This window comes from Lepisma saccharinum, chromosome 18 (genome assembly GCF_977018435.1).
Source record: "Lepisma saccharinum chromosome 18, izLepSacc3.1, whole genome shotgun sequence".
NCBI classification, from domain to species: Eukaryota; Metazoa; Arthropoda; class Insecta; order Zygentoma; family Lepismatidae; genus Lepisma; species Lepisma saccharinum.
This window is the reverse complement of record NC_139246.1, coordinates 40813066-40957244: the sequence shown is the minus strand read 5'-3', so window position 1 is coordinate 40957244 and position 144179 is coordinate 40813066. Positions and strand designations below refer to the sequence as shown.

General features: G+C 37.1%; 2 protein-coding genes across 6 annotated transcripts; one reads left to right on the top strand and one right to left on the bottom strand.

Moving 5' to 3' along the window:
- Positions 1 to 50463: 50463 nt before the first annotated feature.
- Positions 50464 to 102819, bottom strand: LOC146002540 (uncharacterized). Of its 5 annotated transcripts, none has more exons than XM_083140458.1 (6): positions 102734 to 102819; positions 87253 to 87379; positions 82885 to 82971; positions 74596 to 75385; positions 68780 to 69002; positions 50464 to 51186 (listed from the first exon to the last, which is right to left on the bottom strand). In XM_083140458.1, the coding sequence occupies exons 2-6, from the start codon at positions 87375 to 87377 to the stop codon at positions 50840 to 50842; spliced, it is 1572 nt and encodes a 523-aa protein (XP_082996584.1). In that variant the 5' UTR covers positions 87378 to 87379; positions 102734 to 102819; the 3' UTR covers positions 50464 to 50839. The 5 variants fall into 5 exon arrangements, with proteins under 5 accessions (XP_082996584.1, XP_082996586.1, XP_082996582.1 ...); XM_083140460.1 differs by having other exon boundaries at positions 102754 to 102819; XM_083140456.1 differs by having other exon boundaries at positions 102627 to 102813.
- Positions 102811 to 132614, top strand: LOC146002541 (uncharacterized). The gene is made up of 2 exons (XM_083140462.1): positions 102811 to 102887; positions 129792 to 132614. Exon 2 carries the CDS (start codon positions 129832 to 129834, stop codon positions 131296 to 131298), a length of 1467 nt encoding a protein of 488 aa, XP_082996588.1. The 5' UTR covers positions 102811 to 102887; positions 129792 to 129831; the 3' UTR covers positions 131299 to 132614.
- Positions 132615 to 144179: the final 11565 nt, after the last annotated feature.

The following is a 144179-nucleotide window of genomic DNA, read 5'->3' as shown; positions in this document are numbered from 1 at the left end:
GTAAGAAAAGTCATTGGAAATCTCATTGCTTTTATTGAACATTCTACTTACTTTAACAAACGTTAGTATGTTACATGTTACAATTACTGTACACTCGTACCTATTAAAGGAGATGTTCAAAATGTTGTCCTTGCATCTGGATGCAATACTGTACGCGATTCCGCATTGAGTTTCGTATTCGAACACCCCCGGTTCATTTCGGAATTGGCCACAAGCATGTACAATTCTCTGTACTGATTGTATCCATCCTGTTTGATTACAACGCCACCTCTCGGAAATGTTCTGATTTGTAAACAAAGAGCAAACCTCGGAACGGGCAAGGAGTAAAGCACTCGGTGTTTGCAAAATGCAATCAGTGATGGCTTCTAACCACACATTCGCACACATTATTAGCATTTTACCAACTAGGACGAAGTTTACAATCAATGAAGTCAGTGGCGGCTTGTAACCACACATTCGTAATTATCTCGAAAACGGCTAGTTTGCGGACCCATGTTTACTGAGACTTTCTTGTTTCTATTATCGTGTACTTTCAACTGTGTCACTTTTCGTTATTACTTATGATACACCCTGTATATATATACATATATAATAGTAATCAATTTATATTCTTGTACTTGTTTTATTTTATGGGAGTCGGACATTTTGGTGCCGGACATTTTGGTGCTAGGACATTTTGGTGCCAGGTCATTTTGGTGCTAGGACATTTCGGTGCATTTCTCTTTATAGCCTTTCAATTTTTGGAGTCTGCTAAACCTGAAGTGGCATCTCATCTGCCGCCTATTGACACGATGAAAAGAACACTAGGCAGAAGGAAGCAGCAGTGTATTATGGCGCATCCACTGGCTACCAGCCTTTCTGAATTGGAGATTCCAGAAGATGTCAGGTATAGGTAAAGTTCCCCGTGCATATAGCACCATGCAATGAAGGTACATTTAGGGGATGTGGGGGTAGGGCCCCATGTATTCTCGATCTCGGCCATTTTCGAGGTGATATGATCAGCACCACGTTCCGACCGACTTTAACTCGCCAGGGTTGCCCCAAGGTACCCTTTGATTTAAGGCTGGGTGAGCCCCGCAGCCTCTTTATGCGAGGATAAACCCGGAAAATATCTGACCTTAGGTCACCCACTCTGGGAATCGAATCCTGGTTTCCCGCGCGGCAGTCAGACGTCATACAAACTTTGTCCTAAAGGAAGACCCATAAGTGGCAGCCTTCCCCATACAATCAAACTCATATGAATTAATCTCAAATTTCTTTTTCATTCAGGACAGACAAATACAAACATCCATGTTCGAACTCTGAAAAAGAAAAGACACGTCACTTTATCGCAACATGGACGGTTGCGAACGTCGTCTTTCGAAAACTAATTTTTACGTACCACACAGCAAAGTAACGCCGCGAAAAGACCTATTCCAAATTACCAGAGCCCAAACGAAATCTGCAGATGCAGCTCCAATTCGAGGAATGTGTAAATCATTCAACGAAGTTACAAAATCAAGGTACCCAGTGGACATCTTTCTAAGCAGCCTAAAATTTAAATCAGAATTCCAGACCTACTTCAGAAAAGCGCAAAATACTATGATGTAACAGTACACGTAATAGTTCCATAATCACGAGTAGAACAAACAGGATACCCATACAATATGTATAATACCACAAACATTATTAACGAAATAACATTATATATTTTTAAGTCAACCTTTTGTATTTTTATCTTTTATAATGTATTTACTACTAGATTCATTTTCTCTTAATGTAATATGGAAGGTGACGAGCAAATACGTTAATCACTGAATTGTTTACTCTCATTTTTATCACCATGCCTTAATTTCTCCTAATTATTTTAAATCTCGTACAATGTAAATCTCTGTAATCATCTTGTTGTTTAGGCAACATTATATACTTGTATACCTTAATAACAATGGTACATGTATATACATATGTTTATGTGTGTGTGTGTGTGTGTGTATATATATACTTATAATTATGTAATCACAGAGTTATGTATCCATCTTATATACTTTTATGTCATGAGAGAGTATTATATGAATTACATGTTTGTGTTAATTATTCGCATTGTGGTATCTATACAACACTATAAATGGGCATTCGCCTGTAGTGTAAAGTTCTATAAATAAATAAATAAATAATTTATCGTATAATTGACTACCATTATCACCAAAGTCTATTATTACTACTGAGAGGAAAATTGGGGGTGCAGAACTAAAAAGAAGGAGTCTGTAAGCGCCTTTTGGCACCTCCTTGACACCCCTGGCACCACCCATGGTTTGCAGTCTCTACTTGATACGATACAATGGACCACTGCGTTGTTTCGACTTCACGGTTATTTCGATTAGAGCCTCATTCGTCAGCGTTCCTCACGGCTGTCGCACATAAAAGTATAAGTCTCTCTGGCTACAAGGATTTCAATCGGACCGTAGCTTCATATAATCCGCCAAAACATGCTCATTCAAGCAATGGTATCATTCACGCTTCCGGCTGACACTTAAAAACGAAAAGTTGACGGATGCACGCAGCTGGTGGATATAACACCGCACTCTAAAAATGGCTTAGGCCTCTTTTAGCAACAATTCCATTGGTTGATATCCTAGACCCCACCGCGCGGCATTCCCGACGCATTACATTGTCTCACCTGGAAATTCCTAGCCACCGGATGTAACTTGTAAAGCGAGAAAAGATGGCTCCAGCTATTAATGGAGAGAGGCTCTTTGACTTGCTCAGAATCCACAATGAAGAGCTCTCACATCTCATTATAGTAGTTGATAGCAGTGACTACTTGTGGTGGCAGACGCACAAGTATTCCAACTTAAAAAGAAACTAAAAAAAACATCTACTAGCAACGCAGCTAAGCACATAATCACGAGCAACTTTTCTGTTATAAATATATCGATTGTAATAATTGCCAACAGTGTGCATACAACTTCTTATAATTATGAAAATTCTAAATTTCATTATTTTCCTTTTGTCATTTCAATTTATTATTATTTTTATCATTATTGCTCTTATTGTTTCATTAATTGTTCCACCTGACTTCATACATGTACTAAAGGTGAAAGCAACGAAAATTAGATACCTATGTCTATTAGTTTATACATGTAACCTTTTTTCCTTTCTTCTTCTTTTTATTCAGTTTATATTTTTATATTCAGTGTCCATCAAGCTTATGTGTAATCAGTGTATATTCATGAATCCCATTTTACTTTGTAATAATCACCCAGACAAGGTTTTTTAATTTATTTATTTATTTCCTTCAACAGAGAAATTATCTCCTTTTACAGAAGGTTGCCAATAAAAAGAGCAAAAACACATAATGTAATACAGTGAGACATAACACAGGTAGAACACATACACAAATGTAATGTAATATAAATTACAAAACTATGCTATAGAATAATATAACACCCAATTAGCAATTAGAAGCGCTTCACCCAAAACAATACAAAACAAGACAAAAAAAAACAAGATGTCATTTTTATTCATGTAGTGATATATTGCTAAGTATAACACTAAATCTTATAATTTATGTTGTAAACACTTGTCTTAATATTATTTTGTACTCATTGATTGAGATACTAAAATCAAGATTAGATTGCAATGTAGATATTTTGTTGTACGCAAAAGGACATTCTAAATAATGGTGAATTCTTGGATCTTTCTGTTTTAGGAATATCATAAGACATCAATTGCCGCAGCCTCAAGCCACATTTGTTTGCTTTGAAACATATCTTTTGGAGAAAAGTAGGGTTATCTCTGATGCCAGTTATTGTTTCGTACAGAAATATTTGTTGTGTTATTTCCCTTCTATTAATAAGACTTTCATAATTAAACTCATTAAGTAGGTCATTGTATGATAAGTTATTATAATATGATGGTACATTATACTGTTTGTAATACAAATATCTTAAAAATAGTTTTTGAATTCTTTCAATTACCATCTCCTTGGATTTATAATTTGTAAACCAAACATTAGAACCATATTCAAGCTTACTTCTAACTATAATGCATTATATAAGAGAGAAATACCATACTGTCTACATTGCTTAGATTCCTCGTATTTCTTATAAGAAAACCTAATGATCTAAATGCATTGTTTACCATGTATGATACATGTTTGTTAAACATCATATTACGATCCATAATAATGCCTAGGTCCTTAATAAAGTTTATTCTTTCAAGATCTTCTCCACAAATAAAATAGGAGATTTTAGAGGTATTTATTTTACTTGATAACTCCATGAAAGAACACGTCATATTATTAAATTTAAGGCCATTGTTTATACTCTCCACTCATACACCATATATAAATCTCTTTGAAGTTTTCTAATGTCTCCATCATTATTAATTTGGTTATAAAGCTTTATGTCATCAGCATAGATGAGACATTTGGAATATTCAATTTGTAATGGTAGATCATTTATAAACAATACAAAAAGTAGTGGTCCAAGATTCGATCCTTGTGGTATACGTACCTGACTTCACAATATATTCAAACGACTTCGATTGTCTGTAAGTCACATATTGTTTTCGATCATTAAGAGGCCATGAGAGCAAGAAAAACACTACTCAACCCGAAACTTGAAAGTTTGCGAAATAAAATATTGTGATTAATTGAATCAAAAGCCTTAGCAAAATCAAGATAGATCGTATGTATAGGTAATCGATTTTGAAATGCTGAATGAACATCTTGAACAAAATTAATTAAATTTTTTGTTGTTGAACTTCCAGGAATGAAACCATGTTGATTTTAATTTATGTAACATTTACTGTGATTCCAGATTCTTGTGTACAATACTTGTTCTAATATTTTGGCTGGCGCACAGAGAATTACTACAGGTCTATAATTTTTTATTTTACAGTTGTCTCCTGACTTAAAAATTGGACAAACTCGAGTTGTTTTCCAGATATTCGGAAAAGTTTGATGTTTTAGAACTAAATTGTATATAAAACAGTGGCTTCTTTAATATCTCTGCACATGCCTTTAGTAAATAGGGTGGAATTTTATCAGGACCACTAGCTCTCTTTGTTTTCAACTTCTTTACAGCATCAAAATATTCTTTATCAGTAATTATATGATTTGAGGAGGAATATGATACATTCATTTCAACATCAACATGAATATCATATGAGCTTATACCTTTCGCATATACGAGATTTGAAAAAAACGCAAAACTATTTCCTACACTTTGACTTGTTTCTATTTTTCTAATTTCAAAAACCATAGTCTGTTTAGTACAGTTATATGGTTATATCTCCCTCTTCTATTTTGTATAAAGTTCCAGAAAGATCTTGTACGTATGTATAATGCTGTGTACTTATCAATACCACTGTTTGGTGTGAAATATACGGTAACTATATAATAAACTAATTTTTTTAAATTTACTTTGACACATAAAGCATCAAAATTATCGTCTACAATAATATTCTTAGACATAATATTTTGCTTAATTGCTATAAGGACTCCACCACCTCTATTCCGATCTAACCTATCATGACGATAACTTCTATAATTATCAGTAAATAACTCATTGCTATATACACCTTTATGTAGCCAAGTTTCAGAAATAAGAACTATATCATATTCATTTGCAACGTTATTTACATAAAATTCTTGTATCTTTGCGTTGAGCCCCCTTACATTTTGATAGTAAATTGTAATATCCTCAGAATTCGCCATTACATTCATTAACTTCTCCACGTCTTCAATTGTTTTCAGTAATATTATATATTGATCATCTTGATGTTTCTTTAGTTTGATATTCCCTGCATAATCAACCAATAAATAAGCATAGTTCTTAGCATTTCTAATTTGTCTGGCCTGACTGAATATAAGTTTTCTATAGGAAGTTAAATATTGATTAATATACACCATGTCATTACTTCAGTAACCCAAGTGAGAAGTATGTAAATTTATTTTTACTTTTCTTTACTGAATAAACATATCTTTGTCAATACGACGAACAAATTTGACAACTATCCCACTTGACTTTTGATGGGGGATTTTTTTTTAGCCTGTGACAAACATCTATCAACTCCTTTGCAATATTTATATCTAAGACTGCCCCTATAGTTGCTACAACGTCAAAGGTAATTTCATTTGGTTATTCAGGAACACCTTGAATTTCTAGGGTATTTCGCCTTCCATATTGGTCCAGTTCATCCAGATCCATCTCGGTTTCTTGAAGTTGTTTCCTTAATGTGGTATTTTCTTGTGTTAATTGTTCAATTTTAGAAACACACATAGTAAGTTTTTCATCTTGTTTCTTCATTTAATTCTAAGTTCTCGTCTAATTTCTGATGAACATTATCTAAGGATTTACCAAGTTCGCGTTCGGTATCAATATTTGTTTTCTTGAAGTTAATAACTTTTTCTTTCAAATCTCGGATCAGTTTGTAAATATCATCGAGAGTTGGCAATCCTGTCTGCACGATTTCTATGTGTTCAAGGTTTACAACGCCATGTTTACCTTGTAGATTTCATGTATTCGACATCAGTTTCTTTTAATTGAGCGCATTTTAAGTGACATAATTTTACACAGACAATACATTGAACTTTCACTTCTTGTCTTGACACAGCTTTAGTACATTCGACACAGGAACTCATTGCGATATCTCGAACGACTAGTGACTTCGCTCCACATATATCTTATTTGTGACTGGCAATACTGTTTGTTTACATTCTGCGTATCTTACCGCAAAGGCAAATATTCACTGAATTGCTGGCTTAACTCATCATTATAATGAATAATTTACACTCATGCTCTTAAATTAAGGATAATGCGAAACCATGTACAAATAAAACGTTGGTGTGCATTTTGTGGTGTGAAATCACGTTCGGGTACCATGCCAAACAATCTGCAGTGACTGCGTCCTTGGGCAGGTGGTTGGTGGCACTGTAAGCAGACCAATGACTCACAGTTGCGACTCAGCTGGCTAGAGTTCGGCATCGAGTGGACTTGTGCAGTTGTTTTCAGACGTGCTAATGGTGACTGTGTGTTGGGAATGGCGCAACGAACACATCTTGATGACGTAACGAGGGGCAGGATAATAGGGCAACTAGAGGCGGACCAAACACAGCAGAGGGTGTCACGGGAGCTTGAAGTGCCACAAAGCGTCATCTCAATGAGTCCACGAGATGGCAACGTGTCACGGCGATACAGCGGCGGACGTTAAGATGGTGTACAACACCATGAGAGGACAGGTATCACATCAGTGCCCGTAGACGCCGACAGAGTACTGCAGGGGGCCTTGTTCGGGACCTTGCTGCTGTCACTGCCTCACTGGAACAGGTGTTTCCAGACACACTGTGTACAGACGACTCAACAGGGATGGTTTATTCGCCCGTAGGCCTGCAATTTGCATTCCACTGACCAATGTCCACAGAGGAGCCCGTAACGCCTGGTGTTGAGAACACCATCCATGGACAATGGACCAGTGGCCTCAGGTTCTCTTCACAGACAAGTCCAGGTTTAGTCTCAACAGTGATTCTCATCGTGTAATCATCTGCCGTGAACCAGGAACCAGATACCTTCCCGCTAACATCCTTGAAAGGGACCAGTATGGAGGTGGTTATATTATGGTGTGGGGCGGCATAATCTTGGGTTCATGTACGCTTCTGCATGTCTTCGACAGAGGCACTGTTAACAGATCCAGTGTACATACCGGGATGTCATTCTGCATGCCTACGTCGTCTTTTCAGGGGTGCAGTGGGTCCCACGTTCCTACTGATTGATGCCAATGCATGGCCACACCGAACTGCTATCGTGGAGGAGTACCTTGAAACAGAAGACATCAGGCGAATGGAGTGGCCTGCCTATTCCCCCGACCTCAATCCCATCGAGCACGCCTCGGGCAACGTGACTGTGCACGTCTTCGACCTCCTAGGACTCTTCAGGAGCTCCGACGGGTACTGGTGCAAGAATGGGAGGTCATACCCCAACAGCTGCTCGACAACATGATCCAGAGTATGCCAACCCGTTCTACTGCATGTGTCAATATGCATGGGCATCACGTACCGTATTCAACCCTGTGTACATGCTCAAAAACCAGTGGGACAGCAACTTACCATTCCCCTGGTGTTGTATCACATGTGTCCTTTGGCTTCGTTCGCACGTTTTCGGCAATAAACGGGGTATGTGAATGTGTTTCTTGTGTGTTCCACATGTGTCTATGCTATCTAAACTAGTTTGGTGCAGTGCCGCTCCTAAAGCTCCAATTATCCTTAATTTATGATCATGAGTGTATATTCAGTGTGCATTAGTAATACTTACTGTTCTCCGTGTCTTACTTTTGTCGCCATCACTCACTTCAAACTAGATAAATCTACACAAAATGTCGGAGCACCAAAGCCACTTCACTTCACTCGTCCATCGCCACAGACTAAGAGCGGCCCTCGAGGCCGAAGCACACCCCTCTAATAAATACGATTTAATTGTTATTATTGCTACTATTATTAATAATGAATTCGATGTTCTTACAGAGATAGTGTGTATGTGTGTGTGTGTGTGTGTGTGTGTGTGTGTGTGTGTGTGAGAGAGAGAGAGAGAGAGAGAGAGCATACATGTTTCCGTAGCTGAAACAGCACATTATGCAGTAATTGTATCCTCTGCGAGAATTAAGCTTTTTGCTTTAGAAGGGGCGCCCACTTAGTGGCATATCTGTAATTTCATTTTGTGGAGAATGTTTTTCTACGTATGCCAATTTTTACATATTTTTTACCAGTCAGTAAACTAAGCTAATGCCCTGCGATTATAAATACACCTTAGAACATTGTTTCTTACCTATGTCATTAAATCTTATGATAAATTTTACACATAATTTAGAAAGACTTACTGTATTTATAATCTAAGAAAACCCAAACTCGTACACAAAAGAGCTATCAAAAACTTGACCAAGTTTCTCGTCAGGATCTCCATTTAACCCACCCACAACAAGTTTCTTGTGTACACTTTAATGCATGTTCCGTGAGGTTGTCAGTTTCAGAATGGTGTCCTTATCCACAAGGCTGCATACTTTTCGGCAGGAAAATCTTTCATGACTGAAACATTAATGATTTTTCAATTGTGTTTATTGCATAGTTATGAAATGATATACTATATGATTTCAATTCCATTATCTTTGAGGGGGATAAAAACATATCTGGCAGGGATAAAAATAATTATATTTTGCCGGGGATAAAATCTTTTGTTGTTGGTGGTGGGGGATCCTCCTCATGTCCCCGTTAATTCGCACGCTGATTGCAATCACCTACAACCTACATAATTTGTTCGAAATGTATGTCAAACAGTTTAGTGATTCTTCATCATAAAATCTCTTGGCGTAGGTACAAATATACCAAAAAATATAAATATTCTACATTACTACTACTTACATTTAACAAGCAATAAATCTATTTAATATAAGTTAATAAAAAAACATTAGAACTGAGTAGCTATACTGAAAAAGATCTTTCACGAATAATAATTATAAATACAACTTTACAAATCAGAGGTAAGTAAATGTTTCTCGTGATTATTAAGGACCAGCAAGGGGAAGCTAAGCAGTGGGCTGGCTATTGGACACATTCTTCAGGAAGATGATTTCAAGACCATCCAGTGGTAGCATCTAAACCCACACAGAAGCGCATAAATTGGATCTAGGAGATTGTCTCTTGAAAGTTTATAATGCTAATAATTCTGCGTATTTTCATTTGGCAAGCCTACGTGGCGGAGTGGTTAGCACAGCGCGCTACGACGCCAGGGGTCTTAGGTTCGAATCTCGAATGGACATGAGTGTTCTTTGTGAGTGTTCCTTCGTCGATTTCATCATATCATCACCCATCTTCATCTTTGTCATTAGCCACAAATGGCAGAAAAGCGAAGTAAAATAAACCAAATCAATCAATCAATCAATCAATCATTTCATTGGCAAAGGATTAAATTATTTTTCATAAAAGATATAGTGAAGAGAGAGAGGGGAGTACACTTGGATAAACGCATATAATGACTTACATTTTTACCTACTCGCACTAATTTGCACCCAGTCAATAATTTTTCGCGTCACCTCTGATATTGCTTGGCAAATTGAAGTATCCATAATCTAGTAATGCGGATTGGGTAAGAGTGCGGAACGAAACATTCTGAATTCAAAAATTAAAGAAAAATATTGTAGAGGCCGACAAAATTCTACAGAGTGATTCGTGTCAGCCTCCCCTACCCCCACCCCATCGTCCAAAACTTGCTTTAACACAGATTGATGTGAGGAATGAAGAGGCATTCACCATACATCCGCTCGTAAAAAAAATACCACTAACTTTGTAAGTCGTGCCAACATTTCTGGCTGCTGATCCACCAATACACGCGTCAAAATGCAGAAGATGAAGACAGGTCGAGAAGGACATCCTTCCATCGCGGTTTCTCAAAATAAATCTGTGCCTCAATCTTCACTAATGCCAGTATATGTGACAAGCTTATGATAGTTGCTTATAGCCAGTGGCGGCGATTGGGTTCCAAAACTTGAGGGGGGGGGGCAAGGACGTTTTACTTTCCCTTGGTAGATAAGGTTTAGTAAAGTGTGGGGGGAAAGTTACAAAAAATGGGGCGGGGGGCTAAACGCCGCTACTGCTGATAGCTTGATGATGTAAGTTTGATGTGGCAAGCTGGATACAAGTTCAATTGTAAGTGGTGCTTCGCAGAAAGGCTACTAGCGAAAGCTTACAATTACTTATAACAAGCTTGATGCAGGCTTGCCTTGGCCAATTTGCTGCAACTTCGCCTTGTGGTAACTTGATAGCTGACTCTGAATGCACGCTTACAGTAAGCTCAAAACTTGCCGCCTGGAGTGCTTGCTGCAAGCTTCTCACTTGGCACAAGCTTGTTTCAGGCTTGCACCAAGTATTCTGTGCTATCTGTAATGAGCCATTTTTTGCCGACCTAACAAACTCAGGCTCATGTTGTGAGAAGAAGGTAGTCGTGAAGAAATGTGGAAGAACGATCACCATATCTCGAATTTTCCAAATATCAGCGTAAATACTGAATTAATATGCTAATCTGAAATCGTTATCCTTGAACAACAAATTTGCCTGTCAGGTGCGTGGGTGTATTAAGAGAAGCAGAGGGGCGAGACGCTTAAAAGTAATAACAATTCGTTAATTAATGCGAGAGTAATGGTGATCGAAGTGCCCGTTCAAACCCTTGCACTAATTTTCTCATGATTGGGTTCCACCCTTTTTCGCTTAGTTTCACGAGACATTTGGGTAAATTAGTGTCCATCCTTGCAACAAGTCAATTTTTGCGTTCCATCCGCTAGCAATTTTTGACATGTAAATTGAGAACAGAATATTACATACAATATTTTTTTACGTTGATGATTAGATGAAACATTCACGCTCAGGCCGGGAGTCGAACCAGCCAAGGAACTTTGGTGTTGAGTTCGAATGTCTACCACTTAACGTACTTTTTTCCCCCCACAAAATGAAAACTCCTAAGCGGCAGTTTAGTCAGTTCTTCTACTTTTCCATTCAGGACATCAGTGAGGCAAACACAAACACGCATGTCTTGCCCAGGATTCGAACCTGGGACCCTTGGCGTCGTGGCGCACTGTGATAACCACTCCGCCACGGTGTTCGACGTGCACTTTCTTTTTAAAGCGGCAGCTTCCCCATTCAAACTTCATTGTCTTATGTCACATCTTACTAAATTCTCTGTTACATTTCTTTCAGGACAGACGAACACAAACATCCATGCCCGAACCGGGATTCGAACCCACGACCCCTGGCGCCGTAGCACGCTGCGATGATTACTCCGCAAGGCAGGTCGACTCGGCCACTAAACTAACCATGTAAATATGTATACTCACCGGCATTAAAAGTGGGACCCTTAAATCCTGAAGTATTGGTATCCTTGAAAGCGTTATAGCTATGTGTTACCTAACTTTGATAAGTGGATGTTAATAGCAAATATTTCAATGGCAATTTCTACCACCGCCGAAGAGTTAGGCAACACACATGTTACGAGCCGGCCGTCAGCCCGTTGTCAAGGCACACGACACACCGGCTCGGTCCCCTCGACAGACAAAGACCGGGCGTCACTGCCTACCAAATATCTTTCTGTTAATATATAAATGCCACGACTACGCTCAGTTCCTGCGGGGCATGAGACCCCGCATCCCAAAGTTCGGGTAAGGGTCTGTTTCAAGATAATAATATAATCAAAAGTTAAATTTACACTTACATAACCAAGACTTCAAATTATATTAGCCCTTTCTCATGCTTGAACTCCACCGCAATCGCACCCGCATTCCACTGACCAGTGAGGATACGCATACGATTTGCGATTGAAATCAGCATAATCAATTCTGGCGTCCTTTGGATTGATAAGGCCTCCGCCTCACTGACCAGTAACGGCGGGACACCTCTCCAACCAAAAGGAAGTCAGTTAATTTATACTTACTAGGCAAACTTACTACAAAGAAATACCAAATAACGATTATAAATTTATTTACTAATCCATATATATGTTAGGATAAAAGAAAGTATACAATCTTCAGATCGAGAGAAAATTACAATGCCAAAATTTAATTTCTGTTCAAATAACTTCCGAAAAACATAGACTGAAACTTGCTTTCTCATAAAATACAATCCAGAGAGCTCTCTCTTATATAGATATATATATATCGTCCATATCCCAGCTTAACTTGGTTTCAATAAACAGGTGACAAATTAACAGCAATGATCGACAATTTCCATTAACCAAAACCAAAAGAAAATTACATAAACTTCTTATCCGTAAATATCTATTTGTGCTTCTGTCATATTTTCACTTCAGTATTATGTTCTTTAGAACTCTCGAGGTATACTACCCTCTTCGGGGCCAACCTCCAATAACATTCATAACTAAAGATAAGGGGAGCCTGTCTCTACCCAATTACCAAAGCCATCTCTCGGCCACAAACTACAAATGTTCGCTTGGAATTCCATAACATAACAGGGGACTCTGTCTACCCTTTTTGGCTACTTACATTGCAAAAGCAAAACAATAGACTTTTACATAAAACGAATTTCTATAAAAACATTTACTCGACCGGTCACCTATTATAACTGTTTCAAAATTATATCTAACATAAAACCAAAAATAAGAAAAACCAATAAACGTTCCGGATATTCAGACTTTAGAAACGGACGTGAAACTAAATAAGTTATTAGATTTGAGAGACATCCTCTGACCAGAGGTATGCTCTCGGATTTAAGTATCAAAGAAACAAATTTATTTAAATGAACCTCCTGACCAGGAGAATTCAAAATGATTTAAGAATTAAAACAAATAACTCGACGAGAAGGATGTATAACTTGAATTTATACCGGAGTCACACTGACCAGTGCCAACTTCGATAGAATTTATGAAACAAAATTTTAAATTATTAAGATTAATTATGTATAAATCAAATTATTTACAAGCCTGCCAAAGTCCCCTTTAAGGATCATGCTGACCAGCACAAATCCAGAAAGGTGGCTTACGGAAAACGCAGGACATTGTAGAAGGGAGAGCTGACCAGCCACTCCCCTCACAATGCCTGTGTTCTCCCAGCCCTGGACCTCGACAAGCGATTTAATCACCTAACGATTCCGGAACCTACTGCTATACTGAATTAATCTGCCAGCGAGAACGCTGATATTTATACTTGCGAGATTGCGCAATCCTATTTCTCAACAAAAGATTTCGACAAACTGAAAAGTTATTTTTAGCATCTAACAATTACCCTTTCCAAAAGACATATCCAGAAACACAATGCAAGCTAAACTTATTTACAAACCCACGCAGCGCCGAACGAAAAGAACTCATTGTTGTTAAGGAAGAAAAACAACGCAAGCTTCTACTTGCTTTGCGTTCTTTCTCGTTGGGCCGAAACTGCGTTACAATGTTAACAAAGATAAAAGATAAAAATGTACATTCAAAAGATTAAAACTCCAAATGAATTTATACGAGGGCTATTAAATATTAAAAAGATTTGCCAAAAATTTTTCAATCGTTACACACATAACGCGTTACATTTCAAGCTAGTATTTCAGGATCAGGTTGTCCCAATTTTATTGCCGGTGACTGTACTTACTACAAGAGAGTATATGCAAGTAATTTTCTACTAATCGGGCCTAGAACTCCAGTTTTAGGAGGTTGTAAATTTTTTTTGTTCTTTCGGTCGTCCATTAAGTGCTTTCCTCTCCTTAACAATACACACTTATACTTCTCTAGGCAAAGTTGGGGTGACGTTATCTGGTGTAATTTACTATTTAAACTGCATTCAATTAGCTAACAACAGCTAATTTGCTCCTGGGTGTCTATGAATCTTGCGCCAATGAGTGCATCATCTCTGTAATCTGAGCAAAAGCTATTTTGGTTTCTTCCTGCCGATCGGAATGTGAAGCGCCATCTGTCCTTTGTATCCGCTGAGGGTTTGTTTCACTTTCAGAGACAAGTGCAAGAGCGTGACCTTTCCCTCCAGGAATGTTATTGTTGAACCATTTCAATCGACTCAAATCTACGAGTTCATCATTTTTCCCTTGTGCGAAATCCTGTGGGGAACAGGGAGATCTCCCCCACCAACAATCCTTGCCTCTAAAATCCCCCCTCCCCAAATTCCGGGGGGGGAGAGTTTTTGTTTCAACAACGAAAGATAAACAGTTAGTTTTATAGTCAAACGTAATTTACTAAGGATAATAGTGAAAATACACCCAAGGTAGTGTGGCCGTGAGAGTTGAATACTTTCTCTCTCTCTCTTTCAAGAGATCATTAAAACATGTACACCAATAACGATACACGCACAATAAAAGTAAGACAATAATACAAGACAAATATAACTATGATTGATTGATTCATTTGCATTATTTTACATCGTTGTTTGAGCCACTTTTGGCTAATTTGCAAAGATGGGGATGAGTGATGAAATTGATGAATGGACGCTCACAAACATCCATGGCCAGGGCCGGGATTCGATCCCGGGTCAAATATAACTATGAAATCTAATAGACGTATACAGAAAGAACTATAAGAAACAAATTAATTTCTTTATATGAATTTAGTAATAATGTATTTTAAAATATTTAGTAACTTACTTTTACAACGAATAACACTATAAATATGTATTATATATATATATATATAGAGAGTTTTCATTGATTTCACATCCTGCCTTCTTTAAGCAAAGTCGAAAGCTTAGTGTGGCTAATTTATTGGATAACTATGGCATTTGTCCTTCGTAGTTGTGTAACTAGACATGTAAGGAAGGCATTATTCATGAACTTCACCTCAATTTAGTACTATTAATTAGATACCGTTTAGTCCGAAGTCTACATTCAAACAACAATTCCCATGATCTTGAATTATCTTACGGAGTGCAAGGGCAAATATTACAATTTATTTTTCTGCGTCATCACTGATTGTGTCCCTACATTAACAGTGCGTAGAATGAGCCGCTTGGATGTTTATTTTCTCCTAACTTTCGGACAAATGCTATTGACTAAAGCTAAGATACAATTTTGGAATCAGAAAATAGTGATATTCGAGGACTAAATATAGAGTGGTTTTCACGGTCGAGTCGTCCGTGGACCGGCGGCTAGCTCGCCCGGCAGTGACAGTGCACCTGCCGCCAAACTGGATGGAACATCCGCGTAACTGGAACCACTAGCTATGTAATGAAATAAACTTGCACAATTACAAATAAAATGACCACGTACCTTGTTACAAGAGGTGTTGAAAATGTTGTTACCTTCCCGCTAACATCCTTGAAAGGGACCAGTATGGAGGTGGTTATATTATGGTGTGGGGCGGCATAATCTTGGGTTCATGTACGCTTCTGCATGTCTTCGACAGAGGCACTGTTAACAGATCCAGTGTACATACCGGGATGTCATTCTGCATGCCTACGTCGTCTTTTCAGGGGTGCAGTGGGTCCCACGTTCCTACTGATTGATGCCAATGCATGGCCACACCGAACTGCTATCGTGGAGGAGTACCTTGAAACAGAAGACATCAGGCGAATGGAGTGGCCTGCCTATTCCCCCGACCTCAATCCCATCGAGCACGCCTCGGGCAACGTGACTGTGCACGTTTTCGACCTCCTAGGACTCTTCAGGAGCTCCGACGGGTACTGGTGCAAGAATGGGAGGTCATACCCCAACAGCTGCTCGACAACATGATCCAGAGTATGCCAACCCGTTCTACTGCATGTGTCAATATGCATGGGCATCACGTACCGTATTCAACCCTGTGTACATGCTCAAAAACCAGTGGGACAGCAACTTACCATTCCCCTGGTGTTGTATCACATGTGTCCTTTGGCTTCGTTCGCACGTTTTCGGCAATAAACGGGGTATGTGAATGTGTTTCTTGTGTGTTCCACATGTGTCTATGCTATCTAAACTAGTTTGGTGCAGTGCCGCTCCTAAAGCTCCAATTATCCTTAATTTATGATCATGAGTGTATATTCAGTGTGCATTAGTAATACTTACTGTTCTCCGTGTCTTACTTTTGTCGCCATCACTCACTTCAAACTAGATAAATCTACACAAAATGTCGGAGCACCAAAGCCACTTCACTTCACTCGTCCATCGCCACAGACTAAGAGCGGCCCTCGAGGCCGAAGCACACCCCTCTAATAAATACGATTTAATTGTTATTATTGCTACTATTATTAATAATGAATTCGATGTTCTTACAGAGATAGTGTGTATGTGTGTGTGTGTGTGTGTGTGTGTGTGTGTGTGAGAGAGAGAGAGAGAGAGAGAGCATACATGTTTCCGTAGCTGAAACAGCACATTATGCAGTAATTGTATCCTCTGCGAGAATTAAGCTTTTTGCTTTAGAAGGGGCGCCCACTTAGTGGCATATCTGTAATTTCATTTTGTGGAGAATGTTTTTCTACGTATGCCAATTTTTACATATTTTTTACCAGTCAGTAAACTAAGCTAATGCCCTGCGATTATAAATACACCTTAGAACATTGTTTCTTACCTATGTCATTAAATCTTATGATAAATTTTACACATAATTTAGAAAGACTTACTGTATTTATAATCTAAGAAAACCCAAACTCGTACACAAAAGAGCTATCAAAAACTTGACCAAGTTTCTCGTCAGGATCTCCATTTAACCCACCCACAACAAGTTTCTTGTGTACACTTTAATGCATGTTCCGTGAGGTTGTCAGTTTCAGAATGGTGTCCTTATCCACAAGGCTGCATACTTTTCGGCAGGAAAATCTTTCATGACTGAAACATTAATGATTTTTCAATTGTGTTTATTGCATAGTTATGAAATGATATACTATATGATTTCAATTCCATTATCTTTGAGGGGGATAAAAACATATCTGGCAGGGATAAAAATAATTATATTTTGCCGGGGATAAAATCTTTTGTTGTTGGTGGTGGGGGATCCTCCTCATGTCCCCGTTAATTCGCACGCTGATTGCAATCACCTACAACCTACATAATTTGTTCGAAATGTATGTCAAACAGTTTAGTGATTCTTCATCATAAAATCTCTTGGCGTAGGTACAAATATACCAAAAAATATAAATATTCTACATTACTACTACTTACATTTAACAAGCAATAAATCTATTTAATATAAGTTAATAAAAAAACATTAGAACTGAGTAGCTATACTGAAAAAGATCTTTCACGAATAATAATTATAAATACAACTTTACAAATCAGAGGTAAGTAAATGTTTCTCGTGATTATTAAGGACCAGCAAGGGGAAGCTAAGCAGTGGGCTGGCTATTGGACACATTCTTCAGGAAGATGATTTCAAGACCATCCAGTGGTAGCATCTAAACCCACACAGAAGCGCATAAATTGGATCTAGGAGATTGTCTCTTGAAAGTTTATAATGCTAATAATTCTGCGTATTTTCATTTGGCAAGCCTACGTGGCGGAGTGGTTAGCACAGCGCGCTACGACGCCAGGGGTCTTAGGTTCGAATCTCGAATGGACATGAGTGTTCTTTGTGAGTGTTCCTTCGTCGATTTCATCATATCATCACCCATCTTCATCTTTGTCATTAGCCACAAATGGCAGAAAAGCGAAGTAAAATAAACCAAATCAATCAATCAATCAATCAATCATTTCATTGGCAAAGGATTAAATTATTTTTCATAAAAGATATAGTGAAGAGAGAGAGGGGAGTACACTTGGATAAACGCATATAATGACTTACATTTTTACCTACTCGCACTAATTTGCACCCAGTCAATAACACTGGGGAACAAAAAAAAGATTTTATTTTGTGGCGTAAGGTTTAATAACAGTTTCAGCACACCAAATAGCTGTGATTGCCAATTGTATGATTGGTTCAGTTGAATTGACTCCAGTTTAAAAAATAAACACACCATGGAAAATGTAGGAGGTAAAATTACTCCACGCTTTTCTCGGTAATATCAAAATTTGATAATGGGCTGAAATTCCTATTAAGAAACTTATTAATATATTTTAAATTGTTGCTAGGCAACTTATGAAGCATTGCTAGGCAATATATCTCCTATGTTTGTGGGATAGTCGTGCTAGAGAAAAGCATTGGACGACAAAAGTTTGGCCCCCAAGGGAAAATATTACAGTGAGAAAAGCTAATATCATTCATGAACCGCTGATAGATAGGGACAAAATCATCCTTCCGCCACTGCATATTAAACTTGGGTTGATAAAACAGTTTGTCAAGGCCTTAGATACAAGTGTTGATTGTTTCAAATATATATGTCACACTTTTCCAGGAGTAAGTATAGGAAAATTGAAGGCAGGAATCTTTGACGGACCACAAATTCGTACACTTATAAATGATACCAATTTTACAACTTACATGTCTCACATCGAATCTGAGGCCTGGCTGAGCTTTGTGTCCGTCGTCAAAAACTTTTGGGGGAATCCCAGAGCAGAAAACTACCGCGATATAGTTGGAAATATGTTGAAACATTTTTAGAAATTGGGAGCTAATATGAGTGTGAAGATACATTTTCTACATAGCTACATTGACAGATTCCCTGAGAACCTTGGTGATTTTAGTGATGAACAGGGAGAAAGGTTCCATCAGGATATTAGGATAATGGAAGAAAGGTACCAGGGAGGGTGGGATCGCCACATGATGGCCGACTACTGTTGGAGCTTACAGAGGGATTGTCCTAAAAGGCAATACAGCAGGAAATCATATAGAAAACGATTCACATAGTTTGTTACTTTATTGTGTACATATTTTCTTAATTATTATGATCATAGGCCTATATAAATTTATTTTTATAATAATTATTGTAATCACAAAAAGAAATATTAAATTGATGTTGGAAGTTCATTTATATCTATGTCTTATGTTTCCGCCATTTTGATTTAGTTGCATTTATTTCATAAATTAGAGCCAATTCAGGAAGTATATTATTATATCATTATTCAGCAGCATGAAATCGCCCTAAATTAGCTCTCAAACACTGTGCCGCAATTTCACTGTTCCCCAGTGTAATTTTTCGCGTCACCTCTGATATTGCTTGGCAAATTGAAGTATCCATAATCTAGTAATGCGGATTGGGTAAGAGTGCGGAACGAAACATTCTGAATTCAAAAATTAAAGAAAAATATTGTAGAGGCCGACAAAATTCTACAGAGTGATTCGTGTCAGCCTCCCCTACCCCCACCCCATCGTCCAAAACTTGCTTTAACACAGATTGATGTGAGGAATGAAGAGGCATTCACCATACATCCGCTCGTAAAAAAAATACCACTAACTTTGTAAGTCGTGCCAACATTTCTGGCTGCTGATCCACCAATACACGCGTCAAAATGCAGAAGATGAAGACAGGTCGAGAAGGACATCCTTCCATCGCGGTTTCTCAAAATAAATCTGTGCCTCAATCTTCACTAATGCCAGTATATGTGACAAGCTTATGATAGTTGCTTATAGCCAGTGGCGGCGATTGGGTTCCAAAACTTGAGGGGGGGGGCAAGGACGTTTTACTTTCCCTTGGTAGATAAGGTTTAGTAAAGTGTGGGGGGAAAGTTACAAAAAATGGGGCGGGGGGCTAAACGCCGCTACTGCTGATAGCTTGATGATGTAAGTTTGATGTGGCAAGCTGGATACAAGTTCAATGTAAGTGGTGCTTCGCAGAAAGGCTACTAGCGAAAGCTTACAATTACTTATAACAAGCTTGATGCAGGCTTGCCTTGGCCAATTTGCTGCAACTTCGCCTTGTGGTAACTTGATAGCTGACTCTGAATGCACGCTTACAGTAAGCTCACAACTTGCCGCCTGGAGTGCTTGCTGCAAGCTTCTCACTTGGCACAAGCTTGTTTCAGGCTTGCACCAAGTATTCTGTGCTATCTGTAATGAGCCATTTTTTGCCGACCTAACAAACTCAGGCTCATGTTGTGAGAAGAAGGTAGTCGTGAAGAAATGTGGAAGAACGATCACCATATCTCGAATTTTCCAAATATCAGCGTAAATACTGAATTAATATGCTAATCTGAAATCGTTATCCTTGAACAACAAATTTGCCTGTCAGGTGAGTGGGTGTATTAAGAGAAGCAGAGGGGCGAGACGCTTAAAAGTAATAACAATTCGTTAATTAATGCGAGAGTAATGGTGATCGAAGTGCCCGTTCAAACCCTTGCACTAATTTTCTCATGATTGGGTTCCACCCTTTTTCGCTTAGTTTCACGAGACATTTGGGTAAATTAGTGTCCATCCTTGCAACAAGTCAATTTTTGCGTTCCATCCGCTAGCAATTTTTGACATGTAAATTGAGAACAGAATATTACATACAATATTTTTTTACGTTGATGATTAGATGAAACATTCACGCTCAGGCCGGGAGTCGAACCAGCCAAGGAACTTTGGTGTTGAGTTCGAATGTCTACCACTTAACGTACTTTTTTCCCCCCACAAAATGAAAACTCCTAAGCGGCAGTTTAGTCAGTTCTTCTACTTTTCCATTCAGGACATCAGTGAGGCAAACACAAACACGCATGTCTTGCCCAGGATTCGAACCTGGGACCCTTGGCGTCGTGGCGCACTGTGATAACCACTCCGCCACGGTGTTCGACGTGCACTTTCTTTTTAAAGCGGCAGCTTCCCCATTCAAACTTCATTGTCTTATGTCACATCTTACTAAATTCTCTGTTACATTTCTTTCAGGACAGACGAACACAAACATCCATGCCCGAACCGGGATTCGAACCCACGACCCCTGGCGTCGTAGCACGCTGCGATGATTACTCCGCAAGGCAGGTCGACTCGGCCACTAAACTAACCATGTAAATATGTATACTCACCGGCATTAAAAGTGGGACCCTTAAATCCTGAAGTATTGGTATCCTTGAAAGCGTTATAGCTATGTGTTACCTAACTTTGATAAGTGGATGTTAATAGCAAATATTTCAATGGCAATTTCTACCACCGCCGAAGAGTTAGGCAACACACATAACGCGTTACATTTCAAGCTAGTATTTCAGGATCAGGTTGTCCCAATTTTATTGCCGGTGACTGTACTTACTACAAGAGAGTATATGCAAGTAATTTTCTACTAATCGGGCCTAGAACTCCAGTTTTAGGAGGTTGTAAATTTTTTTTGTTCTTTCGGTCGTCCATTAAGTGCTTTCCTCTCCTTAACAATACACACTTATACTTCTCTAGGCAAAGTTGGGGTGACGTTATCTGGTGTAATTTACTATTTAAACTGCATTCAATTAGCTAACAACAGCTAATTTGCTCCTGGGTGTCTATGAATCTTGCGCCAATGAGTGCATCATCTCTGTAATCTGAGCAAAAGCTATTTTGGTTTCTTCCTGCCGATCGGAATGTGAAGCGCCATCTGTCCTTTGTATCCGCTGAGGGTTTGTTTCACTTTCAGAGACAAGTGCAAGAGCGTGACCTTTCCCTCCAGGAATGTTATTGTTGAACCATTTCAATCGACTCAAATCTACGAGTTCATCATTTTTCCCTTGTGCGAAATCCTGTGGGGAACAGGGAGATCTCCCCCACCAACAATCCTTGCCTCTAAAATCCCCCCTCCCCAAATTCCGGGGGGGGGGAGAGTTTTTGTTTCAACAACGAAAGATAAACAGTTAGTTTTACCGTCAAACGTAATTTACTAAGGATAATAGTGAAAATACACCCAAGGTAGTGTGGCCGTGAGAGTTGAATACTTTCTCTCTCTCTCTTTCAAGAGATCATTAAAACATGTACACCAATAACGATACACGCACAATAAAAGTAAGACAATAATACAAGACAAATATAACTATGATTGATTGATTCATTTGCATTATTTTACATCGTTGTTTGAGCCACTTTTGGCTAATTTGCAAAGATGGGGATGAGTGATGAAATTGATGAATGGACGCTCACAAACATCCATGGCCAGGGCCGGGATTCGATCCCGGGTCAAATATAACTATGAAATCTAATAGACGTATACAGAAAGAACTATAAGAAACAAATTAATTTCTTTATATGAATTTAGTAATAATGTATTTTAAAATATTTAGTAACTTACTTTTACAACGAATAACACTATAAATATGTATTATATATATATATATAGAGAGAGTTTTCATTGATTTCACATCCTGCCTTCTTTAAGCAAAGTCGAAAGCTTAGTGTGGCTAATTTATTGGATAACTATGGCATTTGTCCTTCGTAGTTGTGTAACTAGACATGTAAGGAAGGCATTATTCATGAACTTCACCTCAATTTAGTACTATTAATTAGATACCGTTTAGTCCGAAGTCTACATTCAAACAACAATTCCCATGATCTTGAATTATCTTACGGAGTGCAAGGGCAAATATTACAATTTATTTTTCTGCGTCATCACTGATTGTGTCCCTACATTAACAGTGCGTAGAATGAGCCGCTTGGATGTTTATTTTCTCCTAACTTTCGGACAAATGCTATTGACTAAAGCTAAGATACAATTTTGGAATCAGAAAATAGTGATATTCGAGGACTAAATATAGAGTGGTTTTCACGGTCGAGTCGTCCGTGGACCGGCGGCTAGCTCGCCCGGCAGTGACAGTGCACCTGCCGCCAAACTGGATGGAACATCCGCGTAACTGGAACCACTAGCTATGTAATGAAATAAACTTGCACAATTACAAATAAAATGACCACGTACCTTGTTACAAGAGGTGTTGAAAATGTTGTCCTCCTGCATCCACACAATTACTGCATTTTTTAAAGAAAATTTTCACTAGCACGCATCAGTTCCTCTTCTGAAGTTGCTTCAATTTCTCTTCTGATGTTTAAAAGCTTACTAGCTCGCCAGGCAGACGTCATGGAAATGTATGCTTCTTGCGCAAGGCGCAGGAGGATTTTTGAGGACTATGTTCCAATCGTGCTCCAAAGTCGTCTTGTTTCTTCTCAGTAAGAACACGTCGTTTCTTATCAAGAATATACCCCGTTCCCCTAATTTCTTCAAAAGTTTTCGAACACTGTCTTTGTGTGGAACAGGAATATCTGGGAATTCGGAGCGAATTTACAATACCGGAAGTATCTTCAATTGCTTTCAAATTCGGCACACTCACTAATTTTGGCCTCGTAATCACGAATCTGCAGTTAAAATTTGGCGGTCACGTCTAGAAATTGCAAAATAAGTCGAAAAAAAGTGGGTCCGTGAACGGACCAAACACCCTTGATTTATGAAGAAAACAACTACTTTCTTGCAATGATTAGCGTTTCAAAACTAGGTTTACGATGACCCTTAATTTTTACTATGCTTGCCTAACCTAACCTAACCTTACCGTGAATGGTTCGTGGGGCAAACATGTTTTCCACCTTTACACAAGACGCCATTTTCTCACATGCAAATCAACGCTCCATGCAACGGGTCTCACTTATTGCACAACACTTGAGCAACGTTGTGTTAAGACCGTTGTGCGGAAAGGAAGACGTCTTCATATCAGAGAACATGGTTTAGTGTATGGAGAATCATAGCGGTAATTGACAAGGTCATTTTGCAATTTCTAGACGTGACCGCCAAATTTTAACTGCAGATTCGTGATTACGAGGCCAGAATTAGTGAGTATGCCGAATTTGAAAGAAATTGGAGATACTTCCGGTATTGTAAATTTTTACCGGGAATTCTGCTGCAAAACGCCTTCTAATTTCCATTCGAGAATTCGTAATGACGTAAGTTTCGTACATTTTTGTTTTAAATTGTACGTTTAGAGTGGCATCATTAGACTGCAGAAAAGCACCAGTAATACTCAAGCTAAAACAAAACAATCTAAAACAATTGTTAACACCTCAACACTTCACAAACAGCAGCTATCTGGATACTGAAGCACTGACGCGTCGAGAGAGAACGAGAGTATGACTCTCACTGCACGGCGCTCCACGGGCGACTTGACCGTGAAAAGCACTGTAGAACTTCTTCCTTGCAATCAACTACACAGACGTACAATAAAATACAAGAATTCAAGTCATTAACGGTGCAATGGACTAAGAAAATTAACATTAAGCTCGTGTTCACATCCTACGTTGAATCTTTTTATTATATTTTCATTTTATATGTCTATTTTCACCATTTCCCCTCTTAAAATCCGTAACGAAGCAATCGACCAATACGGAAGCAGTGTACTGTCAACTAAAGACACAAATCGTTAATACAAACAGTGGCGTAGCAACATATCGCGAGGCCCTGGGCGAGATTAATGTGAATCAGCACAAAATCTTCAGGGATAAGTCAGCAATTAATCATCTTTAAATAATAATAATAAATTACTGACGAAAATTATATTTACTAATGTCAGTCACCCTAAAATGCCAACAAACAGAAAGGAAGACATTTTGTGGGAGTTCACCCAATATTCACCTTAAAATTGCAAGAATATTAGAAAAAAATAAAATCACGATTACTCGTAAACTATCCCTGACAGAGAAAAATTTAAATACAGATTTGAAATCAGCGCAAAATTTGCAATAGGAATTCAGAACTTTTTCCTCCAGAAAAGAGACAAAAAGTTGTTTTTTTACAACAGTGTGAATCTAGCAATCTACGCCTAACTCTATATGCAACCCACCAACGCTGGTATAAAGTGTCCTTGTCCTGAACATTTTGGTGAACTCTGTACCATATTGAGGATAAGCTAAAAAAAATAATTGTGATCCAATTAAGATTACTTTTATTCAATAATTTTGAATAGAGTATATCTGTAGAAGACCACTTCACCATTTACAGTATTTATATTTCTTTGATAGCTACATGTTGTTGATACAGGCAGAGTCCACCTATTAATTAAGTGTTACTAATTAGCAGTGGAAATTAACTTACTATTTTTTCAAGTATTTAATTTAAGCCCATAGATTGTTTGATTGTTTTGGTGCACAGTAAGGTTAATCGGGACTGGACCTATAGTTTCAAGTGGGAACAGAACACTAGGCGACGACACTGCCACTGCGCCATCGGGGAGACCCTTAAATCCATAGAGAACACAGAGAACATCGCAAATTAAGAGTTGATTTGTCTAGACTCCAATATTCTTTGGATATTATCCGATATTTAATTTCATGTATTCTCGAATACCAACATTCAAAAAGAGTGTCTATTTGCTTGAATTTGTTCTTGCATATTTGTTATTCAACGTCGCTTCCTGTCACTTTTCACTAATCTCGACGATGCATATGAGTCTACTAAGGTCCCAGGTTCGAATCTCGTGAAAGGCACGATGTTAGTGTTTGCTCTGTTAAAAATTCTATAACAAATTTGTTTGTGTGTGTGTGTGTGTGTGGCTGTGTGCTGTTTTGAATCTGCATATTATATTTTCAACTTCATAGCCTATCTTATCATATGCTTATAGCTTATTCTGTGCCTATTATAGCTAATCTAGTTCTCCTATGTGTAGTATTAGTATGTGCAGATGGTGATGCTGATTAATACGTTGATGACGTCATATTATGGAACACATGCATCTGTTTTTCCTCTGAGAAAAATACAAACTTTTCGTCGGAGTAAGTTTGCATCGTGATCGAGTCAATGAACCCGCGATGAAAGTCGGAAATATTTTTCTGGACTCTCCCCAAGGCGGGAAAGTGCATTTAGTTCTCCTCCCTCTCCACAGTAAGACACGCTTTGCAGGGACTGCATCGCCAGGGGTGGTATATTGAGAGCTTTACTATCAGAATTCACAGCAAAGTAATAATTGTGATGTAGATTGTAGACCATTATTAACTAGAAACGGAGCTCAATAATCCAACTGTTCCATACATATTTCTATTTACTTCCATGTCTCTTCGAGAGCCGCAGTGGTCTAGTCGGTAGGGCATCTAACTTGATATGATCCACATTTTATGTGACGTCACCAGTAGAAAATATGTCACTAATGTATTTATTTTTGTATAAGAAAGCGTAATTTCTTTGTTATTATATGTAATAATGCACCTTGTTTCTAATGTATATCTTTTGTTTAATGTTTATTGTATTTTATGCTCTGTTATGAGTAGTTTAATGTATCTTCATGTTTGCAAGAGTGCACTATACGAATTTGTATTTCTAAAGATGTATAGATGTCAGTTTTGTTGATAGTATCCTTTTGTAGATAGTGAGTGATTCATCTGTACTTTAATCTGTGTTCTCGAAAATAGTATAAAAGCGAGGATGTCGTGTAAGAAATCATCACACTTTTTCGCCACGGATCGACGAAACTTTTAAACTTAAAAAGAACTCCTCGGTGTTGTGCATACATCTTGGTATGGTAGTTCGGGGCGCAAGCTAGGCCTATGTGATCATAGGTACGCCGATGGCCATGCATTGATCATATGCACAATACTGCAACCATTCTACGTCAAATAATAAAGTTAGCCTAAGGATTAATTTGGAAATAAAAGGCTAAAGAGCAAATATTGGCTCAGTTATCATTGCATATCTCTTGGTGTGGTAGTTCGGGGCGCAAGCTAGGTCTATGTGATCATAGGCTTGCCGATAGCCACGCATTGAGTTTATGCGTTTTAATTGAGTCAATTCATCGACAAAGCGAAATCCTCGCCTTCGTCTCAAGTATATTTGCGTTATAATTGCAATAAATAAAGAATAAAACCTATCAGTTTATACATACTGCAGTAATGTGGTTTTATTTCTCTGTGCTGTGAATATTGTCTTTGCCTAACACTATCCCTGTACCTGAGAGGAGTCTGTGTACTTCACCGAGTCTCATTGTTCACTCTCATTAAGTTAATATTAATAGTATAATAATACGACGCGTCTAATTACCAAGAACGTGTCAAACTGCGACGTGAGACTCCCAGGTTCGATTCCTGGGAGTGATCAAAGGTGAGAATATTTCCAGCTTTGTTGTCCCCGCACAAAGCGGCTCTGGGGCTCACCTAGCCTTAAATCAATGGGTACTGTGGGGCAACCCTGGGGGGTAAAGACGGCCAGATCGTGGTGCTGATCACACCTCCAAAATGGCCGAGATCGAGAATGTATGGAGCCCTACCTCCACATCCTTTAAATGGGACTTCATGGCACGGTACAACATGCACGGGGAACTTTATCTTACGTCTGCTACTACAGTATATACCGTATTTCTGACACTTGTGTAATCGCGACGATGAGAATGAATGATTATGATGAAATAGAAGATAACTAACTAACTCTCTAGCCTTCTTAAACCCGAAGGTTTATGGCTGCAGCAACACAAGCCTTTCATCTGTCCCTATCCTGGGTAAGATCGATTCAATCTTTTTATCCTTACCGATTTCCTTTAGGTCTGTCTCAACGTTGTCCCTCCATCTTCGTCTTGGCCTTCCCACAGGTCTCTTACCATCAGGCTTCGCAACAAGAATCCTGTAAACTCTTCTTTCCTCTCCCATTCGTGCCACATGGTCTGCTCACGTAAATCATCCTGTATAATTTTTCTAATAATATCTGGACATGAATACAAATTATGTAACCTTCTCCACTCACCTGTCTCCTCATCGCTTTTTCGTCCAAATATTTTTCTAAGGATTGAAGAAATAGAGATGGTGTAAACAATACATCCATGATCAGGGTTCGAACCGTTAACCTCTGACTTCGTAGAGGGTTACGCTGACTACTATGCGACGGCACGACGGAAGACCAGTGTCTATTATGAGCCAATTTATTTATTTATTTATTTACTTGTTACGTCTTGTTTTCCATGGCGAAGTTAAGGCTGTGACGTCTTTGCTTCCACTTAACCATGTTTGTATCTAAATTTTTGTGCATGAAAATTAGCAGACTACATTTACGTTATAACATAAGGGGAAATATTTTAAAAAGAGCACACAATATTAAAAATTACAAAGAAAAATTACGAGAATAAAAGCCTACCCTACAACCGCGCTCGCCCATGAACACACACGCACACAAAAGCTCAACTCCTGACAATAATTTGAAAGTTGGAATGTAGTGGGTTTGAGTTTCTTTCTTGCAGATAAGTTAATTCTGTTACCCAGCGTAAGCTTGCACTACTAATTGTGCATAAAAAAAAATCACTTGCGTCTTAAAAACATATACTCAATATGCATTCCGGATTTCGAGGAAGATTTTGAATATAAATTTGAGTTATGAAGGGGCATGAATAGTTGACCTCTCTCCTACGAAATGTGTACGTCCCTTAAAATTGTTTCCAATCGATTCATTTATGACCATTATCTATTAAATTTACCATTTGAAGACCACAGGGAAAGAAAGTGCCTTGTCCATTTTTAGCCAAATTGAGGTAAAGATGCTATCATAACTCTGTGAAGTGTCTTTAGGAATGCTCCAAGAATAGAACATGCTTTTTAAATACATTTCAAAGAGGTTCTACAGAGCATTCCCTGACATTCGCTACGAGACTCGGCGGCAAGCGGCCCGGCATCAGAGCTTGTCTTTCCCGGTGAACGGGTCCGCGGCAGTTGCTTATATTAAACCTCGTAAAAAAGTTGAGAGTAACAGGGTCAGTTCTGAATAAAACTGGAAAGAAAAATGGGGAAATAAAGTATAGAAAGACAATCCGCACACCATCCGTGAGTTAAAAGAGACAATTGTACGAAAAATCGGGAGAATTACAATAGACGAACTTGCACGTGTAAATGCCAGTTTCCTTCGGAGATGCCAGGAATGTGTTGCAGCAGAGGGACATCATTTTCAACACCTTCTGTAGTCAAGGCTAGTACACAATATGAAAACTGTAATTTTAATAGCCGACTCTACCGACTGTCGCGGACCCCGCTTGCCGCCGAGTCTCGTAGCGAATGTCAGGGAATGCTCTGTAGTTGCGTATACAGGGAAAGAACATGCTCGTAATAAGGAAATAACACCTCTCCTGCAAAATCAAAGGAATGGACAATGCACGTTCTTTCCGTGTGGTCTTCATTTGTAAAAAGGTAAAAGTTATCCCATGTACGCATTTCAAGATGTCAAGAAAGGCACATAGAAGTCGTGGAGATGAGTCCCACGGTTCTCGTCTCGTCCATACTGGATGTGATGTGAACAGTACCACGCTCCATTCGCCTTTATCCTCAGTGTTGCTCCAGGTACCTTTTTAATTGGAGGCTGGGTGATCTCCAGAGCCGTTTCATTCAGGGACATTGTGGGAGGAAGTTCCACCTGAGATTACTCACCCTGGAAATCGAGTACGAGAATTAACATCTAACGATTATTTGTTCTAATTGGGATGCATAATACCCTTCCGATTGTACAGCTGAAAGATAGCTATGAACCTGCATACTGGGATACCAAAGGTACGTGATACACGAAATTCATTAATTGCGTCAAATATGAAATTCACTGGATAAGTTTGGACAGTTTATTTAACAAGTTTAACAAATGTATTAGAACAATAATAAAGTTATATATATAGACTGTCATTTAATAATTATAACCACAATGATTATATTAATGCCTTTTTTTTAACCATTATGAACATTCATTTAACAAGCATAATCTTTGTTTCTAAGTAACACGACTCTCTCTCTTTGCTGAATATTTTAAATGTTATTTTTATTAATCCACATTGTATTTGAGTGCGTAAGGGAGTATCAATGATTATTTCTATGTTAATTCCTCCCCTTTGTCTGTAATGACGATCACACGAGTAAGGTCAACAAATAAAATTAATATAATACTATTAATTCTACAAAAAGTAAAATAATGTTAAACTAATTATCTACGAAAGAAATTAAACCTTCACCATACTAAGTACGACTAATTCCATTCCTATGTTGACCTCTTCCGTCACGTCGGGTGCCCTGTTTGATTATGAGTTGGAAGTGTGTCAGCTGGAAGTGGAGTGAAGTGATTCAGAATACCTACGCTCAATCGGCAGACTGAGTGACGTAATATCTGCTCAGTGCCATCTATCGGCCTTTACATTAACCAAACCTTTCTTATATTCAGCGAGAGAGAGAAACCAAAATCCTACACAGGGTTATAGTTCTTATCACTTATTATATTTGTTCGTGAGTTTTAGCACAACTAACATCCATGTCTTTCACGAGATTCGAAACTGGGACCCTGGTAGACCTTGGCTAACCAGTCCGCCACGAAGGTGGACAAGCAGATTGGACGTCATTACAACTAATACAATGGACAATAAACCCTTTTAACACATTGAAAATTGTGAATAAACGTCTGGATTAGAGGAGGGAGGACGAATAGAAAATGATGGAGCCTATGTTGAAGGCACCATGTTCCAATGTTCGCTTGAGATGGTCCAAGAGGAAACCATATGGGTCCCAAGCTAATCAAGTCATTGGTGCTTCATTCTATTTACATACATACATTCGTATATTTCGCCAATTAGAGCTCTCACACGAACAGCATTGTAACCAACGAATACCAAATTTTACAGAAACACGATCTTCCAAATATAAGTTTCCCCAAATGAATGGACCAATAAAGATTGGGGAAAATATGGTTTAATTTTAAGTCAACTTTATGCACAGAAAGGCTAATCGGGATTGTAATTATAGTTTAAAGTGGATTCCAAAGCACTTTGTACCTCCACAGGGTATCGAGCTCGAGACCCTTTTATTACAAGGCGTCACCACTATTTTTTTAAACATTAAAAGAAAACTCGTAAGGGGTAGTTTCCTCTGCCAATATCTTCATTCTCGCATCAGTTTTAATCTTTTTTCTCAATTTAGGACACACACGCTCTGCTTATCATTGAAGAACGGAGGTAGACATTACCAATACACAGTGGCGGGGATTGGGAGGAGTGGCGTGAGGAGCACTTGCTCCCCACTTTTTACACAGGGTAAACTGTCCTTGCCCCCCTCCCCCCAGTATCGGCATTCAATCTCCGCCACTGCCAATATTCCATCGGGAGGGATACACGAGTGTGTGTGTTGGAAAGTACCACATGAAGAATTAAATTATATTTATAGAGAAAGGTGTTTCAATTAACAGTTCAACTTAGACATTGCAAATTCATTCACATTAGCGCAATAGTGGGGTGTAAGGGGTGAATCACTGTGAGGGAGTGGACTGCGTAACGCTTTAAGAAGCCATAGGGATCATATTTGATCGTAAAGAAACTGAAATAAGTATAGAACAGTTGAATTATTGAAGTCCGTTCTTAGTTTAAATGATCTACCCTCGTATATTGCATCACAAGTACTGTACTACGGGAACTTTTCGGAGGGGGAGGAAGGAAAAGTTCTCAATCTACCATCTCTGGCGACGAAAGCATGAAGCTTTTAGAAAGTTAGTTATTTTTATTATTATTATTATAATAGAAAGGCTCAGCTCCAAACAAATTATAATTTTGGATGTGGTATTGGCCCAACCACCGGTTTATAGACATACCCCTCCCTGATACGAAATTCATTGTCACGTCACGTCACTACTTCTGCGAATAGAACTTTGGTCTTCTGGGGTGACTTCGCTGAAGGCACCCACCCAAAAGCCAACCTCGCTATGACGTATTACACCTCGGTGACTGCAATGTTGCAGGCCAACCGGACCATAGATAAAATAGACGGTGGAAGATTCATTGTCTCTTAGGTAGTTAAATTCTGTGGTCTTCGTCCGCTAGCGACATCTAACCGTCGACACAAGGAGTTACTTGGATCCCAACCGTAAATTGTTTCTCTACTTCAACGATAGATGGCAGTGCACGAAAAAACATGGATATACGTAGTGGCGGCTCGTGGGGCTGCAAGGGGAAGGGCACATTCAAAATATAGGCTATATCTTAGAAGTAATGGAAGTCATCTCAGCGGCGTTTAATATACAATTGTATATCAAATTAAAAATATGTAATACTTTAGAAAAGTTCACCTTGTTATATAATATTTCTTGTGTATCAATTCTATTCTCCTATTTTTGGCTGTAGCAAATTTCTCAATCAATGTGTCTTTTCTGTTGAATAAAATGCACAGAAAACAAAAACAAAAAAAGAAGGGTTGGAATTAGCTACAGGACACCTGCACATCCGTTCCCATTTTTCGTATATATTTCTATTAAAATTTCTGTTGTATGTTCTGTTTTTTTATCATTGAACACTTGATTTAGGCAAAGCTGTGGTTTTGGCGGGCCTAATTCTTTGGCCAACAATCGGTCTTGGTGATTTAAAATTTGACTTTGCAATATCTCGCCTGATTCATTTGCTTTACTTTCACGCGCACGGTAACACGTCAGTAAAAAACTTACTAAATAACAGAAGTTTATGAAAACGTTTCAAAGCACATCGAACCTCGACAAGACTTCCCCACCTCCGTCTTCCAAAGTCACCCCCCATTTCTTTTGTTCGGTAAGGTACAGCAAATGAACCCAGCCACCATCTATCGGGAAAACGAAAAACCACCGCAAGTGTTGGGTCTCAGCGATATTGTGACCATTCACAATGAAAACACCCATAACCCTCCCCCCCCCCCGACCTCTTTCGCACGTCAGAATGGAGGGATCAAAGAGGGATGATGTTAAAGCAGCGAGGCAGGAAGTCCGCAGCCAGAATGTAACCCTTGCTTGCCAAGTTTCGTCCAACCCACTGTAGCCGTCTTCGCTAAGATAAAAAGTGCATGCGGCAAAGCAAATACAATACAAGCGTTGCAAACAAGCATAAACTGTTATAATTATAGTTCCTTTTAGATACATAATGGATGGAGGGTCACGTGACCCTGTGACCTAAGGGTAGAACCGCGCCTGGATAGACGAAAGCCACAAGTGCGCCTGTACAGTTCAGCCAATGTAGACAAAACTAGCTGGAAAGGTCTATTCCAAACGTGAGAGGGGTAGCACGTAGAAGCACAAGCCAAACTACACTGTGAAATTTCGTTTACATAGACTTGCTTGTTTTTATTTTCATTCTGAACCCTTCCAAAATTTGAAACCTATCTCTACTTGTTTCATTGGTGTTTGCACAGCAAACAATTTTCACGAAACTTTTACCTTCCCAAAATTGTCATTGCAGTCACAGACCTCCAGGTACCAGACCGGAAACGTGAGCCTTTTTATATGGTCAACTTTGAAGCCAAAAATTTCGTAAAGAGGGGGATACTATCATGGCGGCGATCATGCCTTAATATTTCTACTTGTAACAACTATTTTGAAGATTGTGAGCCATTGCACCACAAAATATCTCAATTTTTAAGTTTACTAAGAAGTATATAACTCTACATATTACACTCCATAAGTGAGTACAAATAATTTCTTCACAAAGATGAAAACTTGACAAGCTCTAATGTGCATCTCCGCCATATTTCTAGCCCCAGGACTATACACGGCTTCAAACAAAAGCTCATCGTTTTCAGTCTGTATGAGAGGTCTGTGATTTCTGCCGTCACCCCTATTTTGACACTGAACAAGTCCATTTGGCGCATGCGCACTTCTGTCCATGGTTTCGGCTAAGGCAGTCGGACAGTATGAGTTTCACCCCGCTGAACAAGAACCTGCCGCCTGGACTCACAGCTAGTACGCATAGATCCTCTGTGAAACCAGTAGCGGCTTCTGCCTATTCGCACGTGCACACCCAAATAAATCTGTAATGCAAATCATTATTATTATACTTATTTATTGAACTCTATCCCCTTCGAAACATCAAGTGTTCCCACGCCGGTCCACCAAGAGAGATGGTGGAGAAGTCTGCGATCCGTGATATCAACCCGCGTAGACCAGGCCTCGTTCGGGGCTGGAACACAATGGTAGTTTTGCTCGCTATGACGCTGTTGCAGCAGTCGCGTAAAGGACGCTGATTGGGTGTTTTGGCTTGAGCGCCGTGTGAGGGGAGGTTGCATCATTTAGGAAGGCTGTGAACGCAGCGATCTGTGTGCGAGCAAATGTAGTGTTGCAAACCCATTCCATTGGAGATCGTGTGACGCAGTCGATGCAAATCATACATCATCGCAAATTGTGGGATTTTTTTTTTTTTTATGAAAGGGAAATTTCGATGGTATATTGTCCCGAGCATAACAGGGGAAGAAAAGGAGGAGAGGGCCATTGAAACCAAAACAAGTGTTTTAAGCATGCCTTTGCTTCGTGCATCTTGACCAAAATAAACTGTCTCTGTGGCGCATTAGCCGAATTATCAACCCGCGGAGAGGGAGCGTGCATCAAATAGTCAGCTGTTTTGCATTGTGTGGCTGTAACTGCGTTAAAAGTCGTTCCTGTTTCAGTGCAAAGTGTTTGATTTCATGATGAATAGGGAAACTGTACATAGCGAAAACAGACTTAACGTTATTGCATTTTTGGAGGGAAGTTAGCTACAAAGCCTGTAACAACTGGAGTAATATATGGATACAATGGAAGAGAAGGAAAATTCTGAAGTACTGTTACGAAGCAGCGCAGTGTGAACTTAGTAAGTACTGTTATTTGCTCTAACATTTATTATTCTCTTCATTTCGCTTGATTTGCTTGGTTTGATCAGTGTGTCAACAACTGCTAGATAGATTACAACTTATTTCCTCCATGTCGTAGTTGGATCGGCTTTTTTGGTGTACGACAATGTTATTATTCTCTTTGTTCATTAATATCAGAAGAGCCGGGGAGAAAGGTTTTACGAAATATTTTGCAAATCGACAATAGTATTGATATTGTAGATCGGTATTTCTATGCTTTGAGTGATTTTGTCAGGTTATCGAATGCTGAATTACATACTGCACAATAACATAGCTCTTCTCGTGATTGGCTGGATAATTTCCGAAATTGAAATTTGTAAAAAAATTCGTGTTAAAAAAATCATGAAATACGTATAACTCTGTCATAGCCCCATTTTCAGTGAAAGGTGATCAAAACTTTGGTTGCCAATATATTAAGCTTCATTATGTACGTAAAAACGGGTGTGAGTATTTCACAGGCGTGGTATAACACTTCTGGACGATAGACTGAAGTCCACACCCATAGAGCCAGACCACGAGCCACCACTGTGTGGGGCTTGTGCTGCGTCGTTCATAGAGCCAATGTTTGTGATTGTCCCTTCATCAAATATCCATTTCATCTTATCACAGTCGAGATTATCTAAAAGTGGAACAAATGCGACGTTAAATAAACTAATTCAAATTGAAATCAGATCATTTTGTCGCTTACACATGCGAGACGAATTGGGCATATTTGTAATTCTTTTCTGACAACTTCCGGCTTCAATGAGACAATTATTTTTTTGCATATTTTCTTTCCTTAACTTGACATCATCTTTATTCTGACGGTGCAATGTACGAATTGACCCTTAGAAGTATTTTGTTACATACGAGGGGCATTTTTTAAGTAAGTACCGTTTTGATATGTACAAAAAACAAGTAAACTTTTTGTAACAATTTTATTGTTACATGAAAGACCACACTTTTATTTACTTTTCCACATAATTGCCACCAATATTAAGGCACTTATCATATCGAACAACAAGCTTTTGTATTCCGTCGTCATAGAAGTTTGCCGCCTGAGTTGACAGCCACTGCAACACGGCCGTTTTGAGGCTATCGTCGCCGTGGTGGCGCTGTCCTCCGAGATGCTTATTCAGTTGCAGAAACACGTGGTTGTGTCTGCGGTTGAGCCGATATTGATGCCGATGTATCGGTATCGGAAATGATCGGTTGCATTTTATTCACCGATACTAGTCGATACTCTACTGGCATTTGGATGATTTGCAGGGTCCACAAAAAGTAACGCGACACTTTCGAGGAGTCTAATTATCCTGGAAGTAAGGCAAATTTTGAAGTTTCTATTCATTTTGCACAAATGCAGAATATGTGGTGATTACTAGGGTTCGGATATTTATGACCTAAAAACTTCTGTAATATGCATGCATTTATGCCCTTAAAATTAGCAAAATTTGACCTTAAAAACTGAAAATATGACGAATAGGATATATGTAAAATTTAAAATGACTGACAGTAAAAAAAAAATATACACAGGGTGTTTCGTAAGTTCGTTTACAACGCTTGGGAGATGATTGTACGAGTGAAATTAAGGTGGAAAGTTCATGTAACGAAATTCCGGAAACGGCTTTGTTGCCGAGTTATTGACGTTTGAAAACGTGGGAAAATGATTTTCCGAAGTGAATAATGGCAAAACGGGTGGAGAGAAGTCGTCGGTGTTGGGCGGTCCACTAAGAAATTGGGTACGCTCTTGTCAAAAAATCACGCGGCAATGTGCCCTTCGCTCAGGAAATTTTCTTTGTGTTTTGGTGCCATTCAACACATGCCAATTTTCGTCGATACCAGCTCACGCAGAACGCACACCCACCCCACTCCCGTCAACATCTTCGTTCGCGTCCTTTGGGGAATCCCTTGCGACGACATTGCACAACAGTGGCCGCGGTGGCTCAGTCGGTAACGCGTCTGACTACCATGCTAAAGGTCCCGGGTTCGAACTTTTCTAACGTTGGAAGCGGCCCCGTCGCCCACCCAGCGTCGAATAACATGGGTACCTGGGGGAAACCCTGGGGGGTAAAGGCGGTCAGGGGCGTGATGCTGATCACATCACCCCTACTCACGACCAGATCAAGAAAGTGTGGGGAGTTACCCCCACACCCCCTATACGCCTTCATGGCGTGGTGCTATGCACAGGGGAGCACTTTACTTATTTTTACTTTTGGTGTAATTCTGCAACATTTTAAAGGAAAACTCTGGTAAACTGATGCTTATAATTGGCCTGGATTAATATTAATCAATATTTCGAACAATTTTAATAGTTACTTTTTCAAGCATCGGTATCGGTAGGAATCGGTTCCAATATCGGTAGGTATAGGTTTGAGTATCGGTTTCGGTAGGAATCGGTTCGAGTATCGGTAGAGGTAAAGGTGGTATTATGAGCCCCCATTTTGTTTTGTATTCTTTAAAATTTGGTTTTTAACGTTTTTGTTCAGATTCTTATGACAACTTTAACTACAACATTTCATACAACTATTGTTAAAATATAAACAAATTTGAGCAACTTTAAGGATATGAAAAAAATATAATACAAAACAAGTCAATTTGTGGAAAAAAAGTTTTGTGCTGGTAATCTGAGCCCCTAGGAAAAAATAATAGAATAACTGGTTTAGAAAAGTGTATGACAAATTAAATCATACAAACAACATTTTATTCATTACAAAACCTTTAAAAAGATATTATGATGTGAAATACCATAAAAGAGTTCATAACAAGATCATTGAAAAAATCATTACAAAACCAATTATAAGGGTAATTAAAAATGAATTGAAAGGGTCATTAAGAAACCATTTGAAAAGTTTGATTTTGTTTCTTTGTAATGTACATTTACAAAAGTTGCAAATGTAAATATCCTTCTCGCATCCAGCGCAGTTGTTGTGTGCCCACATTTCACAGATGAGACATTGCACCTACAGTTCTCCTCGGTCATCTGCCGAAAATAGACAATCGCAGAACAGACAAACTGCTTCTTCATCACCGGGACTTTCCACTCCGATTGGTGTTTCTAAGACCTTTTCTCCAGAATCGATATCTGATTCACAGGATTCCTCGTCTGAATCTTGATGAAGCTTCGGTTTCACTGCATGCTTTTTTTTTAGTTTGTGTTTGAAGAGTAGGTCTTAGAACAAGAAACATTTTTGATGCCTTTTTCAATCCCATATCTTTGTTTCTTACAGTCTTGATCGCCTTAACCATATCTTCAGTATTCCAGTTTCTTTCTTTTGGTCTTGTTTTTTGGACCTAGCACTTTTCGTGACATCTGAAAAGATAAAGTTGAAACCACTCCTGTAGTGGTTTAAAGTTTGGGGGCTCATATACCAAGCACGATTGGGGCTCATTTTACAACCCTTGCCATATTGGAATTGGAACATGCATAACGAATCTTTGTTACTTGCAAAATTACATAGTATCTACACAAAAATAATCTTTTAAACATGCTTTATCCAATGCAATAATGCACTTGGATGAATTTAAATGAATAAGTACTGCAATTAAAAGCAAAACACTTACCTTTCAAAGTTTTTTAGATCGAGAAAACAAAAAGAACACGTTCACTCATAAACTATCAGCTGCAACTGAACGAGAACTCTCTGGCGGCAAAAGGCGTTACTAAATTAGCAGTTCAAATCATCGCCACCAGGCTGAGGCCACTCCATAAACAGATATTGGGGGGGGGGGGGGGCTCATAATATATGAATGGCTCATAATACCACCTTTACCTCTATCGGTAGGAATCGGTTCGAGTATCGGTATCAGTAGGAATCGGTTCGAGTATCGGTATCGGTAGAAATCGGTTCGGGTATCGGTTCTAATATCGGTATCGGTAGGTATCGGTTTGAGCATCGGTAGAGGTATGTGTATTGGCGATATTAGTTTAGCCCTAATATTTTCCTTTCGTGAAGTACAGTCAGACTGACTTCGAATGTCCAGCTACCGAGCCTACCCACAATGTACAGCTTGAAGACGTGAAGATTAGCGATAGGTGCGGGAGGGAGATGACGTCAGCGGCTCAGTCGGTGATTGGAGGATTTGAGAGATTCGACTCGCTTGCAAGCTGCAAATACAGAATAGCCAGAGACGTTATAAACATAATTTCGCCACCCTGCACGTGAGAGTTTGGTGCGTGATTTCTTTTCATAGGCGATGCAGTTTTTCAACGCCTCTCCTTCCTCGAGGCTCTGGATATCAGCCAGCGTATCTATCAGGGCTGCATTCCGCAAAGAAGCAAAATAATCGCATCTGATGAAGCGACTGAACAACGCCACTTGCCAAGAAACGTAAACTTCGGGCGAAAACGTTATAAGTCTCTCTGTGCGTCGAGAGCTTGCTGAGCATTTAACGGCGACAATTTAATTCCGTCCGCGAGAGAGTAAACAAGCATCTACTCAAGAACTGGCTCGAGATGGCGAGAAACATCCAAGTGCCGACTTATATAGGGAATTGGCGACGCTTGGCTTCATTCATATCGAGTTTTAGCTTCCTCGTTTACTCACTCACCGTTCGTCAACAGACAAAAACTCATGGGGCACTTAAAACCAACCATCAGGGCCGGAATGGGAGCGCCAACAGGATGGAGGTAATTGTTTATCCAAAAGTCAGTAAATATGTCACTTATTAAATAATATCCAGGCCCGTAGCTAGAGGGGGGGCAAGGGGGGCAACTGCCCCCCCTGAGAGCCTACCTTGCCCCCCCTGTGAAAATGTAGACCACATTCCTACCTAGAATTCGCACTAATCCTTAAAATTATATCATGTGTTATTCTAGCAACATAACAAAGACACTTATTGATTTTGTGATTTATTAGGGTGTATATAGGTCTCCCCGATGGCACAGTGGTAGCGTCGTCGTCTTGTAATCAAGGGGTCCCGGGTTCGATACCCGGTGGAGGCACATAGTGGTTCGGATCTCACTTTAACTGTAGGTCAAGTCCCGATTAGCCTTACTGTGCATAAAGTGGACATAAAACACCAAATCAATCAATCATTATTAGGGTGCATGGGATTCCGTATAATGTCGTATCAGGATTGGGGGGAAAATTCACTTCCAGATTCAAACTTCGGGAAATGATTTCGCAATTTTCAGTATCTAGAACAGTTGTGACACTTTGAGTAGTCTTATATTAAAGGTGCCTATGCGTTCGGAAGTGTTTCTTGGATGTTTTTCTATGAACTTGGAACTGCTTAAATTTTTGTTTCCCAAGTCTACCTTTTGGTAATAGTGATTCATATGGTAGAGAGAGAAGGGAGTGGATATTTTATTTTTGTTACTTTTCTTTGCTTTTCTGCCACGTAGCTAATCGCAACAATGAGTGATGACGTGAAATTGATGAAGATACACTCATAAATAGTGCCGCAACCACAGGGGGCAGGGGGCATTGCCTCCCCCACCGACCTTGGATGGAAATCCATTCTAGGGGAAGCAAACATTGAAGTAAAATAACAAGACTAGGAGAATCTAAGAATAGCTGGACAATTGGATACTCATGATGGAATTAGTTTTTACGTGTTTCTTGCATTCTTCTTCCAGACGGCAAAGGGCACTTGCAAGGGAGACAGAGGGACAATTGCACCCTTCCCCCCTCGATTTCAAATTTTATACAAATAAAAAATACATCTCCTAAAATTTTCTTGCTCGCTGCGCTCGCATTTCCTTCTATTCTTATAGTCCAAGTCCAGAGCCATAGCTAAGGGGCGGCGGGAGTCAGCCCTGGGAGCCAAACCATCTATATGAAAAAAGAAATTTAAGTTCTCCATGGCGTCCTGTAAAATTATGTGCGCCCTATTAAAACAATTTCTTTCTATGAAACTTAATATGAAATATTAATGATGACATTGTAATCCAAGAACTCATTAATCAATCAAGGGATTCTTATTTATTTGTCAGGTGTCAAAACATGTATTTCAACTATAATGTAATACAATTCACACAATATTTTGCAAAATGGTTAACGTAACCATTAGGCAAACATTGTCTGTAGTGATGCAAGAGACTCCCCTTTGAAGGAAATAGATTCCGTGGTGGACTAAGGGACCCATGTTTTCATATTTTAGCAAGTACATTTTTACACAATTCATCAAGTGTAGATAATATGCAACCATTATTATTTAATTAATTCGATTTTCCTTGCATAACACAACACAATGGTGTTGGATTCTCGTTAGATTCCTTTGTACGTAGAAATCTTGCCTACTGGAAACTAGAGGGAATCATTATGAAGCATGATTTATAAAGGGCTCCCTTAATCAGTTCTGCAGAGAGGTCCAAAGCTGTTGGTACATATTAATCGTCTTTTAACATTATCGACCTGTAAATATCAAGTAGATACAGTCCCCAATATATTTAAAATTTGCCCCCTCTAGGATTGACTTTGCCCCCCCTGCAAAGAATTCCTGGCTACGGGCCTGATAATATCATTAAATATATATAAAGAATTAATTTCCTATATTTATGAACTAGCAAATTACCGTATTTCCTGGCTTATAAGACGCACCATTTTCTTTTAAAAACCCTGAAAAACAGGGTGTGTCACGCCGACAGTTAGTTTTTGATTACCTCCACTTCTGGATATTTTCTGTGTTTTGAGTTAGACGATTTCTTTCTTGTTTCCTTGCAGTGTGTGACCAAGATGATTAAAATGTATTCTTTCCTAGTTAAATTAGGTAAGTTATTTGTTGAAAGTTGACCTACACATTACTTTATATTTGAAATACTTGAAATTAATTATAAATTCAATGATAAAGCTTTATCCTAAAAAATGTATTAAAAAAATGGGGTGCGTCTTATACTTCGGTAAGCCCGACCCTGTGGCCGAGCGGTTAGCACATCGCGCTGCGACGCCAAGGGTCCCGGGTTCGAATCCCGGTCGGGCTTGGTTGTTTGTGAATGTCCATTCATCAATTTCATCCTTTCATCACTCATCCTCATCTTCGCAAATTAGCCAAGAGGCACAAAACGCGAAGTAAAATAAACTAAATCAGTCAGTCAGTCAGTTATACTTCGGTAAATACGATATATTGCAAAATCATGTAGGGATTTAAGTTAAAAGATTGCTGTTATTTTGATGTCATTGTATGGGCATTAAATAAACAACATAAACATGTTGTTTAACAGTAACACTAAAGTATTGAAAAAATATGTCTATTACTTTTCGTCATTAAAACCGAAAATATATGAGAGGTTTATGTGTTTATTGGAGTAAAGTATAGTGGAACCACAAGCAAAGAAACCTGCGCAGAACCGCATCGCGCGGGCGGGTGGCACGGGGAAGGAGCCTTCAGCGCGGTCCACGTCAGTGTTGCCAGGCCTATTGATTTCCATCCCTGAATTCTGTTACTTCATTACAGTTATTTATCATTCATGGCATCTTATTTTATTGCAAGTTGCAGTTTGAAACTCTATTATGAAAGTAAGGAATTTAAAAGACCAATTTTTTCATGTATCATTAAATATGGTGGTCAATATGGCCGCCAAAATCTAAAAACAAGAATTTCACCCAAATTATCAGGTTTGGAATCATTCACTGTGTTTTGGAAGTTCCAGAATTCAACGATGCACCAAAATTAGTGGTAGACTGAGTCTATGAAATAATACTAGTTGTCTTTTGACAATCTCTATACATACACAGGGTCATTCAAAAGTCTGACATCACAGACCAACTCTGTTATTAGAGCAGATAGCAAAAAATGGTAAGTCATTGGTAATATGTGGTTTCCAGTCAGACGTCTGGAATAGTTGACAGATTTATGCAGCTCGAGGTGCCTACCTGGTGGGGGGGGGGGGTTAAGTGTTTATACACACACACACAATGCATTCCCTTTAGTGCATGTAGAGTAAAACAGGCTGACATAGGGTATATCCAGTGGACGGTGTTTGCAATGGTTTATTTGTCACATACCCTCGTTCGGCTCCTTGGCCACCTCAGGTATCATTAACTTCTATATCGGACTCTTTAGTAAGGTTGAGGTAACACCTAGTCCGTTGCCAGCGATACAGGTCGAAATTTATCTGTTCTGTCCTCGAACAGATTGAGTTTATATTATCTGATTATTTACTTTGATAATTTTGCTGTCTTTTCTAATCTGATCTGGATATCATCAGCTCATGTAATACCACTCTTCCAAGAATGAAGTTTGTGTAGATCTTCTTGACGTTGCTTGATCCTGTGGAAATACTAAAAATCTCGTTAGCGGTGAGAATTAGGTACCTCTGGGTAAAGACCCTGGGTCGCCTTATTGCTGACTCTGCTGATGATTATCAAATGAAAGGTCCTGGTCAGGTTTAGGTGAAGACCTCGTCCCCCTTCCAGGTTTTCGAAGTGATCCTCAGACAGCTAAGTCTTCGTCTCGAGGGTGAAGACCCTGTTGAAGGGACTGTTGGGCAGAGAGCACATGGGGGTGAAGACCCTATATGTCTCTGGTTAGCTGTCAAAATTTTCTCACTTTTATACCCGAGCTTGTTGATATGGTAACTAAGAAATCTTCATGAATACATGATGAAGGTTGTGCGAATTACTCACAAGTTTAATATATATATATATATATATATAATATTAACTTACGTTTTGCGAGTATTGAGGTAACTCCTGCGACGTTTCGGGGAGCAACTGCTCCCTTCCTCAGGCTGCTCACCTCGATACCCGAGGGGGGAAAGGGAGGGGAAGCACCCTACCTCGCGCTCAACGAGGAAACATTGGAGCACTGCTGCACACGCGGACCGTGGCTACTCACAGTTTTAAAGTTTTAACATTCCATGGAGCAGTTTCTAATTGGGAAAACGGCATGGTAGTTTGACGTGTATCTGTAATGGGTTTTAGATTTTTACTGTTTTTTAACCATACACCTTTTACCAATCCTATATCCTGAACATATGGAGAGTTCGACGTGGTTATGATTTATGCATAACCTAAACATGAGCAGCCTGAGGAAGGGAGCAGTTGTCCCCGAACCGTCGCAGGAGTTACCTCGATACTCGCAAAACGTAAGTTAATATTATATATATATATTAAAGTAATCTTCAACTGTCTGAAAGTTTGGTGTCAATTAGCCAAGGAAATGTTTATAGTGTTTTAGACATAAAAAAGGCTTTTCATCACATTAAATTAACTGAGGATTCGAAAGCACTGACTGCCTTCGGGACCTCCTCGGGATTTTACCAGTACACTAGGATCCCATTTGGTCTTAAAATTGGCCCTAGTAGCTTAGCTCGAATTATGTATAAAATTTTGGGTGACTTGAAAGGTAAAATTTTGGAATTCTATGCAGATGATGTAATTGTGTTTAGCCCAGATAAAGAGACACATTTGAGACACCTTCGAATTGTATTCGACAGATTTAAGCAATGGGGGGTCACCATCTCCCCTACTAAAAGTCAGTTCATGAAATTAGAAATTCAATATTTGGGATTCATTGTTAAATCAGGAAAATTATGCATGGACCCAGATAGAATAACCGCTATACATAAACTTCCACCTCCTAAAAATATGAGAGGTTTAAATAGACTTTGTGGGTTTCTCTCTTACTTCAGCCCATTTATTCCAAATTTTCATGAAATAATGGCACCATTTAAAGGTTAAAGGAGTTAAATTTCAGTGGGGACAGGCTCAACAGTCTGCCTTCGACAAACTAAAGCAATGTTTTGAAGATTTTGTAGTTCTGAAACTACCTGACCTAAATAAACCCTTCACAGTACAAGTGGATGGAAGCTTAAAGGGGTTCGGATGCACGTTGTTGCAGGAAAATGAACAGGGTCAACTAAAACCTGTTTATTTTCATTCCAAACGGTTGAAAGAGAAACATAAATCAAAAACTATATATGAAATAGAATTAATGGGTTTAATGTTAGCTATCGAGAAATTTGGTTTCTATTTAAAATTAAGACCATTTACGGTTCAGATGGATTCTCTCAGTGTTACATGGATGATAAGAAGAGCTAAGAAATATCCATTGTATGCTAGATATTTAGAAAAGCTTTCCGAATATCAGTTTGAAATCTCTCACATTTCCACCACAGCTAATGTTATTGCCGATTTTCTCTCACGCATTTACAACAGTCAAGAATTTGATACCGAAAATTTGGAACTTGAAGAATTGCAACATGTTAATTTGGGAATGTATGTATTTTCATCCATTATTCTCTTTATCATTTGATTTGGAACAGAAAAAAGATAAAATATTGTCCCGAATAATAGAGAAAATAAGTAATAAAGAATTGGTTCCAGATTATAAGTTAGTTAATAATATTTTGTACAAGAAAACTCGTGCAATAAATCAAACGTTTAAAATATGTGTACCAGAACATTTACAAAATTCGATAATCGATTATTTTCACTCGAATGTAATTGGTGGATCCCATTGTTATTGGGTAAAAACACTCAAGAAAATACAGTCTAGATTTACGTGGGAAGGTATGAAAAATCACATTCAACGATTTGTAAGTAGTTGTGATGTTTGCCAAAAGGCAAAGAAAAGAAATGTACCTGCGTCTAATGCTTTGATGTCAGAAATCATAAAATTACCCTTGCAATGTATATTTATGGACGTAATAGGTCCGTTACCAATGTCTGGTGGAAATAAGTTTATATTAATAATGGTAGATGCCGCTACTAGGTTTTGTGTATGTCACGCAATGGCTAAGATTAGTTCTAAAATGTGTGTCAAATTACTACATAAAACATTTATGTTACTAGGAGTACCTTATGAATGTGTAACTGATAATGCAGATTATTTTAAAAGTCAATATTTCACCTCCTATTTATACTCCATGGGAATTCGTCATATTACAATTTCGCCATACCATGCGGCGGCAAACTTGAGTGAAAGATACATATCTACTATTAAAAGTTCCATGCGAACTTATATACACAACCGACAAGACAAATGGTCAAGTGTTTTACAAGAAATTGTCTTTAGTATCAATTCAGTATATCATGAAACCTTAAACATGTCTCCGGCAGAATTATTTTTGGGTAGGAAGTTGTACTCTCCTCTAGAAGTTAAATGGCAATTTATCTTGTCGGATGAACATCTTGAAAAACAAGATTTAATAAATAAATGGGAACTTGCCATTGAAAATATGGTTAAAATGTGGCATAAGCGAGACAAAATATATATTAAAAAAATTGCAGACATAGGATTTTCTGTAGGTGACTTAGTTTTAGTAGAGACGCATAAAATCTCTAGTCTAGCACAAAATATAACGAAATCATTGAGTATGAAATATGCTGGACCTTATCAGATAATAAAATTTCTGGGGGGTAATAGTGTTTTATTAGAAAATGTAAATGACTCCAGGAAAATTCGTCGAGCTCATGTTAGTCAATTGAAAAGGTATCTGTCTCGACTTCATGATTAGAACTCCCAGATTTTTTTTTCTTTATCGACGTGCTACCCAAAACACGTGTCAGAACTCCTTGTGTTGCATCTTATCTGTGTAACCATCTGTTACTTGTAGAAGTCTGCTGTATAGGCATGTCTTTATTTCAAGTTGTACCTGCCTAACTGACTCAAGGTCAGACTTTTGAATTCCTTTCCGGACATGTGTTACTGAACGAACGTTAAAGATTACGTAATCTAAAAATCCAAAAACACTGTTGCAAATCCATTAATGATGTGTCGACACATACATTTGTAAATAATTTGTATACTAATTATTTTTAATGTGAAAAGTAATCAAAATAATATACATATGCTTGATTTATAAATGTTATACAGGGTGTTCATACAAGTTACGAAGATACTGTTCTCGATTTTGTATATTTCAGATGGGGTCTGTATGCCTAGCTTTATGTTGCGACACACAACATCAGATTTATTGGAATAACGGCGCTGGCTACCCAGAACATACTTAAATTAGAATGGTATCATAACTAAGGTGTAATTTTTGTAAATTACCCCCGAGTGGGGGAGGTTAAGACCACTTTGTTATGTAAACGGGTCTTTCAAGATGTTGTGTACACTAACGAACTCTAGAGATGACGTCAGGCGTGATCTGATTGGTGCTGCACAAGACGAGCTCGAGTGTTCAAGAGCTACCAGGAAGGCTGAAGCACTCGAGTTCTGGGTAGCACGCCGATCTGATACACTGCACGTACACTAGCGTTATTCCTGTAAGGTAGAGTTCGTTAAGTCTAATTGATATTTGGTATGTGTCTATAATGTAACTTAGATGAATTAATGGAACGATAGAATGGTTCCAAAAGATTTTGTTAACCTTATTATATTTTTCAATTTGGTTTCAAGACTTGCAATAAAACTCATGTTAATATATATAACTTCATCTGGTTTCTTAGAAACATGCTGGTTTTGATTGTAACATCTGTATTTTTCAATGAACATTCTCGAGACCCATAGGACTCTCTATAGCATGCTCCACTGCGCGGTCACATCAGCCTCGTTTCCTCACGGGAGTTTGGAAGGAACCGAGGGTGGTGATAGGGTTGCTAAGCTGATAATTTAGTATTTTGCCTTTCTGGCTTTCCATAATTTGTAAGTAAGAGATAATTATCATTCTTTAATTTCTAGCAATCTTCTGAATTTATAATTTTCTTCAACATTTGCAGCTTTATCTAATTAACAAAATATAATTTGTCTGCGTTTCGAAAGGAAGTCCACAAAATGTCGGTTTGGGAAAGAGGCCGTTGTATAGGAGCATACTGATTCTTATAAAATAATAAAGTAACGTTCCTATAGGAGAGTCCTTGTTTTACCTATGACAGGAAAGTCAAACTTATAGAGAGGTACAGTGGCATCCATGAGTATTACCATGCAAATTGTCCATCATCATAATCGTGCACTTTATTTGATGCAATAAGAGCTTCAAGAATTAAAATAGAAAACAAAACAAGCTGTTGGCAGCTTCTGCACCATCATACATGAAAATCCATCGCTTAAAAACACACAGGATGCAAGAGAAGAATTAATGAAAATAGTCATGGACAATTTACATGGTAATACTCATAGATCCCACTGTACCTGTCATGTTGATGGGCAGAAAACCTGTATAGTCGTTTATGCTGTTAAGGTGTGATGCTTTTCATACAGAAGAAAAACAAATCTCTTTGATGCAAATATAAGGGACTCTTCACCTGGCCACTTCTGTAAGCAACTGTCCAAGAGCACTGTTAATACATGGAAGGCAATCCATAATTTCCAAGATCCATTTTTACTTTATGGCTGAATGTGTAAACAGTATCGAATCCTGTGATTGAATGAAAGACTGTGGATCTCAGATGTTAGTTGGTGTCCTGGTACCAAAATCAATCCAAAGCTTTTAATATTTCCTCCTTTTGAAGAGGTGTGTAGAGCCACGACAATGACATCTGTGTTCACGACATATGATGATGTATAGGGGTGCACATTAGAACTGAAACACCTGGACCACAGACACTAACCTTTATAGTATGTGTTGCGTAAGGTGCTGCCACCTAGGCAATCAAAGCTGCACTATGCCAGTGCCTTTTGGGCAGTACATCCTCCGACCCACAGCTGTAAAGAACCATTTTTCAGGGAGAGTTTACCTGATGGACAATGGCAACAGGTGGGAATAGATTTGTTTAAATGTAAAGGTGTATGGAACCTTATTGCCACAGATTACTATTCACAGTTTTTTTCGATATTTCCGTTGAAACAAATGACTGAAGAAGTGATAATAACAAAAATGAAACAATTGTTTGCTAGATATGGTGTTTGTAATGTAATCAGATCTAATAATGGACCGCATCAGTATAAATTTCGTTGTATTGATAAGGAGTATAACTTTACTCACCAAACAGGTTCGCCATATCATAGTCAGTCTCAAGGAGTAGAAGCTACTGTTAAAATTGCTAAACATTTGTTAATGAAGAATGATGACATATTATAAAGGTTTGCTTGCATTAGCGAACGGTTATTCTCCTGCAGGATTGTTTCTGAACAGGAAATTAAGATCCGATTTACTGATGTTACCTGTAAAATTACTACCTAAAGTGTTAAATCGTAGCCAAATTTTGTACAAAAATAAGGGTTCAGAGAACAAACAAGGTGATAATTACAACAGAAGCACAGAGTTAGACATTTAAGAGATATAAAGTTGGGCGAGAGGATCTGGGTCAAAAATTTAAAGCAATATGGTACAGTTAAAACTAAATAAAAATATCCTAGATCATACTTAATACAAACGAATACTGGTACTTATCGTCGAAACAGATGGCTCCTCATCCCTGCTCTTCAGGTAATGAACAGGGATGATATTATATTTCCTGAAAGGGCTCAGCCCAGAGTAACTCCAACTACACCAGGTCGAAGTAATAAGGATAAAAAGTTAGAAGAAGCTGAGAGTTTGGTGTATATGCATCCTCGAAGGGAAAGAAACCCTCCAGGATGGATGAAGGATTTCGTATGTTAATATATGTTCTTTTGTTAATGGGTATGGTGGTTATGGATAAAATAGTTAAATGTACAATTTTCATGTTTTGGTTAAAAGATTGCTGTTCTTAAATTTGAATTAAGAGTCAGAAACTTTGTTTAAAATGTTTTGTAACGATATGTAAGATTAACGTAGCATATGCAAACGAAACATATAGCTTCAATAAAGAAGAGGGATGTTGTGTAAGGTGCTGCCACCTAGGCAATCAAAGCTGCATGCCAGTGTCTGTTGGGCAGTACGTCCTCTGACCCACCGCTGTAAACAGGCTTCTCTCTTCCTCCTGCTGAATATGCATTTATTATCTATATGCCCGTGGCCTAAATAGTAAGATTCCAGAATTTTGTATTAATGTTTTGAGTAATAATTTTGGTATTATAATTGTTACTGGAACCTGGCTGTATGAGAGTGTAAATAGTATTTAATGGTAATTACAAAGTGTACCGTTGAGATAGACCTGGAAATAAGATTGGAAAGGGGGGGGGGGGTTATGATTAGCAGTAAAGGAATCACTAAATCGGAAGTAATAAATTTGAATTTTGAGGTAGATACATTAGTTGTTAAAATTAGTACACATAATAAGATTTATTACATCACTATGGTGTATTTTACGCCTGTATATGGTATAGAAAATATTTATCATTTTACAATATGTTTGATTCTTTCCTTGAATTTCACGGATCGAATATATTTATAATTGGGAGATTTCAATTTACCTATGATATTAATAGTAGATCCTCTTGTAGAGCTTTGTTAAATTTTTTGAATTTTTAAAACCTTCATTCTGTTAACAATATTAAAAATAGCCTCAATAGAACTTTGGAGCTTGAACTTACTAACTTTTCCAAGAATGTGAATATCTGTAGGGAGCAAATGCCACTCGTTAAAGAAGATAACCATCATCCTGCATTGACTGTACACCTAAGTATAAGAGAATCTACTGATGTAATAACAAATGAAGCTTATTACACTTATAATTTTAAAAAAGCCAATTTTATGTAGATGTATCATATGCTTGGAGTGGTAGATTGGTCTATATTAGATAATATGACTGATGTAAATCAGGTTGTTAATTTTTTTTGTAATAAATTTCATGAAGCATGTCTTGCCACAGTTCCAAAAAGAAGGCGAAAGACAACAAATAATTACCCATGTTGGTTTAATAACCACATGGACCACATTCCTTATAACCTGGCTGGTTTCTGCCTGCGGCATAATATTAAATTATGCTTGTATTTTTGTTTTTTTAACTTTACTGCCATGAAGTCAAACAACCTGCTCATGTTAGTTTCTACTCATTTCTAATATTAACCTGGTTTTCTTTACCTTCTACTAATATATACACATTAGATATTCAAAATAATATTTATTTAATTGCCAAAATTGAATGATTTACCTGACAAATTATTTATAAATACATTATACACTAAGAAGAGCTTATCTGTTATACAAATTAAAAACAGTATTTAAATATGTCACCATTAAAAATGTTAATTTGATTCAATATTTGCATTAGTAGTGTAATCATTTAAATATGTGATTATAATGCACACAATATTCACACGTTTGCTTTGCACTTTTATACAGCTTTAGATTATTTTGTAGGTTGGAACCTCAAAGCAAATGAATTCTCAGGTACCAGATTCTTTCTTAGTCTATCAATAATGAATCTACCACTGAACAATTTTCTAGGATCCTCGCTTTCTCTGTCAGGCTGTCGGTCAGATACACGCAAAGTCAGTTTTCTCTGTTTTTTCTCTGGGAAGGAGTTATCTTGTTTGTTCTTGCTCTGTTCATATAAATTTTCCAAGGTAGCACTCGGCACTGACAATAAAATATGACTATCTCCTGGTCGCAGTGGAGAGGTGGGGATGTGCGTTGGTTCTGCTGTGGCCACCAATTCTGGCATCAAACGCTCATTCAGTTGATAGCACCCAATTTCTGGAAAAGTTTCAAAAGTCATAAATACAGGGTATCTGGATTGTAACTGACAGTTTTTAAATAGTTATTACATTTCAACAAACAGAGCCTTTTGTTAACAAAGCATTACAAAAGCAATAACACATTTGAGAGTTTGGTTTATAAAATTTTCATACATGTACAAGTAGCGGTAGCGGCGCTAGTGTAGCTCAAATAAAAATGGTGTCTGTACAGGAAAAAATCGATACGGGAGGCAAACAGCCAGCTAGGAATTCCAAGGCCCACTGTTAAGGCCACTGTTCACAAAATTAAGCCACATGACAAGCCATTGACATTCTGCACAACACTGACGTTACCCCTATAGACTTTTATCTGTGGGGGTACATCAAAGACATGGTGTGTTTTGGCCAAAAGATAGATGACCTAAAAGAACTGCAGGACTATATTTGGAATTCTCTTGCTTTTGTAACTCTTCAGATGCTACAGAACATATGGAGTGAGATTGAATACAGGCTGGACATCCTCCATGCACCAAATAGAGCTGATGTAGAGATTTACTGAGCTGTAACTGCTTTCAATAAAACTTGGCGAATTTGCCTTCAAAATGTTTGTGGGTCATTTTACGCAATTTCAACGAGTTCATGCCCCCCCCCCCCACCAATCAGATTTTGATAAAATTTGGTATACACCCTTCCCTTATGGTTGAAAGAAACCCCCTAAAAATTTTCACTTTATCTCAAAAGGTTTTCATTTTAAAGTACTTTGAAATGTCATTAAATCTCGGTTGTCTGCCACTTTTGAGACCCTCGTCACAAGATACCCTTGCTTACATTTTATTTCCTTTCTCCTTAACCAATGGTCATATCTCTTTGAAATTTTACACAAAGCTCAATCAAATAATGAGGATTTCAGAAAAAAAAATATATATTACAAATTTTACAAAAGCCTAAAAAAAAAAGACTAACAATGAACTTGTAGCCTAATTTTTGTAGTGGAAAATTAGGTTACGAAAACCTGAATTTTCAGCATGTGGGCATGATGGAACCAAACGTTTTTGATGAAAATCATTGCAAAGACATGCTCTTTCTCTGTAAAGAATGGATTTCTTTTATAATCCTTGGGACGAAAATGTTATGTTTTTTTTGGACATTGTGGAAAATTTTAGGGTTAGTCCATACCAAAGCACTGGTCGCTTGACCATTTTTTTTAAAAAAATCAATTTCTTGTTGATGTAACCCCTATGCAAGGGTAGTTCAAAACAGGCATTATTGGCCTTTGCAGACAGTTGTGATAATTATGATAACTCAGCTATGAAAAATGATAGAAAGCTGAGGCAAAAAATGTTCTCAGTACATTTCAGGCTACATTTTATGTTCTGTACCTTCTTTCACCATCTCTAATGCAAATGGCCAAAACATTCTAGTTGGGACACAAAAAAATAAAAAATAAAATAATTAAAAAAAATGAAAAAAAAAATCGAAAAGTTATGAATTCTTTTCTTGACACTAGATGTGGAAAATGTTGATGCTACGTACGCAGCAGAGTGGAATTTTCAGAATTATTGAAAAGACCAGACATATTTGATTTTTGTCTTTAAGATTATGGGTTGAATTATCTCCAGCTTTGGGCTTCTGATTCCAAATCATTCAATAAGTAAATTCTAATTTTACCATCAGTCTGCTCAGTTATACTTAGTCCATGCCAATGCTAAAAAATTAATGTACTGACCCATGGCTGTAGAGAGCAAAAATTTTTGGTCGATCACTCGCAATTGTTCCCATGGCGATTGCCAGAAATTTGAATAATAAATATAGTAACAATGATAATTATACAGTGTGTTTCAAAAGTCACACAACCCAAACTTTGAAAATGTATAGGTATATCACGAAAACTGTAAGAGATATTTACACCGAGTTTGCTGCATTATAAAGCCTCATCCATGGACATATTTTTCAATGCTTAATATTATCAATTTATTCCATACAATCCATTTATTGACTCTCTCTGCACTGAAGCATCTAGTTGGTTACATAGTGCAACACAGACCTGTCTACTTTGTCGATTTAGTGTCAAGTTGTGTATTTGGTGTCTGCACCATTTGCACTACATTCTGGAGCAGCGTAGCATGTGGTGTATGGTCATGTGGTGCATGCTAACAAATCACATGAATGTTTAAAGCAGCAGACAGGCATTTGTCGAATCTTCTGAACTTGAACACCACAATTCGTCTACTTGGTCAAACGTCATTTCCTTGCACCAGTCTGACAGCAGGGTACACTTTCACTACAAAAAGTGCAGTGAACTAGACGGCGCTAATACATTATTATGTATTTATCCTAATATCAAACACAACTCAAAAATAGCAACAAGAAAGTGGTAAATGAAAGCCACTTACTGGAGAAGATTTCTACATGAAAACAGTTTAAAACATGATCCCTTTCCTACTGTACTTAATACAATTTCTACTGTAACTATCAGCATATCAAACTGAAATATAGTTTGTCCACTAAAAATTTAAAATTTCTTTCATGTCCATTTATTTCTTTCTTTGCTCAAACCAGTGCATTACTACAAAAACGTGGATTTTTCCAGAAACATTAAATTTACATTACTTTTAAAAAATATATATATTCTGTGACATTTTGGAAGACACCCTGTTGTAAGTATTATTTAATTGAAAGACATGGTTTTAGTTTTTCTGTACGAAGGTTGGAGATTTAATAGTGGCAACACTGTTGTATATACGTCATGAAATGGAACTGGTATTTCTCACTTATACCACATTCTAGTTTGATACCTAAGCTACCTCCCAATAAATGGAATATTCCTTCCAACACTCCGCGCATGAACAGTGACAAGAGAAGTTAGCACTCTAAAGCTGTGCAGTTGTGTAGTCAGAATGTGACAGTTATGGTGATTATCGTGTACGACTGTGATGGTGTTATCTTAACGCATACCATAACTCAAGGACAGACCTTCAATGTGCAGTTTTACTGTTCATTTTTGGAACATAACCTGCGACTTGCGTTGCGAAAAAAGAGGCGATACTTTCTGCTGAATCTTCATCAGGCAATAGACCACTCCATTTGAATTATCAACAGAACAGGTGCTGATGCAGGTATACTACGACTTCCACATCGCTGGCAACAGGTTGTACACAATGCTGATGACAACATCAAACGGCTGTAAATGTTTCACGAGGTATCTCTTTTGTATCATTTGTAAATAAATAGTTGCCACTATTAAATTTCCAACAGGGTGTCTACAATTTTGTAAAAACAAAATTCACTGACTTTCCAGACCAAGTCCTCAGGGAACTTCGTGTATTCAAACAATGTATAAAAAGGTCACTACTTTTTAGCTAACACCAGACTTAGAATCCCACTTAACCAAGTTTTTAGAATATTCACTTCACATGTTTCAAGTAATAATAAAGCAAACTGAAGAGAAATTTACTGTTAGATAGGGGCATTAGGGGTAAGTTTCACATATAACTTGCCACATTTTGACTAATAGTAATTGCAACAAGAAAGTAGTAACTGCCAAAGTCACTTACTGTAGTAGATTTCTACTTGAAAATAGTTCAACCCCCCTCCTCTTCCTGAAGTACTTAATATGCAATTCCTACTGTAACTACCAGTAATACTAAACCAAACAAGTATAGTTTGTCTGCAACAAATTGAAAATTCCTTGTCATTTTTTCTTTCTTCATAAATATACTTTTAGTCCACTACTACAAAAAATGTTGATTTTTCCAGAACCACTGTTCCCTGACTTTACCAGACTGGTAGACACCCTGCTCCAACCCACATATAAGTTATATAAGTTTCCTAAAAAAACACCACCGTCACCTCATCTTGGGAAACAGCTGACCTCATTGTACAGTTAACCCTCAAATGCCAAGGCTCATACATATGGAGACACTAGTACTCACTTTATCTGAGAAACTGTTTTCTTTTCTTTGTCACGTGCCACCGGAAAAGACCAGGGACTCAGCGATCGCCTCAACAACTTTGAAAAGGAAGTGCGGGACGAGTTAGCCTCCTTCAAGGTAGCAATGGAAAGTGAATTGCGAGAAAACACGACCGATACTCCGCAGAATTTAGAAGCCATAAAGAAACTGCAGGCAGCCCTTGCCAAGATGGAGGCCAGAATCGAGGAGAAATTTAGGCTACAAAGGGAAGAACTGGCCTCGTTGCAGGATAGAATTGTACAAAATGAAGGCAAGATCGACGCCATGGAACAATATTCACGAAGAGAATGTCTGCTGATCCATGGAATTCAAGAGAAAATAAAGGAGAACGTAGAAGAAAAGGTGCTTGACGTTCTGCAGAAGACGCTACAGCTGGACGTGAAAAGCGAGGACATTGCCCGATGCCATCGTTTGGGGAAGCCGAATCGCTCTGTGGCCAACACCCTGCAGGAAGGAAGGCGATGCATCATCGTCAAGTTTGCGTCATATAGGACCCGCCACCTGGTATGGTTCTCCAAGAGGAAACTCAAGGAAGCAGGGAGTTCCATATTCATCACGGAGTCCCTCACAGCCGTACGCCAAGAGATCTTATGTGCGGCCAAAGACAAGTTCGGCCGACGAAACTGCTACACCGAGGACGGAAGGATCGTCGTCCGTACGTAGAACGGCAGAAAGAACACCATCACGTGCATGAGAGAACTGGATCTACCGTGATCGTACCTTACCCCCCCCCCCCTTTCATGAACAGTTTGTGTTGGTGCTTAAGTGTAAATGTGTATTAACTATAGTGCATCTTCATCTTCATCTACCGACCTGAAATCCTATCAATCTGTAACCGCTAAAGAATGAAAATACTTTAAAAAACATCATTCAACATATTCTTTTTTATATATATATTTTTTTCCTTTTCCTATTAAGAGTGACGTAATGAAGAAAATGTGTGTAATCGTGTTACCTCAGTGTCCAAATATCAACCTGCCCGACCTGTCATTTGTTCCACGAGACAAGGTAAGCCTTTACTCTTTAATAGCAAGTATTCAATAGTTGGTAAGCCTGAGAACATCCAAAGTTTTTCACTGCATTCCTTGCAAGGGCTCAAATGTGAGGACGGTTCCCATTAACCCCCGAGGTAATGACCAGCTGCTGGGAAGGGGAGGGCCAAGCAATGACTCATTTTTCCGTGTCGCTCTCGCGAATGTCAGATCGCTAGTTCCGAAAATGGATGAACTGCGGCTTGTTGTAAAAGAGGGAGACTTCGACTTGATTGTCATTACAGAAAGCTGGATAAAGGACGGAACACCACTATCTCTAATTAGTATACAGGGTTATGAAACGCTAACAAAAAATAGAACCAAGAAAAACTGTGGCGGAATTGTAGTTTTTCATAAATCTAACTTAACTGTTCGAACAATAGAGACGAAAGTAAATACTGAAGGCATCGAAACATTAACTTTGATTCTGAAGTACATGAATAAACAGTTTGGTGTATGTTCCATATACAGACCGCCCAATGTCCCATACACAAAACTTACATTGTTCGAAGAATTAATGTCCGAAATCTATCCACTAGTTGATAATCTCTTCCTGTTAGGAGATGTAAACTGCGATTATCTCACCCCGAATAAACCAGAAACACGGCTTTTAAGATCAATCTTTGATTCATTTGGTCTAACGCAAATAGTTAATAAACCAACTCGTATAACCGATGTGCCAATTACAAATCCCCAGATGTGCCAATTACAAATCTCCATCGGTCTTTCTACGCTTTCCCCCAAGATCTTATTTTCTGCTCTCTGAGAAGAAACCCAGCTGCCTCGAGAAACCAGCGTTCGTTCCCATGAAGCCTCCCATATATCACCGCCCCTACTTCAAGGTGAAGGAAACAGTGTGTCCGGCAATAAACTCCCATATCTGTCCCGTACAAATTCATCTAAACTCTGGTTCACGTCAAGATAATTTCAGCCCAGATGGAGCCTATCAAGATAATTTCGGCCGAGAAGGAGCTAATCACCTGGAACTTCAGGCATTTAAAATTTAAAAACTTTCTTCCCCGTTTTAAACAAGGAACCTCTGTTCTCGTGAGACTTTGCAGGTGGCCAGGCTCGGATTCTAGACAATCGCCCTACACATGGCAGCCTCCACGAGACGCATAAATTCCACGACCACCGTCCGCTAGTCTCGGCTCATAGACAGCTCAGTGACAAGAGTGATTAGTACAGAATTTTGAACTTCAACCCCGCCAGAACATTTCTCTTCGTATCTCTTCGCTTCAGTGGGATTTTGGCAGCCAAGGAAGACATAACTTTAGCGAAGTGTCCGAGTTGGGAGCGATATAAATTGAGCTGTGACCAATTAAATTTAATTAGAACATGGTACTTTTCTTCCTCGAGATCAGCTCTCAAACAAGGTGCTATTGTGTTTTTATGTTAAGCGATTCTCACCCTTATCACCCCCGTGTGTTACGATTCTCGCCCCTACATGCAGAAGTGACCACGTGTGGGCGGAGCAAAAAGTTCAACGACCAATAGAGTGAAGGACAATTCTTGGGAGAACGAAAAGAAAAGACGAAGTAAGGACTTAGCAGAGGCAGTTCGACATTCACATTTTAGAGAGACAGTATTAGAACATTCACAGTTAAAACTTTCAGCACCTTTATAGGTCAGAGAGAAGTTGTTTTCTCTACTCTGGACCATGCATAGATTCTTAGCTTTGTGATTTCAAAATTATTTAACTTAACTGATTAGGAAATGGTGCTAGAGTATAGTGCTTACGTACAGCGTCAACCATCAGCGGTCTGCGCTGCTATCTTGTATTGACCCGGTGCATTATGGGTCCGCGAGTGTTTTGTCTTGTGTCGGTGAGCGACCAGAGATTGTAAGTATTTCAACAGAAATGTATTAAACATTATTTCGTAACATATTTCAGTGTCCAGTGTTCTGATTTCTGATTCCTGATTCTTAAATTCATGATAAGTTCATGGTAAATTTGGCTTGTAAACGAAGACCAATGTAGAAGGAACATCATTGTCCTTTTCCATTGGCCGAACTTCGGACCGTTCACACGATGAATAATTCCGTGTAGCATTTAAGTTGGTACATTTTAATTTCTCATTACCTGAAAGAACATCCATGCCTTATAAATAACCCAAGACTTGGTTCGAAACCCTAAACGCCCCCTTTCTTAAATTTTTAATTATTGTTATACCCGTATCACCGAAAAAAGTAAAACGCTGCTTGACATCATAGCCGTCGACAATACAGAATTACTGTTTAAAACTGACGTCACTGTCCCAATCGGTAAATCAGACCACTGCGTTGCGTACGCTGATTTCTTGTTGCAGAAACCGGAACCTCAAGCGAGCTACGTTTATTGTAGAAATTTTAATACCTTCAACGAAGAAAGTTTGCAAAAGATATAACTGATGTAGATTGGTCAAAGCTTTACTCACTTGATGATGTTAATAATAAAGTGGAGTTTTTGACCTCAAATATACAAAATGTTTTTGACACGCATGCACCTCTAAAAATCGTAAAGCACAATAAGAAAAATGCACCGTGGATCACCAGTAATGTTAAATTGTTGATGAGAATCAGAGATAACGCGCTACGAAAGTTCAAACGTTCGAACGATCCAAGCGACTGGCAACAATATAAAGAACTCCGGAATTTTACAACAACTGTCATAAGACAAGAAAAGAAATGTTATCTTACCTTCAAATTTGGCGGGAAAAATTTAAACCGGAGAGAAACATGGAATGAGTTGAAACAATTGGGTATTGTTAACAATAAAAAGTCTCACGATAATACATTCTCTCTCATAAGTACCACTGAAGATTTAGATGCTGTTAATGACCATTTTGGTAAAATTTGCAATGAATCTGAAATTCCTCCTCCACTTAAGGCTCAGCAAATAAAGCATTTCGAGAACAAAACCTGTTCCACCGCTGAACAATATTTTAGCTTTACTGAGGTAACTGAAAAAGATGTACATAGAACTAGTTATAGTATACGCTCAAATAGTTTTGGAGTAGATGGTATCAGCACTAAAATGCTCAAACTTTCTTTGCCTTATGTTTTATCTCCGCTAACTCACGTCATTAACTCCTCTCTTTCCAGTGGCGTCTTTCCTGAAATGTGGAAAGAAGCACGAATCCTGCCACTTCAGAAAAAGCAGATCGCCACTTCTTACAATGACTTTAGGCCTATCAGTCTTTTGCCTGTGCTATCTAAAGTACTCGAGAAAATAGTGCATTCGCAGACGTTAAACTACGTTAACACGAATAGTTTACTGCCCCCGCTGCAGTCTGGATTTCGTGAGAAACACAGCACAGCCACTGCTCTTGCTAAAGTTGTGGATGATATTCTCTATGCCATTGACAAACAGCAAGTCACTATTTTAGTACTTCTGGATCTCAGTAAGGCTTTTGACACTGTGCAGCATGATTTATTATTAGCCAAACTTAAATATTACAAGTTTTCTCCTTCAACATTAAACTGGTTTCAAACATATCTATTTAACAGACGTCAAAGGTTCGTATTACATAATTCACCATCTCATGTGTCTCAACCTATAACGCTGAAAGCAGGCGTGCCGCAAGGATCGATATTAGGCCCCCTCCTCTTCACCCATTACACTGCAGATTTGCAGCAAGTCATAAAATTCTTCACTCCACATTTTTATGCAGACGATACCCAGTTATATTTCTCAGATCATTACGCTTCGTTGGAACATAAGCTTCAGTCACTAAATTCTGACTTGAACATCGTCAGTAACTGGTGTGTATCTAACGGTCTTAAAATAAATCCAGAAAAATCCACTTTCATAATCATTGGTTCTAATTATTCAAGGTTGTTAATTAAAAATATGAAGATTGAGCTCAAAATGAACAATTTGCCCATTGTCAGGAATAACACTGCTAAAAATCTTGGTCTGATTTTTGACGAAATTTTTGATTGGACAGAACATGTAAAGATGCAATGTAGGAAAGCTTATGGAACACTTAGGAATCTGAATCGTTTCCGTGACTTCCTCCCTGCGGAATGCAAGCTAAGACTCATCCAAGCATTAATCTACCCTTTGTTCGACTATTGTGATAATGTTTACGGCCCTCAACTCTCGCAAAAGCTCAGTAAAAAAATACAAATGGTGCAAAATGCCTGCTTCCGATACATTTTTCAAGCAAAAAGATCCGATCATATTCTTCCATTCTTAAATAATAATCAGGTTCTTACCATGGCAAACAGAAGGAAGTTGCACTATCTCTGTTTTATACGCCGCATACTGACAGAAGGTAAACCGCAGTACCTGTTTGAGAAGATGCATTCCCGTAGGGAAATCCATCAGTATGTTACCTGCAAGCGGAACAACTTCGATTTACCCCATCACTCTACCACGGCCTACAAATCATCTTTCTCCTTTTCGGCTCCCAAAGCATGGAATGCATTGCCTGCAAATATCGCTAGTGTAAACAACCCATTATATTTCAAAGGTAAAATAAAAGATCTGCTGTTAATGGAACAATGGCAGAGTCGATGCACATACTGAAGGTATTAAGTCACTCACTAAAAGGAATTGTATTATTGTATTATTATTACTATTGTCTTTTGTATTTCTAGTTACACTTTTTTTTGTATGCAACTAATTCCTATGTATTTTTTTTCTTTCTTCATTTTTAATTTATTTTATTTTTTATTTTATTTGTATTATTATTATTATTATTATTATTATTATTATTTTACGTTTAGCTTACTGCTCCATAAGTTTATAATAATCTCATATGTATTATCATATTGACAAGGGTTAGGTGGCAGAGCAGCCCTTGGCTGAACCTCGCCCGCTGAATAAAGAAAATTTATTATTATTATTATTATTATTTGAGTGGCCACTGCCACCATCCTCATTGGAACTCACTGTACTGTTGCTTGGCGTGCATCTTTTGTTCGTAGTTCTCCGACTGCCGCTAGGTTCGCTGTTGTTAACTGTATGTCTGTGCCTGTGTCTGCTGCTATTTCCCGGTGTTAACTGTTGTAGTAGGGGAATCCAAGTGTGGTGTGCCTGTCCACTATCGATGTTCAGCTTGTGCGGGAAGTGCATTATGGCATGCGTTTCCTTGATTTTGTGTCTACGAGTGTGTGGGCAGTGTGTTTGACGTGTACCTTTTGAATTTTATGGTTATGGTATTTCATGTGTTTGGCAAGACGAGTAGTTTTTGTTTTTTCTTCCAATAGGTGCTGTTGGATTCTTTCATTGACAGGCACATTACAGACACCCTAATGACTGAGCTATGGCTATTAGTAATTAGCAAAGTTTAATTTGATTCTAGCTATATTTGAGACTGGAGGAATTTCCAACCAAAATAAACATGGCTTTTACGTTAGGAATACGAGTAGATCTTTTCTCTCCCAAGGTATCATCAGCAAGTGTGCAATTCTTGCCACAAGAGTGAACCACCTACGCAGGTACCATTTTGACCCTTGACAGCCTGGTGGTGCCTACCTGTGGACCCAAGGAGGTTCAAATTTAATTTTTAAAAAAGTAGTTTTTCTTTTTAACTTTTGTCTTATTCTTCTACTTGATAAATGAAAATTGGGTTTCTCCTACCATAGGCTTATAACCAAGTCTGTACGAAAGGAAAACCTTTTAGAATTTTGAATTCCTGGCCAAAACAAGTACAGCTTTTATATTAATTTTTTTTTGCTCCAAAAGTTAAATCGGTAAGTGCGCAATTCTTGCTATGAACTTTAAACTGTAGACCCAGTCCTGACTAGCCTTACTGTGCATAAAGTTAACGTAAAACACCAACTTAATCAGTCAGTCTTGCTATGAGAATTAAACACACATCAGGCAATGTTCAGGTAATGTTTTGAACCATCACGTCTCAGCTTTGCCCACATGGAGGCCTGACGAAGTTCAAATTTTGAAAAAAAAAAAAAAAAAAAAAAAAAAAAAAAAAAAAAAAAAAAAAAAAAAATCTGCTTCTTCTCCTTGATGAATGAGAATTGGATATTTTCAACCATAGACTAGTAGCAGGAGCAGCTTAAGAGTCAGTTAACTGCCTGAGCCACCAATCCAGGGTGTTCTCCTTAATTTTGATTATATAAGCATGGCTATTTGTTTCAATAAGATTTCCTACAAACCAGATATTTCATAATTGACACAATAACACAAGACGGAAAGAAAGGAGTTTTACGCCTTCAATGTGTGGTGAAAAGCAGAGGGGAGCACTTTACTTTTTTAAAAAAAAAAAATACTAATAGTATGCCTCAAGGCTTGTGTAGCACTCAAATCATGTATCTCCGAACATTACCCCGAGTCATATTATGTTGAAAAAGTTTAAGAAAACAAATGACATACATGAGGTTTGGCTAAAGAAGATGAGACTGGCAACCCTGTCGGAAGTACACAAGCATATGCATGTGAAGCAACCTTGAAGCTTCAAGAAACTGATGACAGAACCCCAGTTGCTTTCACTTGCAGTTATAAGTACACCGGGCCAGGAACCGGTATGGAGACCTCCTTTATGTCAGTGACCCCTCAGTGGCCACATTTACCTATGAAGGAATTCACAGTTAAACAACTAATTAGGCCTAGTGCTTGAGCAAGAAGTGACGTTAAAAATCTCCCTCCCCAAGTAGCCATTAGGGAAACAGGATTTTTTTTCAAAATAACTGTTCTGCGCAGTGATTGCACATCAGTTAGTACAGTGGCTCCATACTAGTATTGTGAGCAGTGCTTGAAGGTGGAGGTCCGCAATCGTGTTGCCATTAAATGGCTCTTATGAAACTCGAGCAGCGCATTAACCTCAAATTCCTGGTGCAGGAGGAGTATGGTGATAATGCGATGTCACGTGTGCGTATGTTTGAATGGCACAAACATTTCGCGCAAGGATGTGACAACGTTGAAGAAGACACAACACCAGGTTGTCCTGTCAAGGCAACAACAGAAGAAAATGTGGCAAAAATTAATGACATTGTTCGGAGCAATCACTGGGTCAGCATTTGAATGACAGCAGACATAGTGGGCATTGATAAAGAGTCGGTAGACACTCACTTCTTGTTTTTCTTTTTCAATTTCACCAGGAATTTGAGCTTAATGTGCTGCTCGAGTTTCATATTTGCCATTTTACAATAACATGATTGTGGACCCCCACCTTCATGCACTGCTCACAGACTAACTACGAGTGACAGTGACCCTAGTTTTTGTTGTCAGCTTCTTGAAGCTTCAAGGTTGCTTCATACGAATGCACTCCCTGCTGCTGCATGTATACTTCCGACAGGGTTGCCATTCTTTTTCTTTTGTTTTTGACCAGACCTTGTATGCCACATCCTAATGTAGCAACTTCACCTAAATGTGACACACATGTCACATCCTGGCGTATATGGGTTAACACAAGCTTGAATATCTCCATTCCACAGAAGAATTACAACATTAAAAAAAGTTCCATCCACACAAAACTTTCATTATGCAAAAGACTGCAGCTATTATTTATTGCTAGAGGCACAGATTTTTGGTAAATAAAAAAGCAAAATTTTGGTACAAAAAGAGAGTCAATTTTGGGATCAAAAGAGGCAAAATAAAATAATAGCAGTGAAAAATTTCATTACGCGCAGATTAAAAAATGACACTTTGATTTTAAAATTGTGAAAATAATAGTAAATTTGATGTAAATACTGCACTTATTACACAAAAGAAACATATTCCTTCAAATAGCACATTTATATAGTTACCAAAGTATTAAGGTTATTCCTGTATAAAGGGGTCCATTTTTGCTTCTAAATCTTCAGAAAGTGTTGAATCGATAAATAAACTCAAAATTTCGTGTTTAACCCTTTCAGGTACATGGGACATATGTGTCCCATGTCTTATTTTATCCACATTCTTCATATGATAGGGGTTACATGGACGCAAATATTATTATCGTTTCTTTCTAGATATATATTATTAGTTTCAAGTGTTTTTGTAGGCAACATGTATTATTTATACTGTTTTAGAAGCATCTAAATGTGGCAAGTATATAGCCTTGCATTTTGGATTATGTTTCGTAAAATATCTTGCAATTGTTTTCTAATTCCCAAATGCAATTCTCGTATTTGTAATTATTAATGTCTGTACAACATATTTTGATGAGTTTCTGATTACCTGCAGTGCACCTGAAAGAACTACAGGCTCAGAAACTGATTGGGACATATATGTCCCTTGTACCACAAAGGTAACTTTCTGCATGTTTGTAGGTAATTCTACAAATTCGAAAAAAACAACATTTCTTTGTAAAAAAAGTTTTGAATTGTATCTACATAAAATATATATTGTGTATATGTGTGTGTGTAATAAAATGTTATATATTCTTAACGTATTTTTTTATTATATTGTCCCAGAAAGATATCAAAGCAACGTGAATTTCTTGTTTCTGGTGAAGAAATCGTGCAAGTTTTACAAGCTGAAGGCAGCGACAATGAAGATAATCTCCTTCTAGATGAAGAGGATCAATTATTTTTAATAGAAGACATTGATGCAGGAGAAACTAATGTCATCATAGACAATCCTGAACCTGCAGTTACTTGTTCAAAGAGGGATTGACAGTTTCGGACATCAAGCTGAATTCTATGGACCCTAATTCTGAAAGTCCTCATGGATCTGTTCAAAACCCTGAGTCAGATAGTGCTTTCAGTGTTCCAGATTTTAAGTAGAATAGAAGATACAAGCCAAGGAAATTTAGTATTAATGAAAATTTTGATTATAGGAAAGTTCTTGGTTTCAATGTAGAAGAAAGTGGTTGTGCACCAAAACCAATTGAAATTTTCAATTCCGTTATGAATTTCAATGAGATAATCAAATTGGTAGTCGAGGAAACTTGCCGATATGCTCAGCAAAACGGGGTGGTTTTTGATATAAACAGTGCAGAAATGAAAGCCTTCTTAGGTATGAATGTAATAATGAGTTACCATGTTCTACCTACTATTAGAAGTTATTGGTCAAATTCAAAGTACATAACATTATGAAACAGTATATAAAGATCAAACCTATAAAGTAGGGTTTCAAAATGAGGTGCAGGTGTGAATCAGAAACTGGATACCTGTATGAATTTGACCTATACACAGGGAAGAAAGGGGCAAGTCATGCAAGAGTGAGTCTTGGAGAGAGTGTGATACTGCAGTTAACAAAATCCATTTGTGGTCTTGATTGTGAAAATTATATGGACAACTTTTTTAATTCGCCTGTTCTACAGTACATTCTAGCAGAAGAGAACATAAAAGCTTGTGTTACTGTACGCACAAACAGAAAAAATATGCCCAAAAAATTCCCAACAGACAAAGAAATGATGAGAGGGGATATTTATGCAGTGAACACTAATGGTATGTCTTGCATCAAGTGGATGGACAATAGGCCAGTGTATCTTTTATCTAATTTCCTATCACCAATCCAAATAATAAATGTAAAAAGACACATTCAAGGTAGTTCTAAGAAAATAAATGTTCCTTGCCCTTTGATGGTCAGAAAGTACAATGAGTGTATGGGAGGTGTCGACCTTATGGATCAGAAAAAAGTTACTTATGAAGTTGACCGTAAGGTAAAAATTAAGTACAGGTTATTTTTTGATTGATATTGGAATTAGTCATTCTTACATAGTGTACAGCAAGCTTTTCAAATGTGTGTGCACAGAATCAGGGAAGTCAATGACTTCACTAGAGTTTCGCCAAAGCATTGTTCAAGAGTTGATTGGACAGTATTCGAACAGAAAGAGAATCATTGCCAATGACGGTAAGTAATAAAACGAGGCTTGAGAGTCAATTTCCTCCTAAAGCTCCAGAGCATTACATGACAAAAGTACAAAAATGGAAACGCTGTGTGAATTGTGCTAAAAGAAACTAGAAAATCATATGAATAACATGTGATCAATATGTAATGTATATGTATGTTGTGTGAGATCGCAACTGTTTCCAAGAATTTCATGCTTAAATATACAATGTTCATGAGTTTCCTAATAATTTGATATATAATATTGCATTCTGAAGTGAAAAATAATTTTGTATCAAGGTGTTGCTTAATTTCGCATATATATTGTTATTTGTTACCTTTAACGTCCCACCAATTATTTCATATTTAATATACATTTTTGTGAAAAATTTTAGTTTAATTGTCCAAATTACTCCAAAATGTATACAAAAAGTAATACATATCATAAATATCAATTACAGTTTACTTGTGTACCTCAAAGGGTTAAGAGTCTATTTTGCATTGTTTCGTGACAAAACAATGAAGGAAAATGCACCTCATACCTTTCATAAACATTAAAAATTAACATTACAGCATGTTATTTCACATTTCGTGTTTTCGTCAAAAATGAAATATTCATGTCATGGCAATAGCTCTGTGAGTAGAGCTGCTATGTATAGGGTGACCAGACATCCTCTTTTATTTGGACATGTTCTCCTATTTAGGTGTCTGTCCGGCATCCGGGCAGTTTTTTAGAAATCGGTAAATGTCCTCCTTTTTTGGAAAGAGTATGGCATCAACCATAGCAAATGTGCTGCATAGAGAATGCTTCCACACATAATGATCATCATATCACTTGGGGTGTGTTATGTATTCGAGCAATGCTCACCTAGCATCTTGGAGATGAACATGATCACTTTCCCGACTGAGTCATTAGTAGGGTGCAGATTTATAGGTACTTAAAAATGTACTATATACTAAAAAATGCACGAAAATAGATACCCTAAAATTAAAAAAAAATATATTAAAATGAGTAATGAATGTGAACTTACTTCAATTTTCTTTTTACAATATACAGTTATACTGTATTAGCACTTCAGTTTATACATAGAAGTGTGCTAACGATTAACAAACTATTAATACTCTTTTGATCGAAATTCTCATTTGTGGAGAATCGTCAGTTAAAAGTAATTCTCACAAACAGAGCTTGTGCTAACGACTGTGTGGATTTGAACAAATGATGAAAAAAACAATTTGCATCATTGTGACAAAAAAATGTAAACAGTGTTCCAATTGAGAGCCTCAAATCTGTCAAATACCAGATAACATCAACAAAGCCTTCTTCAATGTAGGGAAAGCCAAAGGCACGTAATAAAAATCTGAAGTATGCAAAAATTGCAGAATAGCAATTTTTTGGCACAATTAAGCAAAATATGTACAATTAAGCGAAATAGGTACAAAACCTCGAAATAGACACTATAAAAATGCATTTTCGGACTAGAAACAACATGAAATGAACTTCAAACATTAAAGCCTGTGTTTTACTACAAATAGGCAAAATTCCACACCCTAGTCATTAGTATTATTCAAACTCGTTGCTTCACCCTTTGAGACTGCAGGAATGCATGTAGTCTCTAAAAGTAAAGTGCTCCCCTGTGCTTTGCACCACACCATGAAGACGTATAGGGGGTGTGGAGTTAGGGCCCCACACTTCCTTGATAGCAGCTGAAGGTGGGGGTGATGTGATCAGCACCAAGCCCCTGGCCACCTTTACCCCCCAGAGTTTCCTCCAGGTATCCACTTTATACAATGCTGGGTGAGCGTCGGAGCCACTTGAACAGGTAGAAAAAAATCCCGGATGTCTCCCGCCGAGGATCGAACCTCTCTCTCGCATGGTAGTCAGACACCCTAACGACTGAGTCTGTGCAGATATTTTTCGATTGATTGATTTGGTTTATTCTACTTCGCTTTTTTCGCTTTTGGCTAATCGTGAAGATGGGTATGAGCGATGATATGATGATTTTGATGAAGGGACACTCACAAAGAACACCCGTAACAGGCCCGGGATTAGAATCTGGGACCCCTGGCGTTGTGGCACGGTGTGTTAACCACTCTGCAACAGAGATCGGCCAGTTCCTTTTCGAGTTATACATAGGCAATACAGAAACGCGTAGTGAGAATTTTGATTATTAAGTAATATTTACTTTCATGAAATAACGAAGCGAAAGTGTAAATCCAACAATGATCTTGCAAGAAAATATCCGGCTTTTAAAAGGATGGAAGAAACGAATATGAGGTAAGTGTAAGGTGGCTGTCACTTTCCCCTGCTGTTGAAACAGTGCTAGAAATGTTCCTGGCATTAAAATCATATTTCTTGAAACAATATAAAATACCTAAAATTTTAATTCGCTTTTTGGAAATAAGTTAAAATAAATCTTACTTGTTACATTTGCGTTCACTTGTGGGAATATTTCATTCTAATATCAAAGAATTAGAAAAGGAGTAAAATTATGTGCTTCAAATTGTAGATATTCTTTGTTAAATAACTGATTAGGAGATTGCTTTCTTTGCTTTGATAAGAGGAAGTTATTGAAAGAGATCACTTGCAAAGTATCTGTGAGCAAGGTGTTGGCAAGATTTTTTATAATATTGCTTAAATTGTGAGTAATGGCAAATGTGGTGTCATTTTTTGCGGTGTCCTCTTTTTTATGACTTTGTCCTTTTTTGCTGTGCTCTGTCCTCTTTCTTGAATGTATGTGTCTGGTCACGCTAGGTATGTAGCCCTCACACATGCACAGCTCAAAAACATGCTAATATGAACTAATAACAGATTCCCTTTTCATTGCCTTGGTCAAGAGTGTTGTGATTGGCACAAGATCTTGCCACTGCAGAAAAGCAATTCACAATACCTTCTTAGAAGAGACTTACTGGATAAATGGGAGTTGTCTACCCTGTTCCTTCTAGCCTCTCCTGGAGAAGCGTGCGCATGGCAATCAAACCAATTTGCTTGTCGAAAGTTCTTCAGGTCCTCAAACCAATCACTACAATCCACCAGCTTGCCCTTGTGCTCATTTTCACATAATCCTGCAATGATATCGTATGATGAAATTCGAGACTCCACTTCGTTTGATGACCGCAGATGATGGTCCACCTGCAACCCACAAAGACAAGTCACTTACATGTACCAATCATAACTGATGCTTAGTAATTTGGCATTGCATTTAGGCCTATTGGACATTCTTCTTAGTGAAGGTCTATAATTTTCTAATCAAATTGACAAAAAATAAAAACATGTGTGCTGATCCAATATACGAGTAATATACTGATCATTTATTTAATTTTGTTAAGTGAACAAGTGGAATAATTGTATCTAAATACAATTGGCAGTTACGTGGAGAGAGGTAATTCACTCTAATAAATTCAAGTTTCACTTTTCTTTTTCCATGTAGTTTTTGTTCGCAATGGATTTCACCATGCGTCTGGTAGCTCAGTACATGCCTGACAAAGCTATCAGAGAGGGCAAAATCGATCGCAAACAAAAACTGCACAGAAAAATGAAATGTGAATTTATTAGAATGAATGTGAAATAATGTACTCTTCACAACACCTTATTTGTCCGCCCACAAAAAATTCAGTTCTGAATTCATAAATTTCGCAACATAGCACTTCAGAGCCAACATATAGTAGCCAACTTTGCAACAGTTCTTCTTTCTAAATGTAAATGCTCTTGCAAAATATTCTTCATTCTTTCAGATTCTATTAAGTTAGAAACCCTAAACCAGTAATAAAATGCACAAACAAAAATCGTTAAGTAGAAATACGAATGTTGAAATTTTTCTTTACGACTTTTGGTTCCAAAATTAAAAATATGGAAATTTATGTGCAGTTTCAAAAACTGACCAGGTTCTCTTCCACCTGGAGGCAATTGCTGTCACATTTGAATAAAAAGAGGCAAATTCTCATGATTTTAGGAGAAATTTCAGTAAGGAAACCTTGCACAATACCGAATGATTCTGCAAAGTGAATCTCTTCCCTCATCTGTGGAGAAAAATGCTTCGGAAGTCTGGCACAAGGTTGTTTTCACTAAGATCAACGTGTTTTATAGTGTGTCTTGTTAGTAATTTCGTGGAGCAGTTGATTCAACAGTCGCCCTATTATACTTTCTCATCAAGAACGAGACATGGTATGTTTAAATCACTCTCTCTCCTGATTCTTTTTTTTCTTGTTATTTATGTGATGCATCAAGGAATATTTTTGCTCAGCTTCTTGAATTTTCACTGCTGCATTACTCATCTGAAGTTCAAAGATATTCAGTGATTGGCAGGATTTTAGGCAAGGCCTTTTTTTCATTCCCCTGTCATAAGTTATGTTAACATGCATTAAGAATTTATGTCATAAATATCTGTTCTTAAACACGATGTTGTAATCAAGGGGGCTCGAATTCAACACCTGATGGAGGCACATTGCAAGTGGTTCAGATTACAGTTTAAACTCAGGGTGACCAATCCAGGACCATGATAAACTTCAAGTATAATTTCCACTTTTCAGGGCTAACTTTCCAAAAAATTGAAGGGTACAAGCTTATGTTTTCTCTATTTTCTATTACATATTACTGCTTCTCATCACCCACACACATAACCACAAAAAATTATTAACAATATAAAGAGGCCATGTGATTCCAATCTATCCAAAATCCTGATTCAATTAAATTAAACAATATATTTAAAGTGTGGAATTTACATTTACCATTTTACTTACTCAGACTCGAAATACATCTGCAAACACGTTCAAAATGTTACAGGATATACTAAGTTACAAAAAATTGTTACAGTAGAGCGTCGATTATTCGAACGTCGGTCAACCGAACGACCGCTTAACCGAACTGTGTACTCGCTCGCACCTGTTACTCTCCCACCCTACCGTCCATCATCCCCCTCACTCCCAAACCAAGTTTCCCACAGTAGTCGCCGCACTGAGCCACCGCTGGCGGAACATTGCTTCTAATGGGGCCTTCATAAGGTGCTGCTGACCGGCCAAGCCGCCAGTCGCTGTGTTTCAACAATCAGCACACTTCTGTCGGTGTATGTATTGTTCATGCAAAATGCGTATGTAATATGTACATATTTTTGTTTAATAAACTGTACCACATACTATATATTCCTACTAAAGTTGCCTTTGTACGTTACTTTGTAATACTTAAAGAGATGCCTGTTTTTATGAATAAATTTACTGTACAGTACTTCTTTTTGGCAAATAAACATGTACAGTTCGATTATCCGAACAAACCAGTTTTCCGAACACCCATGTCCCCCAATTACTTCGGATAATCGACGCTCTACTGTATATTGTAAAAGAATTTCAAACTCGAATTTACTGAATCAATTATAAGATATCTTATCTTACAATAATCTTCTGTCTGTCAGATAGATTTTTCTGCACAGGACACTACCACAGTAAATAGATTGAGAGAATGCTGCAGCTTTCTTTTCCTTCCTTGATGAAAACAAAAGTTAAAACTGTGAAAAACTTGCCTCAAAGCATTTATACATGTATAAATTCAATGAGATTTGGATTAATAATGGAAGTAATATACAGAAGTAGGGAAGAAGATAGGAGAGGAAGAGATGAAAGCCCTGTTGTTTGCTGATGACTTAGTAATATGGGCAGACAATGAAGAACATAGACAACTTGATAGTTGGAATGAGGAAATCATTGACTACCAATGATGCTAACATCCGGAGGGTGGAACTTTGTTAACCTGCCCCCGTGTCAGGGCAACAGTGCTTTTTTTTCCTTATTGAAATATTTATTAATATGTTAATTAATTAGGTAATTATGTGTATAAAAATATGTATATGTGATAAGTGTATCTCAATTTATTATGCATTTTTAGGTTCGTATATATTCCATGTATAAAAACCATGTAGCTCTCTTCTTTGTTCGTGTTTCGAACGTTCAAGGAAAAGGCGGGCAGTTTAGCTGCTCAAGATTAAAAATTTTGAAAGAAGGGCTGTTGGCAACAGACGCCAACCAAACATATATAAACTCCCAGATAAGAGTGGGGGAGGTCCGTTGTTGGAACTGAGACTTGGGAGGGAGGGGCTGTTTTGCTTAGGTTAGCTCAGATCGGAGGACAGATCTTACAACGAACGCTGTAAGAGATTGGATTGCCGGGTAATCTAGTGCCTTGGTGTCCAGTTTACAGGAAAAAGGGTAATTTTGTACTGGATGTTATTTTGAAGTAATTACGGTGCGCCAGGCAGCCTAGTGCCTTGTCACCGTGGAGGTTGAGAAATGTACACATCGGGTGACCTTGCCCCTGTTAAGACATTTCTTGGAGTAATGCGAGTCTACCGTGTGACAACCGTACTCCAAATGTAATTCATGAAATGTAAAGCATACAGTTACAAACAATAGATTTCCAACATCAAAATTAGAGTTTTGGCCCGATAATTAGAGAAATGAATGTTCGGATACGACTTGTCTATATTTAAATTTACGTTAATTAAACTTTAGAAAATATCTAAAATTTCGGTTTTTAATTTCACAGTTGCTGGACAAGGTAATTTATCCCCCTGATAAAAAAGGTTTCGTAAAGGTTATCCGTTCTCTCTTGTAGTTAATTTAATTATATAATTATGTTTTGCAACCCACATGCATTGTCGTACAAAGGAAGATAACCCTAGACAAATCAGAGCCAAGTATGAAGTGCACCGAACCTCAAGTGCGGAGGTAAAGTGTGGGGGGCTAGGCAAATAACAACTTAGTGAACTGAACAGTGTTGTCAGGCATACGATAAGAAGAGAACCTTCAAAATCTGACGTGGAGGACTATCTAAATGGCGTCTAAATAGCACACCAGTGAGGCACGGCAACTGAATCTGACAGTTTGTAAATCAACACTGAACGGAAGTTGCTCGAGGTAACGACATTCACCTTAATCTGCATGTTCCCAGTCAGAATACCATTTTGCTGTGGGTAAGGAACTTCAAGGAGACGGCATCACCAATAAAAAGAACTCCTGGTGGACATCGTAAGGTTCGAAATTCCGAGAACATCGAAAGAGTTTGGGTCTCTTTTTTGAGAAGTCATTCAAAAAATGAACTGTTGTTGTCAAGAAACTGTATGAAACTGCCACTCATACTATTTGTCTACAATGCTTTGAGATGTAGTACAACATGTATTAAATTGACTTTGTTGCATGAAAGAGTTTTGTTTTTATTTGTAATTGAAAACAGTCAGGTTTAGTTGCCAGACCCTGTATTGTGTATCTGAAGTTGAATATTTCTTCCTCTTTCTCTTTCTAGTCTGTGAAAAAGGTTGAAGTTCCTTGTCAACTGGGACCTGGTTCAACTGCCTCCTTTTGGCTTTCTAGATCCTATTTTCAACAAATAAGAAAACTTCATAACTTATAGATTTGCTTGTTCAAAACACACATTTACAAAATACCAATAGAAATGTTCAATCACATTTCTTGATTTTTGCTGAATACATTTCCATTTAAAAATTGCCATGAGAAATATGCACGCTGGTTTCTTTAAACTGGTAGCTAATTTTAATGTCAGCTACTTGGAGAAGAGGTAGCATGCTTGTTCCTGACAAGAGTGGTTATAGGTTCAATGCTCCATCCAAGCAGGTTTCTTTTTCTGGCGTATAGCGTTACGCATAAAGTTTATCCACCGTGGTTGGAAATTAATGTTGGTCTCTGTATATCACGATGTTAAAGGAAAGAGGAAGAGGTGCAGCATTTCTGGAAGCTATTTCGATGGTAGGAGGCAATCATATGCCACGTGGAATGCACAGAATCAAGTTACATAGAGCTGAGTCTGAGGGTGGTTGTTTTGAATATTGCGAATTTAGTGGAAAGATTGTTAATTCTAATTCTTTCTATTGAAATAAGTCAAGTATTTTGGATACACAGCAGTGGCAAATTAATGATCATTCTCAGGTTTTATATTTTTTCCAGAGGCCACTAACTACATGAACAGTTATTAGTATTTTTTATTTTTAGTATCGGCCTTCATCGTAATAGCTATTTGCTTACATGGAGGTGAGGGGATTAACAACAGTCATTATGAAGAAATGGACATCACATAACCAATCTTAGCAAATTGAACTTATTAAACTCTTTCCTTTGTTCCTGTAAAGCACTGTAGTGTATTTCTGTTAAATATTATTGTGTGTGTGTTAGTACATTGAAATAATATTTCGGATGTGCAGTTAAGAGCATAAACAATACATATCTTAAATAACATTAAATAAAGCATCCTGAATGTAATGTGTGAATTAGTCATAATGTGTGTGTTAATACAACTTCTGAAAAATAGCTCAAAGAAAAAGTTTTAACTTAAATCCTGGCAATGAAATGAATAACCATTAAGATTCTAAAGAAGAAAAAACAGAAGCAGCATCCCTGAAAGTGTGCAGCAGGTTAATTTTTAAACTGTTGTAATATTTAGTGAACAAACAAGAAAGAAAGAAAGAAAGAAAGAAAGAAAGAAAGAAAGAAAGAAAGAAAGAGAGAGAGAGAGAGAGAAAAATTTTACATGGAGATTATGACTATGTTCACTTTAACACATTTGAGCATACCTTTTAAACATTTAAAAAACTTACATTCATGAAATTATATGTAAAAAACTGCACTCTTTTTAATCTGAAAGTACAAGAGAAAGGTTTCACTCATGACAAAAAAGGTACAAAATTTCAAGGAGTAAATCAAACAGCTCTGTTAATGTTTAACTGTACCTTTTGAATGTTCCTAGGAGAGAGCTGGGAATGTTCACATGGCTGCGTTTCTTTCTTCTCAAGTGGTGGTCTTATTGCTTCAGGCATTGGCTTTGAAGATCTACCTTGCGAGTAACCAACTACTCTGCTACAAGGTGACTTTCTTGGAGCGTTCCTAGGGCTCTGGTCTGGGATGTCACATCTTCTAAAGGGTTTCTCGCCAAGTTGTGAATCGTGGGGTACATTTTTATTTCTCGTTGATAACCGAGCAACAGCAGCAGCCTGTGTTGGTTTTTTGTTTGTCTTACGCAAAGGGGTGCTCCGTTTAGAACACTTAGAATAATATGATGGTGACCGCAAAGGTACTTTTACCTTTGTTGCACTTTTCAGTGAAGGATACTTTTTCAATCCACCCTTACTTCTAGCACCTACACCGTCTGCAGGACTATTTTGTCTAACTACTTCCTTGACTTCTGTTTCCAATGAACTATCACTCGATGTTTCAGAAGAGTTTAAGTTCGTTTTTGTTGATGTGTGAAAAGGACTGCCTACTTTACTTGTGCTTGACGGCACCTTCTTCCGTTTCAAAGGAGATTCGTATGAGTTTTCTTTGTCACTAAATCCTTCTGGTGGAAAAGACACGTTGCTGGGAAGTCTGGTGCTGCAGGGTGAGTGGAGCAGGGAGGAGACTTGGCCAGAGTAATTTCTTGTTCTCCAAGTATCATACTTTCTCTTGAGGAATGAAGGAGATGCCTCTCTCTGCGCAGGCAACACGGGTGCTTTGTACTGCATCGGGTTCTCTTTCACATATCTGAAAGCAAACACAATTACATTACTCTTGGGATGGGACAGAATATCGAATCGATACGCAGGGAATGCACTTATATGTAAGTACATATACATATGTATAAAGCTGAAATCAGTTATATCTTGTATTATATTTTGTACATCATGGCAGGTAGACTCGAAAAACTTAGTTTTTATTTTCCATATTTGTACATATATTAGGTCTTGGTTCATATTTTACATATTTCAGTTATTTTTACACATTATTTTCATATTTCAGAATATTTCTCAACATATGTATATACTCCATATTCACAAAATAACTACGGCTCCTGGTTGTTACAAACGTTATTTTGTCACCGTTAACTCCAACAAACATTGTGAATTTGAAATACACTCCCATTACTTATTGCGATATTGAATGCAGTTTCAGTCAATATAAATCCATCTTAAGACAACAGAAGGAAATTCAACGTTCGGACATTTACAATAAAATTTTGTTATTCATTGTTTTAGAAACAAAAAAATTAGAACACATTCTGCGTTGTTTTACAATTAATGTAAGGGAATGGTATTTTATGTAGCTTGTGTAGTGTCTCATTATTACAAAGGTAAATTTTTACAATATTAAGTCAATATTTAACTCCATAGTTCAGTGAAAATAACTAAAACTCAAATTTACCAAATGTTTACTACATATAAATCCGTTCCCTGTACATTATTATCACTTGATATAAGAATATCAGTGAATTGGTTTATTAGTAGGAACATTTATATACTTACGACTGATTACACAATGATATTGAAGCTGTAATGCCTTCTCTTCCACTTAACCATTGATTATAAATGATCTGTTATTACTTCAGTTAATTAATAAAATGAAAATATAAAAATGGAAAATAATAATAAAATAAAATTAGAAGCAATACAGTAGGTAATAGGACTGAGCCATGTTACTCCCATGTCACACACTTAACATTTCAACATTCAAAAAAATTTACACCACAACATTGTTTATTTGGGAATTTTCAAGTGACAGGGAACAACGATGTTTAACAGTTTCACAATGTCTAACCTGTATGTAATCCACTACTGCCTGCAAATTGTAAATTTATTTTCCCTTTTGTAAAAGAAGCAAAAACAAAAGAAATGTATATTTTAAAAAATAAAATTAAGGGACAAGCAATAAATAGCTTTCTTGTACAAAGATATTCTTAAAATTATCAAGAAAGCTAAACTTAATCCAAAGCCTAATGTAGTCTATGGATTTGGTTTGGTTTCATTTAATTTATTTTACTTTGCATTTCTGCCACATAAATGCAATCCAGCAACATAAACAAGCGAAGATGGTGTACCTATTTCTCGCAAGAAACTCAAAAGAAAGACAAAATAAGTACATCAATAAATAAAATAAAAACGTAACAAGATGATTCATTTATGCTCTGAATAACAACATGAAAAGAACTTATCTATGTACTAAATGGTTATGGCAAATTGGCATATCCAGCAGGGAGCAAGGAGGAGCATTCCCTCCTGGAAAACGAGTAGTGAAAAATGTCATTTGGTTCATTGTGTTTCTTGCATGAAAAGTAAAATAAATGTTATTCTCTTTTCAAGTAATTAAAAATAAAACATTACCACAATATCAAATCATTTGCCCCATTCAATGGAAAAAAGTATAATTTGTTCTCCTGGTGTTCTCTCCCCTGAAAAAAAAAATGTTCGCATGAAGATACCTTAGGGTATGCAATTAGAGCTTCACATACTCTCAATCTTGGACACAATGGAAATAATGTGATCAGCACCATGCTCCAGCTGCATTTACTCACCCAGGGCTTCCCTTAGGTACATAACGATGTGGACCTGGGTGAAACCCAAACCCATCTATGCAGGAATGATGAGGGAACACCCAAGATGATTACACAAGAAATCTAACCACGTCCTCCACATGTTAGTCTGAACCACCACAGTTCCTTCTTCCTCAATTAGCATCTTCAAAATTCAAAGCAAGGCAAAATAATTCTCTTACATTTTTTAAAAAATTCAATAATAGCATAATATGAACAGCAAAAACTTTTCAACTTTTTTTTGGTGTAATATGAAAACATGGGTAATTCTTGCCTAGCCAACTTTTTACAGCAAAGTTGGATGTAAATGTTTGATGTTTCTTTTGGAACAAATCCCAGGTTAACAACATTTTGTCACTACTTTTGAAGTTATACTACTGTGTCTACATAACTTATATTTACAGCTGTTTTTGTTTTAAATTGTATTCATAGAGGTTCGACTTTGTCACATTGTAACAATAGGAAGAAAAACTTCAGACATACACACAATAACAATCAAGCATCCCCTCACTACCGGAGAAAGTACACACTGGTGCACATGCAAAGTCCGCTGTGCATGGGTCAAGATTGAGCACCTCGAGGGGTGAAAAATGGAGTTACACCCAGCACAGAAAATTGTATTTGTGACGGCCAAGCACCCAGGATGGAAGGATCATAGTGCTGTCTAAAGCATCATGTATTGGGCTCTGGCTACGGGACACATGCAGGTTCGAGTCTCCTGGGGAAAGATAACAACTTTTCTCCTGAGATTTTGCCCTGTGTATGGGGCCGGTGGCCACCCACCTTCGTGAGGAAATTGAGGAGCTATCAATGAGTAGCGTTACTTACAACGACTGGGGGTTCGACGTGCTGACCACACGTCACGCTGCAACTGGTTGAATGATCTCCCACCTTGGCATATGGGAGTGAGGCCGGGAGTCGGTAGGTAGGTCCTGCCTTTCAAGGGTTGTTGCACCACGGGTTATTATAATTATTATAGCGAACTCAGAACAGACTGTAGAAGGCAGAGAGTTGGAGCAGTTGGATAGGGCATTCTCCTTATAAACTCAGTCTGATATTTTGATCGGCTGTCTCTCCACTCGGCCATTTTTTTTATTTTTTTAATTTTTTTTCAGGTTTTGGTAGATAGAGGTTTATAATGTACAAGGGTTGGATAAAAAGTAATGGCAACACTGCTGTCCCGTGAAAGGGGCGAGTCACAGCGCCACAACCGTTTCGTGGTTGATGAAGGAATGTCAGACGAGGAAGTATAGTGAGTGGGGTGCGATTGTATGTTATTCAGTCAAAAACAGCAGTGCTCTGAAGCAGAGGACGAGAGTGCAAGCACCCTAACAATATGTTTAGGCAAGAAGAACAATGTCTCTTAGGCAGACGGTCAACGCAGCCTACTACTGCACCTCCTTGCAACAACACCTTCGTCTCGCATTAAGAAGGAAGCGACGGCACATTCTGGCACGGTGTCCCATCATCCTGCTTGACAATGCAAAGTGTCACACTGCGAACACTGTGACGGCGCTCCTGCATAACCGGTAGTGGGAGGTACTGGAACATCCGCCGTATTCACCGGTATGAGACCGTGTGATTACGACCTTTTTGCCAAAATGAAGGAACCACTGGGTGAGAAGCACTACGACACGCGCGAAGCCATCATACGTGCTATAGGGCGGTCACTGCGGGACATCGACAGAGATGGACGCGCTGACGGTGTACGACGCCTTCCATACGTGTGGCAGAAGGTCGTAGAGATGAGGGGGGGGGGGGGGGGGGCGATTACATTGAAGGAATGTAACACGTGCTCCTCTGCCAATACAGTCAAGTAGCAATTATACCAGTGTTGCCATTACTTTTTATCCAACCCTTGTAAGTTTTTTAAATTGTCCTATTGTTTTATTTGTGCTTGCTTTTATTAAAGTGATATTCAACAATATATACACTATCTGCCACTGCTAGCAACAATTAATCATGGATTCAGATAAAGGGGTTCATTGCTGCTTCTACATGTAACATGTTGTGGTTCCACAGAGTGACGTGTGGTGGCAGCACTGTGGTGACTAGCCAAATTGGGTAGTTGCCTCTAAAACAATATTCTCAGAGAAAGAGCATCTTGCGTTCATCAAAATTAAAGTTGCATGTGAAAGAAATGCTGTTAAGTGTCCTAGAGAACTTGTGCAAACCTTGTAGTGATGAGGCACTTCAATATCTAACAGTGATTAAGTGGTTCATCATATTGATTCGCCAAGACTGCGAAACTTCCAAAAAGTTGTTGTTGTATACAACTACAAAGTAGTTTTAGTGTGTCACACAGTACCAAAGGGAGTTACATGTACAGTGAGTACAGCATGTTTTAAAAGTCTTGCAGGATTCTAAAAAGCTATAACTTTAAAGTAATAAGTTTATTACAACGAACTTTGTCTTTCTTTACACAAAAGAAAATTTAAAAATTTTGTTCTGTCCACACAGCTGAATGATGTGTGTGCAGGTGATAATGCAATCACGGAATTCCAAGAAGGTGTTGATACAGGGAAAAGATCAGTCAGGGTGGCTACTCTAGAACAATGATAAAATTCAAGTATAATTCCAGGTTTTCAAGACAAACTTTCCAATAAATCAAGGGTACAAGCAGATGTTTTCTCTATTTCAACCTTGCGTATCATCGCCTCTCACCACCCACACACATACACACACACAATTATATTAACAATATAAAGGTCTGTACGATTTCAATGTATCCAAAAATTCTAATTCAATTCAATTGAACAGTATGTACATTTCATTTAAGGCGTGCAGTTTACATTGCCATTTCGCATACTCAGACTAGAAATACATCTACAAACACAAGTCACAAATGTCATGGCCGTAGGCAGGAAAAATTTTCGGGGGGGGGGGGGGTTCATTCATAATTATTCCCAGGGCGTCGCCAGAAATTTGAATAATAGAAATAATAATAATAATTAAAATTTCATAATAAAACAATTTTATTCCATAATAATAATACTAATAATAATAATTATTATATTATTGTTATATCCTTGAGGGGGCTTACTCAATCCAGCAGATGAGTGAATATCCAGCATAAGTTTCTTTTTTTTTTTTTTTTTTTACGTTTCATACAGTGTGTACTGTAATGCACAATTATTTTACTTCGTCATTAAACTTTAGATACCTTCAAGAAAAAACTTCAAAAGTTAGATGGAAATTTTAGTCATAAAGTTTTTGTTGTTTGACTTTAAAACTAAATTTTTGGAATTTTGAAAAGTCTGGAACCAGTTATTCTCTTTAAAATCTTAGCCTGGTGCATGGATTGTAACCTCAATCGCCAACGTAATGTGCTACGAAACTGGAGGTACTAGGTTTGAACTCCTATCAAGGGGGATTTATTTTCGACTTTATCGGATGGGGAATTTAAAAGCTGGAAAGGGAATTTTGGGACAATCATAAAGGAATCTTCAGTCTATATTCCTTGTGACGCAGGAACAACACTGGAAAGAGGACAGCAGAAGTGATAATGGAGGGGTCACCGGTGGGCTGTGATTCCGAGAATAAATCCTGTTTCACTCAACTTTCAGAATTCCAAATGTATGAAAATTCTAACTCGATCGTTTCAACATTGTCTCCTTGTATTTTTGTGATGCTTCGAAAAAAAAATTGAAAATTTGTTACAGATTTTGGTTTCTGAACATCCATTAATGCAACATGTCAGAAGTTTCGGGGCGGGGGGGGGGGGGGTTGAACCCTAGAAACCCCCCCCCCCTCTAAATACGGCCATGACAAATGTAATGGGATATAATAATCTTCGGAAAATTGTTAATTGTATAAGTATTCAACTTCAAGATATCTTATCTTGCAATAATCTTCCAAATGTCAGATAGATTGTTCTGCAAAGGGCACTAACAAAGCAAATGGACTGAGAGAAATCTGTTTTATTTTCCATGCAGCTTTCTTTTCTTGCTCCTCCTGAATAAAAACTAAACTGTGAAAAACTTGCCTCAGGGCATGAAAAAATGTGTGTAAATTCAATGGGATTTGGATTAATAAATATTGCAATGTTTCACGTCTACCGAGAAAACTCAAGCAGAGTTCAGGCATAATTCCCGGAGTCAATAATTCATGCATAATTCCCAGAATAACCAGGGAGTAGCCCTCCTGTCAGTGCATGTTATGGCTTGCCGAGTTAAAAGCTTGTGTTTTGGTGAGGAGAAGATTCCAAATAACATTGAGTTATTATTTTGTTCAGAAAACCTTGGGTACTTCATCCATGAATAGGTGGTTAAGATATGTGAGGTGATTCACAGCATTTCGGATGAGCACCATCAGAATACAATTCTCAGATTCAAATGAAGATTGCAAGTGTGTTTGGACGTGAATGGTGTTAAGCTGGAGATCTGGCGATGAACCAAACCACATGAAAAGTTTCCTCTGTGTAACGAACAATATTTTGTTGTAATAAACCAATTACTTTAAAAGTTATAGGATTTAAAAACCTGCAAAACTTTTTAAACCCACTGTATTAAAGTAACTTTCTGGAGAATCATCTTCATTCAGCTATTCGTTGGAAATTAATAATAATCGGAATAACAATAATATATGGAAAAACGATTCCACTGACAGTGTGAGAAAATTGCCACAAATTTGGCAACGTGTGCTATACTTGGCCAGAGACCATTATGAAGGAAAACAGCAACCTCATCCTCCACAATTACATGCGAGGGGGGAATAAGAAAAAGAAGTGTATTTATTTTAGATGTTACAAAATTTATCCCCTTCAAAGTACTGTCCATTTGATGAAATGCACCATGCTAAACGTGTTTTCCACTTTTTGAAGCAGTCCTGAAACTCTTGCAAAGACATGCCTTTTAATGCCACCATCATTTTTCTCTTCATCTATTCCATGTCCACAAAAACTTTTTCTTTGAGGACTTTTTTCATTTGGCGGAATAGAAAGAAGTCACACAGAGCAAGATCAGATGAATATGGCAGGTGGATAAGCTGGGTCATGCTGTTCTTGGCTAAAATTTTGCACACTCAAGCTTTGAGCGCTGGCAATTTGGCATGATGAAGCTACCACTCCCCGCTTTGCTACAACTTAGGACATTTTCATCTCATCATGTCACCCAAACGTTTCAGAACTTGTAGGTAAAAGTCTGATTAAGAGTTTGACCATTAGGAACGAATTCTAAGTGACGTTTGCATCAAAAAAAGAAATCAGCATCGTCTTGACATTGAACTTCACTCACGGCACTTTCTTGAGACATGATGAATTTGAACTTTTCCATTAGCTTGACTGCTGGGTAGCTTCCATGAAAGCTGTTTCAAGCATTACAACTGTTTCCCCTGCCCTTTTCCCTCACAGGAAACAGAATTTCACAGCCACACATTGATCAAACTTTTCAGCCATCAAAAAAAAAAAAAAAAAATGATGAAGCGAGAGATGCTAACAAAAAAATTTACTACGTGGCACCACGACTTCATTTGACGACACCGGTCGGCAGACTGATGCAGAGGCATCTAACGGCAAAAGCGTGTACTATAACAAGCCTGCCCATCAGAACGATTCTTTTTTTTTGGGGGTCACCTCGCAAGTAAACAGTTATAAGCATGTAATAACTTTTTCTAAATGATCCTCATAATTACTCATAACATATTCTTATTGAAAATTCTTATTGTAAAATGAACATACCCAGAAAGTGCTTCATCCCTCATCTTGCACAGGCAACATTTGGTTTCATGACTCCTGGATTCTTCTAGTTCCACTGGTGACAGGTTCCTGAAGTAAAATAGACACAGTTTTAACTCTCCATTAGGCATGTCATTTTCTGTAAAATGCATAGTTGCATGGTGTACCCCTGCCCCCAAACCATTCACAATCTTATATATATACAGGGTGAACAGAAACTATAGGGACAAACTTCAGGAGGTGATTCCTGACAGGAAAAGGAACAAAAAAGTCCATATCAACATATGTCCAGAAATGCATATTTGCCAAGGTAGATGGAACAGAATAACGACATCATCCTCTCATAACAGATTGTGTGATTAGAGCTAAATCGAAGCACCACGGTCCGTTATTCATACCAGGAACAAGCCGAGATGGTTTTCATATACGGTCAGTAGATGGAAACGGCTGAGAAGCCGCACAGATTTATCGAGCCACCTACCTGGACAGACAGAACCACCCAAACCACAAAACCTTTGCACCCATTTATGGGCGTTTGTGAGAGCATGGGTCCTTTCATACAGGCGAACATGGAGGGTCGCGGCGGCATGTGCGTACACCAGATGTGGAGGAACATGTGCTAGACGATATTGAGAACAACCCCAGCACAAGCTCGAGGCAAGTGGCCCGCCAGCATGGTGTAAGACAAGCGACGGTGTTGTGTATCCTGCATAAAAACAGCTACTATCCCTATCACCTGCAACGTGTGATGGGATTATCACCAGCGGATTTTTTGTCGCTGGTTCTTGCAACAAGCCACCACCATATTGGGATTTCTGTCGTCAGTCCTCTTCAACGATGAAGCGACCTTTGGTAGAGATGGTATCGTCAACCTACACAATGGTCATCTGTGGGCTACAGCCAATTCTCGAGGAATGGTTGAATCATCTCATCAGTCATCAGCAACGGTTCAGCATCAATGCTTGGGCAGGGATTATTGGTGACCACCTACTTGGACCATTTGTTCTTCCACAACGCCTTAACGGACAGACATATCTGGAATTCCTGCAGAACACTCTGCCTCTTTTGCTTCAGAATGTGCCTTTGGCAATACGACAGGTAATGTGGCTCATGCATGATGGAGCGCCAGCCCACTTTCACAATATTCTTCGTCAACACCTCAACAACATCTTCCCCAGAAGATGGATCGGACGAGGCGGCCTTGTGTCATGGCATCACTTATGGATTTTTTTATTACCACTTGTAAGTAAACTAAGAGTGCATTTTTTTATCATCACTTGTAAGTTTAGTAAAAAGCCATGCTTCACTTATTTGGCGGAAATTCAAAATGCCAATTTTTAAAAATATTTTGGATACTTTGAATGCTACAGTTTTCTTCAGTATGTACTAGACTATAAGCTTTTGGTCGGAGAAACCTAATTTTCATTTACTTTACTTTTTACTCCTGAAACACAATCCTCTTATTGCAGAACAATTTCATTCACACATTTTCTGATCGACTTTTCTTCTTTTATGAGTCTGGACTTCTAGAAGCCTACGTAGCTTGGAATATAGGCCCCTGTCCTTCCCAAATGCTATTTGTGAACTGTTTATGTATACTTTTCCTCTTGTGATTTTCAATTAAGGTTGACTGCTTAGTGTTAAAAATGACTGTTATTATTTTTTTATAATGGACATTAAAATTATCTTACAAGAAAATTCTATTATAGAAATCACACTTTTTGTTAACATTTCAAATAATTTATTTCTTGTTTCGTTTACAAATTGTATTCATTACTTTTCTTTTTTTAATGTTATATATTTATTGAGAAAATATCAGATACAGCACAGGTATCAGATACATTTTACACTGAAATTATCAACAATGGAAAAGCAAAATAATAATAATAATAATAATAATTAAAAGTAACAAAATAACACAAAAATGAAAGCAAAATTAACAAAAAATAAGTAAAAGATGGAACTACTTGATATTATTTCTGAACGTTTCTTCTAATAGAAAACTGAAAGGCAAACTCGGAGGAAAATATATCGATACTTGATGAGAGATCATTGTATTGTGTGGCAAGTCTGTAAAAGAGAGATTTTTTTTAAAATTTCTAGTCTAGTTTTTTCTGTGTAAAATAAGGCTGTGTTGCGTGTTGTGCGCATCAGTACTCGAAAGTGGAATTCCTCAAGGAGTGTGTTGCTGCAAATTTTGCCATTGACAATTTGTATAAACAATTGCAAATGGCGCTGATATGCAATCTGTATGTTTAGATAAGATAAGAGATGTGGAGATGAAAATTGTGTAATGAGGGAACCTTGTAAGGAACTATAGCTAGGAAAAAGTCAAAGACTGAATCGATTCTAGAGCTGCGTGGTATATGCCATGGACCAGACAGGGGAGCAGTATTTTATTATTGGGGAAATGAATTACTTGAAGTATAAGGTGAGGGCTTAGATGTCACTAACTTCAGTGAAACGATACAGTAAACCTAAGAAACACATGGTCATTTTTGTGATTTCTCAAATGTGAGCTTTTGGTCGAAAACAATGCCTAGGTAGGTCTTTGTGAGAGGATACTTCTTTGATGTTACTGCCAAAGATGGAGTAAGATGACTTTAACAGGTTCTTTTTTAGAGAGATGGTCAGAGTATGGTACACTTTTCAGGATGTAATGTAAGGTCCCGTGTGATGTGAGACACCAGGAGGTAAATGTTGTTATGTCATTCTGAACAAGATGAGTATCGTTGGAAGTGGACATTTCTCTGAAAATTTTAGTCATCTGCGAAAAGAAGGTAATTAATAAAGGGAGTTGTGAGATGGTCGGCAAGGTCATCGACGAATAATATGAATAAGAGAGGTCCTAGAACACTACCCTGTGAACTCCAGAGAAGACAGGAAGAAAATTAGATACAGTTCCTGGAAGAACAACATGTTGTTGGCGATCGCTACGGTAATCTGTAAGAAGGATTAGAAATTTGCCATGAATGTTGAATCTATTGCATAATTTATGAATCAGAAGACAGTGATACTAACGGTATCAAAGGCTTTGGCCAGATCAAAGTATATTACATCTAATTGTGAATTATTTGAAATACATTTCATAGCATGTGAGAGAAAAACAGACAGGTTTGATAAGACAGGACCTACAAGGAAGAAAACCATGTTGCTTTGAGCTTAAGTATGGAGAAACAAATTTGTACAGTCTGTCTTTTCACAGATGATGGACAGAGGATGGAGTACGGAGATTGGTCTGCAAGAAGAAACAAGATTTTTGTTACCACTTTTGTGAAGCAGTGTGATATTAGCTTGTTTCCAAGCATGAGAAAAGACACCTTCCGAGAAACATCTGTTCAAAGAGAATGCAGAGAGGATAGCACAGGGATTACACCATTTTCCTAAGGAACATGGTGTTGATATCGTCCGGTCCTAGGGCAAGGCGAGCTGAAAGAGGAGACAATAGATTTTTCACCTCATCAGGTCTAGTGGCAAGCCTTATTAGAGAGGAGGAACAGACTGACCTTACGCTTAGCAACACTGCAAGGGAGGGCGATGGGAGGAAGTTACCATGGAAATAAGCGTTGAAGAGTTCTCCCCTTCGGTTGCCTATTGCACTTTCACTGTCATGTGCAGACAATATGTGCAGATAATTCACCATTATTCAACAACCCTTCAAATCGACAGTTCTAGTAATCGAAATATTCCAAGTCCCAGTAGCTCTGTTCTACTTTCTGAAAAATAATACAAGAAAAGCAAGGCTGCATGCATGAGGGTATAAATAATGCTTCAAACAGTATAGAGGAGAGTTTTAGGTTCTTGTGTGCCTGAAATTGACATGTTATAAGATGAAGCTCATAAAATCACACAAAAAAAATCTTAAAATACATATAAAACCCTACTTAAAATTTAAATTCCTTGACTGGAAGAGAGTTTTCAGATTTATACACAACTTTCTTCCCTGTTTCACAATGAATACACAACTTTCTTCCCTGTTTCACAATTTCTTTTTTAAGTTCCACAATACCTTCGACGTCCTTAACATTTACCAAAGAACTCAGTTCTTGATGTGTTGTTACTTTCAGGCCCTTAATTATTACTTAACATTACTTCCTGTACAACACAGAAAAACTTGAAAACAGCAGTTGACCTCTTTCCTCGCTTGGTGTTTTAGAAGATTTGAAAATAATTTCACATGAAAATCAACCGAAAGTGGTAGACAAAAGTAAAGAAATAAAAAACATGAATCCTTGCATGCACATAGTATGTAAAAACGTTTGTTTATAAATATGTGAAAAACTCTTGACTTTTGAAGATTTTAAAGACTAGAACAAGATGGGAAAATGTCTCAGCACAAACATTTCCTTGAAGCAATATAAGTGAACTCACCTCTGATACGTCCCTTTCAGATTTTCCAAATGGTCAAATATTTCAGAGGAGTTTGATTCTAGCTGCTGAAGAAGCACCCTGCTGTTTTTCCTCAGTTTATGCAGCTTCCTTGCTGTGGGTGTCATTGCTACAATCGAGAGGAAAAGAAACAACAATTAGAACAACACAACAAAAACAATATAATAAAAAAAGCAATCTGGTGAAGCTAATCAATGTAATAATACCAATGATTCCAAATTGCACAATGCAAGTTTTCAGACTAGTTCTGTAACATTCTAACATATGGCAGCACAGGTCTGTTTGTATGAGCTGTTTGCACAGTCCAGTCACAGGGAGTCTGTGTACCAAGAGACATCATCCTGTGTACATAGGAAGCTGTGCAACTGGTGCTATTCTGACCTCTGCGATTTCATCATGGACAGCAAGTTAGAACAAAGGGTGTTTCTGCATGAAACTGGGCAAATCTGCCACACAGACGCTGGGCATGTTTCGGCTAGTTTAAGGCGATCCTGCAAGCAGCTGCTCAAGGTGTTTTGAGTGGCACGTGCACTTCAAGACAGAAAGAACATTACTGGACACGAGATCAGGAAGACCTTCAAAGAGCGCAACCACCAAAAATGTCGAAACCATTAGCCAACTTGAGCATGAGGATCGCCAGAGAACAATCCACAACATTGCTGCAATTGTTGGTGTGTCATATGGAACCAGATTTGACACCAGCAGACTTCGCCCTCTTCCCGAAGATGAAGATCCAGCTCAAAGGTTACCGTTATAACACCATTGTGGAGATCCAGCTCAAATCGGAGAAGGTGCTTGACATGCTTCGAAAAGAAGATTTCCTGGACACATTCCAGAAGTGGCAGGAACGCTGGCACCGCTCTATTGATGTGCAAGGGGACTATTTTGAAGGTGAGAGTGTGTAAACGTAGGTGCATAAAGTACTTTCTTGTAAACAGAGCTAGTCTTGAAACTATTTTATGCCACCTTGTAAATATACAAAAGTTTTGGAAATATATCCAACTGGAAAATATATCACTTCAAACACTTTCATTGATTCTTGTGTGATTACTAGAGAATGACCTTATAATTATTAAAAATGACAAAAATAATTTTTGATCTTACAATAAAAGTTTGATTTTTTATAAATTACACAAGAGTAGTTCAATAATTTGATTTATAGGTATCAAATAAAAAAAAATATCTAATATGGTGATTTCTTTCAAGATGGTGGCCATCATTGTCCAGATAGTGATTGGCTGCTCAACTGAAAATATCTTCAATTATATAACAATTGAAAAATATCTTCATTTATATAACAATTTATTCACAAGTTACAAGCATCTAAAAGTGATAGAAAAAATACATATTTTAAAGTTGTTTTTTTTTTAATTATGGCAACATCGCTGACATTAGTACATAACTAAACATAATCTTTTTCGTAGTCCATCTAATGAGGATAAAGACTAAAAAAAGATTATCTGCTTATGACCATTGGTTACTGAGATATAGGTCAGAAACTGGAAAGTCTGCCATATTGAACACCATCTTGAATTACTGAAATTGCTTAAGTTCAACAGAGTGGCATCAATCAGATCTGAAATGTACATAGCGTAAGCTTTCAAAAACAGTCAAAACATTTTATTCATACCTCAAAACAAGGTTATATCATTTTTAGGCATTTGGCACCCAGACTATCGTTTGACAGTTCCAACTACTGATTCAAAGGGAAAAATAACAATTACCGTAAGTGGTAATGTAGTTTTCTTTATTTCAAGCTTACATATGTAAAATACATTGCAAGGTTTCTTCACTGTAAGTCATTCACTTCTTTTCCGAGTGGGCCTTGAATGATACAGTGGTTGGTCAGCATATGAAAATACAGTTGTGTTTTGCATATATCAGATTATATATTTTCTTGTGTCCAATTTTACTTTAAACCCACTGATTAAAGCTACAACAGTAGCCAGCAAGGTAACTTCACATTAGGCTTCGCCAAAAGTATTTTAAGCCTGCTGGAGGAATGATAAATTTACCACAATTAATTACTTAATCCATTGCCAAAGACTTCAGTTAAAAATAATTTGATTTTGCATTGACAATATTTTTGATTAATGGTGTACTTGCTATGCAGCAAATGCATTTAAAATTCACAAAAAAACAGGGAAGGGGCAAAAAGAAACCTCAAAAATGACCTAAAATCCAAAAAGGGTAAAAATGAAAAAAAATGTGCACAGTAAAAATATTTTCTGATTCTAACTGAAGGAAAACAGACTACTATCAGGTTTAACATTGTATCCAACCCCCAGAAAAAAATATGACTTTTCATCAACTTCCATTAAACCCTTTTTAAACTAAGTGTTCATTTTGACTGTGGAGGCAAAGTCACGAGTCACTATGACAACTAGAGTACTGCATAGGGCTACTTTGACTCACTCATAATTGTTCACGTCTCTAACTGCCATTCCAAAGGCAGAAACACGAATGGTAGAGAAACCATCAGAGGTTTTCAGAGCTTCAATCTTAGTACCCCAATTTTAATGTGTTTTACATGGATGGGTCCAAATCTGTGGAATCCGTGGGATGTGCTTTTGTTGTGGACTGCCACAGTTAAAGTTTACTATTAATGAGAACATATTATTTTGTTACTCCTTCTTAAGTACAGTGTAATTTTAAGTTATTTACTCCTTATTTCTAAAATGTTACATAACAATTTTGGATTTTCTTATACAATAATCTGACGAATCATTTCTGAACTGATTCTATTGCTTGTGTATGGATTTAGCTGGTGAGATCCATTATTCACCAAGGAAAATGAAGGAAATAATAATAATAAATACAGACATACACCAACACTACACATGTCTAATGAGTCACTAACAACAAATACAGTGATCAAAACGCTACATTTTAAAAGTAGCTTCGCTACAACTACAGCTACTCTTCCAAAATGTAGCTTCGCTACAGCTACAGCTACATTTACCAAAAAATAGCTCGCTACGCTACTCCTGTTCGCTACTCGCTACTTCGCTACTTCGCTACTTCTGCATAAAAAAAAAATATGAAAACAACGATATGGGTATTAAGAAAATCCCCTACTACTGGTAAATAGATTCTGTTATTTATTATCATGATTCCAGTCATTTGATAATTCTGATAGCAATGTTACTTCAGTTACTTATTTTTACTATAGTTTTTGAGAATACCATACCTATGCAAGTGGCATATCAATTCAAATTTGATATATGAATATTGCAATTAGGGTGTTACCCAAATTAATTATTACAACTATACACAACTAAAATTTGGTAGGATTACGTATTTATGTTCACATCAACATATTTTTCTTGCGAATAAATATTTCATTTTTTATAGACTGATATGAAGTCAGCATTTTGAATGAAAAGTACCTGGAGCCCTTTACTACAAAAGGGCCCCAGGTTCAATACCCAGTGGAGGCACATAGTGGTTAGGATCCAGTCTCGATCAGCTTATCTATGCATAAAATGGACTCAAAACAAAAACTAGGAAACACGCCAAGTTGGGAGGATCAGATGCTCCTGCTCCTCCATTCCCCACACTGCTCATCATTCATCATTCTTCCTCGTTCTCACAATTAGCCGAAAGTGGTAAAAAGCGACTATAGATAAGAGAATAATTAAATAAACCATTCATCCTCATTGTCATGATTGAAAGAAGTGGAAGAATAGATAAGGAGGTAAACAGAAGAGGACAAATGAATGGTGGTGGACTATATCAAAGTGTTCGAAGATTAATATGGAATAGGGATGTACCTATGAAATGCAAGAAGGTAATATGTAACACATACTATGTGCCAATAATTACGTATGGAGCAGAGACTTGGACAATGACATAGAGAGACAAAGAAAAGATGCAGCCAGTGGAGATTAAATTTTTAAGGAGTATTTTGAGGAAGACTAGAAGGGATAGAATAAGAAATGACGAGATCCGACAGACAGTGGGTGTAGTGACGCTTCAGGAAAGAATAGAGCAGGCACAGATGAGATGGTTCGGACACATGAAGATGATGGATGCAGAAAGAAGACTACCAGTAAGAGCTTACAATGCACAAGGAGTGGGAATAAGGCCAAGGGGGAGACCAAGATGTCAGTGGAAAGAGCAGATAGTGGAGAGTGTTAGGAGACAAGATTGGAACACCTTGGAAAGAGAGGAGTTGTGAAAGACCAGGAAATAATGGAAAGGCTTGACTTCTATGCCGACCCAGCCAGAGGCAGGAAACAGCGAGGGATGATGATGATGATGATGATGTCATGATTAGCAAAAGTTACAGAAAAGTGACGCAAAAGTAGGAGAAATACATAAATTTGAAAACTATGTATATTAACTAAAGAAAATTGCAGGAAAGTTAATAACTCGTACATACTTTTTGCAATATGATACAATTATTGAGGAAACTGTAATGTAAACCTGAGTGTTCTAAATGTATTGTAATTTTAAAATTTGTGAACAAATACTATCGCAAAAATAATTGTAATTCCAGAAACTCTTATCATTCTTGTAACAATAATTTCTTGCTGGTGAGATCCTATATACTGACGATGATCAATGCTGTTAACGTACTGAGCCATTTATTGGTGGCACTATTCCCTTGTCAGTGCAGTGGAAATTCTATCGCTCGTTTTTGCACTACAAAACACAGCAATTAATGACATCTTGGTGTGTCTTACACCATGAATATCCACAGGATTTGTTCCGGGGGTGACGCAAACCAGGCACTTTTTTCCAGTGGTGCAGCAAACGAGGCATGTTTTCCCCCAAAATAGCGATGCAGCTAGAAAAACGTAGCTGTTAGCAGGAATATATTCATATATGTCAGTTAGTTATCTGGATATCTGAATTCTTCAGATACTAATTAAATAAATTACGCAGATATCTATAATCTACAATCTAGATAATCTGTATCTCCATGTAATAGACTGTCTTTATGAACCTCCTGCAAAATTAAGGGTTATTGTCGATTTTTCTGACGCTGTTGCCACATTCAAAATTCACCTCAAAATGCCGGGGAAAAATGTAGCTGAAGCGAAATTTCGCTACAACTACTGGAATTTTGTAGCTTCGCTACCGCTACAACTACAATTTTCAAAATGTAGCATCGCTACAGCTACAGCTACAAATTTTGTAGCTAGCTACAGTAGCGACGCTACAAGTAGCTCGCTACTTCTGACCACTGAACAAATATTTAGATATCTAGCGTAACGCAGGGAGGGGTTGGGTGGGTTGTTGCCCCCCTCGTCTTCTTTTCCTTCCAAAATATTGATGATATTTCCAAAAAAAGAATCCTCTCGTTGGTGTATAGCAACATCAATTGTCTCATCTAACAATAATAATGTATGTGGCTCTGGAAGCTCCTCGTCTTCTCCCTGTGGATCATGTTCTGTTTCTCTGCTGATAGCATCCGCCATATTTTGTGTAGTTTTGCAGTAAATTGGCGTAAAATCGAACTCGGCCATCAACGTGTACCATCTAAATAATTTGTTTCAAAGTTGCGTTGAGGAGCGAATGAATGTGATTGCTTGGTTGTCGGTAAATAATTCGAAATGTCTCCCAAGTAAAAAGAATCTGAATGACTTAAATGCGTATATGATTGCCAACAATTCTTGCTCGATGGTTGAAAGTCGAGTTTCATGGTCTTTTAAAACTCTACTGCAGTAGGAAATAGGTTGAAAATCACCGTTCGCATTCAGTTGTAAAATCACCGCGCCAATAGCCTTACTGCTTGCATCCGTATATACCCTTACTTCTTTGGATGGATCATATGCCATTAATACAGGAGCTGTAAGTAAAGCCTCTTTCAACCGCTCAAACGCAGTTGCTGTTCTTCCCCCCAGAGAAATTTCTTCTTTTTTCCTATCAATTTTTGCAAGGGAAGTGCCATCTCGGAATATGATTTTAAAAACTTCCTGACATAAGATGTTAATCCGAGAAATGTGCGAACTTGTTTCACAGTTGTCGGTGTTTTATATTTCTTGATAGAATCAATGATTTTATCATTGATCCGATAGCCAAATTTTGAAATTTTATGTCCTAAAGCAATAACCTCAGTGTAGCCGAAGTGACATTTTTCTATCGCAAGTTTTAATCCCGCAGCCTGTAAACATTGTAACATTTTTTCCAGAGTTACGAGCATTTCTTCAAAGGTATTTCCAAAGCAAAATAAATCATCCACATAATGGGCAAAGTGATTGGGATCCAAATTTGAGCAAGCTAGGTGAATGCAACGAGTCATCGCACTTGATGAACTGACGTGGCCCTGTGGCACGACGTTCATTTGATACTGTGACATTCCTGGTATTGTAAATGCTGTATATTTCTTACTGTCCTCGGTGAGAGGAATATTAAAGAATCCGCTCTTCAAGTCCGCCGTACAGTAGTATTTCTTGCCCCCCATATTGTATAATATTTCATTGATGTTATTCACACCCAGAGCGTCAAATACAGACGAAACATTCAATCTGCGATAATCCTGGCATAATCTATAACCCCCCTTTGCCTTCTTTACAAGGATAACTGGAGAGTTAAAGGGTGATTGTGTAGGAGAAATAACACCTTGCTTTAATAAAGTCTCAATCTGATCTTTAATTTCATCACGAAGGTGAACTGGAATCGGGTAGGATTTTAAGTGAAATTCTGTGTCATCTTTTAGTTGAATTCTATGTTTATAATTCGTGGCTCTACCTATATCATCCTTTGACCACGCAAAAACATGTGGATATTTCATTAAAACAGCCAAAAGTTGCTCTTTTTGCTGAGGTTCTAAATTCGGATTCACATCAAACCGACTAGGGTCCGCCCGTGCGTCACTGACGTTCCCTAACTCTTCCGTCGCAAAAACCTGTGCCTGTTCACCAATTTCATCCTTATTCTCATCATTATTGTTACTCATGATTGGCCTATCCCATGTTTCAGCTTTCCCGATAATAGTGCCTTTCTTAATTGTAACATTATAATTTAAAGGATTTGTGATCCAAATGAGATTCGAATCCGGATTAATAATTGCTCTGGCAACCATCAATCCCGTTTTCTCTTGAAACTGTAGGTCCGGTTCCAAGAGTGTCCTATCTTTGTCATATGAATTAGCCAATTTCAATGGGATGCACAAATGTGTCCTGGGTTTCACTTTTATCTTTTTAGCAGCTAAAAATTCTGGTTGCAAAACATGATGTAACAAATGGGAAACTTTGATTGACACGTCAAAAGCTTTCTTATTCTCATTTTTAATTTGGTTTCTAGGAGGTGTGCCAAATCTATGCAAGGTAAGCTTATTTTCCTCAAAATCTAACTTAGCCTTTTGTCCCTTCAAGAAATCATTTCCTAATATGGTAACTTGATTAAAATCCTTAACGATTCTAAATGGATGAACAAATGTTTGATTATGTATAGAAAATGGTAGCAACACAATTTCCTTAACTGTCAGTTGACTATTAGTGACCCCTCTAATCGCAGTATTTATATTAAATCTCTTGGCATTGACTGGTATGTTCTTATCTCCCGTTACCGAAATTTGACTTCCACTATCCAGGATGAACTGTCGAATTTCCCTATCTACTTTCACATTGATGTAAATCAAATCTTCAGAAGGAAAAGTAGAGACCGTTAGAGTTTTCCCCGTAGGTCCTACACCTAGGTCCCCGTCATATGCAGGTCTTACTCGTTTAAAATTGCTTCTGTTCTTACGAAAAGTAGAGTAATTTGCATTAACAACCTGATTAGTATGGTTATTTGGATCTTCGCGCCCCTGTTGTTGCTCCAAAAATGTTCGCGGCGATGAAGATGAAAAATGCGAACGCTGAAATCGAGGGTTACCGCCATTGCGCCATCGCCCCCTATGCGAGCTTTGCAACTGTGTGTCGAGATTATTATTGTGGTTGTTATGCCAAGTATTTCTATTCTGAACTCTATGATTACTATTATGATAATAGGTTCTTCTATTGTTTCTGTCTCTATGTTCATTTTCTCTAACTGTATATGAGAATGATGACTCAGTGAATGAATGTTTTTTTCGATGTTCTGCAAGTGCATTTACTTTAGCTTCAAGATTCTGAAATTGCAAAACTAAATCTGACTCATGAGACTGGAGTCCCGTGTTTGACTGTAATTGATCAAGGTCTTGTTGCAGTGCATTTAATCTTTCCTCGATCTCCCGATTAGCCTGAGAATAACTTATGTCAACATGACCATTGACCGTGCGCTGCAACGTGATAGCTTGCTGAGTCGGCATGTAGGCTCGACTCGATTCAGAACACGACAGAGCTTTCATTCTCTCACATTCAGTTTCTAGAATTTTACGTTTTTGCACGAGATATTTGAATTGTTCAACATGTTTAAGGTCTCGTAACATTTCATGCACTGAATCATATTCCCTGTTATAAACTTCTTTCATAAAGGTAGGTTGTAAACCCTCGCTTATTTGCTTAATTTGTTCACTAATGTCCATGGCAGGATCTAATTTTAATAACAATAACTGTTTTTCTCTCACATATTTTGAAACAGGTTCATTTTCCTGATGGAAGCGTAATCTGATTTGTTCTTCTAATTGAAAAGTGTCACCCGGTTCCGTAAATTCTTCCACAATTTTAGTTTTTAAAGTTACAAAATCTATATCCTGTGCTTCCTGAGTTCGACTCCAAGTATTGAACCATTCCAATGCTGAATCAGCCAAAAATGCCGGTAGCAATTGCCTTTTCTTTAAGTCATTCCACTCATTAAGAATAGCTAAACTTTCAAATTTGTCAATGAATTTTAATACATCCTCGTGAATGTTACCTTGAAACTGGATAGTTTCGAGAATGTTGGGGTGGATAAATCTAGATTGCGCCATGATTCTATGAATAGCCTATGTGCAGGAAAAATGCTTGATTAGCTTAAAATTAGCACTAAGTTGCTTGTTTTCTTTTCTCATCCCCCTGTGGCTTTGATAGGACATTATCAGCAATTCAATTGTTTACTCTCCCGAAATTTTGATAAGTTAGGTTCAACAATCGCGTAACAGAGTGACGACAGTACCGAACACATCTTTAAAATATTTAACCAACCTTTATGCACCATCCTAATGTTAATTCTCATCTTTTTACAAGCCAATAGCCGAATAACCTAGTTAAAACTCTACTCTTATTTATTTGTGCCTTGCCGCGTAGCATATTGCTAGGCCTACCTTTTGCTTTCTTTTCTTGATATTTGGTAACAATTGATAATTAACACAACGTGAAGCGCTAACAAGTGAAAATTTCGGCGCCATATCTCCCGTACTTAATTTGAAAAGCTAGAAGGCTCTATTATTTTCATCATATTTCGGGATGAAATAGATGAAAATCGCAGGATTTCACGTACTGCAGTGTTTTCGCATCGCATTTGCAAAAAAATGGATGAGAAGCCCTAAGCAGCCTCCACCACGTAACGCAACTCCCATGCTGCGTTTGGGATCGAACCAAGAACCTCTAGATTTAATTGGGTGATGTAGCTATTCCTCATTCATCTCTCAGATGGTTATCACTCGCTTGGCCTAAATGTGATAAATGCAAGAGGTTACCTTTTAAAGGAATGGCGATAGAAATTAGCTTAGATTAGATATGGGTTTTATACTCTCCATGACTGAACCGATATGGATTGGTTAAAGAAAGGATATTACTCGCCTTACAAATATGTGGAGATTGTTCCTAGCTTGTCCTCTCAACTATCGCTTGTCTGACCTCCCTGTCAGACATCAAATCTGTCACACACCATCGTCCAATAATCGTTCCTCACTTTGCTCCTCTCTCACAATCCGTAGTCCTTACTCTCTCTCGTATTCTCGCCAACTGATCACACCTCCTGACAATTCCAACACTCATGCCACATACGCCTTCCAAGTCAATCACCCGACCTTTGCCTGATTACTTATTCAGCATTCCTTTCTCTGTTACCTGCTATGCTATGCTTACCCAATACCTTGGGCACGATACGCTAGATTGTATGCCAATAAATATTTTGTAGCTATTTTACTCGAATATTTGTAAGGATATTTGGAGTGAAAATGTACATGCTATTAAGGGACATTCCAGCTTTACATGCATAACATTTCACATATAAAATGTAAGGTTCTAGGCATGAGATTGGATTTAAATATTCATAATGAACTGATTGCATAGAAATATGAAGTACTTTGTACTTTGTGGTGTCTGCTAACAAATGATAAAAACTTGAGAAAGCCTGACTACATGATAAGCATTAACGAAAATGTTACGTGTGAGATGCTTTAAAAATGTAGCAAAGTTTGACCTCATTTGCCAGTGATGCAAATAGGCTACAGCTGGTAATCATTTTGTTGATAAAAATATGCAAATTATATGCATTCACAAACATTTAAAAATTAATGCAATTAAAAACTAATTATTTTCAGATTAGTTAATTCTGTTACTTACACAGAGTAGGACCATTTTTCGTAGAAAGCCCCTTAAAAGTTTCTACAGGGTGGCGCAAAAGTCACCATACAGCTGATGTTGCCTTTTCTTTTACATTCCTAGCTTTTAATTGTTTTTTTTTCTTCCCAGTTTGAAAGATGCCATACAACTGATGTTGACTTTTCTTTTACATTCCCAGGTTTTAATTCTGTTTTTTTTTTTTTTTGTCTTTTTCCAGTTTGAAAGATGGCACTGACGATCCAGGAGAGAACTGAAGTAATCTTTCTTGTTGCCGAAAATTCGACCCGGCAGGTTGCCCAGAAGTTCAACGAACAACACCCAGACCGTGATCCCATCACACACACTGTTGCTAAGTTTAAGGAAACGGGTAGTGTGGAAGACAAGAAGAGAACTGGATGTCCGAAGACAACAACTGATGAGCAGATGTCGACATTTATCATTGCGTCCATGATGAAAAGCCCGAAGAAGAGTACTCATTGACTGTCAAAGGAGACAGGTGTAAGCCAACAATACACCCAACCTGCATTTTTAACTTCTTTTTTTTAATTTTGAGGTAAGGGTTTTAGATAAGGGGATCTTCCCTGCATGCAGTGAAGGGTGCAAAATGGTCATACGTGCCAACGCACCCAACAATTTTAAATCAATCAAACATCTGACTACAAGGCAGTGTGTGTTAGAGGTCTGCACTGCTGCAGTTATTTGGGAGCATAAGAAGCCATTGACTTCCATTGTTCTGCTTGCTGGTAAGGAGAAATCAATGGTAGGTCAATTTTGAAAACACCCTTAGCTAATTTAGTGCCATACAGTAGAAATATTTGCGACCTATATTTCATCATATAAATGATGCCAACAATCTGAAGTTACAAACATATACACAGTGTGTCCCATAAGTTCCCGTATGATTTTTATGCAGCCTTCCCACTAACCCCATCTAGTGGACGACTGTTGATCTACGTAGTTTGAACCCTTTCGAACAGCCATGCTGAGAGGCATCAGTCTAGCTGTTGTTGTGGAAGAGTGCGGATGTTTGATATAACCTTGTGTTGTGTGTGTGTTTGTGGGACACGGGAGCAAGTTGACGATCGAGTTGAGTCTTGTCAAGACTTGTTATCATGATTGACCGTGACAAAAACTTTTTAGACAAGATTATTACTGGTGACGAGACTTGGTGTTTTGCCTATGATCCTGAAACAAAACGTTAAGAGTTCCGAATGGGTTGGTAAAACATTCCCAATCCAAAACGTTTCCACCCAAAAGGACCTAGGTATTATCATGGATGAAAAACGGTCTTCTATACAGATTTAGCGAAATTCAAAACCCATCGTCTCTTGCTTTATTCTTTAAATCTTTCATCTCGCCCATCCTTGAATACTGTTCTCCAATTTGGGCAATGGCCTCAAAAACCAATCTCACCAGAATAGATTCTGTTCTCAGTTTCTTTCTTGCAATTGTTCGCCATAGAATACCTTCCTTTCGACATGTATCCAAATCAGACACCATGGCTGCTCTGAATATTCACATTCCATCCTTTCGTCGTGATCTAGCTGACATGAAATTTTTATACAAGATAATAAATGGCAAAATCAGAACAGATCTCCTAATCAGTGAATTCACACTTAGGTTGCCCCAAAAGCTAACGCGCAACCTGCAACTCTTTCACAACCCAACCACTAGGCTATCCCTTCTACAATGCTCCTTCTTTTACAGGCTCCCAGAAATCTACAACAAACTTCCCCTGAATGTAGATATTTTCCTTCCAGAACGTAATTTTTGTATATTACTGACGAAGAACATGTAAATCTATCCCATCTTGTTATTGTTTTTATCTTTTGTTATTTTTTATTTTTCTACTTTATGTTGTTTCAGTGTAAAATGGCCAAATAAGACTGTATCTGAAACTGTGAGTAAATAAATAAATAAATAAGACCGAAAAAACTGCACTTAAAAAATCAAGGGTGAAGACAACGTTCATCGTGTTTTTCGATAGCAATGGCATTGTTCACAAAGAGGTCATGCCTCCAGGTAGAACAGTAAATAAGGAATTCTATCAGGAAGTGTTAAAAGGCTTGCTAGCTTGAATCCAACGAGTTTGTCCGGACCTCTTCACCCTCATGATTTTTTTCTGCTGAATTTCAATGCTCCAGCTCATTCGGCAGCAATAAATTGCCAGTTCCTCGATGAAAAGCAAGTCTCCAAGTTGCACCATCCACCTTATTAACTAGATTTGTCACCTCCAGACTATTTCCTCTTCCCAAAACTGAAAATGCACCTGAAGGATTCAAGATTCGACTCAATTGGGAGATCCAGAAGGCTGTGACCGAAAACTCAAGACATTTTAATATTTTCAAAATAAGACAATTAAAATTGTATATTCTATCCATCTACAGCACATGGGCTACCAAAATGTTACAAAATATTAAAAATATTGTTTAAATGTAGCACATATGAACAAAAAACATAAAAATGTGCGCATTCATGCGGAACATAGCGAGAGTAGGGGAGCGCACACAGCGACTGAAAGCGCGCGCATGCGTTCACACTTTACTCGCTACAGGGCAAATCTTAGTAGCAAGCTTGTCATCATTATTATCAAATTAAAGATAATTTTATACTCTACAAATTTTGTCTGGATAATTTTCCAATATTATCATTCATAATGAAAATACAGTGCCAAAAAGAAAAAGTAAGTATAGAAATTTACATTTTTTTTTCATTTTGTCTTAAAATTACTCAAAAACCATAGGGAATGTTTAAAAAACGAAGAGGACCAAATTTATAGAGAGTAATGTTGGCACTGAAATTAAAAAAAAAGAATGTCCCGGTATGTCTAGTAGTTTCAGAGATATGGACGTTTTAAGGAACGACTTGAGATGACCGGACCCCTCTCCGATTTTCTTCATATTTGGCATACTCACTATACTGCTTTTCCGGATTCTCTGGAGTAGCGACGTGCAGAGGAGAAAGCTTGTGGGTGGGGTCAGACTAGGTGGGGAAGGGTGCGGGATGAAAGCAACGAAGTGCTGCACGGTGTAACGGCCGTAAAGCAAAATACTTTCTGCTGCCAATTTCTTCTTTTATTCTTAACAATGGTGAGTGTATTGTTTTACACAAATAACAAACAATATTGCACGTTTATTTGTCCTTTGATGCTACGAAGAACAGAAAAAATTAAAACAAATTTAAACATACATTTTCAAAAAAACATGCAAATAACCACAAACTATGAAACATCATGTATCAAAAAGTGTTTTAAACAAGTCTTAAAAACATGTTTAAAACTATTTATTTTAAACGTTTTAAACATTTGTAAAAAAACAAAGCTACGTGTTTTAAACTTTTCAAACAAGTTGTTCTCGAACACATTCAACACTATGCGGCGCTCTCTGAATGCAGAGTTCCCCTAGACTTGCGAGCTGACATGTTTACTACGGAACTACTGGACCACGAATGAGCAATCGAGTCATCCCCTCCCGTGGATGCCCCTCCCCTCCGCGCGTTCATTGGACGAGGTGCACACCCTTCAACATGCGCCCAGAACGAGTTCGCGTTCTCTTACTCCAGAGAATCCGGGAAAGGAATATAATTGAGGCCTCCTAATCAAGAATCTGAAGTTAAAATTTGTCGGAAACGTCTAGAAATTGCAAAATAAGCGAAAATAAGGCGTTAATTTTCGGAATGGAAACTGTCGATTTTCGCGATTTTTTTTTTTTATGTTTCACAACCAAATATACATATTCCTGATACTACCATGACACCAAATTTTAACTATATTTGCCTAACCTAACCACACGCCAATAGTTTGTGGGGCTAGCGTCAATGGTTCACAATTATTTCCAATTTCTAGATCCTCATACTACCACAACACCAAATTTTAACTATGTTTGCCTAACCTAACCATGCGCCAATGGTTCGTGGGGCTAGCGCCAATGGTTTGTGAGGGTAGCATCAATGGTTCGCAATTTCTGGACGTGACTGACAAATTTTAACTTCAGATTTGTGATTAGGAGGCCTCAATTAGTAGTGAGTATGTCAAATATGAAGAAAATCGGAGAGGGGTCCGGTCATCTCAAGTGATACCCGTTTTCCTAAAACACTCCATATTGAATGTTCAGGGGATGTAGGGGGAAGCTACAGGGGGAGGGGCGGGGACTTTTTGGAAAATACATATCTTATGATGGTCTAACAATACATCAAAATTCAGCTTTTCCATAATTATTTCCGACAACCCCCCGTTTTTTGCCTTCGTTTCCTGGACTATAAAACATCCCCAAATTGTTTCCTTATTAAGGTAGGTTGGTAAGGTTTGAGGGCCTTACCATTAAAATAATGCTCATAAATGTTTCCAAAACCTGATCATGTAAGATCTGGTCTCAAGAATATTTCCAGTATTTTAACGCACATCCTAATACTCCCATGAAACTTACACAAAATCGTTAAACATTAGGAACCATCTCTGGACATGCTGGTGTATCAGGTCAATGATGTGCTCAGTATGAAGTAACAATAAACAATTATTACTATTGGAGGTAGTACACTTTGTTGAAAACTATTAACTTGGAATGTAAACATGTTCCTCTCACCATATTATCCTACATCTTACATATTTTATTCATGTACTTTTGTACTTCTTTACTTGACTTAGTGCTGTATTAGGTTTTATACTGTGCTCAGCATTAATAATAATAAGAGTTTCTCAACTCAGAAATTATTATTATTATGAATCAATATCATAAATTACAAACTGATAGGAACAAGAAAAAGGTAACAGTATCAGTTATATTTCATAAAAGATACAACCGACAGCTTCCCGACAGGAATGGAATTTTCTTTTTAAATGTACGTTTCATTTGCGGATAATTGCCCTTGTCTTTATCTGAAATTTTGAGCGTTGTTATTTATACGACTTGCTGAAACAAAATAAGCTATATAATTTACCTGTTATAATCATGTAAGAGTCACTTGATTTCTTATATGTGAAAAATGTTATTTAAGTTAGTATATTTTTACCCGGCTATGAAATAAGAATATTGAATATATTTCACATTTTGCTTAGTGCGAGTACCCAAAAGTTTGATCCATTCTATAGAATCCACACAAAACACCGCTTTCGGCCATTTTTAAAATGTTTTGTTTTGACTAGACAATTGACTATCGCAGATCACAAGCAGGGAATTTTGGTCCAAGTGCTTTGTACTGGTAAGTTTTAGTTTTTTAATGAAATTAATTGAAATAAAGCAACAAAATAGTTGTTAAGGTATCATTGAGGTTATTTAGATAAATCAAAACCAAGCATTTGCGAACTTTATTTGAATAAAGTAGAAAAATATTATTTTTTTCGAAGAGGCGTCTTGTGATATTCCGTTGTGCTTCAATAATGCGAACGGAATTATCCCGCGTTTTCTATATCAATTGCATTACTTTTCGCGTAAAACATACAACAAACAACGTTATTTAGTATTGTTACGTCGCTTAAAGTAACATAGCCGTATTTACATACTTACATTTATACACTCTTCAAGTAATTTTTAAGAAATTATTTACATCTCCCGCTTTAGTATGACTGGAGACAGCGGCATATTTTCGAACAAGTTATTCATCTAGATTATAATGTCTACATGTTTATAAATAATGAATACCTTAAATCTTGAACCATGGCCAATAACACGTGGAACTGTATCAAACTGTTTACTATTTCCCGGAATAATTGTATTTTTCATCTAAGCATTAAAAATTATTCTCCCCTTGCACATATTATATTTCCCGAACGTTTGTTTACTTAAGAGTGCAAGTTACATATTCGCTATAATAGAAACATTACTTAGGTGATGAAGATAATCTTTCTTGAAGAAGAAAGTAAGGGTGATGAAACTTGATATAATGTGCAGGTCGAATTGCTTTATTTTATTCTGAACTACAGTCACCCCCCAAGATTTCAATTACCTTTCTACAATCAGAAAATAAATTTATGTTTTAATATTAGTATTTGAAGAGAGTTTTTCAATATTACTGCTGAATGAGTTGCAAATTGATATTCCTTAGTAGTAAATCCAAAGTTATTCACATGCAGGTTAAAGGGCAGGTTGCAAGAAGTCAGACAGTTGTAGTAATTTCTGCTTATTTCGTTCATTAATTTTTGAACATATTGAATATATTTGCAGAAGATACAATTAAACCTACAAATGTATCAATATACACTGTATAATTGGAAGTTGTTGGGAAAAAAACTATTTTTTCCCTGCTGCTTTTTCAGCTTTTTTCACAAAAGTGTCTCGGTAACAGTGCGATCTCCGCCGAACGGATTTCTTCATTTTTACAGAAGGAACTACTTACGGAAATGAGTTTCTGTAGCATTGTGAAAGTTTGTGGAATCTATTCGACCAGGAATTCATGTATTTTTGAAGAAAAATATCTCTCCGACGCATAATGACTGTTGCTTCCTCTACGTGAGCTGGATGTTCCGTACGTTTTATGACATAAACCCCCCCCCCCCCCTGGGTGTTCCCAACCACCCCGTTGTTTTGCAAGAAGTGAAGGTGATTTTTTTTCTTTTTTAAAGCTGTATCGCATTGTTTTGGAAACAAAATTTTAACTATGCATGCCTAACCTAACCTTGCTGGAAATGGTTCGTGGGGCTATCCGTAAATGGTTTTTGGGGCTATCCGTCAATGGTTTTTGGGGCTATCCGTCAATGGTTTTTGGGGCTATCCTTGAATGTTTTTTGGGGCTATTCAGGTATTTTTTTTTGGTTACGAACGGTGGAAACACTACATGCTCACATAATCCACGCTGCGACTTAAGCTGTACCCGCTATATTGTGTGTTACGGAAGCGAAAAAACGAAGAACAATACTGTTAATGTGAAAAATTGAAATTATTTTCGTTAAAAAAGCAAAATGCCACCTGTCTACTTTCTTCTCCAGAGGGAGGGAGGGAGAGGGAAAGAGGTCTCTCTCTCTCTCTCTCTCTCTCTCTTTTGCTCGTGCAGTCTCCTTCAGTATAAAGCAAAACATTCACCGTGCATGTAAGAACAACAAACAGAAGCGACATGATGCACGCCATTGAGAAAACTGTAGTCCGAGCAACATGCAGGTGACATATTTAGCTCGTTGTCGCACTTCGGTTCAAATGGCTGATTGGATTACTGACACTCACAGGCCCACACTTTTTTTTTTGGACCACTAAAATTCAAGAAACATTTTATTATTGAATCACTGCTTCTTTTGCTGATTATATATGTGCAGTTATTTATGAATTCTAATATCTATGTTGTTTTTAAAGGTTCGCATAACCACTTTTTATAGATGCAAAATAATCTAACACATACCATAATTAATAACCAATTGTACACTGTCACTAGCATGAGTGTATCGAATGAGATGTATTCAAAGATGGTGCCTAATAAGACCACCAAGTGCATTTTGCCTCCTATTTGCATTACATTTATGTTTTTATGAGCAAAAATAATACAGAAATGTTGGGAACATCCTAGAGAACAATGTAATTTATTTTCAAACAGTTGAAAAATCTAAAAAATGGATGTGTTGGGCCATCAAACCTCCACCCTCCGTAAGCTAGGGTTAAAATTGTATCTGAACCACTATGCAATATGTGTCCACTGGGATTGGCCAATATCTTTCTCTTGGCTGCTACATCATGTAATTTTTTTTAGCTAGTTGCAAAATATGTCACTACAAACCTGTAAACTCATAACAGTAACTTCAAGTGAAGTAGGTTAGCTGTAATTGGTAAAAAAGCCAAAAAAAGGCAGCTTTTTTGCAATCGTGGTCTGCACATAATAGTATGTTCTCTACTCTCCCTGAGAAAACAAGTGTTCATGAGTAGGAGTGCTCCAAATATAAATGTACAACAATAAACAGGGTGATGATAGTCCTGGAAAACCAGGAAAAGTCAGGGAGTTTCAGAGATCAAAGAAAGTCAGGGAATTTTGTGTTGATTGATGACAAATGTTTCTTTGTTGAACTGCATCACTAAATTTCCTGTAAGTACAATCCATACCTGGAAGCTGTATGAGTTTAATATTATCATGTACAAATTTGTGGATTTAGTTTAAAATTGTCATGCAAAAATGCAAAATTTGCCGTGAAAAATGTGGAAAAGTCAGGGAATTTCAATTCTGCTTGCCTGTAGCCACCCTTAATATAATGAACATGAATAAATGAAAGTTTGTAAATAGTTTTAATTTTTTTTTTAGTATCAATAGTTACAATCTTCTAAAGTGATAGAGCAAGACACCTATGGATAAATTTTCCATTTTCCTTGAAAACTTGCAAAATTATTTTTAAGGATACCCCTCAAGAAGTTGTCATTCATCCTGATGGTTGCAATGGGGCTGGCAGCACGATAGTTGTGTGCTTACATTTGTGATGGACAATTGTTCTCCCATTTAAATACATAGGAAATTTGACTCAGAATGTGATGTTATTACATTAAATTGCAAATATAATTCCATTTTAAACTCAGGAATTATGTCAGAACATGATAGATGCATAATCAGTGCTGCAAAACTTGTATTTTGGAAAGGAGATCATCAAGAATAGAAAAGATGAGTTGATCCATTAAAAAATACTATATAACAATTTCACTTGACTGTACTTTTATTTTCATAGATGTTGATAACTAGCTTTTATTTACATGATATCACACTTTTTGACATTGTTAGTAAATATGATTCTCTCTTTTATAGATGCATATGTATGAAAGAGAATACTTATTACAAAAAACATCTTATCTTCTGTTTAAAATTCTAGAGCATTCTTATTTACAGTAATTATTGTTTTGAAAGTTTTATAACAAAAAAAAGAATAGAGGACGAAGTATATGAGGGGAAAATATCTGCTTAATACAAGGGAAATACAGTGCCTTTTATGGTTGAGGCATGCAGGGATTTGAATCCGTGACCCCTGACATCGTAGTATGTCATCCTAACCACTCCTCCATGGTGGTGATGCTGGAAGTTGCAGGGTTATATATATATACCAACATTTCAGAACATACAAGTGTGTGTGTGTGTGTGTGTTTCAAGCTTGGTTTGAGTTTTTTGTTAAGTATACTTTATGCATAGATAGGTTAATCAGGACTGGACGTACAGTTATGTACCTCACGACACACATTGATAACAATGCAATGACTTTACCACTAAGCCATCGGGGAGGCTCCCCTTGTATGGTTGTGTGTTGTCCTGTGTTTTGCCCATATAACATATTATGTGCAGAGTTTCCCAAAACAACTTCGGTTTTTACCCTTGGTAAGGAGATTCTAGAGACACACATGGTGATTTATTATCTATTGGAAGGGGTTTGCCCCCATATAATGTGACGGGGCAAATAGCCCAAGTGCTGACATCCAAAAATTTTAATTTCAATCAATCCATAACATTCTTTCATTAACACCGGTAACATTTAAACAAAATTAATGCCTAGTTAGTACAACAACTAATAATAGTAATAATAATAATTATTATTATTAATATTATTATTTAATGTTATTACATGTATGTAACAATAATATACTATTCAATTGTCAATACCGGTTACAATAGGTGTAATTAAATAGGACTAAGTAGTAGACTTGCAAAAAAGGTGGCTTTTTTGGGTAAAAAAACTGAAATTTTGGCTTTTTACCAATTACAGCTAACCTATTTCACTTGAAGTTACCGTTATGAGTTTACAGGTTTGTAGTGACATATTTTCCAACTAGCTAAAGTAATTTACATGATGTAGCAGCCAAGAGACATATATTGGCTAGTACCAGTGGACACATATTGCATAATGGTTCAGATACAATTTTAACCCTAAGAGTTAAAGAGGATGGGGAAGGGGGCCTTGCACCTCTATTTTTTAGATTTTTCAACTGTTTGAAAATAAATTTCATTGTTTCCTAGGATTGAGGTGACCAGACACATACATTCAAAAAAGAGGACAGAGCATGGCGAAAAACTGACCGACCTCCGTGGCAGAGTGGTTAGCACAACATCAGTGGTCCCGGATTCGAATCCCGGCCTGCGCATAGGTGTTCTTTGTGAGTGTCTCTTCATGAAAATCATCATATCATCGCTTATACCCATCTTTGCGATTAGCCAAAAGTGGTAGAAAAGTGATGTAAAATGAACAAAATCAATCAATGAATCAAAATGGAACTGCACAGACTTAGTCGTTAGCTTGTCTGACTACCATGCGAGAGAGAGGTTCGATCCCTGTCGGGGGAAGAACCGCGATTTTTCTACCTGTTCAAGGGGCTCCCGACACCCACCCAGCATCATATATAGTGGGTGCCTGGAGGAAACTCTGGGGGCTAAAGGCAGTCAGGTGCATAGTGCTGATCATATCACCCCCACCTTAGACCGTGATCAAAGAAGTGTGGGACCCTGACTGCACATCTCGTATAAGCCTTCATGGAGTGGTGCAAAGCACAGGGGGGCACTTTACTTTTACACACTACATGCATTCCAGCAGTCTCAGAGGGCGAAGCAAATGGTTAGAATAATACTAATGACTAGGGTGTGGAATTTAGCCTATTTGCCTGATTTATTTAATCGTGTTAAAAATGGCTATCCTGCAATTTTGTGCATACTTTACTTGTTTTTTTTTATTTTTATTTTTTATTTTTTACTTGCCTTTCGCTTTCCCTACATTGAAGAAGGCTTTGTTGATATTGTACTAACTGATTTCTTGTATTCACCAGATTTGAGTGAGGGACTCAATTGTTGAAAATATATTTTTTTGTCACAATGATTCAAATTTTTTTTTTCATCATTTGTTCAAATTTGTACAGTCGTTAGCACAAGCTCTTTTTGTGAGAATTACTTTAACTGACAATTCCCCGCAAATGTGATTACGAAGAAAGGAGTATTAATAGTTTGTTAATCGTTAATGCACTTTTATGTGTAAACTGAAGTGCTAATACAGTATAACTGTGCACTGTGTGAAGGGTCATTCCACAGAATGTCATCACAAGGTGGTTGCTCGACCATTTTTTACTTTCTTCATATTTGGTATGTTGAACTCCTTAGAAAAGAGAAGTCAAAAACAGTTTTTAAATATTTTTTATCTGTTGTGGTTTTTAAGTTACAGGGTGTCGAAAATCGCAAAATTGTAAAATATTTAATATCTTCATAACGAATGCAAGATATTTTAAAAATTCCAAGTTTATTGGAATCTGCATATCTTGCAGTACTAAAAAAGTTACATGGTTACGTTTTGTAATAAAAAGCAAGCTGTGATCAGTGTATCTGAAATATCAGAACAAATTGTGTAAAATCGCTGAGTTTTTTTTATTATTATGAAAGGGGGACAGATAACATGTTAATTTTATTTTTATGTTGTAGTAGTATGTTAGTTAATTTACCCTAAAAATAAGCAAGTTGTTAACTGCTCCCCTTTCTGAGATACAAGAGCTTAAATATCGGAAAATTAGCAAAAAACAGCTTTTTGACCCCCCCCCTGTAACTCAAAAGGGGGAGCAGGTAGGATTACCAAATTGTGAAGGTGCTTCATATGTGTGAGCATGTTCAAAATCTCAAAATTTGGTGTTGTTATTCAAACTACTTATGGAGATACAGGCATTTTCCTTAATTACATTTCAACGTCAATTCATTACATCGCTAGAGAAATAAAACTCAAAAAAATTTGTTAAAGTACAAATATTTTTATTTTTTATTCTGTTCTGACAAGGAAAACATATAATACAAATTACATTAATATTTTAGGTGTTTTTTTTTTAATCAGCCAGTTCAATAAGCACTCATGCTCTACAACTTGGACTTATCTCAATTCAATAAAGTAACCATTTTGTTAAACAAAAAAGAAAAATGTATAATAGTGTTTTTTATTGATGAGTAGGTAGGCTGAGTTGTGCAAATGTATAAAATTGTGATAAGCCGTAACTAATGGTAAAATCAATGTATATTTCCTCATCCTCATTAACAAAGTAGGGGGCTATTATTTCATGGTCTTGAATTTAAGCAACTCTCAATTGCTTCACTCATCTCTGGTTGGATGTTATGTACTCATCCTGTAGGTGTTGTTACCTGTAATGGTGATAAAACCTTCAAAATGTTTTTTGATTTTACCCACACATTGTCATCCTTGGATAATTTGAAACTTGTACTTGGACCACAAGGATGAAAAAAGTGTACATGGAAGTCCTGTTCATGTTCACATATATCTTTGACGACTCCCAGCCACCACTTTCCATCATAAATACATGTCACATAGCTGCCTATTTTAACAGACTGAAATAATACATTGCAACCACAGTCTTCCTCAATATAAATTCTCATATCTTCGAAGTTTGCAGAAAATGATGTCTGACGGACTCTGATAGTGATCTTATTAACAGGGACGAAACTGTGGAAACCTCGAGTATGCTTTATTGTAATAGATGAATGAAATCTTTCAGCTAGGAATTCAACTGTTTCTTTAACCTTTTCTTTAGTAACATATGAATATTTTACTCCTGGTATATTATCTCTGCAGAAAGTAAACATTTCTTTTGGTGTTGTGATATGCATTTCATGTGTTCTTTGCAAGCTTGCCTTTGCAACAAGTCTCTTAGTGGTTCCACCGACTCCATCACATGGCCCCTTACCATGTGATGTGGCGAAGAAATGCCACTCAGCATTGAGACCAAAATACTCAAAATGGTGACTGAGGTTAATGAAATTTTTTCGATTCTTGTATTGACTAGCTGCTCCGTCCGAGAAATAAATGACATTTTGAACATTTGGAGCAGCTTTCTTGCAAAACTGTATCATATATTTCTGGAAAGTATAGACTGTATCAGCTGTGTGGTTCAGACAGTCGCTTATAATGCAGAAGCTTGCTTTTGTGATATCGGCATCATTTTCCTTTTTAAAATACAGAACAAATGGATGAACTGTAGCCTGAGCATTTACCCAATGGTAAGATTGAATCTCATCCTGAAGGATGAAGGTGAAGTTATCAGCGAAGTCTCCTTGTACTATTCATTCATGTGGTTTGAGATTACTTTTTCTGTCTTTTATGTACTGTGACTGCCTTTGAGCAATATAATGATGCATTCTAAGTTTCATAATCTTGTTAATTAACCTTTCTATGAAATCTTCATCAGTATCCAACATAGACAGTAGCTCACAACGTTCAGTTGTGGTCCACTGTTTGTAGTTAACAGGTGAATCAAGCAGTTCATTGTCAACATCCATGGTTTCACGCAGGTACTGGTGTAACAACTCAGTCCCTGGACAATTAGGACAAGCACGAAGCATACAGTCTTCATTCTCTATACTGCATACCACTTTTGACAGCAATTCCTTGTATGTATTAGGAAGTTTTGCACCAGTAACCATTAACTTGACATTTTGATGCTCCATGCAAACACAAACAGAGTGTGTCCCACTTGCACCAGCCAGGACACACCATCTAGGACGTAAGTCAGCGAACTTTGAAAATGAAATTTTGATGTTAGGGAAAACTTCACAGAATTTAACATGGAGCTCCTTTAAGTTGCATAAAATGAGACGTTTCTGCTTCTGTTCTTTTATACCATCTGTTCTCCTCACATTTACATAATCTTTCATGCCCGGACACATCCTAGAAACATCATCAGAGTTGTAAAACTGAAGAACTGCTTCTATATCTGCCTCACTTATTGGCTTGCCACTCCCAGGTTGCCTTCTTTCAAGATCCGGAAGGACGCCATACTTGGAAACAAGAGCACGAGACTGACGAACTAAATATTCCGAAACTTTACATTCTCTTGCTGTCTTCCTTATGGACCATGTGGTTGGGAACAAAGTCAGAATTTTTATCTTTTCAGATTTGCTTGTTACGTTTTCCAATTTTCCTTTCAAACTTCCTACCAGTTGAGGATACGGACATGTTTCATCACAGCAGTCGTCATTATCTGTGTCGGAGCTAAAGCCGGCAACATCATCGCAACTTATCTCTAACTTCCTTTTAACTTGATTGGTAATTTTGACAAATTTGTTCTTTGCCGCACTTTTCCTTTGCTTGGTACTTAGTTTGCGATGCTTGAAAAGAGAGACACCGACAACTTCACAGACCTTGTTAACATCTTGAACAGCTGCGTCTATTGGTTCGTAATCTGACTCAGATTCATGTGCAGAAGGCTCACACAGATCCATGTTAACATCTGTGATTTTAGACTGTGCTGATCCTTCTTTGTAATGTAAGGACTTAATTCTGGCAAAGCAAGCGCTGCACAAGTATTTTCCAGGTATCAGTACAAACTTATTTGCGACACTCGTAACAAGCTCAACACTTATTTCACGTAAAGACTTTTTAATGGGTTTCTTGTGGACTTTCAAAGGGTCACAGCAAGTTCCCCCAAACAGGTGCTTGTACTTTATCAAGAACTTCTTTTCATGGTAAGTACAGATTGTTTCCAGGTCTTCAGATACACGAAGAGCAAGGATCTCTCGTTCATTCTGGCTCAAGTCATTAACACTTCTGATTTCTGATGTAGCACTGTATGAAGTTTTTTGACAGTCTACACTAGTGTTTACACCCACAGAGAGCACTGCATAATTTGAACATTAATTTTCAAAAATCGGAACACAAAGTTTCTCAAACTGGGCATCACATAACTGTGCTTTTCCATCCAAAAGTTAAAATGCATTTCTAGGAGCCAGTAGGTAGGCCTAATACTACTTCACAGTTGAGAAGTCTAACTGGGAACTGACTGGAAAGTTGTAACAAACAATAGATCTGAAAAACAAGTTAGGACATGTTAGGACTTGCATCAACACATGTAATGAATTAAAAACTAAAATTGACTGCTTAAATTGAAACAAATGGATTATAAATTTATTGCTTACTGAAACTAGCGAATAATTTAAAAAAAGACCTCAAGTTGTCTTATGTAGTATCAGCCATTTTACAGAAATGCATTATCTTGTTATTGCTGCAGTTACTGAGAGTCAATGTGTGACATTATTTCTTAAAAATCCATCCCCCTGTCACCCTTTCATAATTAAAAAAAAAACCCAAAACTCAGCGATTTTACACAATTTGTTCTGATATTTCAGATACACTGATCATAGCTTGCTTTTTATTATAAAACGTAACCATGTAACTTTTTTAGTACTGCAAGATATGCAGATTCCAATAAACTTGGAATTTTTAAAATATCTTCATTTGTTATGAAGACATTAAATATTTTACAAAAGCTGATTTTTCATGAAATTGCGCAATTTTGCGATTTTCGACACCTTGTAACTTAAAAACCATAACAGATAAAAAAATTTGAAACCTGTTTTTGACTTCTCTTTTCCAAGGGGTTCAACATACCAAATATGAAGAAAATAAAAAATGGTCGAGCAACCATTTTTATTTTTTTGTGATGAAATTCTGTGGAACGACCCTGAAGAAAATTGAAATAAGTTCACATTAATTGCCTATTTTAATGTTTTTTTTAAAAATATTAAGGCGCCTTTTAAGTGCCTATTTTCATCATTTTGGTGCCTATTTGACTGCCTATTTTAGAGGTTTTTAGTGCCTATAAACCTGCACCCTCTATTGACTCAGTTGGGAAACTGATCGTGTTCAGCTCCCAGATGCTAGGGGATATGCCTTAACTGATGATCGTTATGTGTTCTCTATGCAGCACATTTGCAATGGTAGATGTTATACTCTTTCCAAAAAAAAGGAGGACATGTTTGGATAAAAGAGGACGTCTGGCCACCCTACCTAAGATGTTCCCAATATTTCTGTTTTACTTTTGTTCATAAAAACAAAAATGTAATGTAATTAAGAGGCAAAATGCACTTGGTGGGCATATCAGGGGCCATCTTTGAATGTGTCTCATTCGAGACAATCATGACAGTGACAGTGTACAATTAGTTGGTAATGGTAGTAAACAACTGCATATCTACAAACAATAAACATTAATAAAAAATTATTATGGATTTTGTGAGTTTTAGTGAATGATAAAATATATGTGAGACACTCGTGCAATAATTGGTTATTTTTTATTAATGATAGTAATTTTTGTAAATATTATAATTAATAAATAACTGCATATATGTAATACACAAAGGAAGCAGTGATTCAATAATAAAATGTGTCTTGAATTGAATTTCAGTGATAAAAAAAAGTGTGGGTCTGTGAGTTGCCGGTTTTGTAAGTTTCTTGTACTGCATGGGTAAGCTAGGTTTAAAACTAAACATGTAGTCCTGATGAGCACATGAAATGGACCTTTACACGTTTGTCTTTCAATTTACATGTTGATGTCATAAAATATGAAACAAATGTTAATATCAAAATAATTGATTTTTCGAGACATGAAAAATCTTTATTGTTCACAACACATGGCCAGTAAGGTGTAGTATGTCTCCACATTTAATCACGGCAGTATGTCTTCACATTTTTTCTCAATACGTCATTGTGAACCACAGAACATACACATCTTGTTTTTTTTGTATATTTACTTTGCCTAACCTTACCTAACGTGGTTAACAAGAAAGTAAAGTGGAGACAACATAACATACATACATATCACACCTACATGCCCGTTGGAGGCATATAGTGGTTCGGATCTCACTTTAAACTGTAGGTCCAGTCCCGATTAGCCTTACTATTCATAAAGTGGACTTAAAACAACAAAGCAATCTAATCTAATGTTCACAACACATATGCTGAAGTATACGCATTACGTGAATGTGTATACATGTCTTGTTTAACGGAGCATTGATACCGAAGCAACATGTGACTCTTGGAAACCAAGCTTAGAAGTAAATGCAACCTTTCGAACCAAAGAAACATCAGCTGCAAGTGTTGCTTGACACTTGGCCCCTCTACCATTTTCCTGCCGAACCTTCAGACCGAAGCATTAAGTGACGTGTGGCACTTGGAAGCAAACCGACAGTAATCCATTCAACCTTTTGAAGTGAAGGGCAACAACAAGCTAAACATGTCACTTGCATGTTGCTCGGACTAACTGTTTTCTCAATGGCGTGCATCATGCTGCTTCAGTCTGTTGTTCTCACATGCATGGTAAATGTTTTGCTTTATAGTGAAGGAGACTATATCGCTTGTCATCTGTGACTTCAATCTGAAAGCTCTTTCAATGGTGCTCATCATGTAGCCTCTTCTTGTTTGTGCATGTGTGGTGGATGCTTGCTTAGACTGAAGGGGCCCATGTCACTTGTCACTTAAATGTGACACCTCCCACTGTAATGTGTTGTTTCGGTCTGACTGATCTCTATACTTAACAAGATCGTTAGCTACTTCATCAGAGATTAAGATTTAATTAAGCCTGTACACCACAGAACAAATTGCAAGTACCTTTGTGATTGAAGGTTCTTTTTATAATTGAATGGGCCTCTGGAGTGGAATAAAATAATGCTGTTGCCTTGTAATAAGAAGGGGTCCGAGGTGTAATCCTCAGTGGAGGCAGAGTGCTACGGATCTAATTTTGAACTGTAGGTCCAGTCCAGATTTCTTACAATAGATTTTTTTGCCATTTGCAGCCAATCTTATTTGCTTCTACTCAGTTTTAGTGCCAGTGTTTCTCAACCAACTGGCTGAAAAAGATGCATTGCACCCAGAGCTTGACGACTAATTTGAATCAAATGTTATATTTGACAGCAAGTCTACACATAATTAAACTATTTATTACTCTTTATATTTATGCCATACTTGATATATTAATATTTAATATTAATTAAGGGTACATATTAATTTCCATATAAACTTTAAAGGTCAGAAATGTATTTATTAGTGATATTTTTGGGTTCAGGGCATCAACTTGTAAGAAATAAATTTACTAGGCTGTGGTCTCACAAAAGGTTGATAACCACTGCTATAAGCAGCCAAATTACATCACTAGTTGCTCCGTGACCAGGTTTAGCGTCATTTAACCAAATTATACATAATTTACTAGAAAGTCAGAATACAAATATATTTTACTGAACAAAATTTAATGTAAAGAGATTTGATACTACATTTTTAAAAGGTAGAGCAGTATTTTCTCGTTTTCATCATGTACATGTTCGTATAACAAATTCAAACATCGAAAATCGTATCATACTATTAGGTTCTATTAAAAACATACAGAAGTACTCTACAGATATATTTAAGAAGCCTACTGAAATATTAAGGTAACGCTTGGAAAGAACCGCCTATTCAAAAAAGCCATCTTTTTTTAAAACACTGTTTATGTCTAGCTATGAATTTCTCATTGTAAATTGTATTTTATATTTAGAAATGAGTGTCTATTTTTACAAACGAAAACCATGGAACAGGAAAGATACTGCCAACTCCTGTATTTTCATTGAATTGAGACACTTTTGTGAAAAAAGCCGGTTGAAAAACTCGTTTTTTTTTTTTTAAAAAAAGCCCATTTTTTCCTGCTAGAAGAATTTGCTGCACACACTACATAATTCATTTGTTTTATATGCATTCTGAGTTTAAGACCAACAAGTGTCATGTGTCAAATTAAAGATAAAGTTTACACTACAATTTTTGTTTGGAATACTTTCTTTTCAGATGCCTAGATTACTAGTAAATTAATAATAAACATAAAAGTATTGGTAAAAGATATATATTTTTTTACTAATTCGTGATTAACTACTTATTGGTTGCACCTATTGAAAAACCTAAGATAACATTAAATATAGAACACATCTTAAGCTTTCATTTGAAAGAAAGGTCGTTGAAATCGTACCATTGATTTCAGAGATATAGTCGTTTATTCAAATGTAGACATCCTCCACCTTTGATTAGCCGCCATTTCTATTAGCTACCACTTTTAAATGGCCGTCATCGTTTTTTGTCATCCTTACACACCCATATAACTGGGACATAATGGAGTGGTTAGCACATTGCGCTACGATGCCAGGAGTCCCTGGTTCGAATCCTGTCCTGGGCATGGATGTTTGTGAGTGTCCATTCATCATGTCATCACTCATCCCCATCTTCGCAAATTAGCCAAAAGTGGCACAAAATGCTAAGTAAAATATCGCCAACCAGCCCAGATTTCCCCACATGTTTTTTTTTCAGAAAAACGCAGTCAAAAAGTGGGTTTTTCAGAAAATGTAAATTTTTGCCTCAAACGCTTGGGAAATTCTACGATTGTCAAATTTTTTTGGAAAACTAGTAAGAAAAGGCTTAGCAGAGCTTGTAATATTAAAAAGAAATGGATGTAGTACAAGTCATAGTGTTTTGTTTTTTTTCAGACACTTTTCCTCAATTCATGCTAGAAATGAAATTTTAACAGAAATAAAAATAATTTGTATCCAAGATACAAAAAAAGCATCAGACATTTTTAGATAAAACGTTTCCATTGATTGATGCAGCATTGTTGTACAAAGCTTATAATTTTGAAATGTCGTAGTACTTTGGTTATCAGTCACTTCCTTATGTGGGGGAAACCATAGTGCTGTGATGATCAACTGATACAATAAATTTTTACATGATTAAACATTACAAGGGAGAATTGAGTACATTTTATTGAAATCTCGTTAATAATTTTGTGGCAAATTTTATGGGAACACACTTAAACAATTTTACTTATTTCTCATCATAATGGGTTGCTTGCCTATGCAAGATAAATGTTATTTATGTCTGGTTAGAAGCTCTATACCCATGTAAGTCATGCACCTTCATGATGTACCAGAATTTCAGTTCTTTTCTTACTTTTTTCAGGGTGTAGTGTACTCGAGTAAATACAGTGTATGTGTATACTTACATATTTTGATCATTTTGGACATTTTCAAACCTTTGAATAGACTATAGTTTTGACCTTTGTGCATGAAACTTACAGGAGCATTATGTACTTGTACTATATTTTGACAAAATTATCAATATGATGCATGATTTAGGAGGAACATGAGTTAGGGTGGATGGGCAGAGAGCGATAAGTCATTTATTTAGTGGCCATGATAACTGTTGTAAATTTAGAATCACTTAGGTAAAATTATTTCTGAAGCTAGAAAACTTGCGAGCACAATAGGACAATGTGTTTCAAGATCGTGGATAAAAAACTGATTTTCCCCATGTTGAACGCTCTATGCTATGCCCTACATTTTCGAGGAATTAAACTGAGTCATTTTATAGATTTCATTGCTCTGCAATTTTGCAGTCAAACTTTTAAAGTAATATTATATAATAGCTTAGAAGAGAAGTGGTGGTAAAATCACAAACCTTGTATTTATAATAAAGCTTTTGAGTTGCAATTTTTATAATTACAAGATAACTTGAAGGATTGGTCTCACATTGTATTTGAGAAAAATTGGTCATCATGCTTAAAGATAGTAGACGACAGACTGGTTTAACATGTCTTTTGAGAGCTTTAAATTATGCTCATATTTGACTAGGTTACATTTTCGTAGATTAAGAAACACAAGTCTCGGCAATGTTACAGCATCACTTGAGCTTTAAGTTTTTAATAAAAGCCTGGAATATAGTGTGTGCTTTAAGAAGGGTGTGGTAAGTCACCAATTTTTAAACCATGATAACTGCAGCAAATTTAGATGTTTTAGCTAAAATTAATCACAACTAGATACACCTCGGGAATGATTTTGTTTTGCATTTGTTCAAAGCATTTCAAGATTGTAGATGAGAAATGGATTTTTCATATGCTGAGGCAGATTCCAAATTCTGATGACACTGTCAAATGCCTAAACTACATTTCAGAGATTAAGAAACTCAAGAATTTTAGGGCATCACTTAGGCCATAATTTGACAATAAATGTTTTGAAATATAGTGCATGTTTGTGGAGCATTGGGGGCCAAATTGGGGGTCACTAATGTTTTGACCATGGAAAATGCCATTTTCATAGCAGCCAGATATTTTGGAAGATGCTTAAAATTCTAGTTTAACATTATAATTAGGATGAATACGTCAAGTCAGAGTCGTAAGTCAAAGGGGGCCCGAAAATAGTAAAAAATCTTGTCTTATATCTCATATGAAACAATTACGCAAAAATTCACGATGACATGCCGGGACATTTTTATCCATTTATTCTTTTCATGAATGCAAAGTATTTTGTCTTCTCTCTTCTTTTCCATGACTTTGCACTTCTCCCCAGATTTTAATGTTAACAATGAAGCACCTCCAACTGCCAGGGAGCAAGGTGTGAGGTATTTAAGTTGCTTTGTTTTCAACTCAAGACAGGGCATGGATAATATTAGCAGTTCTTCCTTCCATTCTGCAACTATTGCCCACTGAACAAAGATGATTTTATCCTCCGAATTTCCTAATCAAATTCTATATTTTGGAAATGTGCTTAAATCTGAAATCGCCTCAGCAACATCCTACTTTGACAAAGTTTCTTCTCCTTGATAACTCTACTCTAGTTTCCAGTGTTCTCTGTACCGCCGTCTGTTTGTTTCTTACTCTTCCAGTAACAGTCACGACAGAAATATCTCAAATTAAAACCTAAGCGGACTCGGTGTTCTCACTGTTGAATGTGAAAGGGCAAGATATATTGATGTTGTGAAGAAAAAGTATCATTCACAGCCCAGAAGTCAGGTTTCTGTTAAGAGGGACAGGGGAAGGGGATAAGTAAGTTATTGTCTTTTCTTCTTTTGAACACACACATGTCAAAGAACGATAAGTTGTAATCTATGAAAATTCACAGGTAGAGGTTAGATTTGTGTAATTATTAATATAAACGTAGTTCCAACCAGCCATTCAAAGTAGTTACTTCATTTTTTTTTTTTTTTTTAAGAATCTGACTGTACATAGGGGACCCAATTTGTTTCTTGCGGGCACGTGCCTGACAATTTTGTTATGCCACTGCATCAAATATTACGTACTACAATAACATTTCAGACGTATAAAACAAAATGAGTCCTGAAATTCAGACTCATATGGTACAATTACTATGTTAAAAGAAAGGTAAAATAGTTGTACCAAAGATTTCATATGTATGGACCAAATAACTAACGATTTAAGATTTCTTGATAATGAAACCGATTGTATTGAAGTATTTTGTAGTATCTAGCTAGTAGCTAGATATTTTGGCCCCCTAGGCAGGATTGTGTTTTAGCACCCCCCCCCCCCTTCCCCCACTCTACCAAGCACCGACATTTTATGTGCATCCTTATTTTCAGTGCAATGCAATGATTTGTGAAATTTACATCCTTCAGAGAAAAGAGAGAAAAGCTCATTAAAAATAATATAGGTTATATTTAAAGACTCGTAGTTTGCATTTCTGATTTTTTTTTAAAAAAATAGGATATTTAACAATATTTCAGTTATGTCTTAGTGCCTGAAGAACATCTTACAAAAGGTATTAATTGGTTAAAGAAAATTCCAGCAAGTGCATTACAAGGCTATACATCTGCCAAGTCTAAATTTCCCCATAGTATTAAATATCAATTTTGTCAGTAATTTATTATTATGTCAACAGATTATCGGGTCATTCCACAGAATGTCATCACAAGGTGGTTGCTCAACCATTTTTGATTTTCTTCATATTTGGTATGTTGAACCCCTTAGAAAAGAGAAGTCAAAAACAGGTTTCAAATTTTTTTTATCTGTTGTGGTTTTTAAGTTACAGGGTGTCGAAAATTGCAAAATTGCGCAATTTCACGAAAAATCAGCTTTTGCAAAATACTTAATATCTTCATAACGAATGAAGATATTTTAAAAATTCCAAGTTTATTGGTATCTGCATATCTTGCAGTACTAAAAAAGTTACATGGTTAAGTCTTGTAATAAAAAGCAACCTATGATCAGTGTATCGGAAATATCAGAACAAATTGTGTAAAATCGCTGAGTTTTTTTAAATTTTTATTATGAAAGGGGGACAGATAACATGTTAATTTTATTTTTATGTTGTAGTAGTATGTTAGTTAATTTACGCCAAAAATAAGCAAGTTGTTAACTGCTCCCCTTTCTGAGATACAAGAGCTTAAATATCGGTAAATTAGCAAAAAACAGCTTTTTGACCTCCCTGTAACTCAAAAGGGGGAGCAGGTAGGATTACCAAATTTTGAAGATGCTTCATATGAGTGAGCATGTTCAAAATCTCAAAATTTGGTGTTGTTATTCAAACTACTTATGGATATACAGGCATTTTCCTTTATGACATTTCAACGTCAATTCGTTACATTGCTAGAGAAATAAAACTCAAAAAAAATTGTTCAAGTACAAATATTTTTATTTTTTATTCTGCTCTGACACAAATAAAACATATAATACAGATTTCATTAATATTTTAGGTGTTTTTTTAATCAGCCAGTTCAATAAGCGCTCATACTCTACAACTTGGGGAATTATCTCAATTTAATAAAAAAACCATTTTGTTAAACAAAAAAGAAAATGTATAATAAGTGTTTTTTTTTATTGATGAGTAGGTAGGATTAGTTGTGCAAATGTACAAAATTGTGATAAGCCATAACTAATGGTAAAAACAATGTATATTTCCTCATTAACAAAGTAGGGGGCTATTATTTCATTTAACAGACTCAAATAATACATTGCAACCACAGTCTTCCTGAATAGAAATTCTCATATCTTCGAAGTTTGCAGAAAATTATGTCTGACAGACTCTGATAGTGGTCTTATTAACAGGGACAAAACTGTGGAAACCTCGAGTATGCTTTATTGTAATAAATTAATGAAATCTTTCAGCTAGGAATTCAGCTATTTCTTCAACCTTTTCTTTAGTAACATATGAATATTTTACCCCTGGTATATTATCTCTGCAGATAGTAAACATTTCTTTTGGTGTTGCAGAAGCTTGAGTTTGTGATATCGGCATCATTTTCCTTTTTAAAATACAGAACAAATGGATGAACTGTAGCCTGAGCATTTACCCAATGGTAAGATTGAATCTCATCCTGAAAGATGAAGGTGAAGTTCTCAGCGAAGTCTCCTTGTACTATGCATTCATGTGGTTTGAGATTACTTTTTCTGTCTTTTATGTACTGTGACTGCCTCTTAGCAATATAATGATGCATTCTAAGTTTCATAATCTTGTTTATCCAACATAGACAGTAGCTCACAACGTTCAGTCGTGGTCCACTGTTTGTAGTTAACAGGTGAATCAAGCAGTTCATTGTCAACATCTATGGCTTCACACAGGTACTGGTGGAACAACTCAGTCCCTGGACAATTAGGACAACCACGAAGCATACAGTCTTCATTCTCTATACTGCATTATCTTGTTATTGCTGCAGTTAATGTGAGTCAATGTGTGATATTATTTCTTAAAAATTCATCCTCTAAGGTGTGAACATTATTTTTAGAATTTTTCCTGTTTCTTATACCAGGAGGCATATTATGAATTGACGTTGAAATGTAATAAAGGAAAATGCCTGTATCTCCATAAGTAGTTTGAATAACAACACCAAATTTTGAGATTTTGAACATGCTCACACATATGAAGCAACTTCAAAATTTGGTAATCCTACCTGCTCCCCCTTTTGAGTTACAGGGTGGTCAAAAAGCTGGTTTTTGCTAATTTTCCGATATTTAAGCTCTTGTATCTCAGAAAGGGGAGCAGTTAACAACTTGCTTATTTTTAGGGTAAATTAACTAACATACTACTACAACATAAAAATAAAATTAACATGTTATCTGTCCCCCTTTCATAATAAAAAAAAACAAAACTCAGCGATTTTACACAATTTGTTCTGATATTTCTGATACACTGATCATAGGTTGCTTTTTATTACAAGACTTAACCATGTAACTTTTTTAGTACTGCAAGATATGCAGATTTCAATAAACTTGGAATTTTTAAAATATCTTCATTCGTTATGAAGATATTAAATATTTTGCAAAAGCTGATTTTTCGTGAAATTGCGCAATTTTGCGATTTTCAACACCCTGAAACTTAAAAACCATAGCAGATAAAAAAAAAATTGAAACCTGTTTTTGACTTCTCTTTTCCAAGGGGTTCAACATACCAAATATGAAGAAAATCAAAAATGGTCGAGCAACCATTTTTATTTTTTTGTGATGAAATTCTGTGGAATGACCCTATCATATTTAAATATCACGAGGCTGCAATTTCATGTAAATATTAAAAGGGGGGGGAGATTGACAACAATATTTTTTTTACATATAATGTGTATACGTAATGTGTATACCACTGCTCCCCCCCTCTCGAAGTTGGCACCTATGCCCGAAGATATTGTATAAATTCACATTGAGATTTCAAATGTAAAGAAAGCATTGGGGCCTCACATTCTAATCTCGCCCAGGGCCTCATGTTATGTTGCTACGCCACTGTTTGTTATGTTAATGTGTTCATCATAACAACTACTCAAAATTGCGTTAAGTTCACAAACGATAATAATGTACCAGTATAGAGTAGCATTGTTGACTGCCAGAAAAAGAAAGCACTGGTTATAACATATTTTGTACCCCCCCCCCTCCCCTTGGCAGTCTGATTGTTGGATACACCAAACAAAGCATATGTCTTCTCAGGGAAGGCAACCCTGAAAACTGATCACAAAACAACAGCATTAACTATTACACCTTCCTGGATGAGTAGAATCAAACTGTTGGACAAATATTTTACAACAGAATATGTTAACAGGAATGTTAAATAGTTTTTGATTCAGTCAACTATACCCTGTGCCATCTATCTCTGGAGCAAGACTGCTCATAACGTTAGAGAATAAGAGATCGAGTGGGCAGAGCGAAGCAGAACACACTCCTAGGAAGGCTGATAACTGTAGTTGCTTGCCGCCCCACCCCTTTCCATGCAATCCAGTTTCCTCTCACGTGTTCACTGGTGGAGCCGTTTCACGTCACTACTTGCGCAAAGTCTTGTTTTCGTTTTCCTGCTTCAGATATAGATGGGACAGGGTATAAAGCAATTCAAATTGAATGTTAACGATACATTACTACCAGTGTAAAATGGATTTAATTTTTAAATATTTTTAAACATAACCTGAAAAAACCCAATTAATCCCAGTTTTGCCCAGGTTTTATTGGATTTTATCTGAAAAAAAAAAAAAACACTCAGGTTGGTTTTTTTTAAAAAAAAGCCTGGGCAAAATGCCAACCCTGCAATCAATCAATCTTGACTAGCCCATGGACATTACAAGCAGGGTTATTAAAGGTCCAGTAATTTTAAATAAATTCAATTCAATTCCAGTCTGGCAGAGAAAATCAGCAATGTTAAATGAGTTATTGACCAAAAGGAACCTTTTTATTTGTAAAGGATTTCAGTTCGGTCCAGGAACTTTTATTCCTGATGAATTTAAATACGGTCCAGGAACATTATTTTTCAGTTTAATTAGGAACCTTTTTTTTGGGGGGGGGCAATTCTGTAGTCCCAAAATTTTTAGAGGGTGTTCGGTAAGTTTCGTGAAACATTTAGTACTGGAAAGCATGCATCCACCAACTTACTATCATTAAGAAATTGCCAATATTCAGCTACAAAGACTATATATATATATAAAACATTTTAAGTCACAATTATATGAAGGGCTTGGGTGTAAAACATGGTAAGTGACATTTTGGTCATTTTGGAGTTGCAATGTGCATCGAAGTGTTTCGTTTTGTCAACAGATGACAGAGCTAGACGTGTTGAAAGTTATGGTATCTACCAGTTGTTTCATGTAAAGTATGGTAAGTAGCAAAGATGGCGGCAAAATAGCTGTTACTGAATTGCAACGTGTCTCAGAAATTTCGCGAGTACTGAAGCAACAGCAAAGATGAGAACAAGTTAGAAAGTGTATATGATTCCCATGATGACCCAGAATATGTACCACCGACTAAGAATGAGGAGAATGAAGAGGTTGTCAATCAAAAATGGGACTAAAACTGTGCATGCCCACGTACATTCTATTTCATATAAAATGTGGTATCTACTGTAGATACCATTGTTTACATGCAGCAGTGCTCCTAATGGCAGTTTCGAATTAAATTTTACTCCTGTACCTGGATGTGAACTGCGATCTAGTAGAGAAGCACATACTTTTCTTCTACTAGATATAAATAACTGTAGTCACATAGAAATTTGTTTGATTTTTAATTGGGTATGCACATTTAAGGCTGCTTTAAGATACCATGCCTTAAAGCAACGTCAAAAATGTATTACACTTAAGGAATATGTAATTTGATCTGAATCATATCAATTATTTGGAACAGTTTAGTTTTTTTATAAAATATTTGTCATAAATCTGTAATGCGCATTTTAAAAGTTATAATATTTTTATGGTGGACCTAATAACGTATTTGTAATTTAATTAACTTTCGTGTTTATGATATGTGTGACTTTGATAAAAGCAAATTATTTTATTGTTGAAATTGCAAATATATCTTCTTCTTGGTTCGAAATTATAACTATTTTAATCCACAAGAGCTAAATATCAGTGAAAACTATTAAAAACTTAAGCCCTGTGCACATTTGAAATCATTCTTTATAAACATGTGAAGGTAAAGAAAAATACAACAGAAAGTTACAAGGTCATAATTGTGTCTTCATTGATTTGCTTTGTTTCACTTTGCATCTTGTGTCACTTTTGGCTTATTTGCAAAGATGGAGATGAGTGATGATATGATGAAATTGATGAATAAGTGCAAAAAAACATCCAAGGCCAGGCCGGGATTCTAACCTGGCATCGTAGCGCACTTTCCTAACCACTCCACCACGGGGACAGGTAAATGTTATCTTGAAGATAGAGATTTTAACTAGGGATGGCCTTTTCGAAAAAAAATTAGTTTTTCGAAGGAAAAAAAATCCTTTTTCTTTTTTTCGAAAAAAAAATTGTTTTTCGAAAAAAATGTCTTACTTTCACTTTTCTTTTTCGAATTTTTTTTTTTAGATTTTCAATTTTTCGAAAGAAAGATGTCTTCCCTATTTTATGTATAGATTGCTTATTGAATCACAAAAATCTAATATTGCCATTGTATGCAATTTGTATAGTCTACGTAACACAGCTTTGTATCAAGACAGGCTTGTGAATCGCATTCTGCTTGGCATGCTGAGGTAATAAATAGAGCCTCTGTTTGTGTGAAGTAGATATGTGAAGCTGAAAAACCGCTCATATATAAATATGTTTTTACGAATATTGATCTCCATGTAGATATATGGAAGTTATTTTTAATCACAATCATTCAGAACTTATTGTTACAACAAGTTGCTCAGGTTATTGTTTATTGAATAAAATTATTATTATTAAAGGTTTTCATTTTTGTGTTACAAATTCTTATGGTTACTATAAAAAGTCTGTCAAAATATTATTATTGAACTGACATCACAAGTTAGCTTGAATAAAGCAGTATCTGATCACTCATTTTGATAATATCGTTGCATGTAAAGCATGGTAACTGCAACAATTCTTTGAACAACCCTCAAACAAATCGCATGTAGCACCACGGAAAAAAATATTTCGGATGAAATATCATGTTTGTATGATAGTAAACATACAAGTGAATCATATTTGCTGTAAATCATTTAGAAATTTATTTTAATTTGTAAATCAGATTTTTTTGAAACATCAACTTTCAATATCTCGAAACTGCATTTTGTCACTTAGCATGATTTACACCCGAGCCCTTCATATAGTACATCCAGAATGTTTTATTTTTACTGGAAGAAAAGTTACTGCATTTATTATAGTTTCATTAACACGCTCAAAAACATTTCCATAGTAGATTCATATGTACAGTATCAGAAACAGAAAAATATCTACTTATACATACATATACATGCAATTTTTTTATTTGCTATAATCAAACTGTCCAAATATTTTACAGGGCCGTTTACTAGGGAAAGTCTTTCGATAAAAAAATACACATATCTAACAAAGCAGAGTCTTTCAAAATGATTTGAATGATAACAACATGTTCCATGAGCAATACAACATATTCACAGATCGAATGTCCTGTGAAATACATTCAAACACATCCTTAAGTTTTCTTTTGGAACGGTTCCAGTAGTTCTAAATTCTGCTGGCAGGTGACAGGCTGACCAGATGTAAAATAGCTGCCAGTGGTGAGGAGAAAGCATTTTGTGAGAGTACGTTGGTCGTGAGCGTGCAACGTCAGTTGTGTACCCAACAATTTCATAAAGATCCACCAGCAAAGAACTCTTATTAGACCCACCACATTTGTTACATGGTGCAAATTATTGATGAGAACATTCTGAAACGTGTCTGGATGAAGTTAGATTACCATATTGACGTGTGCAGAGTAACAAAGGCTGCTCACATTGAGCATTTTTGAGTTAAGTTCGGGATAACCATTGGCACTTTAACTTGGACAGGTATATTACATATATGTGGAGTTCTATCTTATTTTGACAATTTATGAATAAAATATAACCGGTTGAAATCGTTCACATCATTTTGAAACACTGTGTACTGTACATGTACGGTGCCAAGAACATACAAACAATTTTAAGCCTGTTTTTAAAATATTAAAATATTTTTATATATTAATAAAAATATAAAAATTTATAAAAACCTAAATTTCTTAAGACAAGTGTGTACCATCCGTTGATAAGTGCGACGTTCCGAGGGGTCTTACTGCGCCCTTATTCAGGCTTTCTTTAGGCACGTATCACCACATGGCCATGTCAAGTTATATCAGACAAGAAAAAGGATGTGGGTTGAAGTGGTAAAACATAATTGGATAAAACTTGTTCTCTTCAAATATAAATTGAACGTATCCCTTACCATCTTACTACAGCACCTTGAAAAACGTAGTGTGGAAAACGACCCAAGAAACTGGTTCCCGAGATGGATGACAACATAGATGGCAGTGTGATCAGTACCTCTGCTAATTTTCTTATGAAAGTAATGCAGCTTAGTTTTTAGAATATATTATGTAGATTTATTTGTCTTGAAAGGCGGTACGTGAATTGATGGAAACAGTTATATTTGTGGAGTGATTTGCAGTCACGAAATGGCATTAATTTGGAAAGAAAAGTAAAATAAAATGAATAAATAAATAGCATTCATAACACAAGAAGAAACATCACAATGTTATTCCGGACATCAGGTGTTGGATTGTGTACTAGAGTTTTTTTTTCTATGTTGTTAGAATATAAATAGTATCCTGAGACATATTTCATACCGAGCCGACAAACCACAAGTGTCACTTGGAAGCGAGCAGTTGGTAATCAACCAATGCAGCCTTTCGAACCGTAGGGGGACAAGCTCTGACCGCACAGTTTCCTCAAGGAGATTTTAGGCCAAAGCGACACACTACAAACGATACGGGGATTTCACACCAAACTGACATGGGTCCTTCGGTCCGTCCAAGGCAACTTACATACTGAAGCAGCACGTGACGTATGTCGCTTGGAAACGAGCCAATCAAGAGCAACATTTCACATCGTAGCGGCATGACGGGCAGCACAGGCCAGCGTTCGGTTGGTGAAATTCTCAAGCGATAAGTGTCGTGTGCCGCTTGTTCTTTGGTGCGCAATCTCCCTAAAGCATGCACGAACAACAAACTACAGCAACATGTTGCAAGCTATTGTAGGAAAGGTCCAGTTTGAGCAACACACAAGCGACAAAGCGACACGTGTTTCTTATCGTGTGGCCTTGTTGTAACGTGCGGTTTATCATATTGTTTGTTGTTTGCAAACGCTTGCTAATGGACTGAAGGTACCATGTCACTTGACACTTAGTTAGGAACACCCCTTGTAGCACGTCGCTTCAGTCTGAGCACCCTTCCTTTAAGGAGCTTTCTGACCGAAGTAACAAGTAGCACGTGAATACGCCATATGAATGTGTCATTTGCTGTTTGGACCCTAATGCGCAATGAATGCTATTTTACAGTTTGTCCCGTTGGTCTGAAAGTTTGCTTACACTCATGTCGATGGCACTAAGGAAGTTTTGCGTATTTCCCCTTGTCGTTCCATGCAATCATCATTATCATAATCGCCGCGATTAGTTTAAAGCGGAAGAAAAGAGACAGTTAATATCAAAAATACAAATGCTTCAGTGTATATCTTTAAAACAAATGATGATGATAATAAACCTAATTCATACACAAAAATTTAGTTACCAAGAGCATTCCACGCGTATTTTTCTCCCGTATTATTAATGAAAGTATAACAATAACAGGACGTGGTCGACTTGTCTAGAATGTTCGTTAATATCTTCACGACCACTGTACCAAATATCATAGCAATTATCACATTCATAGAAATGCTTCATGTAAAGGAATGAGAGGTTGCAGCGAAAACTCCCATTTCCTTCCATTATAAGCAGACGAATGCCATGCAGCTGTACCGACACCAGCACCTCTAGCGGTATCATATTTGAGTGGAACCTGCCAGAGAGCCCAGAACAGTGCCATTTTCCACACTACGTTATTCAATACATGATGATGGTTGTGCAAATTACTCACACGTTTAATATATATATATATAATATTAACTTACGTTTTGTGAGTATCGAGGTAACTCCTGCGACATGTCGGGGTGCAACTGCTCCCTTCCTCAGGCTGCTCACATTTAGGTTATGTATAAATCATAACCACGTCGAACTCTCCATATGGTCAGGATATAGAATTGGTAAAAGGTGTATGGTTAAAAAACAGTAAAAATCTAAAACCCATTACAGGTACACATCAAACTACCATGTCGTTTCCCAATTAGAAACTGCTCCTTGTAATGTTAAAACTTTAAAACTGTGAATAGAGACGGTCCTCGTGCACTGCAATACTCATGTTATAATATAATATATACGTTATATAATATACGTTATTCAAGGTGCTAAAATCTTACTATAAAGAACAATGAAATGAAAATGGTTAAAACTTTAAATTCCAATCCCTCCCACGACCGTGTGGCCACCAGCTGTTACTTCCTGAAACGTCGCATTTATCGACAGATGGTACTCACTTGTTGTAAGTAATTTAGGTTTTTATATATTTTTATTAGTATATAAAAATATTTTAATATTTGCTAAAAGTGAGTAATTCGCACAACGCAAAATATGACTGTTTTTAAAATAAAAAATATATTTAAATAAAAAAGATCCAATTTGAATCAAAGGATTCATCAACCCCCTTGGTTTCAAGTCATTTTATACTACCAATATAAGTAATATTCATCGTGTATTTTACTCTGTATTATGATTCATGTGTAATTAGTTATTTTTATTCATAATGTAGAAAAAAAACATTTGAAATGAATTCTGTATTTTTCCCTTGCCAGATGCTGCCCAAGTGTGGATTCTCTGTAGTGATCTGTGACAATGAATTTCTCACCATTTGGAGGCCACTTCCCAGCCTCCCTGCCTTCAATGCACCAGTTTGCAACAAAATTCACAAACGACGGTTCCAGTAGTATTCCTGCACAGGCAGTTCCTTCAGGGACTATGGTGGTAAGTGGCGGGGATGGGATACAGTACCTACGTCCAGATCATGCGAGCCCTGCAGCACACTTCAGCAACCAAACACCGATCGGCATGCCTGCCGACATGGGAAAGTACGTCAGACGGACGGAAGCCAATCCGCACTCTTCCACCACTCACCCTCTGCAGATGATGAACCCCACCACCAAGTACCATGCGGGGACGTTGCTCGGATGGGGTGAGATGCCGGTTCATCACTTTTCCCATGGAGGTGGGGGAGGCATGGAAGAACGATCCGGAATCCTCAGTGCTGGAGCGAAAGCACCCATCAGCATACCTTACTGCCAGAGCAATACGACCCTTCAGCAGCCGCAGCCACCCTCTCATGTCAACGCACCCGTGCGCCCTCCAACTTCAACTGCCTCGTGGCCACCACGTCAAAATGTTGCAACCATGACGACTCATCTGCCAGCGGGAGATAAGTGCACCTACAGAGAGAATGATGTTCAGCCTCAAGATTTGTGCAAGGGTCCTCTTCGAGATAATACCAACGATGCAAACAAAGCTAATCAGGTAAAACCAAAGGATATGCACGTGAAGAGGGAAAAAGATTCCGAAGAGAATAAGGGAGATATGAACATGGGACAGTCGTCCGGTGACCATCAAAGTGACCACAAAGCAATGTCGCCAACGCTGGCAACATCGTGGGAGTGTTTATCTGCGTCAGCCCAGAATTCTTCGGTTGCCGACTACCTCTCTCGAATCCCCGCTTCAAGCCTGCCAATCAGCTTGCACCATTTCTTGAAGTACTCGACCGAGACCGTGAAAAAGGAGCAAGCAACCTCGACAGCGACGATGCCAAACATGCCAACAAAGAAGAAGAAGAAGAAAAAGGTTAGCAAGGAAAAGAAGCCGAGACCGAAACCGGGTGAGATCAGGATCTCGACGGCTCTCGATGGATCCACCCTCTTCTGCTGCCCGGAGTGCCACATGGCGTACCCGGAGAAAGAGATGCTGGAGCAGCACATGGCAGGCCACAAGCTGGAGCGCAGGTTCATCTGCGATATCTGCGGTGCCGGCTTGAAGCGGAAGGAACATTTGGATCAGCACAAGCGTGGCCACAGTCAGGAGCGTCCATTCGTGTGTACGATTTGCTTGAAGGGGTTCAAACGGAACGAGCACCTCACGCGTCACTATGTGATTCACTCGGGGGACAAGAACCACATGTGTACGGAGTGTGGGAAGGCATTCAGCCGCAAGGACCATCTACACAAGCATGTTCAGACCCACATTGCCAAACGGGTGAAAGCAGAACTCAGCCAACAAGGAAATGTGGCCGACAGCACCACGGCCCCTGTCCTTTCTTGAACTTTGAATATTTGTTAACCTAATGATGCATGCTTGGGAAGATGACACGCCATGCTGTGTTTTGATTCTGGCAGAATATGTGAGTGTGTGTGTGTGTTTTTATGAGGAATTGCAACCCTTAAGCTAGTAGCGTGGTAGATTTTGTGTTAGATTGCCTTGCTAAAACAAAAGGTAAGATTAGAGTACAGACTGCCTTTTTGAAGGTAATTGAATCCTTTCAGTTGTATGGTCACGTACCTTTTCATTTCTGCAGTAATTTCTGCATATTTCTAAGATATGCATAGTAATTTATGTCTAAAATATAAAATGACATGAATATTTCATGACATTTGGATTACATTCACTTGCAGTGTACACTGTTATTACAAGCCTCATGCATAATTTTATTTATTTATTTTCCAAAATAATTCTTTGGATGTATTATTTAACTGTATGCAGAAACATTATTTGCGAGAATTAAGTGAAGAACATCATAGAGTTAATTGCAAAAGTTATGTTCCATGCAGGCTAAATATCATGCTTTCTTTCATATCATGAATATAAATTGATTCAATTCGGAGATTTTATCTGGTTGTGAAACTTGTAAATAAATACAATATAAATGCAGTTTCCGACAGACTACATTGCATTATAAACTATTCAGTTCATTTTTATATTATGTGTTCCTCAGGTATTGGTAAATTGAAGTGGAACTCAACAAAGTATAACTAATGCCAGCTTTCTACAAGTTTAATATTAAAAGCAAGGAAGTGTTTTCTTCTGAGAGGTAATAGAAACTTGCAAGTACTAGTCAAAATTGCCATATTTGTTTCTCATTGACATCAATGCCAAATATTATATTCAATCCAAGTGCAAAGAAGCCATGACTAATTCCATGACTTTATGTGGTGTGCATCATTTGTCAGCCCATAACACAGAACATTCACTGACTACGGAATTATTATGTAATACAAACAATCACTTCTTTTCATTTAAGTAAGAGACAGTAATTATGACTGGAAAATTGTGTATGTTGCTGTGCATGACAAAAAGTATGTGCCATCAAATTATATTACATGTACAAAAGTAGCATTATATTCCAGTCAGAATATTTTCATTCGCAAAACTTCGGATAATGTTTTTTTTAAGTGTGTTTTGGATCACTTAAAATTTGCTAATAGTAGCTTTAAAAAAATATGAAATACATGTTGCCATTAGATTGGATCACAAGTTTTGGAAATATCATTGGTACTGTAGCTGTTGCAGTAGTTGGACAGTTATACTTTTTTTAACTTTGAGTTTGTTTTTAAGTCCACTTTATGCACGGATATGCTAATTGGAACTGGACCTACAGTTTAAAGTGGGATCCCAACCACTATGTGCCTCCACCGGGTATCGAGATGCAAAGTGATGGTTTTACCATTATGCCACTTCAAAAAAAAAAAAAAAAAGTCAAAGTATCTAAAGTATTAAACATTTTTCAATATAATTATTTAAAATCACTTATCTTACAAAATTAAGTTTGTTGTGGAGTACACTAAATTTACTTCACAACAGTGCATAATAATTTCATAATTCCAATCATTGAAACCAGTTCAGTCTTTTAAGAAAAATAAATCAGTAATAAAGTGTTTCAAAGTATATAGGCTACAGGTACTAAGTACTTATTAACTTTATTGATTAAATGGTGGTTTATGAGGGGACAAATTTGTATTATGAACAAAAATTCATTTAACCTCCTCAAATATTATCAGTACTGCTAATCCCACTGTCAGAAGGTGTAAAACAAGAACGGTTAATAGTGGACAAAATTTTCCTGTTCTGACCAAAGCTCCCATCAGCTAACAGCCTTGTGCATGTTCATGAGCTGCAGACTCATTTTCTTTTGTTCACGATAGCAACGCTTTGAAAGTGAAATTTCAGCTTGGACACATTTTTCAACTGATGCAAGCTCTAAAGCTGAAAACGTAATAGACAAAGTTAATTTATTAACAAAAGTCAAATGACAAAACTGCTCTTTACTCCATGCAGGAATGAACCACATGCTGATTTTATTAAAAATAATTCTTCACTTTTGCATTGCTACAGGTGTTGATAGATACAGACAGAGTGATCCATTGAAGAGTAGACCACCCATCGATGTTCGCACTTTCGGCAAGCGAGGCACCGTATGTCGCCACTGTAGACTGCCATGAAGCATGCAAGTTTCCTTAACTAGTTTAAAGACTGGTTAATTTACTTAAGGCGAGGAGATATTTGAATATTGTCGGAATGGGCAATGCTACTGGAGAAAAACGTGGGGGTACAAGAGAGTATGAATTTCTCCACATGTGGCAGGTCGAAGCATTTTTCAAAGTTGATTATTAAGCTAGATACGACCTGTAAAACTATGATTAATAAGAATTTTCGGAATCCCATGTATTCCTTATGGGGAATGAACTTCAACATCAACTTACGGCTAACCAAATTGGAGTTTCGACTTTTCTGCTGGACAATCACTTCTTCAAACTGCCCTCTTCCCGTTGATATAATTTTCTATTCCATCAGAAGTTTGATATTCCCAAGATAACAAATCAAAAAATACTTCCATATGCCCAATGCATTTCTCCTTGCTTCCTGGCAGGGTTGCCAAACCTGGTGCGCATAAAAGAGCTAAATTTCACCTTAAATGGAGTTAAAACTGACTTTCAAGGACTAGATTTACGAAGGCTGGATAAATTGATGCCAATTTCACATCATCATCATCATCCTGTCACTTCACAGTTGCTATACTAATATACAGGCCACACAATGCAAGACAAGGACCCTTATCACTTTACAGTCTCGGGTCTACTTTCAAAACCTCCGTAAAAACCGGTTTCTAGCCACCCTCGCTAACAGGTCTCTTAATAAAGATGCATCTTAAATGTTTGTGTATTGAAGGCAACTAGTTTGATCACCTTTTACAAATCGGGTAAGTAAATCACTTTTTTAAAATAATTACAGAAACTATTGTGTACGACAGTCTACGATGCCAACAAATGACTGCAAGTGCCTCGTTTGCCGATAGCGCAAACACCAACGGGTGGTCTACAATTCAATGGATTACATTGTAGAATACAGATAAGAGCATTCTGTGTGATTTGTGATTTCATATATTTCATCTAATTATCAATTCATTCTGGTTGTCTGAATTTCACCTAAAGAGATCAGAAGGCACAACACTAGTGTCTAATACAAATTGCTTGGTCAAAGAAATATAAATGAAATTGTCTGTTTGCATTTGCATCAGAAAAAGCCAAGAATATGTGCAAATTTGTTATAATGCTTATATGCATAAGATGTTTCGCAATACACATGAATCTTTCTAGATCATATTTTCACTCTTTTTTTTTCTTTTTACCTTTCTGTAAGGTATTCTACAAGTCCCAGTGGCACTGGAATAGTGTTTGAAAGTACAATAGTGTGTCATAATGAAAGCTAGTGCTTTATTATGAGAACACTCTGGATAAAACAGTCCCAGTGTAAATCTGGAAAGTTTTATAAAAACAATATGTCTATTCTCAGTAACTTAGTTCTGTGTGATAACTGAATCTTCAATTGCAAGTAATAAAATATCTCATGTTGACGAATCTAGTAAGTTGATTTGTTGTTGTTTTTTCTTTCAAATGAACATTTTATATGGAAGTATTTATTAACATGACAAGATGAAATATCATTTGAACATGTTGAAGAGGTTTTCTCGTTATATCAACCAGTTGATTTCTGGATATACTTCCGAGCTTTTGAGAGCTAACGTCACTCTCATCTTCAGGCATTGAGGTACAGATATATATGTTCGGGTGATGTTGCAATTTTACATGTATTTGGTGTGGGAGGGGTCCGGTGTAGGTAGCTGGCCAATCAGGTATCAGCTCTCCGACGTCCGCTCTCCCCGTCGACTATCGCTAACCAGGCTGGGCCCAGTTCTAGTCCTGTGCTCCTGTTGGGGTTTTTCTTTTCCCCGTGTATGGCTATTGCTTCTTTGTTGATTCAGTCTCAGTAATTGTATGATTGGTCCACCATCGATACCGGACCCCTCTCACACCAAGTACATCTAACCTCACCCTGACACATCTCTGTACTTCAATTCCTGAAGATGAGAGTGACGTTAGCTCTCAAAAGCTCGGAAGCCTGTTCGGAAATCACTTGGTTGATATCCCGAGGAAACTTCATCATTAGCATAATTTCATCATTTGAATATGTTTATTGCTTAGAATCAGACAGGACATTGACTCAGTTAATAGTTTGTAATGACAGTTTATAAAATTAGACTTAATTCTGGTTACAGATGAATTGCATTGAGTTTGCCTTTTCTATTTCATTGTTATATTAGCTTTTTTTTATGAAAGTTGTGAGTTGTCTGTGATCAGTATCTTGGTATGCTATGTGATACAGAGTGCATGAGTAGTACCAGTGGTAGGAACCAGCTATTTGCTTCTAGTATGGCTCTGGTTCACAAGACAGTAAGATTTCTACATCCAAACAGTGAATAATAATACTATTGCATTACATAAATATGTACGTGTATGTGTGCATTGCTCTTATGCGAGAAAAATATAGTCTTTCTGCAGTGAAAGGAGCAAGTGTAAATATATAAATATATTATTTTATTATGAAATATTTTTGGAAGAAATCATATTATAAATGTAGTGAAGACAAAGCAATTATTTGTTATTTTAAGCCCTGCTTATTGAATCAGTATTTTGTCGTACTGCATGTGAATTCCATAGAAAATGCATATATATATTCATATTGGTAATCATATGCAAAAATGCTGACAAGTAGTTTGAATGTATTGTCAGCAAATGGCTCAAGAGTAGATTTCAAATTATGAGGCAGTTATTCCAAAACTACCAAAATTACTTTGACCCTGTTACAGCTGTAATTCTTATGCATTGTTTGAGAGCAGCTTCCTATCACCGTCTTTTAAAACAAATTCTGGTAGTAGTTAACTGCGTATGGAAATGTAATGGTTAGGGCTCGGAAGTTGCTGACATTAAAATTATTTAAAAATTACCTAAAAATATTTTCCGCCCTTGAAATGTTTTCATAAATTACAAGAGACTAGTTGAATAATTTGATAAAATCTGTTGTTGGGTGGTTTATACTATCGAAGCAAAGAGAAAAAGCAACTTAAGTGCTAATTTATAATAGTTTTCTATATTTTGACTTCAAGGTTACATAAAACACTCCACAAGGTTTTTCTCTGCAAGTCATTCACCTCCTTTCAGAGTGCATCTTGCATGATACGGTAGTCGGTCAGCATCTGAAAATACAATTTTGTTTTGTGTGCATCAGATTGTATATTTTTAATGTGACTAATTTTACTTCAAAATTGCAGATTAAAGCGATAATATAGGCCAACAAGAGAAACTCAAAGTAGGCTTCACCCAATTTTTTTAAAGTTTGCTGGAAGAAAAGTAAATTTACCACAATGAATTACATTGTCAAAGGTTTCAGTTAAAAATACTATTGTGCTTATTCATTGACCATTTTTACGATTAATGGCGTATTTACTAAAAGGACCATGTTAGGTAATTTAAATATGTAATTTATGCTACCAAATGCATTTAAAATTCATGAAACAACTGGGAAAAAGTAACTTCAAAGATGATAAAAAATTCAATCAAGGTGTCAAAAAATACTGAAAAATGACCTAAAAACCAAAACAGGAAATTCAAAATATGAGTAATAACAAATGTTTTCTGGTTGTAACTGAAGTGAAACTAACTACTATCAGGTTGAGCATTGTCTTCAAGGTCCAGAAAAAAATATGATTAGTCATCAACTTCCAAGCCCTAGTAAGGTAAATGCACCCAGAGATTTGTTAAATACAAATGCAGTTGCATTTTTCATTCAGTTCTAGCACATGTTTACCATTTATAGCTTTGAAGTCCATATCATCACAGTAACGTGCCAATGATTAAAAAGTATTAAAGACATTAGACATCACATATTTCCTATGTTTTTATGTTGCAAAGAGACAGAGAAAGCTTTCATGACATGTGATGGTAAAAATATTTAGTCATTAAGGTGTACAAATGCTGTTTTGTAGTGTGTAGAGTTTTTTTAATATTTTTGTATGACTTGAATGCTTTGTACATTTTTAAGTATATGTATGGTAACTATTGAAAATTCCAGCTTTTCTGTCAGTTGAAGACAAAGATACGGACTATGAGGTAAAGTTTGGTCCCAGAAAATATTCTTTGAAGGGGACTCTTCTGCATTTATTGAGTTCACTGTTAACAAAGCTTCACAATTTCGAAAGTCACTCACTACCTGTGATGTGTATCTCTGCTTGAGGAACTTTTCAGTTCACTCGCTCTTTTCTTTTTCTTCCAATACATCATCTGTGTAAGAAACTAAAATTCACATTGCAAATTCATGGTGTAATTTAATTAATAAATTGCAGTTTTATGTACCTGAAGAAAGGGTTCATTTTTGCCACATCGTTTGTTAATTCCCTTCTAATTTTCGTGGACTACTGCTCCCATCAACCTATAGGCAATGGAGCTGTTGTTCCTTGAAATTAACCTGGCATTGGTGGACTGATGGTCGACATTTAGCACTATGCTAACACACCTATTTTTTTTTTCAAATTTCATTGATCGTTTTTGGTTCTCAATATCATTTTTTGTTCGTTATGTAAATATTCAACCTTGTTGTTTCATCACATCCGGTGTACTATGGCGCATGAACATTTTTTTGAGTTTGATTGTCATCTTCAACGGCTGATGCTTCACTGTTGCTATCATCAGTTATGCCAGGCTTCTCCACATCACTATCTTCTGAATAAAGAATATCGCACTGCTCCTCACATACACATTTCATAAACTGTATCACCCATTAACCATTGCAATATATGAGTATTGTCCATCAAGAAGAAAGTCACTTAAATGCAAGAATACCAATATAATTCACGAAAACAAAAAATAACGAAAGAAATGAAAACAAAACGTCCGGCTGTTGGTTGACATGTGAGCGTCACCCTAACAGTTTGACAATTTGTTGACAGGATCACGGCACAGCTCCTAATAACTTAAGGGAGTGCTCCACCCTATTATATTTTCCCAAAGGTAACAAAACAAAAGACAGCTAGATATACTGTATCTCAAGGAGCTTTTGTATTTTACAACAGATATATAAGCAGATAAGTTTCAATGTTAGCGCAGTGCTAACATGTCTACCAATGCCAGGTTAATGGGAGTACAGGAACTTGTATTTCAGGTACATTGCAGGTATGTGGTTGAATGAGGGTGAAATACTTTTTAGTTTCGTGACTTACTGCACAGATTTTCATAATAGAAAATTGTCATACATCTGCATCACTTTTTTCTTACTACTGTGAAGGTAACAGGACACACAATGTATAAAAAACTCTTCAGAGCCCAATATATTGAAAAGTCATTTTGTGAAGTAGCTGCCTGTTCAAACCATCTATCGTGGTTGTAATGAGTCATCACTGGACTCTTCTTTCCATATATCATGCCAGCACATCACAATAGAAGTAGTAACTTTTTGTTCAGATTTGATAGGCTCAATAAGAAATCTCATTTCCATCTTGAATCTTTGTGTGTTATATTTGAGTAACACATTGCTGCTAGGAGTGAACTTAATTTTTATTAAAGAAATGAGGAATTAGATATATTGGTTTATCAGAACCGTGTCTTGAAGATTTCACGCCAAATTAATAGCATGGTTGAGAACAAACAAATCAATTGCAACATTTCATACTATAGCAGTGTAGCACCTTCATAAGTCTGCATTCAGTTGATCTATGTGTCATATCTAACTTGATATGAAATCTTCCTTAAGAATGAACATCCAACAACTAATTTCATCACTTTTCAGTTTTGAAAATACCAGTAAATAGAGACATCCATTTTGCATAAAGCATACTTTAAGAAATCTGACTTACCATTTTAACAAGCTTATATTACTAACTCCCATGCAGATCCTATACATATATAAAGTTCTAGTCGTTTACCATATGTTTGGTTTTCATGAAATATTGTCCGTTGACATCCCCTTAAGCTGTAATTATGTATTCAATAAAGATAATTGGAATTTTCAGTAGACAGTACCATAAAGAAAAACTTCGCAGACTGTTCTATAGTTTGAAGAGTATACTCTTTTGTTTATGTGATCTGTTGAACAACAATGTTCAAGGTAACTTTCCATGTAAGTGAAATATTTTCACCAGTTCTCAGTGATTATTCTTTGACCTTTAATTGACCATCTTGTCCTTAATGAGAGTGTAAGAGTTAGATGTAGATTTTTTTGAAATATAGAGATGCGTAGATTTTTTTGTAAACTACATGTTTTATGATTTAATTTTTTGTGACCATTCTTTTTTATGCTGTATCCATACTGAATAAATTTGTGTGCTTTTGCTTGAGACTTTGATTGGTTTTCTGTTCTACCTTGATTTACATCCAACTTGCATTTGTGTAAAAAAAGGCAAGTCTCGTACTTCACATGTAAGAAAATAAACACCAAATCCATTTTATTCGCCTGAAATTGAGTACATCAGTCATTATTTGTCATACTACAATTTCACACCGTCTAGTCATTAGACTAGACTGAAAACTAACAGCCTTCTGTGCTGGCTCCTGTGGCAGAGTGGTTAGCATATCATGCTAGGATGTCAGGGGTCCTGGGTTCGAATCCCAGCCTGGGCATGGATGTTTGTGAGTGTTCATCAATTTAATCATATCATCACTCATCCCCATCTTCTCAAATTAGCCAAAGTGGCACAAGAGGGGAAGTAAAATAAAGCAAATAATAAACAGCCTTCTGTGAATGGTGGTAGTTGTTAGTAACCAATATTGATAGATGAATTTAAATCACAAGGCTCTGTCTTTGTTTTTTTTATGTAAGTGACTTTTACCATGTTTGTACTATGAATGTAAAGAGAATTGTTTTGTTTTGACACAGGTTACCTAGTTATATGGCATATATCAAATAGTACAATTGTAAAAAATGTTCATGTTACTTTCAGTGCTTCATTTGTTGACTTGAGTGAACCAGCTTAAAGTAGGTAAGGTGTGAGGTTCTATCATTAACACTTAAATGCCTGTGTAGGCCACAGCAAACATTGGTAGTGTTTTCTGCAGGAAATTTAAATTCCCCCAGGTTTTAAGTAAAATTTTATATCTTGGAGATTACGAAAGCTAGAGTTACAAATTATACCTTGCCAGTGGTTGCTGGCATAGGTGTAGCTACGGGGTGTGCCGGGTGTGCCTAGCCACACCCTAATAGGCTGCTTTATCAAAGAGAATTAAAGACAGATATTTCAATGAGAGAGAAAATAAGCAACAGTTTGTAAGAAGTTGAAAATGTCATTACTTGGTACAAACGTGTGCATTATCGCTGATGAAATGGATGTCTATAGATTTCCGATTTTTTTATGTCATTGGAGAAAGAAGATATTTACTGCATTCTACTCTGTACTGCAGCGCCTTTCTTCTATACCTGTCAAGCTGCAAGTGTGAGAGACAGCTTTCTCCAAGCTTTCCAAAGTTAAAACTAAATTAAGAGCAACACAGAAGCAGGACAGATTGAAAACCCTGCTCTTGCTATTTGTGGAACAGGAAAAAGCTTAGTCTATTGATGTAAATGAAGTTATTGATGAGTTTAAGAACATTGTACCTTTTGACAGACATCTCTCGTTATAGATGACGTGTATTTTGATGTATTTGTTTGTAACATTTATGAACATTTTGTGTGTGTGTGTAATTTCTATGCAATTTGATTTTTTCTACTACATATATTCAGAAATTTTCAACACTGTCATTTAGTGAATTTATATTCCTTTACAAACATCAGTGCAGTTAAAGAGCCAAGTAATTGTGTTGCAAAACATGCTATTAAAAAGGTACAAGACCTCATTTTTTTTCATTGTGCACACCCAAATATAAAGTTCTAGCTACGCCTATGGTGGCTGGTGATGTGGGTCTATGAGCATGCACCTCAACCTCACATCCAGAAGAAGTGTTGTCTCCCCCACCTGTTTCTGTTAATTGTATTGGCAATCCAATCTATGACACACCTTTCAATGATAATGATACAATTTCATGAAAATTTATAAAAATAAGATTTATTACAAGTTCGAAATACCCCAGTGATTTCTTCAATCGATCACGAGAAAAGATATGTTGTTTGGTTTCTCTTGTAACCTGTAGAAAATTCACCATTTGACAGTTTGACAAATCACTGACAACGCTATACCGATAGACTGCTATAATGGGATATGAGACAATAATATCGCCAGTATTTTGTGTAATTACAATGTTTTAATAATGTATATTATCTTTCTTCAATAATGTAAATATATTCCATCAGAAACCCCAGTGTAATGCCACATAAACATTTCAGCGTACACTTCAGTTAAATACCATTTTTAATGTACTTATTCAATTTAGTGATTGTCATGAAGATCCTCAAAACCCTAAACAAGAGGAGCTAGTTCTTGCCAGCACCTTTACAAAAATTATTTCAAATCAGTGATATACGTGGTCTAGGAAAGTAATGAGACTGGCAACACTGTGCATGAACTGGCAATGCTGCTGCCCCAACCTTCACAGGGCAGGTAGGCGAGCGCTTGCCGTTGACTCATTACAAGTTTCAACTTGCTACAGTTGCTACAGGATTGTTGAGAGCGTCTGACGTGAAGTTGTGTTTGTAAGGTGCGTTATGAAAATGGACTGGCAAAAGTTTGAACAACATTGTGCCATCAAATTTTGTGTTAAGCTTGGCGAATCCGCTACTGTGACATATACAAAGAGCTTATGGAGAACATACACTATCTAGGGCACAAGTGTTCAGATGGCACAAGTCCTTTTTAGAAGGCCGAGAACAAGTGGAAGACGAACCTCGTGCGGGAAGACCTTCAACCTCAAAAACGGATGACAATGTAAAAAGAGTGAGGTCAGATCGTCGATTAACGATGAGAATGATCAGTAGTGAGTTAAATTTGAACGTGTACCGTTCATGAAATTTTAACACAAGATTTGGACATGAGAAAAGTGTGCACCAAGATTGTACCAAAGAACCTCACGCCTGAGCAGAAAAGCCATTGGAGGGATGTGTGTCTTGATCTTATGGACTGCCTTGACAGGGAGCCAGAATTCTTAAGTTGCGTGATCACAGGTAATGAATCATGGATTTTCGAGTACGATCCCGAGACAAAACGCCAAAGTCAGGAGTGGCGCACTGCAAACTCTCCCCGTCCCAAGAAAGCGAGAAGGAGCAAATCCAAAATCAAATCGATGCTCATTTGTTTCTTTGACAGTCAGGGGATCGTCCACAAGGAATTTGTGCCACCAGGTCAAATTGTCAATCAAACTTTTTATCAGGAAGTCCTTGAAAGACTCAGGAAAAGGGTTGCACATGTGCAACCAGACATTGCACGCACTTGGATGCTGCACCATGACAATGCAGCATATCACACGGCAGTCTCCATCAATGAAGTTTTGGCAAAAAAAAAAAAAAGCATTCCTGTGGTTCCTCATCCCCCTTATTCGCCGGATTCAGTCCCTGAGACTTTTTTTTTATTCCCCTTGCTCAAAAACCACTTGAAAGGACGCCATTTTGATACTTTGGATAATATCCAGAAGAGCGTAACTGACTAGCTAAAAGGTATTCCAGCAGAAGCCTTCAAGCACTGCTACGAACAATGGAAACAATGCCTCCATCACTGTGTAGCTTCCCAAGAAAACTATTTTGAAGGGGATAACCTTGATTTGTAAAAATAATAAAATTCATTGTTTACAGAATCAGTCTCATTACTTTCCTAACAGACCACGTATGGTGTAACAGGGTGACTACTCACCGGGAATTATTGGCTCTGAGAATTATGCATGAATTCTACGTGAATTTTTCTCCGTAGACGTGAAAAATTGCAACTTTTATAAATTCAAATGAATTCATACATTTACAAATGTCCCGAGGTACGTTTTTCACAGTTTTATGTTTATCGAGGAAGAAAAGAGAAAGCTGCGTGGAAAATAAAACAGAATTCTCTCAATCCTTTTACTTTGTTAGTGTCCTTTGCAAAACAATCTTATTTGACAGGGAAGATTATTGCAAAATAATATATCTTGAATTTGGGTAAATTTGAGTTTCAGATCCTTATACAGTTAACAATTTTTTAGTAATTAGTATATTCCGTAACATTTGTGACTTGTGTTTGTAGATGTATTTCAAGTCTGAGTTTGTGAAATGGCAAATGTAAACTCTGCATCTTAAATTGAATATTTTAAATATATATACATATATCTATGTGTGTGTGTGCGCTTCCGCGCGCACCCACGTGCACGTTTGTGCATGTATAATTTTAAATGAATTTAATTACAACTTTTGTATACATTAGAGTCTCGCAAACCTTTTATATTGTTAATATATTTATGTGGGGGGAGGGCTGGTGAGGGACATAATACGCAAGGTTGAAATAAAGAAAGTATCTTGTACCCTTGGTTTTTTGGAAAGTTTGCCTTGAAAAGCGGGAATTATACCTGAATTTTATCTTGCCCCTAGAGTGGCCACCCTGTGTAACTTACAGATTTTCATATACATTGAATAATGAATTAGATTCACTTCTATGACAAAAATACAAGTCAGAGCATCTAAATGACATCAATTCCTACATTATGAATGGGTTTAATTCAAACTGCTGGCATTTTTTTAAGCAACTCTTAGATACACGTATTTTTGCAATGTATTCTACCCCTTGCATCATCGAATACGTTGTCTCCAATAATGAAAATTGAGACCTTAACCTCCATTACGATACCATACTACACACAAGGACGAGTGCATAGTTTCAGATACGGGATACTCTCCCTCTCATCCAGTAAGAACCAGATCTTACCTTCTAGGAC

What these genes read in the sequence shown, in the direction of transcription:
- LOC146002540 (XM_083140456.1), bottom strand. An exon ending in AGGGATGAAGCACTTTCTGG is followed by an intron (nt 75,386 to 82,884) that starts GTATGTTCATTT and finishes GTTTGCTTTCAG; the next exon opens with ATATGTGAAAGAGAACCCGA. An exon ending in CTCCTAGGAACATTCAAAAG is followed by an intron (nt 69,003 to 74,595) that starts GTACAGTTAAAC and finishes TGTGGGTTGCAG; the next exon opens with GTGGACCATCATCTGCGGTC.
- LOC146002541 (XM_083140462.1), top strand. Translation starts at nt 129,832, where the DNA reads ATGAATTTCTCACCATTTGGAGGCCACTTCCCAGCCTCCCTGCCTTCA.